Below are 111,679 nucleotides of genomic sequence, written 5' to 3' on the forward strand. Positions count from 1 at the left end.
TACACCTAAACCTAATGCTGTATGTCAATTATATCTCAATAAAACTGGAGGGAAAAAAAACCAACCAAACAAGTGATTGCCTGTTCCCCCCAAATGTGAAATAAAGACTTAAATGTGCAAAAGGTCAATGTCACCAGCAGATCTGTACAACAAGAAATGTGAAAGGAATGTAAAGGCAGTCAGTCTTTGAAGCCAAAAGAAAATGATACCAGATGGAGGTTTGGATCTACACAAAAGAGTGAAGAGCACCAGTAGCGGTAACTATATAGATAAATTATATAAAGACTTTTACCTCACTATTTATATCTCTTTAAAAGACAATTGAATAGGAGAGGAGAAGATGGCAGAAGAGTAAGACGCGGAGATCACCTTCCTCCCCACAGATACATCAGAAATACATCTACACGTGGAACTGCTCCTAGAGAACACCCACTGAACGCTGGCAGAAGACGTCAGACCTCCCAAAAGGCAAGAAACTCCCCACGCACCTGGGTAGGGCAAAAGAAAAAAGAAATAACAGGGACAAAAGAATAGGGACGGGACCTGCACCAGTGGGAGGGAGCTGTGAAGGAGGAAAGGTTTCCACACACTAGGAAGCCGCTCCGCGGGCGGAGACTGCGGGTGGCGGAGGGGGGAAGCTTTGGAGCCACGGAGGAGAGCACAGCCACAGGGGTGCAGAGGGCAAAGTGGAGAGATTCCCGCACAGAGGATCAGTGCCAACCAGCACTCACCAGACCGAGAGGCATGTCTGCTCACCCACCGGGGTGGGCGGGGGCTGTGAGCTGAGGCTCGGGCTTCAGTCGGATCGCAGGGAGAGGACTGGGGTTGGCTGCGTGATCACAGCCTGAAGGGGGCTAATGCGCCACAGCTAGCCGGGAGGGAGTCCAGGAAAAGGTCTGGAGCTGCCGAACAGGCAAGAGACTTTTTCTTGCCTCTTTGTTTCCTGGTGCACGAGGAGAGAGGATTAAGAGCCCGCTTAAAAGAGCTCCAGAGATGGGCGCGATCCACGGCTATCAGTGCCGACCCCAGAGATGGGCGTGAGATGCTAAGGCTGCTGCTGCTGACGCCACCAAGAAGCCTGTGTGCGAGCACAGGTCACTCTCCACACTGCCCCTCCGGGGAGCCTGTGCAGCCCGCCACTGCCAGGGTCCCGTGATCCAGGGACAACTTCCCCGGGAGAACGCGCGGCGTGCCTCAGGCTGATGCAACGTCACGCTGGCCTCTGCAGCTGCAGGCTCGCCCTGCCTCCGTACCCCTCCCTCCCCCCGGCCTGAGTGAGCCAGGGCCCCCTAATCAGCTGCTACTTTAAACCCGTCCTGTCTGGGTGGGGATGAGATGCTCTCAGGCGACCTACATGCAGAGGCAGGGCCAAATCGAAAGCTGAACCCCAGGAGCTCTGCGGACAAAGAAGAGAAAGGGAAATTTCTCCCAGCAGCCTCAGAAGCAGCGGATTAAAGCTCCACAAACAACTTGATGTACCTGCATCTGTGGAATACCTGAATACACAATGAATCATCCCAAATTGAGGAGGTGGTCTTTGGGAGCAAGATATATTATTTTTTCCCCTTTTCCTCTTTTTGTGAGTGTGTATGTGTATGCTTCTGTGTGAGATTTTGTCTGTATAGCTTTGCTTTCACCATTTGTCCTAGGGTTCTGTCCGTCTGTTTTTTTTGTTCGTTTGTTTTACTTAAAAAATTTTTTTTCTTTTTTTCTTAATAATAATTATTATTATTTTTTATAAATTTATTTATTTATTTATTATTTTTGGCTGCGTTGGGTCTTCGTTGCTACTCTACTTGGCACTGCACGGGCTTCTCACTGCAGTGCCTTCTCTTGTTGTGGAGCATGGCCTCTAGGCACATGGGCTTCAGCAGTTGTGGCACGCTGGCTCAGCAGTTGTGGAGCCCAGGCTTAGTTGCTCCGCTGCATGTAGGATCTTCGCAGGCCAAGGCTCGAACCCGTGTCCCCTGCATTGGCAGGCGGATGCCTAACCACTGCGCCACCAGAGAAGCCCTTAATAATTATTTTTTATTTTATTTTAATAACTTTATTTTATCTTACTTTATTTTATTTTATCCTCTTTCTTTTTTTTCTTTCTATTTATTCTGAGCCATGTGGATGAAAGGCTCATGGTGCTCCAGCCAGGCATCAGGGCTGTGCCTCTGAGGTGGGAGAGCCAACTTCAGGACACTGGTCCACAAGAGACCTCCCAGCTCCACGTAATGCCAAACGGCAAAAATCTCTCAGAGATCTCCATCTCAACATCAAGACCCAGCTTCACTCAACGACCAGCAAGCTACAGTGCTGGACACCCTATGCCAAACAACTGGCAAGACAGGAACACAGCCCCATCCATTAGCAGAGAGGCTGCCTAAAATCATAATAAGGTCACAGACACCCCAAAACACACCACCGGATGTGGACCTGCCCATCAGAAAGACAAGATCCAGCCTCATCCACCAGAACACAGGCACTAGTTCCCTCCACCAGGAGCCTACACAACTCACTGAACCAACCTTAGCCACTGGGGACAGATACCAAAAACAACAGGAACTACGAACCTGCAGCCTGTGAAAAGGAGACCCCAAACACAGTAAGATAACCAAAATGAGAAGATAGAAAAACACACAGCAGATGAAGGAGCAAGGTTAAAACACACCAGACCTAACAAAAGAAGAGGAAATAGGCAGTCTACCTGAAAAAGAATTCAGAATAATGATAGTAAAGATGATCCAAAATCTTGGAAATAGAATAGACAAAATGCAAGAAACATTCAACAAGGACATAGAAGAACTAAAGAGGAACCAAGCAACGATGAAAAACACAATAAATGAAATTAAAAATACTCTAGAAGGGATCAATAGCAGAATAACTGAGGCAGAAGAACGGATAAGTGACCTGGAAGATAAAATAGTGGAAATAACTACTGCAGAGCAGAATAAGGAATTAAGAATGAAAAGAGCTGAGGACAGTCTCAGAGACCTCTGGGACAACATTAAACGCACCAACATTCGAATTATAGGGGTCCCAGAAGAAGAAGAGAAAAAGAAAGGGACTGAGAAAATATTTGAAGAGATTATAGTTGAAAACTTCCCTAATATGGGAAAGGAAATAGTTAATCAAGTCCTGGAAGCACAGAGAGTCCCATACAGGATAAATCCAAGGAGAAACATGCCAAGACACATATTAAACAAACTATCAAAAACTAAATATAAAGAAAACATATTAAACGCAGCAAGGGAGGGCTTCCCTGGTGGTGCAGTGGTTGGGAGTCTGCCTGTCAATGCAGGGGACACGGGTTCGAGCCCTGGTCTGGGAAGAAACCAGATGCCGCGGAGCAACTAGGCCCATGAGCCACAATTACTGAGCCTGCGCGTCTGGAGCCTGTGCTCCGCAACGACAGACCGCGATAGTGAGAGGCCTGCGTACCGTGATGAAGAGTGGTCCCCACTTGCCACAACTAGAGAAAGCCCTCGCACAGAAACGAAGACCCAACACAGCCATAAATTAATTAATTAATTAATTAATTTTAAAAAAAGCTAAAAATTTTTTTTAAAAAGCAGCAAGGGAAAAACAACAAATAACACACAAGGGAATCCCCATAAGGTTAACAGCTGATCTTTCAGCAGAAACTCTGCAAGCCAGAAGGGAGTGGCAGAACATATTTAAAGTGATGAAGGAGAAAAATCTACAACCAAGATTACTCTACCCAGCAAGGATCTCATTCAGATTTGATGGAGAAATTAAAACCTTTACAGACAAGCAAAAGCTGAGAGAGTTCAGCACCACCAAACCAGCTTTACAACAAATGTTAAAGGAACTTCTCTAGGCAAGAAACACAAGAGAAGGAAAACACCTACAATAACAAACCCAAAACATTTAAGAAAATGGGAATAGGAACATACACATCAATAATTACCTTAAATGTAAATGGATTAAATGCTCCCACCAAAAGACACAGACTGGCTGAATGGATACAGAAACAAGACCCATATATATGCTGTCTACAAGAGACCCACTTCAGACCTAGGGACACATACAGACTGAAAGTGAGGGGATGGAAAAAGATATTCAATGCAAATGGAAATCAAAAGAAAGCTGGAGTAGCAATACTCATATCAGACAAAATAGACTTTAAAGTAAAGACTATTACAAGAGACAAAGAAGAACACTATATAATATCAAGGGATTGATCCAAGAAGAAGGTATAACAATTGTAAATATTTATGCACCCAACATAGGAGCACCTCAATACATAAGGCAAATACTAACAGCCATAAAAGGGGAAATCGACAGTAACACAATCATAGTAAGGGACTTTAACACCCCACTTTCACCAATGGACAGATCATCCAAAATGAAAATAAATAAGGAAACACAAGCTTTAAATGATACATTAAACAGGATGGACTTAATTTATATTTATAGGACATTCCACCCCAAAACAACAGAATACACATTTTTCTCAAGTGCTCATGGAACATTCTCCAGGATAGATCATATCTTGGGTCACAAATCAAGCCTTGGTAAATTTAAGAAAACTGAAATCGTATCAAGTATCTTTTCCGACCACAACGCTATGAGACTAGATATCAATTACAGGAAAAGATCTGTAAAACTTACAAACACATGGAGGCTACACAATACACTACTTAATAACGAAGTGATCACTGAAGAAATCAAAGGGGAAATCAAAAAATACCTAGAAACAAATGACAATGGAGACACGACGACCCAAAACCTATGGGATACAGCAAAAGCAGTTCTAAGAGGGAAGTTTATAGCAATACAAGCCTACATCAAGAAACAGGAAACATCTCGAATAAACAACCTAACCTTGTACCTAAAGCAATTAGAGAAAGAAGAACAAAAAACCCCCAAAGTTAGCAGAAGGAAAGAAATCATAAAGATCAGATCAGAAATAAATGAAAAAGAAATGAAGGAAGCAATAGCAATGATCAATAAAATTAAAAGCTGGTTCTTTGAGGAGATAAACAAAATTGATAAACCATTAGCCAGACTCATCAAGAAAAAAAGGGAGAAGACTCAAATCAATAGAATTAGAAATGAAAAAGGAGAAGTAACAACTGACACTGTAGAAATACAAACGATCATGAGAGATTACTACAAGCAACTATATGCCAATAAAATGGACAACCTGGAAGAAATGGACAAATTCTTAGAAATGATCAACGTGCCAAAACTGAACCAGGAAGAAATAGAAAATATGAACAGACCAATCACAAGCACTGAAATTGAAACTGTGATTAAAAATCTTCCAACAAACAAAAGCCCAGGACCAGATGGCTTCACAGGCAAATCTATCAAACATTTAGAGAAGAGTTAACACCTATCCTTCTCAAATTCTTCCAAAATATTGCAGAGGGAGAAACACTCCCCAACTCATTCTACAAGGCCACCATCACCCTGATACCAAAACCAGAAAAAGATGTCACAAAGAAAGAAAACTAAAGGCCAATATCACTGATGAACATAGATGCAAACATCCTCAACAAAATACTAGCAAACAGAATCCAACAGCACATTAAAAGGATCATACACCATGATCAAGTGGGGTTTATCCCAGGAATGCAAAGATTCTTCAATATACGCAAATCAATCAACATGATACACCATATTAACAAATTGAAGGAGAAAAACCATATGATCATCTCAATAGATGCAGAGAAAGCTTTCGACAAAATTCAACACCCATTTATCATAAAAGCCCTGCAGAAAGTAGGCATAGAGGGAACTTTCCTCAACATAATAAAGGCCATATATGACAAACCCACAGCCAACATCGTCCTCAATGGTGAAAAACTGAAACCATTTCCACTAAGATCAGGAACAAGACAAGGTTGCCCACTCTCAACACTATTATTCAACATAGTTTTGGAAGTTTTAGCCACAGCAATCAGAGAAGAAAAAGAAATAAAAGGAATCCAACTCGGAAAAGAAGAAGTAAAGCTGTCACTGTTTGCCGATGACATGATACTATACATAGAGAATCCTAAAGAGGCTACCAGAAAACTACTAGAGCTAATCAATGAATTTGGTAAAGTAGCAGGATACAAAATTAATGCACAGAAATCTCTTGCATTCCTATACACTAATGATGAAAAATCTGAAAGTGAAATTAAGAAGACACTCCCGTTTACCACTGCAACAAAAAGAATAAAATATCTAGGAATAAACCTACCTAAGGAGACAAAAGACCTGTATGCAGAAAATTTTAGGACACTGATGAAAGAACTTAAAGATGATACAAATAGATGGAGAGATATACCATGTTCTTGGATTGGAAGAATCAACATTGTGAAAATGACTCTACTACCCAAAGCAATCTACAGATTCAATGCAATCCCTATCAAACTACAACTGGCATTTTTCACAGAACTAGAACAACAAATTTCACAATTTGTATGGAAACACAAAAGACCCCGAATAGCCAAAGCAATCTTGAGAACGAAAAATGGAGCTGGAGGAATCAGGCTCCCTGACTTCAGACTATACTACAAAGCTACAGTAATCAAGACAGTATGGTACTGGCACAAAAACAGAAACATAGATCAATGGAACAGGATAGAAAGCCCAGAGATAAACCCACACACATATGGTCACCTTATCTTTGATAAAAGAGGCAAGCATATAGAGTGGAGAAAAGACAGCCTCTTCAATAAGTGGTGCTGGGAAAACTGGACAGGTACATGTAAAAGTATGAAATTAGAACACTCCCTAACACTGTACACAAAAATAAACTCAAAATGGATTAAAGACCTAAATGTAAGGCCAGACACTATCAAACTCTTAGAGGAAAACATAGGCAGAACACTCTATGACATAAATCACAGCAAGATCCTTTTTGACCCACCTCCTAGACAAATGGAAATAAAAACAAAAATAAACAAATGGGACCTAATGAAATTTAAAAGCTTTTGCACAGCAAAGGAAACCATAAACAAGACCAAAAGACAACCCTCAGAATGGGAGAAAATATTTTCAAATGAAGCAACTGACAAAGGATTAATCTCCAAGATTTACAAGCAGCTCATGCAGCTCAATAACAAAAAAACAAACAACCCAATCCAAAAATGGGCAGAAGACCTAAACAGACATTTCTCCAAAGAAGATATACAGATTGCCAACAATCACATGAAAGAATGCTCAACATCACTAATCATTAGACAAATGCAAATGTAAACTACAATGAGATATCATCTCACACCGGTCAGAATGGCCATCATCAAAAAATCTAGAAACAATAAATGCTGGAGAGGGTGTGGAGAAAAGGGAACACTCTTGCACTGTTGGTGGGCATGTAAATTGATACAGCCACTATGGAGAACAGTATGGAGGTTCCTTAAAAAACTAAAAATAGAACTACCATACGACCCAGCAATCCCACTACTGGGCATATACCCTGAGAAAACCATAATTCAAAAAGAGTCATGTACCACAATGTTCATTGCAGCTCTATTTACAATAGCCAGGACATGGAAGCAACCTAAATGTCCGTCATCGGATGAATGGATAAAGAAGATGTGGCACATATATACAATGGAATATTACTCAGCCATAAAAAGAAACGAAATGGAGTTATTTGTAGTGAGGTGGATGGAGTTAGAGTCTGTTATACAGAGTGAAGTAAGTCAGAAAGAGAAAAACAAATACAGTATGCTAACACATATATATGGAATCTAAGGGGAAAAAAAAGATCATGAAGAACCTAGTGGCAAGACGGGAATAAAGACACAGACCTACTAGAGAATGGACTTGAGGATATGGGGAGGGGGAAGGGTAAGATGTGACAAAGTGAGAGAGTGGCATGGACATATATACACTACTAAACGTAAAATAGATAGCTAGTGGGAAGCAGCCGCATAGCACAGGGAGATCAGCTCTGTGCTTTGTGACCACCTAGAGGGGTGGGATAGGGAGGGAGGGTGGGAGGGAGATGCAAGAGGAAAGAGATATGGGAACCTATTGTATATGTATAACTGATTCACTTTGTTATAAAGCAGAAACTAACACACCACTGTAAAGCAATTATACTCCAATAAAGATGTTAAAAAAAGACAATTGAATATATACACTACTATATATAAAATAGATAACAAATGAAAACCGACTGTATAGCACAGGGAACTCTGCTCAATGCTATGTGGTGACCTAACCGGGAAGGAAATCCAAGGAAGAGGGGATATACATATATGTGTGGCTGATTCACTGCTGTAAAGCAGTAACTAACACAACATTGTAAAACAACTATACTCCAATAAAAAAAAGACAATGGATTCCTTGAAGCAAAAATAATAAAAATATACTTCTGGTTTTATAACCTATGTACTGGTGAAATACATGACAAAAATATCACAAAGACTAGGAGAGAAAAATGAAAGTATATTGTCAAAAAGTTCTTACACTATGTGTAAAATGGTGTATTGCTTGAAGATAGACTGTGATAAACAGTATAAACTAAAGTAAAATAACACAAAATAAGGTAACTAATAAGCGAAGAAAGGAAGTAAGGTGAAATTATAAAAAAGTTTTCATTAGTCCACAAGACAGCAGAAAGAGAGAAAAAAAGGACTAAAGGACAGATGAGACCATAGCAAGATGGTAGATTTAAACCAACCATATCAACAATTACATCATACGTAAATATTGTAAACCACAGATCAGCAAACATTTTCTTAAAGGCCATATAGTACATATTTTACCTTTGCAAGTTATAAAGTCTCTGTTGTCACTACCTAACTCTGCTGTTGTAGCACAAAAGCAGCCACAGTCAATACATAAAGAAATGGATGTGGCTGTGTTCCAATAAAACATTTACAAAAACAGGCAGCATAGCAGGCCATAGTTTACTAGTCCCTTGTTTACCTCAATTCAAAGGCAGAAATAGATTGGGGAAAAAAGCAAGACCTAAATATATGCTGCCTACAAAAAAATATTTTAATATGATACCCACCGATTAAAAGTAAAAGGATGGAAAAAGATATACCCTGCTAATATGAATCAAAAGAAAGCTGGAGGGCCTATGTTAATATTAGCCAGAGTACATCTAGAGAGCAAAAGGAGGGATAGGGTTCAAAGAGAGTCAGCAAGCAGAAAGATGGCTGCATCTTCTGCCAAATGGATCAGGTTGCCAATACATATTTCATTGCCAGACTCCTAGGAACGAGGCCAACCAAATAAGACAGAAAAGGACTTGTCGAACCTCCTTCATGTGGGTGTGCCTTTAGCCCTTGCTACTGTACTAGAAGGGTCGAAGGAGCTAGAAAGAATGGAGGAATCCTAAGCTTCTTTCTGAGAGGCAGGAAAGAATAGTGACTAACAGTGTGGGCTCTTGTGTCAGACTTCCTGAATTTGAATCTTAATTTTACCATTTACAAACCGAGTGAGAGTGAGTGAGTTTCTTAATCTCTTTTAATCTGGAAAATGGGGATAAGATTTGTACCTTATGGGCTTCCCATGAGAATTACATGAGTTAATACATGTGAAGCATTTAGTACAGCACCTGGCACATAGTCAGTACTTAATAAATGTGAACTATGATGATGACACTGATGTTGCCAACCACTGTGGTATTCCTTTGGAGAAAATGAAGCATTGTACCCTGTTTGTGCAACAATCTTTAAGTTGACACAGTGACCCCCATCCTCTAGGAGTAAAATGTTCTTAAATATAAGTACCATTTGGAAAATAGATAACTAATAAGGACATACTATATAGCACAGAGAACTCTACTCAATACTCTGGAATGAACTGTATGGGAAAAGAATCTAAAAAAAGAGTGGATATATGTATATGTAAAAAAAAGTACCATTTGGGGTGGCATGACTTAACCCAGGTGAATAAGGAAAAACTCGGTTTTCCACATTTCCCCTCTACTCTCACACTCCTACAACACACAATACTTCTGACACCAGATGTGTGGGAGTTTTCTCCCACTATGAAATTCTTGGATACTGGTTGGTGTCTTAAAATTCAACTCAATTCTGACATTATCTACCTGGAGATAGCATGAGAGCCCACAGGATAAAGGCTCAGTCCTACAAGGTTGCCCCTGCTTCAGATGCCAATTGCAAGTCCACGTTGTTACCTGTGCTTCTGACTAACCGGCTATAGATCAGAAGTTCCAATGACTTCCTCTTTGGTTTTGATTAATTTTCTACAGCATCTCACAGAATTCAGAGAAACATTTTCCTTACTAGATCACCAGTTTATTTTAAAATGATAAAACTCGGGAATAGCCAGTTGGAGGAGAAGCATAGGGCAAGGTATGGAAAAAGGACTTGGAGCTTCCATGCCCTCTCTGAGGGCACCACTCTCCCCAAATCTCCACATGTTCACCAACCCAGAAGTTCTCCAAACCCTGTCTTTTTGGTTTTCTTATGGAGACTTCATTATACAGGCATGATTGATTAAATTATGCCTATATAATTAAATCATTGCTGATTGATTCAACCTCCAGCTCCTCTCCCCTCCCCAGAGGTTGGTGTGGGACTGAAAGTTCCAACCCTCTAATCATGGTTGGCTATAATGGCAACCTGCCCCCATGCTATGTTACCTAGGGGCTTTCCAAAAGTCACTTCATTAACAACAAAAGACACCTTTATGGCTCTCATCACAGGAAATTCTGAGGTCTAGGAGCTCCGTGCCAGAAAGGAGACAAAGACTAATATATATTTCTTATTATAAATCACAAGATCACACCAGGTTTCAGCAACTTGAAACCAGGTGTAGGTGAAATCCGGCCCACACCTTTTTTGTGCAGTCTGCAAGCTAAGAATGCTTTTTACGTTTTTAAATAGTTAAAACCATTTTGTGACACATGAAAATGATAACATTCAAATTTCAGTGTCCATTAAGTTGTATTGGAATCAGCCATGCTCACTCATTGGCATATTGTCTGTGAGTGTTTTCAGCCACAACAGCAGAGTTCAGGAGTTGCAACAGTTCAGAGACAGCGTGCCCCACAAAGCCTAATATATTTATTATCAGGCCTTTTACAGAAAAAAATTTGCCAACAAGCTTGACTTAATGCATCCTTGAACTTCCCCTTTGTTTCTAAATGACCACAAACACTACACAAAGTGCAGCTTGGAAACTGCCGACCCAGATATCTCCATCCCAAATGGCAGAGTCCCAATCTTTCTCTGGCCAGGTCCTCACCTTGGTATAGCGACTTTCTTCTGCTGGGAGTTTAATCTTCTTTGGAGCTTGGCAAAAAGCTTCTTTGGAGCTGATCTTCAAGTCCGGGGTCTGGTCCTCAGCTTTTTCTGCCCTTCTACTGCAGGAGACAGGAGACTCTTTATGTGCTGCTAAGGAGGCCCTGGGCTTTCCCACATAGCTTTCAGTTGGCAATTAATTGCTCTCAGCTTTTTATTATCTTTTTCCTTTTAGAGGGTCAAACAAGCTTAGCAATAGCCACCTGATTTCATTATCCTTTTAGTCCCTATTTCTCCATGATCTCAAACACCTGATATAAAACATTAGCTGATGTATTCCTTTCCACTGCTATACCATTCCAGCTTCCCACCAATGAAAGTTCTAACGACTGGACCACCACATTGTTCCAGTGGCTATTTGTGCTCAATCTACTGTCAGCCATGAGGTCCTTATTGCAAACAGAGTGGTGAAGCACTCAGCTCCAAAGCCCCATCAGTGGCCTCATTCTGGGACCACATATGGTTAGGGTTCACATTTGGTAAATATAAATACAGGACTCTCAGTTAAGTAAGAATTTCGGAAAAACAAAATTTTTAGTGTAGGTATATCCCATGCCTTATCCGGGACATATTTATACTAAAAAAATTGTTGTTCTTTATCTGAAATTAAAATTTAGCTGGGCATCCTGTATTTCACCTGGTAACTCTACAACAGGTTGGGTTCCTCAGGAAGCAAACTCTGAGATGGAGTTTAGCTAGTAGGATGTCATTAAAGAGTGCCCTTGTTATCAATACCTTTGGAAGGACTGGAGGAGAAAGAAGCAAGAGGGCAGAAGGAAAAGTCAGTCTGTGATGCAGGTCCAGTGACAGATTTGGCTGAGCCCTGGGGATCTCTGGCACTAGAATGGCCCTTTAGAGTAGTTCCAAGTTGGGCTGAGTTGCCCAGGCCCTTATACTTACACTGATCCGTCAATGGATGAGGGAGTGCTTTCTGGGTGGAGGGGATCTCTGCAGACGAGGCAATTCCTGAAGGGGCTGACGGCTGAAGGCTATATGCCAACAGCCCTCCCAGCACCAGGGGCAGAAAGTCTTTCCTGAGGTGGAATCCATGTAGTGAGTGCATCACAGTGTCTACTACGCTTGGAGAGAGGATTAAAACATTGAGCAGAGAGAACAGATGATATTTAAGGACTTTTCCACTTGAGCATCTATGATTAAGTGAAATAATGTGTTCAGATTGCCTAGAAGAGACCATGGCCCATAGCTGGTAAGCGCCAGGCAGTAGTTGTGTTGATGTCTCTGAAACTTTGGGCAGGAAGGGTTGTCCAGTGGTGAGGCAGTTTTTAGAGTAACACGTGGCACTGCTTCAGCATGCTTATCTACCAACAGTCAGAAGGTGATGACTGTTGAGAAATTCTTTGGTGGGGAGTGGTCTCTGCCTGACTAGGCTTGATTTGGCATTTTCCTCTAGATAGAGCTTTTCAAAAAGGAATGCCTTTTGAAAAAATCTTCAAAGTTAATTATTTTCTCTTTCCTGTTACAGAGACCAGATCCTTCCTTTGAAAGTGGCAGAGTGAGTTGGAAAACATGATCATAAAGTCAGGAAACAGTGTCTCATGTTTACCTTGGCACTTAAGCTGTGATGTTGGGTGAATCTTCTCTGGCCTCACTTTTCTAGGCTTTTAAATGAGAGGGTTGGAGTGGGTATTCTGTGAAGGTTCTATCTAGTGTTGACCATTTGTAATCCTGTGATTGTGTATGTGGCCTCTTGGCAAATGAGTTTGGGACACTGACCATGCCCGATTGCTAGACACAAGACTTTAGCAATTTTAAAATTAATTTTTTAGATTTTAGAGAGTAGTTTAACCACCACTTTTCAAGTAGCTCAGTTTTTGAGGCTGATCATGGCAAATTGCTTGGAGGGAAAGGTAGGAAGACAAGTTAATTTCTTTCTTATTTTAAATCTTAGAGTGAACAGCTCTAGGATTGAATATGTTAACATCCCATGCAAGGTCTGAATGGTTCAATTAAAGGGGCAAGGCTATGTTCTTCATGGACTTTTATTTCTTTTTTGCTTTGTATTATTTTAATGACAAAAGTCATCAGTAGTGCATGCCTGGGCCTCCGAGTAACAGAGACACTTCTCGGGAAGGTTATAAAGAAGCTCTGTAGATCAAGGCAGCAGGTTCTTGAATTGTTTTTTCATTATTTGAGGGCAGTTTTATTGTAAATTTGTTGTGTGGCTAAGGGACCGTTTTTTGGTGACAGGAAGTGTTAACTACCTCATCAAACAGACCAATAGATAGAAACTGTTGATGCTGTGCCCCTCACTCATCTCTGCAGCCCTTGAATAAGGCTGTAAGAATAACAAGGTCACTCTGGTTACCTGTAGGGATGAACTATAAAAGTTGCATTTATAATTTATTAATCATATAATTTTTAGAGCATTTCTCAGTTCACATAGAAAAATCAAAGGAGGTAAGTAGTACTATTATCCACATTTTACATATGAGACAGAGGCTCTGAGGGATTGAGAGACTTGCCCAAATTCACACAAATCCAATTTTTAAAATTTCTTCTTTTTTATTTTTAGCCTAAAAAGTCATGTCCTTTGTAGTTGCCTCACCTAAGCCAATAAGTTAGCAAATATTCATTGCATTTATGTCTGTAAGTATCTAGTTTTAGTAACTAGTTGTACCTTCTTCATGTTTTCCTATAGAGAAAGCATAGTCCATATCAATGATTTTTTTCAGTATTCCAAAGAGCTAGCAAACTGTGAGAGTTTGAACAGAGGAGCAACAAATATAATTCTACCACAATATTGGTTTTTGGTTGTTATTTTTTCTTTTAAATGTTACATGTAAATTAATAAGAGGTAAAGATAACACTACACTGGTTTCAACATGTGATTGTGCCCAGCAATGATTATTTTTATTGACTAATTAGATTAAAGTTAAATAAATTCCAACCAAAAAAGAGACGTTCACCATGATTCATTTGTTGTTCAGAATAGTTAACAATCTGTGGTTACAGGTTGGATATTATGGCTTTTAATGCAGTGTGGTGCACCAGGTCACAGCAGCTGCATGAAGACTGAAAAGCCTGATCACGAACTTCTCCTTCATATGGTTTGTGATCAGCCAGTCACAGCCAAAGTGTAGTCTGTGCAGCTAGAAAATGACACCTGGTTCTTCAAGCATTTTGGTGTCTCGTTTGACTTTTTTATCTTGCAAACTTGGAAGGTAAGAAACTGTGAAGGTACCTAAGATCAGAATTCCTCACTTTAAAACTTTTCCCCCAGGACTCTTTCTTTGTCATAACACCTGTGCTTAGTGATACGTTGAGACCATAACCACCACATGGTTTCAATAGGACACATTATCAGTTTGCAAGAAAATGCTTTGAAATAGGGTTCACCCACATTTGAGGTTGGGAGGGGTGGTTTTATTTACTTTCTGGTGGAAAGCTATCTGCTTTAGATTAAAGAAGAATTAGAGAATTATCTGGTTTGATTCTGATATCAGAAGTGCAGACATTTGGAAAGTGCTTTAAAGTAACTTTGGTTATAAGTGACAATGTAAACTGCTAAAACGATATCTTGACTTAAAAACATTAGGTGGTATATTCTATTTTAGCAGTGAGCTCAAATCTTTTCTCTCTCTTTTTTTTTTTAAATCAAACACTGTTTGGAAAGTGAAACCAGGAAAGAATGAGTAAAATCTGAATTCTTTTCACTCTGTAAAGACAAACTTGTCACCCTTATTATGAAGTTACTAATTTTTGTTTGTTGGTCAAACTCAGTTGTCCTTATATTACTCTGCATAGCAAAAAAAAAAAAAGAGAGAGAGAGAGAGAGAGAGAGAGAAATCCCAGTATAAACTTCGCTAGTAGTGAGTATAGGATTCCTTACCAAAAATTAAGGGTGCTAAGATAGCTCAAATATCAAGACTAGGGTTTCTAAAACTTTTTTTTCTAAAAGAAATATGTGCTAACTCAATAAGTAACCTCTTTTGGTTGCTACTGTATATACAATTAGTATTGTATATATAACTATCACTATGAAATTATACACATATTCAGGTCCCCTATGTCCAGAAACAGCAATGCATATTTTTAAATAGTTTAAAAGAAGACTAGTATATATTAAACACATTGATCTTGAACATGAAACTCTATTTTACTTTGTTATAAAACATGAATCTGAAGAGAGTATTTTTTAAAAGCTGTGATGACATGACACAACCAATCTAATTAAAAAGTGGGGGAAAAAAAAAAAGTGGGGGAAAAAGTTTCAAATACCCATTATTTTGAGAACACAACAACAATAAATTCCCTAATAGCTGCCTAGGTTTATTCAGGGTGTGGGGAGATTTAAATATTTAAATCTGTACATCCCCTAAGTTTTAAAATGCTTCTATTAATAAGGTATAAAACTTAGGGCTCAGGGCCACTGAGAATCGATTTGGCTCCAGAGAAAAAGTTTCAGAAGCTCTCCCCCCAACACATTCATGTACTCAGTGAGGGCAAGTTGCTGAAAAATCTTTACATAAGTATTTCCCTAGGTGTCTTTCCTGGCTGCAGGACCACAGAAACTTTCCAGATTCCTTTCGACTCTCAGTGGCGCTGCCTGGACCTCAGTTCTGGGCTGAAGGATGTTTGAAGAACTGAATTGGTAGAAAATATGCATATCTAAGGGCATTTAGGAGCAGGTTAAATTGGATTTTCTCCTTGCATCCGAAGGAACCAGATCACATTCTTTAAAACTATATTAGGGTAAGAACAGTTCATTAACTACTTTTTGGGAGGGCCACTTAATTTTATGCTGTTCTCACCCTTCTTCTTTACCAAAAACTCAAGCCATATAAATGACCACTTTTTCATCTGGAACAAAACAAAATATAACAAACAGGCTCAGGTGAATAAGCCCTTTCAAGAATCAGGCTCACTTTATATTTTAGATCAGGGGTTGGCAAACTTTTGCTGTAAAGGGCCAGAGAATAAATGTTTTCGGTTTTTGGGGCTGTTACTCAACTTTCTTGCAGTGATTCAACTCTGCCAGTGTAGAGGAAAAGTAGTCATATACTAAAATACATAACCAAATGCCTGTGACCGTGTGGAATAAACCTTTGTTTACAAAAACAGACGATGGGCTGGCTTTGGCCCGAGGGTCATAGTTTGCTCATCCCTCTTCTAGATAATAACCACGAATGGTGCCTCTCTTCTGAAAACTGCAAAGTGTTTCCCAAGGTTCTCGCCAGAGTAATGCCCACTAGCACAGAATTTACTCTGATAGCAGATCCACATCTGTGGCAGAAGAACCCTGCAAGACCTGAGGATTCGATGTTTATGACCCAACCTGCGTATCAGCATGATCAGAAATTGATAGGAACCTGGAAGGGCCTGTTTCTGTTTCATTAGGAAACACGAGCAGGTAGCTGTTCCTGGCTTTTGCTAATCTTGGAGTGGTAATCAGGAGCTGAGGATAATGGGCACTCTGGTGCTCTGGTGGCAGGTGCAGATGCAGAGAAAGGTAATAAATTAGGGGTAATAAGGTACCTCAGCAGCCTTAAGGGGTCAGTGCGGCTTCCAAGGCACCAAGTCATCACTAAGGAATTTGTTGCTCAAGCAATCAGGCTGATCAACTCAGAGGTAAAATTGCTCAGCATGTGGCTGAAAACCAAAAAAACAAAACCAAATATGTAAAAGTTGTGAGAGTGGCAACAGCTAAGAATCACAGAATTCCCTACAACTTGAGGAAATCTTACCAATCATCCTAGCCAGCCCTTTCAAATTACCAGTGGGGAAAACAAAACCTAAAGAGGGACAGGTAACTTGCCCAGCTAGTTTGTAAAGGAATCACCAAATATCAGCCATTTTTGAGTTCCAATCTGTTATTTTCTCCTACAGAATCTGAATTAAAAGGGGGTCACCAACCATATAAATACCCGTGTCATGTGATTATGACAGCTAAGTACCTGACCACCCTTAAAGACAAGTTTTCTATTGGGATATAAATGGTACCAGAGAACAGCTGAAATTTACTGAGGGGAATAGAATGCACCCCATCACCGGTTTAATGTAGCTGACAAAAACTGTACAGGATAAAGCATTAAATGGCCATCTTCCCACGAATATAAATTCTGGTCTCTCATATTGTATGATAACATGGCAAGAACAGATGGGGACGTTCTTAAATCGAAGTTTGCATTTATCTGTTTCCCTCCTAACAAATCAAAGGCAAATGTTATCCTCATATCTTTGGTGTCCGTGACATAGAGGATCCCTCGGGCAATGAAGGCGTTGCCAGCCTTGGATTTGGGGTACGTGGTGTTGATGTGCTGGACCACAGAGAAGGTCCTCTCGTTCAGCTGTGCGACAAGGATGCTCGAGCCATCCACACTGGAAGCATAGATAATCCAAAGGCCCTTTTCATCTACAGCTAAATTGAAGTACGTCTTGGAATTTGCAAAGAGGTATTTTCGATCAAAATACAAGGCATTTTCAAGCTTCAGAGTTTGGGATGTCTCTTTGCCAAATTCAAATCTGAAATGTATAAAAAAGTAGATATGAGCCACCATTTTTGTGGACAAGGGTGGTTTTTTAGGCTCCTCCATTAAACTGGGGTGGGGCCTGGGAGTCTGCGTTTCTAGTAAGTTCCCAGGTTGTGCTCATTCTACTGTTCCGTCTGCAGTGCTGTGAGCAGCAAGGATGTAGAGGATGGTGACTACATCCCAGTGTCCACCTACTAGCCATGTGACCCCGATAAAACTCCTTAACCTCCTGAATCCTCAGGTGTTTGCTGACCTCCTGAAATGCCCTCTCAAAGTTGCAAGGGGCCTTGAAAGATAATCTAGTCCAGTCGTTTCATTTTACTAATGAGAAAAGGAGAAGTGACTGGCCCAGGAACACAGGTAAGTATCAGAGCCAGAGTTTAAACTCAGGCTTTTGACTCCAAGTTTGGGGGTTCTTCCTCTACTCCATGCTGGAGTTTTAAGACAAAAATTTCACAGGAGGCTCAACGAAGGAAGTCACCAACTGAGAAGGGAAGCAGCAAAGTCATGGCTGTGATGTCATTTTTCTTGTCTGATAAGTGACTGGATCAATGAAGTGACGGCATGAAATCCCATGCCCCTCAGCTCCCAGAGGCCGTCTGATTTGGCAGACTCCACATCTAGATCATATCAAAAGTGGATTATGATTCAACTGCAGGAATGAAAATTCAGGAACTTTAGGCTAAAGGAAAAGTAAAACACTAGAGGGCGCCATTGAGCAGCAGAAGAACTGTGAAGGGTGTGAAGCTGCGGGTATGCACTGGAACATGGCGAGCTTGAAACCAATCAAGAAACCCTGAAGTAAGCTTGAAAAGAAACAAGAGTGAGGGCTTGAGAAAGCCCTGTTTGCCCATCTCAGCTCTCGGGGTTCTCCTTCCTCTGAATGCCCGGGATTCAGGACTGCCATTGGGTTCCTGACTAGTACTGGCACCTACAACTGCATTCCTTGATGAGGCTTGCCTCTCCCAGCAAAAAAGGGGTCTAATTCCAGTCTGCCTCTCCTTCTCCTCCCAGTCTGTGGCCTGGCACTGGAGCAGGGCCGCAGCATAGGTCTCCTAACCAGTGCCTCACGCAAATTTAGTGTCATTAGAGGACACTCTTTCTTAGGGTGGCCAGTCCTCCTTTGGGCTCATTTACCCCAGAACTCCCCTCCTACCACCCCATGTAACAGCGGTCCCCGGGAGCCACAGGATTGAATGAGAACAAATGTCACAGAAAGGAGTGTGTCTGGGGAGAGAGGGCTTCTGAATGGGAGGAGGGTCAGCTATCTTGTTCTGTTAGCGCAAGATGCTGTCCAGATGACGAGGTGGTGCAGAAGCCCAGTAGAGGGGGGTGAGAGGCACAGGAGGGGACGCTTCCAGCCACGGCTGACACGTGTGTCTAATGTGGCTGGTTTAACTGCACGATGTACTAGGAGACCTGCCCCCATCCTAGCCAAGCTCTGCAGCACCAACAAGGTTGTTGAAGCTGGATCTCACAGAGGGAGAGAGAGAAGGGACCCAGTCCTCCCTCAAGATCCTTGTCTCTTGTTTGGAATGACGAGGACCATGGCTTTTGTAACACTGGAATTGTCATTTCAGAGGGGGGTACAGTGGAGGGCTGCAGAGGCTCTGGTCCGCCTTTGCATTTTTAATGAGGACATGGAGGTCACAGGAGGTGGAGTCTCTCCTCTGAGGCCACAAGTAAGGAGGCAGGAGAGTTGGAACTTGAGTTCACTGCTCTCTTGATTTGCCCAAGATGACCCGCTTCTGCCTCTAAAGCCCAGAACTTGATTTCTTCTGGAGCCATGCAGACAACCTTCAGCAATTCTTGTGTGAAGCCAGGAAGCTTGGGCTGCTGCCCTGGGCACCGACTACCTGTGTGGCCACCTCCCCTCCCCGTGGGAAAGCGGAGGGAGCAGGGGAGGTGGCCTGGCAAGGGCTCCGTCAGGATGACAGAGCGATCTGAAGGCGGGGACCCTGACTTTGCCTTGCAGTCTCTAGTCCTTGGTGATCTCAGCCGTGGCATGAAATTCTTCATACCCGACATTTTTCAGAACAAAACCGATTTCGGGGTACGATACCTTCCTGCTAGAGGGAGCTCTGGGTTCCGCTGCTTCCTTTCCCAAAGGATGAGAAAGCTGCTGCTGTTATCACTCCAGGCCTTCTTTCTGGCCCTGACCTTACTCTTGGTGTCCAGACCAGCAATAAATGCAGATATGGGGCTCACTCATCATGTCCTGTGGTTCATTTCGTCAGCAAACCCTCACTGACCTCTGGCTGTGTGTCACCCCTGGGGACATAAAGATGATGGAGCCACAGTCCCTTCCCCTAAGTAGTTGAAGGATGGGCTGCGGGGCAGAGAGGAGGGTGCCAGGGGCCCCAGGGGACTCACCTCACTATGGTGTTGGAGCCTCCTTTGTGGTAGTAGAGAGAGTTGTTGTGCACAGTGTGCCCACAGCCATGGAAATAGTAAGGGAGGTGGATGAGCGTGTAACTGCCGTTCAGCAGTGAGGTCTGGTCCTGGAATTCCTTTACCCTGAGGCCTGCAGGAGGGAAGCCAGCGAAAGGCAATCACGCTTGGGAGTGAGTCGGGGGAGGAAGTTAAAAGGACGGAAGGTGAGAGTGAGATGTCCTGTAAGGGTCCTTGTTCAGCTTCAAGAGTCTCAGGCTCTCAAACTCAAAGGCCAATTCTCTTCTATGGATTCCTGAACCATCTTTTTTTTTAGTTGTTTTTTTTTTTAACATCTTTATTGGAGTATAATTGCTTTACAGTGTTGTGCTGGTTTCTGCTGTATAACAAAGTGAATCAGCTATACGTATACATATATCCCCATATCCCTTCCCTCTTGCATCTCCCTCCCTCCCACCCTCCCTATCCCACCCCTCTAGGTGGTCACAAAGCACAGAGCTGATCTCCCTGTGCTATGCAGCTGCTTCCCACTAGCTATCTATTTACGTTTGGTAGTGTATATATGTCCATGACACTCTCTCACTTCATCCCAGCTTACCCTTTCCCCTCCCCGTGTCCTCAATTCCATTGTCTACGTCTGTGTCTTTATTCCTGTCCTGCCCCTAGGTTCTTCGGAACCATTTTTTTTTTAGATTCCATATATATATGCGTTAGCATACGGTATTTGTTTTTCTCCTTCTAACTGACTTCACTCTGTATGACAGACTCTAGGTCCTGCCACCTCACTACAAATAACTCAGTTTTGTTTCTTTTTCGGAACCATCTTTTCAACATAGTAACCACAGAGTTGGCTTTGATCCTCCCAGGAAAATGGCATCACCCTCTCCCCTACAATTTTATAAAATTTTCTATCAGGCTGACATAGGCCTGTATCGGGAAGAGCACCGTGCAGTCACCTTCTGCCTCTTGCACTCCACAGTGGCCATGCTGACTCATGACCTTGCTCTTTCCTTTTGAGCCACAGAATCCTTCTCAGCTGGTCATCCAGGCAGTTACTGCCAGCTGATGTGTGAGCCTTGATGAAATGAAGCAGCATATCTCAGCTATTGCTCTGACTAGTAGGTATGGCCAGGCCTCTTCTGGCATGAGGCCACTGCTACTACCACTGGCAATTCCTGACCACATTCCTTTGAGGCAGTGTGACTAGGGTCATGCTCAGATGCAGCAGACCTGCAAGATGACACTTCACCGTCTCCCCTGGGCTCTCTGCCCACAGATATCTGAGAAAAGTGGCCAAAAGTACTCTCCTTAAAGAAAGATGGCCCATGCAAAAGAATTTGTCTCCGACATTTCTTCCACATTACGGTTTTTGGGGTTTATAAAGCCATCAGTCATAATGCTATTTGTTTCCTTCTGGACACTTTGCTGAAAATTGGAATAAGCTACCCTGAGGGAGCTTATTGCCCCTCAGCGTAGCCCTGGTCATGTCCCTGTGACCTGAACTGCAAGGCTTGTCACCAGTGTGCTCAACTGAGAAAAGTATTCTGCCTACTCATTTGGGCTTTCTAAAATAAAGAGCAAGTCTGTTACACCAATTAGCAGGGACTTCAGACACAGAAATAGGATAAGCCTGAAAGGAGGCAACGGATGAAAGATACAATTACAACACAGACATGGATCATCCGCCAAGTGAAAGCACCTGAAAAATGTTCAGTCACCCAGATCCGTTCATCACTCTTGTTAGCAGACTCTCTTATCCAAGTCCCAAACGTCTCTTTAACTTTCAAAACTTGTGTTGGATTTCCAATGGACGTGATCATGGATTCTACCAAAAGAAGAGAAAGGAAAGTTACTCACCTACCAATTATGAATTTTAGTCATCTGATTTCTGAATTTTAAAACAGGATGCTTAGTTTCTGTACCTGCTTGCAGGGAATGGTGTTCACTGACTTTCTCATCAGCTTTTCCAACCAAGGTATCATCATTTGGTACAGCACACGTCTCACCTAAAAGAACAACAACAACGATAATCAGAGCAAACTAGTTGGCACAGTGAGATTTGTATAACTTTATAACTGGTTACACATCCTCAATCCAGACTCTAGTTCCATAAGCATCCTTTACAATAGGCTCACCGAGGTTTTTGCTCGCTTGCTTTTAAGCACCAAGTCATACACTTCCAAATTTTTTCCCCTCCCTGGGGAGTTCCTAACAAGCATTCCATGACCATAGTTGCTAAGATACTACACTCAGGAAAATGTCACCTGAGTCAGCCATCCAAGCCCTGAGCAACCTGGGAGAAAGACAGGCTTACTGACATGTTCCTGGCCCCTCTGGGCCAGTGGGAATCTATCACAGTCTGCATTTTTCTGGAGGGATTTTCACTTTCAGGGAAGCTGATGGGGATGAGGGAGCAGTCTCATGATGGGGTGACCCACTTTACCCTGTCTTCCTGAACTGCCAGGGAGTAGAATCACAGAGGAAGAAGGAGCCTAGAGGCAGCCCAGCACAGAGAGATTTGAGCCCCTTCCCACCCCATTTCCCACCTGTTTCTGCTTGAAGGCCTGTGGGACCCAGGTCCTTGAGGGGCACCTGATTCATAGTTGGTTTGAGGCTACAACTGAGCTCAAATTCATCCTCCTTGGCTTGTCATTGTTCCCCTTAGCAAACGGGCTTAATTCAGACCTTTGGTGCAGAGGTGGCTCGGGGTGGCAGAAGTAGGACAGGAGGCAGGGAGGAATATGGTCAGTGTGAAGACGAGAGGGAGTGGACTGCCTGGGGGTAAGGACCCCCTACCTGGGGGCAGGTCGGGGCAAATCAGGCTTTCTGAGAAAGGCCAGGCCCACTTCCCTAGACAAATTCTGAGGATTTCCAATCACCCTGTGGTTGCTTGATAGAAAGGAGCACCTCCACTGTCACTAGGGAAACTCACAGAATAAACTAGAGAGGTTTCTTTATCAGCAAAATAAGGAGGCAGGACCCTCCGCAGTCTCTAATCTTCCTTCAGCTGGATATGAGCCTGTGTCTCTCTGAAGCCCTTTGTCACCCGACGAGAGCAGTCTCAGGATCTGTTAGACTGCCCCCCACGCAATGCTGCCGTCCTGGGTTTCGTCTGGAGTTTCCGCTTAGGGGATTGGGCTTCGCACAAGAGGGGGACAGAGAGACCCTCCCATTCTTAGTCTGAAGAAAAGGCCCTCATTAAATCATGTAGCGCCCACCAGCTTCTAAGGCTGTGGGAGTGGGATGGGGGTTAAAGAAAGGGAGTTGGAGCAGGAGAGAGGGTCAAGTTCAGATGCTGGGTGCAACGAGGACTCATTTCCAGGAGGAAAAGTGGAAGATAACGGCCTCTCTTTTAAAGCAGTTTTCACAACCCTGGAGCCCATCCCCTGCAGACCAGCCTCTTGGTAGACAGGCAAGGTGGAGGAGAGCACCTCTCCAGCACCCTTCTCACTGCTGACAGAGCCTCTGGCAAATCAGAATTCCCAAAGAGCAAGGTCAGACCTCCCCTCTGCTCAGGGGAAGGTTCCCACTGAGCTCACAGTCCAAGGGAGGCTGAACAAAGGGTGATGCTAATGGAGGGGGTGGCACTGACCCGGGGCGGGAGCAGCTCTGCGGTGATTTAACAGCCAGCTAACTGCTGGGGAGGATTGTAATCAGGCTCCATTTACTGGGGGTGGTAACATCTTTGAAAGCTCAGATTCACCCACTCTGACTGTGTGTGCTCCCCAAATGTCTTCCAGAAACAACAGTGCACCAGACAGAATGAGAGACTGTTTAGGAAAGTGGCAATGAAATCCATGGCAAGTGACAAAGAAACTCCAGTCAGGACCCTCCTCTCTGCCAGGGAGCAAGGCATCAAGTTGTGCTTTCTCACGGCCTAAGTTAGGTGAATTAGTCCCTGGTCACCACTGTGGGGAGAAGTTCTAGCTCTACCCTAGAAGGATTTCCCATTAATATGGCCCTTGATTTCTCCTTAGCTTTCAACCCCATGGCCACCCCTGTAACAACTGGCCGAAGAACAAACCGTCCAGGCCTGCCAGAGATCAGGTGTCCCTTGGCCTTGACTGGCTTACTCTCAAAGTGTGGACTTCCGTCTCCGAAAGAAGATGCTCTAAGCAGGGGCTTTACAGGCAGGCACATCTGGGTTTGAATCCTAGCTCTGTCACTTACTAACTGAGTGATCGCGGACAGGCTATGTAGTTCCTCGGGGTTTCAGCTTTGTATCTGTAAACTGGTAAGAATACGACTCCTATGTCATAGGACTGTTGTAGAATTAAATGAACTGAGCACTTAGCCCTGTGCCTGGAACATCAACATTAGTGGTGGTGATGGTAGTACTGGGGTGTTGTGGGAAGTTAGCCGATCTGAATCTCCCCATCATCTCCATCTCCCCAGCATCAGTCAAGTCCTTCATGCTCCAGGGATGGCGGATCTGGCAGGGAGGAGCACTTATCTGGTGATAAGTGAAGGGAGAGGGATGAGGCCAGGGGGTGGGAGGCCCAATTCTAAACCTGCCACCAGTCCTCACCCCAGGCAGACTGCTCAGGCCTCCCAGGAACATGTTGCAAGGGGGGAACACTCGCTTTGGGCAAAATTTCTCTCTGTTTAAAACAAATCTGGTCACAAAGCCTGGGTGAAGCCTGAGAGTTTGGGATCATTAACTGAAGAGGTGGTTCCCTGGGGAAGGGGTGGGTGACCTGGGCACTGGCCGTTGAACATGTTTGGCTGCCGAGGGCCTTTGGATCTTCTGCTTCCGGGGGGCCCTGGGGGACCCGGAGGGCCCGGGGGCCCAGGTGGGCCGGGTGGGCCTTGGTCACCTTTGGCACCTGGAGAAAGAGAGAGAGAAGCAGGGATGGGGGTTGATTAAAGAGGCATAGGCAGAGATGGGCTTCACACAAGAGAGAAGGGGACCCAGCATCTCCAGGAAGGCTTGCTGAGTCCCCCTTGCCAGACATAGCTGTCCTCTAGCACTTGTTCACACAGAGTCGAGGGAGCACCCATAGCAGGTGCTGAGTTCCAACTATGTGCCAGGAACTGTGCTAGGAATTTTATAAATCTCCTCCCCTTTGTCCTTCTCAGTCACTCTGTGAGATAGTATCAGCGGTTCCTCAGTGACCCGAGTCTCAGGGAAGTTCAGTGCTTTGCCCCAGGTCACAACTGGAATAGAGCTGGGACTCACCCTTAGGGGTGTCTTGCTCCTAAGCTCATCCTTTTTTCGTTGGCTGATGTTTGGAAAGCTCAACCCTGACTACTTATTAGAATCACCCAAGGAGCTCAAACACAATTCTAATGCCTGGGCCCCATCCCAGATCAATTAGATCAAAAAATGGTGGGGAAGCTGGTCATCTGTATTTTTAAAAACTTCCTAAGATGCTTTCAGGTATGAGAAACATGCCTCTATGTGGTAGAAGAAATCAGGGGCTCCTGTCCTGCTTTGTGACCTTGGGCAGGCAGCTTAACCCTCCGAGACTGGTTCTTCATTTCCAGATTGTCTCATACTCCCTGTCCTGACTTGTGAGAATCCATTGAAGTCATTGGGGTGAGTGCTCGGACAGTTGGATTCTCTACACATCAGCAGGTGGAATCCCTACACACTTCTAGCTTCAGGTGGCCAGTGTGGGTACAGCCCCTTGCAGGGGCCATTGGTTATGGAACTTTCATAAAGATGCCGCTAGGCTGGGATATTCAATCCTTTTGTTCTACCCTCCTTTCCTGGGCTGACTGGTGATCTAAGATCTCTTTAGCTGCCTCTTCCCAGCCCCACCAAATAAGCACTTTCAGTCGCTTTAGAGTGGGCAAGCAGGGGTCACAGAGGCTAACGGCGGGTCTAGGCCCACTGTGGAAGGGGCAGAGATCTGTAGGCAGGGCAAACACAATCCAACCCTCCTATTCCTTCTCTGCTCTCTGGCCAGAGGACACACTCAGCACTGGCCTGTTCTCTAGAACTGGGGTACACTCAGAGATGTTGCTTTCCTGAATGGTTTGTGGTCACCCTCACTTGTTTGGTAGTATAGGGGAGTGTGGTATTCTGGATGTGTAGATTTCCTGTATAACTGAGTATAACATGACCTTATATTTTCAAAGTATATTCACATATATATGATCCTGTCAAAACACTTATTAAATTTTATGTATTTTACATGGCAACTTCCCTGTTTGTTAAACAAAGCATGCTAAACCTAATTTCATCTTTCCTTGGTGCTTTGGTCTTAGCACAGTACCTGGCAAATAGCAGGCGCTCAGTAAATTTTGAATGGCTGGATGGGCAACTGATTCAGGGTCATTGTTCTGAACACCTATCATCCTAACTTCTTGAGGACAGATATTATGTCTTAACTCATTTTCATATTCCTATTTCCAGCTACTAGCAAAATCCCTAATTCATAAATGGTGTCCTCTGATATTAAAAAATGCGTGCTTTTAAAATTCTTCTGCCTCTTTCTGTGCCATGACCATCAGCTGTCGCCTACTCTTTCCACCATGTAATTGTCTTTCTGAGGCTTGCTGTGCCTCCACCTCCTCCCCCATAGACAGCAATTATCTGTTTTTAACCTGGGCTGGAAACCAGAAAAAGAAGATCAGCAATGATGTCTGCCCCAATTCTATGTCAAAAGTCTTAGGATAAGGGCCTGAGGATGGCTCTAGCTCAACTCTGAAGCTGTGCTTTCTGTCTGTTGTCCTCTGAGGTATCTGAAATTGCTCGCTTACTTGTCTTGTTCTGGATTGTGCTGGATTTAATAGCTATTTAGAAAAAGGAAGCTTCCTTCATCCGAAATCCATCCAGCCATGACACTTAGACCGGCATTATCTCAACTACTCATGCTTAGATATCAGATTTGGTCTCACCAACATTGGGCTTACATGCATGGTTCTCTCCTTGTTGAAAGCACAGAACTCTAAAACATGCTGCGAAACAGATGGGCACATAAGGCAGCTAAGGAGAGAAGACCCGGAGCAGCCTTGGTACTAGAAGCCAGGCCAATTTCTGGGCCCATTCACCCTGGGAGAGAGCCTGAGCGCCAGCCCCTTACCTGAAGGAAGCACATCATTAGACACGTCCCCTTTGTCTCCTTTGTCACCCTTCTGCCCTGCTGGGCCCTCGTTTCCAGTCAAGCCCAGCTCACCAGGGTCTCCCTTTTCCCCTGGAGTTCCTGTGGCTCCAGGTGGCCCTGAGAAAAAATGATTTATTAGCCTGTTGTGCAGGAAATTCTGGCACACTAACTACTTTGTAATATTGTACTTTGTATTTTTAAGGTGAAGTAGCTTCAGAAACCAAATACATAACACTTCATAACCATTTTAGGACAGCAGCATGTTCTCAGTTCATGAAAGAATAGTATCTCCAGGTGGTTCTGTTGAATTCTTTTCAGAGACATTTGGCTGGGCCAACAGGTTGGAGAGGAGTGAACCCCTAGAAGGACAGTCACAGCAAGAGCAGAAAGAAGGTAAAGCCTAATTGGAAGTCTGCCCTCCCCCACCCCATGCCCTCCTCACCCCAGCAGGAAGGACTGAGAACTCAGAGGGGTTTGTTTGGCACCATAAGGGTGGATGTTGTCCTCTGCATTATCTGGTATATTCCTCACAACATTGGAGTGGTAGGCTGGTCAGTTATCCTTACTCTCATTTTATAGAAGTTGGAACTAAGGCCTACAGGGGTTACAACTGATGCTGAGTGAGAAGCAAAAATCTTGATTCCAACTCCAATGCCCTTTTCTGTGACATTCCAATGCAAAATGCTTTTAATCAAAGTAGCAAAACAGGTAAAGCTGCTTTAGGACAAGCATTACAAGGGATGGTGATAGTGTGAACAAAATGTAATGGAGGAAATCTCTGTCTCTGCTCACAGGGAGGCATCACTATAGGAACTACAGTCCTACCACCCACAGCTAGGAATAGTCAAGATCTATGCCGTGACTCATCTCAGCATTGTACTACAGCAGCATAGTATTCTGATGCCTGGGAGAAAGGAAGCAAACAACATGCATAATATGATTGCCTTGGCTCATAGTAGTTTCCACACAGCAGCTCAGGGAGGGGGAACCTAAACAAAGCCTAGCAATTTCACTGAGGTGAGGAGACAAAAAGTTGAGCTTGGGGAGATAAAGGTGGCTAGCATTCATGAGACAGAATATGAGAGAGGGGGTAATCATGTAGAAAGAGCTCTGGAGAACTTCAGAGGTGTTTCCTCGAGTCTTTGTCAGAGTAATAGTCTGTGCAGGGTGAAAGTCTACAAGGTAGGGACAAGAATGAACAGAAAGCCACTCACTATACAACTCTCAGAGCTTGCACAGGGAAAGGTTCTCATTCCCACCAGTCAAAGCAGAGAGATCTCAGAATGGTGGGCTGTTAGGTCAAGTCCTTGGAAAGTCTTGTCTTAGTAGTGAGGCTAAATTAGCCCAAGAGTCAAGGCTGCTGTGGATGTACCACAACAAAGCTTAAAAACAAGCTTCAAAAGGATTAAACTGAGCAGAAAGTAGTTTAACTGCCCAGCCAAATGTCTCTAAACTGTAGTTTAAACTACTGAAAGTAGTTTAATCATTTAGTCAATGTAATGTAGCATATTAATAATTTAAGCAAGAAAAAAATTATATGACCATCTTGGTGGAGGCAGAAAAGACATTTGATAAAATTCAACACCCATTCTTAATAAAAATTCTCATCAAATGAGGAATAGAAGGGGACTTCCCTGGTGGTGCAGTGGTTAAGAATTCGCCTGCCAATGCAGGGGACACGGGTTCGAGACCTGGTCCGGGAAGATCCCACATGCCGCGGTGCAACTAAGCCCGTGCACCACAACTACTGAGCCTGCTCTCTAGAGCCTGCAAGCCACAACTACTGAGCCCACGCGCCACGACAACTGAGCCCGTGTGCTGCAACTACTGAATCCCTTGTGCCTAGAGCCCGTGCTCCGCAACAAGAGAAGTCGCTGCAATGAGAAGCCCACGTACCGCAACGAAGAGTAGCCCCCACTCGCCACAACCAGAGAAAGCCCACGCACAGCAATGAAGACCCAAAGCAGCCAAAAATAAATGAATAAACAAATAAAAATTTATGAAAAAAAGAAGAGGAATAGAAGGAAACTTCCTCAATCTGAAAAAGGGCATCTATGAAAAAACCTACAGCTAACATCATCCTTAATGATGAAAGACTAAATGATTTCCCCCTAAGATCAGGAAAAAGACAATGGTATCTATTCTCGTCACTTTTATTTCACACTGTACTGGAGGTTCTAGCCAGTGCAGTAAAGCAAAGAAAAAGAAATAAAGGCAAACAGATTAGAAAGGATGAATTAAAATTGTCTTTATATGCAGACGACATGATTATTTATGTAGAAAATCTATAAAAAAGCTGCTAGAACTCATGAGCACCTAGGCACACTGAGAGGGAAAGTGATTACTTACTACTGTGCAAAGGTATTGCCAGATATGGATCAGTTAATACGATACCCTATTGCAGGGATCATTTGCTCATTTTGACAAGAGCCTCCTGGAGATATTGCTCAATAGAGATATTTTTCAAAGTGGCAGAGACTTCAGGCAATAGGGAAGAGCCAGAGGCATGTTTTAGTGCAAAACTTCAGTTTCTCTCCACCTCTTTAACCAAGAGGGCTTAGCATTCATTGTTTTTTCTAATTACCTTGCCAGTCCCAAGCCCCTTCTTACAGGTTCTGGCTGAGTGACTGCCCATTCACCCCTCTCCTGTACCCCATCAACCTGGCCAATCCCCATTCTCCAACTGTCATTCTGTGCCATTGCAATTGTCCTCCCCCCAGATTTAAGACCAATTCTGAACCCTACCCCCAACTTCCTACCAGCCCCATAGGATTCCTATATAGCTGTCCCAAGAGAATCATAGAATTACGGATCGGAAGGCACCTTAGGGGTCACTTAGATTAACCTCCCATCCAACCCTGAAAGCCCCTCTCCACCACCCGATTGGCTCCTTTCGAGTCCTTGCAGCAATGCGGAGGTTATTATATCACATCACACCACAGAGAGCGCTGGAATACTCTGCACTGCCATCGGAGGCCATTATTCCCTAAAACATACATCTGGAGCTCTTAGCAGCTTTCCTTTATGCCGAGGGAATGATAAGGTCTTCCAGATTCAAGGCACCCTACACAGACCGTCCCAAGGAAGTCGGCAGTATATGAAAGAAACTTAAAGTGTTGATCACTGTTAAAAAATGTGGTGAACAAAGAAACATTCACCAGATTTCAGCCAACTACTAAAAAAAAAACTCAATGGAAACCATGCAATTCAGCTGTAGATGGGGGTCAGAAGCCCCCGGTTCCCTGCCTCTGCCAGGGGTGATCTTGGGTGTCACCTTGTACTGATGGAGTTGCTGGGGACACAGTGGAAGAGGATGTGAAGAAGAGCAGGGACCTCTCTTAATCAGGGACCTCTGCATGAGCACACGTTCTTTTGTCAGTATTTTAAATAGGCAATTTAGCACATTATCTGAAGGACACAAAAGAGAACGTTGCCATAGTGTCCAGCCAGCACAATGCGCCGAGTATAACTGATACCTTCTAAAGGTGTCACATGACCTAAATTCAGCAATGCTCAGGGAAATGGTATCTTCTAGTTACTTAAGGGGTTTCTTTTTTCAGGCACTTATTCTAGTCACAAACAGCCTCTCTGCATCATCGTTTGATTTCCCCTTCTTTTCTTTTATTCCTTCCTCTTATGCATTTTTCCCCCTTTCTCAAAAAGGCAAGGTGTGAAATAGAAAAATGTTCATACTGTAATGCAGCTGTTATAATGCAGCCTGCACAGGGGCAGGTGTTTAAAGCTCAGGATACTAAGGACCTTTGCTTATGGATGTATTCTGACTCTCAGCTGTGTGTGCATGATAATTTTTAAGCTTTCATTAAGAAAGGGTAGGGAATGTTTTGTCTACGTACCGTCTTTGCTGCCTCCACAAAGTTTTCCCTTGTCTTGCTTGGTGAAACCACCTTGGCCACGCACAGAAGTATACCGCCACCTCATCAGAGGACTTGAATGTGGCACTTTCTACCTTCCCCTGACTCAGCTGTGCACAGGGACACTGTTAAACATTGTGTGGCCTGGACCCTGGCATTGTTGTCCCGTGATTCCTGGCAGGCTTTGAGTCAGCACATTCTGCCAGGGAAGAAAGGCCAGATTCCTCTTGTTTCGCTCGGGCGCTGGATGTGGCTTTCTGCTATTCTCCTTCCCCAGTGGTGCCCACTCAAAACAAGCTGTTCTCCCAGCTTTAGAGTTTGGGGTTGTGTGACCAGCTGGGGTCAACGCCATCATCTTCACTGCAAGGGGTGAGGGAGGACATCTTATTTTTGGCAGGACCATCTGTCTCCGACTGAGGCAGAGGAAAGGGAGCCGAGGGTGTTGGGCAAAACCCAGACCCAAGACTGGGATGAATAAGGAGGAGGGCGTTTACTTCTGTTTTGGTGGAGATTCGATTCTTAGAGAAGACACTGAGGCATTAACTCTTGAGTGAGAAAGTGAGAGGCAGATGGAGAGAAAGAAAAGGCTTGGTTTTGAGGCATAGCACGTCAAACTTCGAAAAATGACGCTAGTTGCAAAATTGACAACATGTAAGTCCAATTCTTCTCTCTAAATCTAAGTCGGTGTTTTCAAATAAATACAGGCATTTCCACTCAGATTTCCTTCCTCACCCTTGGAAACAACAACAACAGTAATATCTAACACTAACATAGCACTTGCTATGTGTCAGGCCCTATTCTAAGCACTTTATATATATATATTAATTAATTTAATCTTCCTAACAACACTATGAGGCCGATACTATGACTGTTCTCATTTTACAGATAAGGAAACAGAGTGATTAAGTAACTTGCCCAAGTGCACACAGCTAGTAAGCGGAAGATCCGGGACCCAAACCAAGACTTCAAGCTCTGGCTCTGGCCTACTGCACCCTTGTTCTTAGCATCCCTAAAGTCAGACACTGAGGGTTATCTTCGTATTTCAATATCCCGGAAACAGCTGTTGGTCTAAAGCTCTAAACTCTGGTTTCGTCAGGTTAGTCTTCTTCTCAAGAGCCCGCAGTGGCTCCCGGCGGCCTCCTGCAGACATGGAGCTGAAGGCCCTGACCCCACACCAGGCTCACCTGGGTCCCCTCTTATACGCAGGGGCAACCTCCTTAGAAGTTCCTCCGAGCGTGGCTTTTCTGTTCTCCCCCTGCAATGCCCTCCCCATCTCCCCTCTGTTTGTCTCCAAGATGTTGATCACACTTGTCTCTCTTGTCCTTTACACTTGTCTCTACTGTACAATCCGTCCTCTACACTGGATCCTATTTGTTCATTATCTGCACAGGAAAGTTCAGATTTTTCTTCCAGCAGTATTCTCTGCTGTGTAGTATAAAGCATCTTCATATCAGAATAACCAGTTATTGAATTCATCCTGGATATACACTATATCTTCTCTTTCAACAGGACTGTAAGCTCTTATGGACAGAAACTATGTTCTATTCTTCTCATTCATGCATTCCTTCATTTTTCACTCATTAATTACTTACTGAGCCTCAGCTGGGGTTGGCTGAGAGCTATGCCAAATAATAGTCTCTCTTTCATAGGCAAACACTAGAGCAGGCTGTTTAAAAACCGGAAGCCATGCTAGAGTTGTTGGAAGACAACCTCTTTAGAGTACAGAGGAGACCAAGGCCCGATGAGGGACTGACCCGCCCAAGGCCTCAGAGCCAGTCGGGGTTCGAGGCAGGTGCTCCTGGAACTCCTTTCCTGGCTCCCCTCTGCCAGGAGAGCAGGGACCATTCTGCCTGCCTGACAGGTTAGTACTCATTGAACTGTGCGTTCCTGCACACGTCCTGCGGGCCTCTCGGAAGGGCTGGCGCTCTCCCACCCTCCCGGGAACACTCAGGGTCAGACTCAGCATCATCCTTCGACAATTAACAGCACTAGCTCCCGAGGCCCAGCCTTCCTTCCCTCGGCTCCTGCTCTGCGGCACCTCCAGTAACGCCACTCTCACAGCTTGGGCCCAACCCCCTCGAGCCTAGACGTTTAGTGCAGTCGTGTTTAAGAGCAGGAGTCCAGGAGTCAGAGAGGCCTGGGTTCAAGTCCCGCCTCCTCCACTTATTAGCTTTTGGACATTAGACAAGTTATGTCCATTAGTTCAACCATGACTTGATTGTCCTCTTTCGCTGGCTGTTCCAGGCTCTGGAGGTTGAGTCTAAGCGAGAGTGACATGGCCTTGTTCTCAAGGACCTCACGTTCTCCCTAGGGAGTCAGACCATCAGCATATCAACAGGCAACGCTGGGAGAGAATTTCAGGGAGGGATATGTTATTGGAAAAGAGCAGGGAATGTGACTGAGTTGCTGAGGCAGGTGCCAGACACAGAGGTCAGGGACAATCTTGAAGAGGAGGTGACTTATAAGCTGAGATCTGCTCTGTGGGAAGGACGGGCCTCAAGAAGGGCCGGGCCACAGCAGTGCAAAGGCCCTGGGACAAGGGTGGGCCTGACCTGTTTGGAAAACAGAAAGATAAGGTTTCTTCATCTGGGAAAAATACGGCTGGTAAAAATACCCATCTCCTTGGGGTTGTTGTGAAGACTAAATGAGGTGAGTGTAGAGAGGACTTGGTAGCGTGCCTGACAGTAAATGTCAGCTATTTACTATTGTTCAGAGGATCACTGTTAGAGGGCACGGTCCAGCCTAACCCTGTCCTATCTCTGTGGAACACAGTCTCTTTTTCCTGATTTTGGTAATAGCACTTGTTGTTCCCTCTTTCTGGAATGCACACCCACTCCTCCCTTCTCCCACCCCTTGCCTGGCAAACCACTAACGATCCTGGAACTCTCAGCTGAAATGACGGCCCTTCCTTCTCCACAGCCATGACCCTGGCCCAGCAAGTCACATCCTGCATGAGACCCTGTGGCTGACAGAGAGACCCAGACCACTAACCTGAAGGCTCTGGAAGGGCCTGGCCCCCGCCTCCCATCTCACCTTGCTGCATGCCCCCTCCCCCAGCTGCCCCAGCAGGGCCTTGGCAGGTGTGTGCACTCCACCTGGACCACCCTCTGCCTCGCCCTCATCCCTCAGGTCTGACCTCAGACATTACCTCCCGACCCGCCCTCTCTGCACTGTAGCTTATAACACCCTGTTCTTTCCTTCAAATGTGCACCTCACATTGTGATTACAGATGTATTTGTGTTGACTATTTATGTCTGCCTCCCCACCAAAGATGGAAAGTTCCACAATAGGGGCTACGTCTATTTTGTTTCCCCACTAGTACTTGGAACCCTCTCAGTAAGTATTTGCTGATGAATGTTCCCATCGTCTCCTGGTGTTCTTCCTGCTGCTCAGTCTGTCCTTGGCCTCATTTGCTGGCTCCTCCCCTCCTACTTGGTCACTAGATGCTGTTACTTCTCAGGGCTTGACCCAGGCTCTCCTCTGCTAGTAGCTCCCTCCCTAAGGGACTGCACCCTGGCCCACAAGCCCACTGCCTTGGGTGACGCCCTAATGTATACCTCTAGCCCCGGGGTCTTCTCCAACTGCAGACCTGCATCTTCAAGGCCCCCTGACACCTCCTCCTGGATGTTTCAAGGTATTTCAAACTCAGCACATCCCATGCTGAGCCATGACTGTCTCCCTGGACCTGAGTCAGTCTAGGGCCCCTCACCTCAGGGAAGAGCAGTCAGGCAGGATGAAAATCTCACAGTCAGTCTTGGTGGCCCCTTCCCCTTCCTTCTCATATCCACCTTCCCCCAAGTCCTGTTGATTTCACCCCCAAATATCACTCAGCTCATCGGCCTTTGCCCACCCCACCTGTATCCCTTCCGCCCTCATGCTGAGTAGCTTCTGCCCTGTTTCCCTAACAGCAGCACTTGTGCGCTCGCTCCAGTGTGTCCCCCACCAGCAGCAGCGGGGGTATTACAGAAAGGCAGATCTGATCATGTCACTCTCCTACTTGAAACCCGTTCGTGGCTTCTCATGGCTCCCAGAATAGAGCCAATTCCCCTCTGTGGCCCTGCCAGCTCTGGTCCCTCCTCCCACTCCCTGCAATTCTGTTGATTGCTGGGTGGGATGGGAATCCACCCTGGGCTCAGGAAGGGAGCAGGGGAGGGAAAGCATAGCTGTGCGGCTTTGGCAGGGTGACGGGGACAGCACAGCCCTTGCTCTGGAGTCGGATGGTCCAGGCTAGAGTCTGAGCTGGCCGAGGGCTGAGCAATGCTTCCAACAACCTATTCATAGAGCAAGCCTTTTCAAAGCCTCCTCCTTTCCCTCCTGCAGGCTCCTTTGTGTGGCTGCCAGTGAGGTGTGCAGGGCAGGTGTCTGAGTACAAACCCCAGTTCTTAAAATGCTCAGGGCTAACCTGATTCGGTCTTGTTACCTCTCTGGTTTCAACTTGACCATGCTCACTTCTCATCCTTTCTGTCCGGCTACGCTGGCTTCCCTGCTGCTCCTCAGCGTCTGCAGGCACACTGGACTTACAGGCTCCGCTGGAACCCTCTCCCCCAGACAGGCCGCCACCTGCGCTCTCCTCTCCTCCAGGTGTCTGCTCAAAGGTCCCTTCTCAGGGGGCCTCACCTGGCCTCCCAGTCTACAGTCACGCCCCACCCTACACACTTCCTATCCCCTCCCCTTGCTCTATTTTTCTCTTTAGCACTTAGCACCGCGTAACAGACAATATATTCTACTTATTTATCTTGTTCATTGTCCATCTGCCCAGACTAGGATGTCAGCCTCATGAGGGCAGAGATTTTGTCAGCTTTTTCATTTCTGGATCTCCAGCATCTAGAATAACACCTGCCACATAAATACGTCTTATAGAAATAAATAGACTTTTTCCTTTCTGCCCTCACTGGGTTGTGGGCTGCATGCTAAGCATATCTCTTCAAAGCTAGAGATCTGTCTCAGACCTTTTTGGAGCTACCCCTTTCTCACCTGACCCACATCCAGTGCTGTATGGTGGTCCCTCCCCCTCACTGTTGGCTCTCATAATACTCATTACTGAATCCTCAGGACCAGATCACATTTCTGGGGTCTTTCTGGGATAAACCAAGTGCCTGAACACTGACGGTCATCATTAATTGATGCTGATATTCATTTATAATTATAGTTATTATCTGACATGTAAGGGTCCATTCTGCTCTGCAGTTCTGGCTGTAACTGCTGGACTTCTGGGGACGGAGTTGACATGGGCTGCGTGGGCCCATTTTCACAGAGGCTGCCCCTGGGAACACAGGTATGCAGGCTTTTGGCAAGTGGCAGAGCCCCTCAACAATTTTCTCCCTTTCCACTGGCTCTCACTCAAATTGTTTAAGAGCAGAAACACTGGAAGGGGTTCCTGTGTTGTCTGGAAGAGTTGTTCTAGTGGTTCTTCTAACCTGGGGCCTGTCCAGGTGAGTTGGGGCAGTGTAACCAGGAGATTGAAAATAAATAAGAGAGTCGGTGGAGCCTCCACCCTCAGCTGCGGCTAAGAACCAGGCCTTCCTCGAAGCGCCCTGAGGAGTCTCTAACCCCTGCCCTCACGCCTCCACTGTGCCATGTGCCAGCTCTCTTCAGGTGACTCTGCCCCGGCCTTCCCCATGGACTTCCCAGGACTGGTGCTCAGAGCCCCTCAGAACTCGCCCTGCCCCAGCCTCCAACCCCCAGACCCTGCCAGGCCCTAGCTGAGCCCCTGCTGGTCACTGCTCCCTGACACATCTGACACCTTGGTGTTTCCAGGTCTTTGCTTGGGTGGTGGCAATGCCACCACTCACAGCAGGGCAGAGGAGGTCTCTCAGAGATGCCAGCCACATCTTCTTAATAGTCCTGTGACCCCTGGACAGGAGACCCTGACAGCTGGGACCACACAACCTGAGTGTCAGCCTGGATGCTGCCTTCCTACTCAAATCATTCTAGTGATTTCTCCAGCCAGGAAAACCTAGGAGTCAATATCAGTCAACTGATTTTCAGTCAAACATAAAAATTTGCTGGGCAGGAGGAGGCGGTGAGAGGGTCGGGCAGGAGCGACACTTGAAAGAACTTGGGGTACCAGCACAGACAGCCTTCACAGCCCGTGTAGTGGCCCTCCCCAGGACTGCTCACTCCTGCCCCTTCCATCTGTCTGTCTGCATCAGAGCAAGCAGAGGAGTGGACATCAGCTCTCAGGTATACTGCTTCTCTCAGGCAGACTGCATATAAATCTTATCGGGGTTGGACCAAAGAGAAGGCCCTTGCCGCCCCAGAACACAGCAGCTTCCAGGCAAGCATTAACCAGCCTTGCATTCAGAGATGCAGCACTTTTCCCCCACTGCACCAGCTTTGGTTCATCCAAAAGGCAATAATAGAGACAAAAAACAAGGAAATGAATTAGAAGAGTGACAAAATACCCATTTTTCCTCTTTTTCCATTTGCTCCTTTTTCGCCTTTTGGGCCCTGGGGACCAGGCTGTCCATCTGATCCGTTGTGTCCTGGTAACCCACCAATTCCTGGAGGTCCTGCATCAAAACACGGGAAATGGGAACATTTAAAAAAATCTTCACAGAAGTTAACATGATTTCCTTTAGCCAGTGAAACTGGCCAGGCATTGACGCCTCTTCCAGATCTTCTCCTGCTTCTTCCTTTCTTTCTCTACCTTCCCTGCCCCCGCCTGAAGCAGTGACAGGTGGGGAATGGTGACAGCAAGTTCTCAAGTGGGAGGGAACAGGAGAGCTGGTGATTGGGGCAGAGAGAAGGAGGGGGACACAGTGATAGTCAAGGCTGCCTTCAGACTCTTCTTCCTTCCCTGCTTCAGTCCCTTCTGAGTGATCCTGGGGAGCCAGCCACCCATATCCTTCCCATGAACTTGGAAAAATCCATGGGTCCTTACCTGCTGGGCCAGGTGGTCCTACAACAGAAAAAAAAATTTAGATGGTAAACCACAGATGGAAGAAAGTGAAGCCAACACCACAACCCAAAAAACAAAGAGCACCTTCCCCCTCTTAAAACGTACTAACCATCTATGGGCCCTAAGGAACCGCCCCATGCCGTTTACTTAGAACTCAGTATATTTGCCCAAAGATTCTAAAAAAACAATTCAACAAAGACCCATTTGCCAATCAAAACCACTTTTGCTTAAGTTCCAATGGACTAAGAATAATTTCTAAGTGGCTTCACTATAGACTCATAAATCAGTCATCTCTCAAGCAATCAACTTAATTAAATGAGGTTTGGTGACAATGTGGGTGGGCACTAGTGCAGCCCTGGCAAAGGTAGGTGTCAGGAAGTGCTGCTTTTGCATGGCTGAGATCCAGCTGTCCCAGGAGCAGCCCCAAATACGCTCATCCAGCCAGCCTGTCTCCTCTAGGCCGCCAAGGGGAATTGAGAGCAGAAGCTGGTTTGCTTGGTCTCTATTTTGTTGCATAAAATAGCCTGAGAAAACTTGAGGGCCCAGATCAGGTAACAGATACCTTTCTTAGTGTGTAATTACCCAAGGATCTAAGGGGTTCAGGTGAATAATTTACACATAATCTAACACAATAATTTTGCTTCCACAAATAGTCTTAGTGACAATTATTCCATTTAAGCACTCGGACAAGCCAGTGAGGTCATGACATGAACAGTTGAGGGTCTTTTGCTTCTCCGGACCACATATAACAATCACCAATATTGGAGTGGGTAGGTCTTTCTAAAGATCCAAGCCTGTGACTCTTCAGAAAACCACCATTTATACTGATGAACCTAGTGGCAGGGCAAGAATAAAGATGCAGATGTAGAGAATGGACTTGAGGACACAGTGGGAGAAGGGTAAGCTGGGACGAAGTGAGAGAGTAGCATTGACATATATATACTACCAAATGTAAAATGGATGGTTAGTAGAAAGCTGCTGCATAGCACAGGGAGATCAGCTCGATGCTTTGTGACGACCTAGAGGGGTGGCATAGGGAGGGTGGGAGGGAGGCTCAAGAAGGAGGGGATATGGGGGTATAGGTATACATATAGCTGATTCACTTTCTTGTACAGCAGAAACTAACACATACAACACTGAATAGCAGTTATACTCCAATAAAGATATCTATATATACACATATATATATCTATATATATATATAAAAGAAAACCACCATTTACTAAGCACTTCTGTGTGCACCACAATCTTCCCATAAGTAGAAATCTTTTTTTTTTTATATTTATGTATTTATTTATTTATTTATGGCTGCGTTGGGTCTTCGTTTCTGTGCGAGGGCTTTCTCCATTTGCAGCAAGCGGGGGCCACTCTTCATCGCGGTGCGCGGGCCTCTTCACCATTGTGGCCTCTCTTGTTGTGGAGCACGGGCTCCAGACGCGCAGGCTCAGTAATTGTGGCTCACGGGCCTAGTTGCTCCGCGGCATGTGGGATCCTCCCAGGCCAGGGCTCGAACCCGTGTGCCCTGCACTGGCAGGCAGACTCTCAACCACTGCGCCACCAGGGAAGCCCTCCCATAAGTAGAAATCTTGATCCTTGTGTCTGCTGTGTTTGCGACCTATCTGAGGAAGGTGAATACTTTGAAACCACAATGAGATGAGGGAGCTACAGAGAAGCAAACCCCTACAGAGGTGCCAGGGAAGTCTGGGCACATGGCAGTCGGAGAAGGCTCTCAGAGAGAGTGAGCCTTGAGCTGTGGCTCTGAAGACACAGTGGCCTGACATGGCTGCAGGGGTGAGGGCTGGGCATCCCATGCAGGAGACCAGCTGGAGAAAAGGTACAGGGGTGGGAGCTTGCGTGATTCAGGGTGAGAGAAAGGAGGAAGAATGGCTCAGCTGGAGTGTGTAGAGATGAGGCTGAAGTGTGTTCTTGGCAGAGGGATGTGGGGCAGCAGCACTTGAAGACCAAGTGGAGGGGTGTAGACGGTATGTGCCAGGCAGTGCGGAGCTACAGTAGATTGATTCTTAAGCGGGGGGGATGACACTGAAATCAGCGTGTGTTTGATATCCTCTCTGTAGATGGATATGGAATAGAACTAGGGAGTGAGATGAGAGAGAGAAAGAGACAGGGAAGGAAGGGGGTGGGGCAGGGAGAAAATATCCAGAGGATCTTTGTAGTTAAAGTTTGGGACAAGGTTGTGGATAAATGCAGTTGGTGACTGTAGAGTTCTAGAGGGAGCTAGACATTCGAGAGGTATTTCAGCAGAAGAATGGGCAGGACATGTCCATGTCTGATTGGGTAGGAGACAGCTGAGGAGGCCTCTCAGACGACTGAGCCTGGATACTGATGACCCTATTTGACAGACATGAAAACTTTGGGAAGAATACGTGTTTGAAGGTATGCTTTCAGTACATACAGTCCTATGTTGGGCAAAAATGATTTGCTGAAAACAGCACGGCATTTTCTAGGGTCAGTGTAGCCTGTAGTCAGTGTGGTCAGTTTACCGCCAGATGGCGCACACATGCCCTGGTAAGGAGGTGATATGGCCCTTTGAGAGCTGTCAGAAGAAATCAATCAATCGTCAGTCCCGACTGCAGATGGAGCCAAATTCAGATGTGCAGATTGGTAGAAAAAGGTAAACAAGCAAGAATCAACTGTATATAGTAGGTTTCAAGAGTTCTCAGGGAGGGATACATTGGGAGATTGGGACTGACATATACACATTACTCTATATAAAATAGATAACTAATAAGAACCTCCTGTATAGCACAGGGAACTCTACTCCATATTCTGTAATGATCTATATGGGAAAAGAATCTAAAAAAGAGTGGATATATGTATACGCATAACTGATTTACTTTGCTGTACAGCAGAAACTAACACAACATTGTAAATCAACTATACTCCAATAAAAATTAATTTTAAAAAAAAAGGACAGTCCAATAACCATTTCCATGCAGTGGAGTATTGGAAAGAGGTCCTGGCTGGAGCTGTATACTTAGGACACATTAGTTATGGCCAAGGGTATCACTATGATGAAGTGTTTAGATTAGGGTTTCTTGACACTGACCTGAGATCCTTGATACCCTATGGCTACAGTTTTTACACATTTGAGGCCACAAAATCAACTAGAATGCTTGTAAAAATGCAGTTACCTGGGCCCCATCTGGAGATTCTGATTCGGTTTGGATTTAGAGTAAGGCCCAGGAACTGGCATTTTTACCAAGCACCACAGGTGTATGGGATGCAGGTGGTCCTGGGTCCCCTCGACCTGATGTGAAAATTTTCTGGGAAAAGAGTAAGTCACTCTCCTTAAAGGGGTTCCTGACCCTAGAAATATTGGGAGCTACTAGCCTTCAGGTAAGAGTGAAATGTCTGAGCCAAATTTGGGGATGTAGAGAGGGGGACACACCCCATCTGGAGGGAGGAAGGTGATAGAAGAAGCACCAGGAAAGAGAGAGAGTGTGATCTGAAGATGGAAGAGGGAAGCCAGCAGGTCTCATGCCTTGAAGCTAGAGAATTTCAGAAGAGAAAGGATGACAAACGGTTCCAAAGAGCTCAGGAGCAGAGTGCTACAGTGATGATGACCGTCCCAATATCCTGGGATGCCAACTGAGCTGCTCACGGCCCCTTACACCCAGAAGAAGCCCCAAATATGAGTCATTATAATAATGTCAAATGTCAAATGTGTGCCTACTAGCTATTTAGCAAACCATCTTTCAGGATGTTTTTTTAGCTCCTGACCCTTCTCCTCTTCTGGAATAACAGACCCTCTAGGAACACGTGTGGGCAGCCACGTTCATGTTAACACTGTACGCAGGGCTGTTTCCTGGGCCTGCCAGCAGTGCAGCTACACAGGACTGCACGCTAAGAAGGGAGCTCCCTGCTTGGGTTTAAATGCTCTGCAGTTGCTGTTTGGACATTCTTTTTTTTTTTTTTTTTTTTTTAACATCTTTATTGGAGTATAATTGCTTTACAATGGTGTGTTAGTTTCTGCTTTATAACAAAGTAAATCAGTTATACATATACATATGTTCCCATATCTCTTCCCTCTTGGGTCTCCCTCCCTCCCACCCTCCCTATCCCACCCCTCTAGGTGGTCACAAACCACCGAGCTGATCTCCCTGTGCTAAGCGGCTGCTTCCCACTAGCTATCTATTTTACGTTTGGTAGTGTAATATACGTCCATGCTACTCTCTCACTTTGTCACAGCTTACCCTTCCCCCTCCCCATATCCTCAAGTCCATTCTCTAGTAGGTCTGTGTCTTTATTCCCGTCTTACCCCTAGGTTCTTCATGACCTTTTTTGCTTTTTTCTTAGATCGTTTGGACAATCTTAATCATTTTTTCTTTGAATTTGTGCTTTGTAAGTGAAGTCTGATGGGACAGTGGAGCATGGCCCGGGGCTTTGAGTCTTGATTTATATGTGGCCCTGCCTCCTATCTCCTCCCTGCCTCCCCAGGACAGATTTTCCCCTGCCTGCTCCTGTGCCCCTTGAGGTGTCCTCCCCACTCCCTGCCCCATCAGTGACTGCTGCCACCTGCCACCCCAGTGGGGGCCCAGGCTCGAGTGCAGGGGAGGCTAGGGTTGGGTGTGTGCCCTGCGTGCTTTTGTCCCAGGGAGCCCCTGTGCCTGTGAGGGTGTGTACTCATGCGGTGAGTATCCCATGCCTCAAGGAGTACGACATTAAGTAGCAAATAAAAAGCCCCACCATGGCAGGTCAAGAGAGGTTGTGGAAGAAAGGAAAAAGCCTTTTTCCTGCTTCATGAACAAGGGACCCTGCATTTTCATTTTGCACTGGGCCCTGCAAATGGCTCTGATTACCCCACCCAACACTCCTAGCTGGAGTTGATTAGAATTGGGTAGATACGTGATAGGAGATGAACCACTTAGATTTTTTTCTCCTTGCAATCTAAAGTTGACCCACAATGCCCCTACTTATGTGAAGTAGAGGTCTGTGGATGGCCATGCACAGTGAAAAATGTCAGTCTGCAGGGAGAAGAAAATGAAGGAGAGAGAAGCAGAGATGAGGGACTGGGTGTCTGCTAGAGAGTCAGAAAGGCTGAGAGAGGAGCTGTGTGGGTTCCCAGTGGCTTTCCAGTTCCTGGCTCCAGCCCCCTGGGTCAGGCTGCTTCCCCTGCCCTCCTGGTCTGTCTGTGAGATACCCTTCTGTCTCATGAGGCAAGCTTTGTTTTCACCAGACTGGGTTTCATTGTCATCTTCCTGGACCCACAGACAGATTGCGTTTCCCTGCCTTCCTTCCATGGTGGGGGTGGGGAAGTGAGACACCTCCAGACCTGACCTTTTAAAGCACCCAGTGGGTGCCATCCTTTGTTCCCCTCTCTTCCCTTGGGAGTGATCTTGGTGCCTGGTGCTCAGATGATGGAGCTACGAGACGGCAGCACTTGCTCTCTGAGTCTCCAGAACTGCGTAGGAGAGTCACCCAAATTTCGCTGGACTTCGTGGAGTGGGAAATAAGCCTTTGCTGTGTTAAGCTGCTGAGATTTTAAGGTTTAATTGTTACCAGAGCATGGCCAAACCCAGCTTGACAAACACATCCCTCTATCTTTTTAATAATTTATAACCTCTCACCCGCTTTTCCTCAGATAAGCTCTAACGGGTTCCTGCTACAAGCAAACAGTAGAATCTTAATTGAGACAGGATATATAGGCACCAGAGTTATGGAGAGTGAATAATAAAGAAGTGTAAGTGTAAGTCTCACTCCCTGTCTTCAAGGGCAGGCGCTGGCCAGTGGCTAACGCTACAGGCTTCTGGAAAACCTGACTCCTTGGATCCTCCCACCACAGCCATTCCAAGTCATAGGAGAAGATGCTTATCTCTAATTTCCTTTTAGTAGCCTCTGCTTTCCCCCTGGGATGGTATCAGAACTGATGTTGCCTGACCCAAGTGACCTGCTTAGCACAGCAATGACTACAGAGGAAGTGGCTACACATTTCCCAAAGCCTTGCTGGTAGAGGAAAAAAAGAAGCCAAAAAATCCAAATAGATTTATCATTGCAACAAAAAGAATAAAATACATAGGAATAAACCTACCTAAGGGGACAAAAGACCTATATGCAGAAAACTATAAGACACTGAAGAAAGAAATTAAAGATGATACAAACAGATGGAGAGATATACCATGTTCTTGGATTGGAAGAATCAACATTGTGAAAATGACTATACTGCCCAAAGCAATCTACAGATTCAATGCAATCCCTATCAAACTACCAATGGCATTTTTCACAGAACTAGAACAAAAAATTTCACAGTTTGTATGGAAACACAAAAGACTCCGAATAGCCAAAGCCATCTTGAGAAAGAAAAACAAAGCTGGAGGAATCAGGTTCCCTGACTTCAAACTATAGTACAAAGCTACAGTAATCAAAACAGTATGGTACTGGCACAAAAACAGAAATATAGATCAATGGAACAGGATAGAAAGCCCAGAGATAAACCCACGCACATATGGTCACCTTATCTTTGATAAAGGAGGCAAGAATAAACAATGAAGAAAATACAGCCTCTTCAATAAGTGGTGCTGGGTAAACTGGACAGCTACATGTAAAAGAATGAAATTAGAACACTCCCTAACATCATACACAAAAATAAACTCAAAATGGATTAAAGACCTAAATGTAAGGCCAGACACTATCAAACTCTTAGAGGAAAACATAGGCAGAACACTCTATGACATAAATCACAGCAAGATCCTTTTTTGACCCACCTCCTAGAGAAATGGAAATAAAAACAAAAATAAACAAATGAGACCTAATGAAACTTAAAAGCTTTTGCACAGCAAAGGAAAACATAAACAAGATGAAAAGACAACCCTAGAATGGAAGAAAATATTTGCAAACGAAGCAACTGACAAAGGATTAATCTCCAAAATATACAAGCAGCTCAGGCAACTCAATATCAAAAAACAAACAACCCAATCCAAAAATGGGTGGAAGACCTAAACAGACATTTCTCCAAAGAAGATATACAGATTGCCAACAAACACGTGAAAGGATGCTCAACATCGCTAATCATTAAAGAAGTGCAAATCAAAACCACAGTGAGGTGTCACCTCACACCAGTCAGAATGGCCATCACCAAAAATCTACAAACAATAAATGCTGGAGAGGGTGTGGAGAAAAGGGAACCCTCTTACACTGTTGGTGGGAATGTAAATTGATACAGCCACTATGGAGAACAGTATGGAGGTTCCTTAAAAAACTAAAAATAGAACTACCATATGACCCAGCAATACCCTGAGAAAACCAGAATTCAAAAAGAGTCATGTACCACAATGTTCATTGCAGCACTATTTACAGTAGTCAGGACATGGAAGCAACCTAAGTGTCCATCGACAGATTAATGGATAAAAAAGATGTGGCATATATATACAATGGAATATTACTCAGCCATAAAAAGAAACGAAATTGAGTTATTTGTAGTGAGGTGGAAGGACCTAGAGTCTGTCATACAGAGTGAAGTAAGACAGAAAGAGAAAAACAAATACTGTATGCTAACACACATATATGGAATCTAAAAAAAAAAAAAAGGTTCTGAAGAACCTAGGGGCAGGACAGGAATAAAGATGCAGACATAGAGAATGGACTTGAGGACACGGGGAGGGGGAAGGGTAAGCTGGGACGAAGTGAGAGAGTAGCATTGACATATATACACTACCAAATGTAAAATAGCTAGCTAGTGGGAAGCAGCTGCATAGCACAGGGAGATCAGCTCGGTGCTTTGTGACCACCTGGGGGCGTGAGATAGGGAGGGTGGGAGGGAGACGCAAGAGGGAGGGGATATGGGGATATATGTATACGTATAGCTGATTTGTTATACAGCAGAAACTAACACAACATTGTAAAGCAATTATACTCCAATAAAGATGTAAAAAAAAAAAAAAGAGAGAGACATGTACCACAGTGTTCATTGCAGCACTATTTACAATAACCAGGACATGGAAGCAACCTAAGTGTCCATCGACAGATGAATGGATAAAGAAGATGTGGCATATATATACAATGGAATATTACTCAGCCATAAAAAGAAGTGAAATTGAGTTATTTGTAGTGAGGTGGATGGACCTAGAGTCTGTCATATAGAGTGAAGTAAGTCAGAAAGAAAAACAAATACTGTATGCTAACATATATATATGGAATCTAAAAAAAATTGGTTCTGACGAACCTAGGGGCAGGACAGAAATAAAGATGTAGATGTAGAGAATGGACTTGAGGACATGGGGAGGGGGAAGGGCAAGCTGGGATGAAGTGAGAGAGTAGCATTGACATATATACACTACCAAGTGTAAAATAGATAGCTAGTGGGAAGCAGCTGCAAAGCACAGGGAGATCAGCTCGATGCTTTGTGACCACCTAGAGGGGTGGGATAGGGAGGGTGGGAGGGAGACGCAACAGGGAGAGTATATGGGGATATATGTATAGGTATAGCTGATTCACTTTGTCATACAGCAGAAACTAACACAACATTGTAAAGCAATTATACTCCAATAATGATATTAAAAAAAAAAGAAGAAAGTAAGGCCTGGTTCTGCTGCCATAGGAAGAGCTAGTGAAAGATGCAACTTCATAAACCTGATATTTCCAGGTCTGGAACACCTCCGAGGTCTGTAGTCTTGACTCTCTCCTACTCCTACTCCCAGCAAGGACTCCCTGGGGCTCAGGATTCATGCCAGCCACGGCTTCAGTGCCAGAGAGGAGCTCTGGCCAGAGCGGGGGTGGTCTCCTCTTTCCCTTGGGAGGCAGGCATGCTTGCCTTAAGGGATGGCCTGACAGGGTCCAAGCCCGAATCCACATTTGGAGCCCAAATCCACCAACACTAAAACAACTTGCTAGTTTGCTCAGTAAGGCCAGTTGAGTGAAAACATCATCAGCTACACTAGCTGTTCTGAGAGTGGCCTATCCATTTGTTTACCAAAGGTTGAACTGTCTACAGCTTTGAGGCCTCAGTTCCCACCCTCTGTGTGCTGGTCCATCCTCTGCAACCACCCCTGCTGCCAGCTATTCTGCCAGTCCCAGGGCACCTGACGTGGGAAAGTGTGTATCTTTCCTCACATGCCCCCATTAAACTGAAGCTTTGGTCCAATCTCATTTATTTGGTGCATTTCAACTTTGGATTATGACCATGGCAACCTTAAAAGTGAGTAGAGTAGGGATGGCAAATAGGTTTTTTTGTTTGTTTTTTTGTTTTTATTTTTTTTTGGCCGCGTTGGGTCCTAGTTGCAGCACGCAGGATCTTTGTTGAGGTACGTGGGCTCTTTGTTGCGGTGCATGGGCTTCTCTCTTGTTGTGGCGTGTGGGTTTTCTCTCTCTAGTTGTGGCATGCAGGTTTTCTCTTCTTTAGCTGTGGCGCACAGGCTCCAGGGTGCGTGGGCTCTGTAGTCATGGCGGGTGGGTTCCAGAGTGCGTGGGCTCTGTAGTTTGCAGCACGCGGGCTCTCTAGTTGAGGTGTGTGAGCTCAGTAGTTGTGGCGCATGGGCTTAGTTGCCCCGTGGCATGTGGGATCTTAGTTCCCTGATGAGGAATCAAACCCGTGTCCCCTGCATTGGAAGGCAGATTCTTTACCACTGGACCACGAGGGAAGTCCCAGCAAATAGGTTTTATTTCAAGTGCCAATTCTAATCAATTAGTACAACTTTCTGCAACACCAGAAAAGAATGACCTGAGACCTGAGGCCATGCTCGGCAGCAACTGTGATCCACTATTGATGTCTGCCTGGAAATAGGATAAGAAGTGTTATCACTGGGTTGGAGTCTCATGGCTGCAAGGAGAATGGGCACTGTGGATTTCAAGCAACTCTGTTGCAACAAGCAGTTCAGCAATATTATGGTTTAGAGATTTTCCAACAAGCCCCTATATGGAGGCCACTGGAGGTGAAGAATTACCCAAGACCTGCCTTCTTCAAGATACCTGCTCTTCCAGAAGACATGCTTCTGGGGTCCCAAGGAAACCTGTGCTCAGGGGTAAGATGCATCCAGAAAAAATGTCATTTGACAAACTCTGCACTAGCAAAAACCCCAGACTACTCTAGCTAGTGAACTGCCCTCACTATTCACCTGAGATGTCACCAGCTGCACAAAACTACACGGCATCTGTCTTTGTCCCCAGAGCAACCACAGCTGAGTCCTGGGAAAGGGACAGGAATGGGGTTTCATGGTCACAGCTGGACTAGCTTCAAGTCACATGCACCTGCTTTTTTAAAGATGAATCTAGTGTGGAGCTAGATCTTGTTCTCAGGCCCCAAGCCCAGGGTCAGCCCTGGCAATCCTTCCTGAAGGCATTTTCTGCAAGCTCTGGACCAAGGCTCTCTGTGCCTCTCCCCAAAGTTCCCCAATTCAGTCCTGGGTCCTGTCACCTCCCCACCCCCAATCCAGGCAGCTTGGCCTATCCCTAGGTACCTCCTTGCCTTGCAACTTGCACTTTTCACACCTAAGTTTTAATTGAAGGGCTTTCTGTGTACAAGGAGGCCCACTTTCAAGCTATCATGAAAAATGAAGGGGCTGGCATTTGAAAAGCATTTTTAGATGCCAAAGAATAACCTCCTCAACCCATTTCCAGCATAGATGCGATCCCGCCAGCCTCTCCTAAGTGGTCTTAATAGCTCCAGCCCACATTCACTGAACAGCTTGGCTCTCATTCTACCACTATAAAAATCAGAAAGGAAGAGGCTTTTCCTGTGCCTCTCAACAGGGCTTTTGTGCCTGTAATTCCATCCATTTGAGCATTTTTCTAGCGCTCATTACTGTCACACACGGGAACGCTGAAAAGGGACTCCCAGAGATGGAAGAAAGGTGCTTAAGCCACAAGGGTTTCAGAATAAAGGATCAAGCTGTTCTGAAGATATTTAATTTTCTGTGAGGGCTGAAATGTGACTTGAGTAACTCAATTAGCATTTTCTAAGAAGCCACAGGATTATAGCTTTTCTCTCTGAGGCTAAACTAAGCAAACAAGAGTCAGACTTGGACACAGGGTTCCTCAGAGAAGCATCTTTCTTACCAGCCCACCACTCCCATTAATCACTTACATAAATCACAGGTTTAGTCATTCAACAGACTCAACCAGAGCTCCTAACGCACGGCAGGTAACGAGAGGTACTGGGGAGAATATTGCAGAAGAGGTTTCTTACAACTCCACACACACTGTGCACTGTGAAGTGACCAGGACCTCCCCAGAGCCTGGGGCCATAGACTGAGGAGATCCAACACAAGCTTCAGATGGCTTCAAAGTCTTGTGGTTATCTTTAAAGTCCATGAGAGCTGTGCATTTACTCCGTAAAAGGAGTTTTTCTTTCTTTTTTAAATTGAAGTAGAGTTGACCTACAATATTATATTAGTTTCAGGTATACTACATAGTGATTCAACATTTATATACATTATAAATTGATCACCATAAGTCTAGTAATTTGTCACAGTACAAAGTTACTGCAATAATACTGACTATATTCCCTATGCTGGACACTACATCCCCATGACTCATTTATTTTATAACTGGAAGTTTGTACCCCTTAATCTCCCTCACTTATTTCACTTACCCCCTAACCCCCCTTTCCTCCCTGTTTGTTCTCTATATCTGTGAGTCTGTTTCTGTTTTATGTTTGTTCATTTGTTTTGTTCTCTAGTTTCCACATATAAGTGAAATCATACAATATTTGTCTTTCTCTGTCAGACTTAATTCACTTAGCATATTACCCCTCTAGGTCCATCCATTTTGCTGCAAATGGCAAAATTTCATTCTTTTTTAATGGCTGAGTAGTATTCCATTGTATGTATATACCACATCTTCTTTAACCATTCATCTATCAATGGGCACTTAGGTTGCTTTCATATTTTGGATATTGTAAATAATGCTGCAATGAACATGGGGTGCATATATCTTTTCTAATTAGTTTTTTGTTTTCTTCAGATAAATACTCAGATGTGGAATTGCTGGATCATATGGTAGTTCTATTTTTAATCTTTGAGGAACCTCCATACTGTTTTCCATCGTGGCTGCACCAATTTATAATCCCACCAACAGGGCATGAGAGTCCCCTTTTCCCCATCTCCTTGACACTTGTTTTTAGTAGTCTTTTTGATAACAGTCATTCTAACAGGAGTGAGGTGATATCTCATTGTGGTTTTGAATTGCATTTCCTTGATGATTAGTGAAGTTGAGCATCTTTTCACGTGTCCGTTGGTCCTTTGTATGTCTTCCTTAGAAAAATGCCTATTCATGTCCTCTACCCATTTTTTAATTGAATTGTTTGTTTTTTTGATATTGAGTTGTTTGAGCTTTTTATATATTTTGGATATTAACCCCTTAACAGATACATCAGTTGCAAATATCTTCTCCCATTTGTTTGGTTGCCTTTTCGTTCTGTTGATGGTTTCCTTTGCTGTGCAAAAGATTCTTATGTAGTCCCATTTGTTTATTTTTGCTTTAGTTGCCCTTGCCTGAGGAGACAGAGCCAAAAAAATATGACTAAGACTGATGTCAAAGAGTGTATTACCTGTTTTCTTCTTACATTTAAGTCATTAATCCATATTGAGTTTATTTTTGCATATGGTATGAGAAAGTGGTCCTGTTTCATTTTTTTGCATGTGGCTGTCCAGTTTCCCCAACACCATTTTATTGAAGAGACTGTCTTTTCTCCACTGTCTGTTATTGGCTTCCTTATCATAAATTAATTGACCATATAAGCATGGTTTTATTTCCAGGCTCTCTATTCTGTTCCATTGATCTATGTGCCTGTTTCTGTGCCAGAACCATACAGTTTTGATCACTATATCATTGTAATAGTGTTTGAAATCAGGAAGTTCGAAGTTCTTTGTTCTTCTTCCTTAAGATTGCTTTGGCTATTTGGGGTTTTTGTGGTTTTACACAAATTTTAGGATTATTTGTTTCAGTTCTGTGAAAAATAACATTGGCATTTTGATAGGGATTTTATTGACTCTGTAGATTGCCCTGGGTAGTATAGTCATTTTAATTTTAACAATATTAATTCTACCAGTCAGTGAATACAACATATCTTTCCATCTGTTTGTGTCATCTTCAGTTTCTTTCATCAGTGTTTTGTAGTTTTCCGAGTACAGGTCTTTTATCTCCTTAGTTAGAGGTTCATATAAAACAACTTATGTTATAGTAGTCTATTTTAAGTTGATAGTAACTTAAGTTTGAGCACATTCTAAAAGCACTACATTTTTACTTCCCCTCCCTTCATTTTATGTCTTTAGCATCATATGTTACATCTTTTTGTGTATCTCTTAACAAATTATTTTAGATATATTTTACTACTTTTGCTTTTTAACCTTAATATTAGCTTTCTAGGTAGCTGATCCACTACCTTTACTATATGTTTGCCTTTACCACTGAAATTTTTTTCTTTCATAATTTTCTTATTTCTAATTATGGTCTTTTCTTTTCCATTTAAAGAAGTCCTTTTAACATTTCCTGTAAGGCCTCTTTAGTGGTAATGAATTCCTTTACAAGCTTTTGCTTGTCCGGGAAACTCTTTATGTCTCCTTTAATTCTAAATGATAACCTTGTTGGGTAAAGTATTATTGGTTGTAAATTTTTTCCTTTCAGTACTTTCAGTATATCATGGCACTTCCTTCTGGCTATAAAGTTTCTGCTGAAAAATCAGCTGATAGTCTTATGGGGGTTTCCTTGTACATGACTAGTTTTTTTATTACTGCTTATAAGATTCTTTAACTTTTGACATTTTAATTATAATGTGTCTTGGTGTGGGCCTCTTTGGGTTCATCTTTTTGGGGATTCCCTGTGCTTCCTGGACTTGGATGTCTGTTTCCTTTGCCAAGTTAGGGAAGTTTTCAGATATTATTTCTTCAGGTAGGTTTTCTGTCCCTTTCTCTCTCTCTCTCTCTTTTCTTCTTCTGGGACCCCTGTAATTCAAATGTTAGTATGCTTGACCCAGAGGTCCCTTAAATTATCTCATTGTTTAAAATTCTTTTTTCTTTTCACTGTTTTGATTAGGTGATTTTCACTATTCTGTCTTCCAGATTGCTGATCTGTTCTGCATCCTCTAATCTGCTATTGATTCATTCTAGTGTATTTTTCATTTCAATTATTGTATCCTTCAGTTCTGATTGGTTCTTTTTTATATTTTCTTTCTCTTTGTTGAAATTCTCACTGAGTTCATCCATTGTTCTCTAGAGTCAGTGGGCATCTTTATGACTATTACTTTGAACTCTTTATCTTGTAAATTGCTTATCTCTGTTTAATTTAGTTCCTTTTCTGATGTTTTGTCTTGTTTTTTCATTTGGAAGGTATTCCTTTGTCTCTTTATTTTGCCTAACTCTCTGTGTTTGTTTCTATGTATTAGGGATGTTGGCTACATCTCCTAGTCTTGGAAGAGTGGCCTTACGTGAAAGGTGTCCTGTGGGGCTCAGTGGTGCAATCCCCCCTGGTCACCACAGCACTGCTGTGGGCATACTGATGCATGGGGCTGGCCTTCAGTGAAACTGACTTCGAGGCCAGTCTGGGACTATTGTGGGTGCTCTGTAGTGCGGGGCTGGCCCCCCGGAGTGGGAGCCACTTTGGAGGGGTGCTGGTGCCAGCCAGGGCTGCCCAGCAGTTGGGGCAGGGCAGAAAGTGTTTTGGAGGGACCAGCTGGAGTGGGTCCTCAGGGGAAAGTCAGGGTGGGGCACACAGTGTTAGTCAGGTTGATGGACAGTGACAGAAATGGTGCCTGCCCGTGGCTCCATCCCCAGAACAAGTCCCTCCAGATCCCTGCCCCTCCAGTGCATGCCTTAAAATTCATCAATGAGTCTCCTTCTCATGTGACCCAAGCACTTTTCAAGCTGCTACCTCTGTGCTGGGAGTCAGAGTGAGTGAATGTGTGTGCAAGCCCTTCAGGAGCGTCTCAGTCTCCCACAGCCCTTCCGCTCTCCTGAACGTAAACCTCACTGGTTTGCAAAGCCAGGCATTATGGGGGCTTGTCTTCCCAGTACAGATCCCCCAGGCTGGGGAGCCTGATGTGGGGCTTGTAGCCCTTGCTCCTCAGGGGGAATCTCTGTGGCTGTGACATCCCTCCTGTGTGTGGGTTGCTGCACTGGGGGTGTGGGTTGGACTAGACTGTGTCTCTGCCACTCCTGCCTGTCTCACTGTGTCCTTTGCTTTCTGTTCTTAGTTTAGAAAATCTGTTCTGCTAGTCTTCAGGTGGTTCTCAGAGATAGTTGTTCTATAAGTAATTGTAGTTTCGGTGTGTCCATGGGAGGGAGTGAGCTCAGGGTCTTCCCACTCTGCCCTCTGGATGTGGACCTCTCCATAATACACGTTTAATGCAAAAATAATTTCCCTCTGTTTCCTAAGAATGCTACACCCCCTTCTCAGAGGCAGGAAATGCAGTGTCTGAAATCAGGCACCGTAGGCCCATCCTTGGGCCTGGTTAGTGCCTGGCTGGGGCAGAGGGTGATGAATTGGGTGACTGGTCTCAGTTCAAGGTACCGCACATTTCTAATTACCCAAGACCTAGTTATTTTCCATGGCCATATTACTATGGCCATACTGAAAATATTATTATTTTTCATAATTACATTATAATTGGCTTTTAGCCCAGTAAAAACATCTGGTAAAAGCAAACCAACATGTATTTTCATAACCTAAAGGGTTCCTAGGTATTCATTCTGTCCCTGGCCCATTGGCCAGCACAGGTGTTCCCCACATGAGCTTCTGAAGGGCAGGAGGCAGGCGTCCCTGCCCTGAGACAAGAGGCCGGTCTCTGTGAGACTCTGGAATAATCACATCAAGACCATTCCCCTGGGACTTCCCTGGCGGTCCAGTGGTTAAGAATGTGCTTCCACTGCAGGAGGTGCGGGTTCAATCTCTGGTCAGGGAACTAAGATCTTGATCAGCCAAAAGAAAACAAGAAAAAAGACCACTCCCCTCTTCCCCTGCCCCATCCATCAGCCATTCCAGGTCTTAAGGCTTGATGTGCCTTGAGGTTAATTCCCTCCCTCCTTTCTACTTGTCCTTGATTCATTGAGTGGAGGGGGACAGAGTATGACCAACCTCCAGTCCCACCCAGCACATAGTAGGCACCACACAAAGCACTCTTCATAAAAAGTATTTTCTTAACTAATTAGCGGTTTGCATCTAGAGCTTCCCATTCAAGCAATATGTATGATATAGGGAAATAATTACTTCTGGTAAGAGCTCTCTACTATTTAGCAAGGTCTTTTTCCTTTCTTTTCCCATTTAAAAAACTAATGGAAATAAGGAAAACATCAATGGCCTCAGTTCAGGGTACCACACATTTCTAATTACCCAAGACCTAGTTACTTTCCATGGCTGTATTTCTATGGCAATACCAAAAATATTATTTTCCAAAATTATATTACTATTGATTTTCAGCCCATTGAAAACATCTGGTATACAAGTAAACCAACATATATTTTTATAACCTAAGGAGTTCCTAGGTGTTCATTCTGCCCCAGCCCTTTGGCCAGCATATGTGTTTCCCACATAAGCTGCTATTGGTCAGTGCTCAGCCAGCCTACCTGTCAGGCAGATACCCCTGGTGCTGTTGCACAGGTCCACCATCACTCGGATCTGCAGGAAGAGAGGACCATTAATAGCGGTATGGTAGGCAGTGGACCCTGAACTTGCCCTTTATTCAGAGAAGCAGAAAGCAATTATAAAAATTTACAAAATAACTTCAGGAGAATATGTACAAGTCTGAGGAAAAGTTACCCTAAAACTGAAAAGAAACCCTTAAAAGATCTAAAGATTTTTTTATATCTGCAGCTCATCTATCAACATTGTCAACAGAATCTCCTTGATTTCTACCAAACTCTGAGAAAGCCGAGGATGGGGAAGGAATCACCAAATCTACATCCAGGCTGGCCCCCCCATTGTCTGAAGGGCTCAGTCTGTGGGTCTGAATAAAGAGGGCTGGTGAGCTTAGCAGTCAGAAGCAAACACTTAACTATCTGAGTGAGTACGGGTGAGGTACTTAACTCCTTGACACTTTGGTTTCCTCTGAAATTGTAGATTATATGAGTAGCTGTCTTGAAGGTTAGGCAGCTCCATGTCTGGCATGTGGAAACTGCCCTTAGAGTGATTCTCATGCCATGTGGACACTGCCTACTTGCCACTGGATGGCCACCTGGAATACATGGTCACTGCATTGTGGTACCATCCTGACACCTGGTTCCCACACACCACTTTACTCTCCTCCCCCCATCCATTTTTCATGCTGCTGCTAATGAGCTTCACAAAACCCAAATCTGATCAGGTCGGCCCTGCTTCAAACACTTTTGTGACTCCTTGCTGCTCTAAAGATACAGCAAAATTCCTCCTCTGGCCTCAGCTCACACCATTCCCCCCTCCCTTTCTGTTCTCTAGTTCCACTCTGCCTCAGTTTGCTCATCTGTAAAATGGGGCTATTTGTAGTACTTACATCTTAGGATTGTTGTGAAGCTTAAGTGAAGTTATATGTGAAGCTCTTAGAACACTGCCTGGCGTGTAGGAAGCACACACAAAAGTGTTTTCTGTTTTGTGGAGGTAGCAGAGAGTGCAGATAGAGGCATGAATCCTGAAGTCAAACTGCTTGTGTTCTAATCATGGCTTTGCCATTCACAAGCAGTGTGACCTTGGGAAAGTTACTTAACCTCTCTGTGCTGCAGTGTCCTTGTCTGTAAATGGAGTTAACAGTACCTACCTTACTTAAAGCATGGTTATGTGGATAAATGAGTGAATACATGCAATACTCTTACAACAGGGCCTGGCATATGATAAGCAAACTCTATTTATGCTATTGTTTTGATGGTTCCTTGGATATGCCTGGAATGACTTAGATAATTTATCAATTTACCATCCAAGAATTTCAAATTTATACATAGAGCAATTTTTAGACCCAAATAATGTGGCATTTCAAAACTGTGGGAAGAAACATTATTAGTTGGGAAATGGAGTTGAGACAGCTCGATAGACACGTGGGGAAAAATAAAAAAGATGGATCGCTATTTCACTCCTTACACTAAACAAGTTAAGTGAGCCCCATTAATCAAAAAATTAAAAGTTAAAAGCAAACTAGTGAAAATACTGAAGGAAACCTTGGGAAAAATATTTATAATGGTATTAGAGTAGGAAATATGCTATATATAGGAAAAATGTGATAAATTCAACTGTCTAATAATTTAAAATTTCTGCAAGAGGTAAAATACTACAAGCAATAACAAAGGAGAAACACAAACTTAGAAAAATAATTACAAAGGGCTTGTATATAGAGCTGTTACAAAGCAATAAGTAAAGGGAAAAAAACAAAAACAAAAACAAAGGAAAATGGGCATTGGACCCAGGCAGAAAGTTCAAAGAAAAAAAATAGTGCCCTATCTTCACTTATAGTTGAAGAAAAACATCAAATTATGAAATACTATTTTTACTTCTTAGGTTTGCTAATAAAAAGAATAACAGAGCACTTCTCACAAGGGTGTCAGGAAAGTAACACTCTCATATTGTGTTGATGGAAATGTAAAGGGATACTGCCTCTTTGGAGGGCATTTTGACAATATCTACTAAAATTTAAATGGATCTACATTTTGACTCATCAATTACACTTTGAGATTTATTCTACAGATACACTCATATATGCATGAGAAGATGTAAGTACAAAGATGGTTGTTGCAAAAATGTGGGCAAAAGCAAAAACTAGAAACAACCTAAATAATTATCAGTGAGGTCTGGTTAGAGAAATTGTAGCATATTCACATAAGGAAATACTGTGAAAAACAGTAAATTTAAATCCATAAAGCTGATATTGAAAGATCTCCAAGATAAATGAAAAAATACAAGGTACAGAGCAGTATGTATAGTGTCCTTTCATTTATATAAAAAAGTAGTACATACGAAAATGCTACTTTAGGCTTCTCTCTTGCTGCTTTCCAGATTCTCTCTTTGTCTTTGACTTTCTAGAATATTTCTGGAGAGAAACCTAAGAAGGAGAACTGAAACCTAAAAACTCCTCCTCAAGTAAGGAGCAGTAGAGAGCCAGGGTCAGAGGGAGCTATACTAAGCATGATTCGCCCTTCTGTTTTATTCAAAATTTTCGCTGATTTCTCTCTCAATGAAACTCTTTGTAAAAAGAACATGTTTTGATTTGAAGGGAAAATTTGTTTTGTCTTCTGCCTAGGTTTATTTTGTTTGCTAGGAGATCCAGAGGGAAACTTGTACGGTATTTACTTTTTGTGAAGTGTGTCAGCAGGTGCTTATTGACTGCTTTAGAAATTTATTGTGAAATATATCATACATATCACAAAAATATGAAAGGTGTGCCAACAGTTTAAAGATGAACAATAAAACAAACATGTATACACCACCTTCAGCTAAGCAAGGCTTTAGAGCATCCCAGGTGCCCCTCCCAAAACACACCCTTCCCTCCTAGCCACAACCACTCCCTGAGCTGAAGTATATTGGGCCGTGAAACTCTCCCTTTTGTACAGATAGCAACAGAGAGGCTTAGTGAGGTGAGGTCATTTATTCAAGGTCACACAGCTTGCTCTTGGAAAAGCCAGGCTCAGCTCCAGGTTTCCTGATTCCAGGTTTACTGCACTTTCTATTATGGCTCTGATGAGCATCTTAACGTAACCAGAAGAAATTTCGATTCACTGTGTTTAGTCATGCTCATAAATTAATGCAATCAGCTGCACTACAAAATTTATCATCTTAAAAAAATGTATAATTGTCCATTGAGAGGACCATTAGAGGCTTCACAATGCTTCATTTGTTGCCTGGGGGATCACAGCAGAAGGAGTAGTTAGAAACAACAGAAGCATCAATAGGGAAAATTAACCTTTCTCTCTTTTATGCTCATCACTGGTCTGCAGTTGGCACAGCTTCTATAAAAAATGATGAAGAAGGAGTTTTCATTTCCTGATCTTTTGGCTTCATTTATATGCTAAAAGTTAATTTAGATATTTACCAGTAAATTGTGTTAATCTTCACTCGGGAATATTCTTTTAACAAACATGGTCTATATAAGATTGTATCAAGGTAAAACATGGTATGAAAAGGTATGGCCATAAGGAAACCAGAAACTTTTTTTTTTTTTCTGATAATAATGATTAAGAGTTTGGATGAAAATAAGAAAATTCAAAAATTGAAAGTCACAAAATCTAGCTTGTCAAATTAAGGAGTCATATTTGGTATACAAGGCTTCCTAGATCTTGATTTAGGATTTGAGAATGGTGAAGTTGGAAGAGGCCTTAGAGCTCATTGTCCTGGGGGTGTCAGGCCGGAGCCATCCAGGACGTGGCCCTGCCCCTTCTTGAGGCCATCTCCCCCTGCTCTCCCCCATTGCTCTGCTCCAATCACACTGGCCATCATCACTGGTCTTTGCCATGCCTTACAAGGCATGGGGACTTGTTTTCAGCTTTGACAACATATGGCAGCAATGGGAGAAAAGACAGCCAAAATGGGTCCCATTAGTGGCCTGACCAGACCTTCCAGTTTTCTCTCTGGATACAGAACTGGTCTCACTGGATTAGTAGAACTCATGGGATCTTAGGAAATTCATGGGCAAGGAAGGGGCTCCTGAAGAAAAGTAATGGACTTCTTGCTAATCTGGCATCAGATGGCTTGAGCTGGCTCTAATTCAAACTAAAAATAGACGGGACTAATTTGGCAGTCTCTATGAGAAAGAAAATGCTATGAACTGGGAATCTCACTTGCAGGAAGCTTATACAAGGATATCTGGGCAAGAATGCTTATTGCAACATTGTGATGGCAAAGGCATGCAAAAAATCTAAATGTTCATCAGTAAGGCACTTGTTAAACAGATGAGAAAGAATGAAGTAGGTCTATATGTACTAATCTGGAAAGATGGCCTTGGCATACTGTTAAGTGATAAAAGCAAGGTGCAGCCCAAGCCATATAACACAATACAACTTTTTGGTTGAAAAAGAATATTTAGATATGTCTGGATAAGTGCAGAGAAAAGTTGGAAGGCTCATGAACCAAACCATTAACAGATTTTTTTTCTCCTGGAGACTGAGACTAGGAGATAAAAGGGGTCTTTTCATTTCTTAGTTTATATTGTTTTAAAAGATATGTTGGGATTATGGGTGAATTTTACTTTGCTATGCTTTTAATAATTCAGAGAGAGAGAAGAGAGCATGCAAGCATTACATGAACCCAAAAGATGGGTCTAATGACCCAGCTTTCCCTGGGAATCCAAGTATCATGCCTTCACAATAACCCCCATCACTTGGAATAACTTGGACAGATCTCTGTTGCTTCTAGACAAATGTACGTAGAATGAACTAGAACAGCTGTCTAGTGACTTTCAAATTGTTCATTAGTCATAAGATTTTTCTTTTTCCCACATAAATTGCCAACCCTCCAAATAAAAAAACAAATAGAATGAAGCTACTCTGGGTTAACTTATCTGTAAAATGAGAGGGTTGGACTAGACAAATGATTTCAAACTCTGCTCCCAGGAGGAATCAGGGGAGGAAGTGGGGAGGGACACCTGGAGACCTAGAGTCAGGGGAGGAGGGATAAGAAAGCTGAGGTCCAAAGAAAGCAAGTGAAGTAGCTAGCCCAGCCTCCCCTAGCTGGTTCCAGAATAGAGTCCTGTTTTTCTCCCGCATCTACTTTTTCATACCATTTAGCCTTTGCAAAAGGAATTGTCTGAAATTCAACAGGAAATGCAAATTTTTGCTTTAGTCTACTTTGAATGTGAACAAGATATTAGATTTTTACCAGTTGATTATGCATCAACTTCAAGAAATCTCTTCTGTGCAAAAGAGAAAGGTTTAATCAAAAGTGTTTCTCATCAGAATGAATAGAGCTAAATGCCGTGTGCTACCACTGCTCATCAGAACGCAAAACCTCAGGTGGTTGGCTGGCCTCCCTCTTGAACTCCCTTCCTCTCACCCTTTACTCTCAGGACTGATTCATGAAAAAGTAAGGGAGCAAACCTGCCTGTCATCATCAGTTTACGTATTGCTAAAATAATGTGTCCTGTCACGGCTTCTCTGAAGTTCCCCAAGTACAGGTTCTGGTTTGCTGGGGGGAACAATGTTTAAACTCCAAGTCACCTTTCAGATCTGACCTATTTTGTAACTTAAATTCCATTTTCTTAGACAACTGAATACCCTTTATGGTGCTCCTTAATTATGCAAATTGCTGTTATTTTGTGTATGCACATGATCCTTTAGAAAACATTGAGCTATGAATGTGGTGGCCCAGCTGCTGGAGGGTTAGACCACAGGTATTGGCGGAATCTCTCATGGGGTCTGAAGCTGCGGTGAGCTACCCTGGACTCATCCCTCTGAAAGGCAGGAATTCACACTGGGACCAAGACATGGTGATGACAATCTGCAAACCGCAACAGGAAGGTGGGGTTTGCTATGTACGGGGTGAAATACTGAGGCACGACCTTCTTCCTGCAGCCCCACAGGAAGATCAGCCAAAGGTCTGGGCATTTGTCGCAAGTGAACAAACCGTGGCCATCCCACACTAATGGCCTGGGGCCGAGTGCTCTTGTCAGTTGAAACTGGTATCCTCGGAGCCCAGCTAAATCCTAACGAGTCTTCCCCAAAGACCTCCATTCCCACTAACTGCCCCCTTTACAGCCCAGCAGCATCACCACGTGGCTGCTTGTTGGCACGCTCCGTCATGTTTTTCGGGCTCCTCAACCAGATAGGCTCCTATTCGTAGGGACTGTACTACGTACTCTTCCTGTGCACCGCATTCACTCATCTGGTCCCTTTGCCAGCATTAGAATGGCATTGAGCACATAGTAGATATTCAATAAATACTTCATTATTGACTACTCAATCAATTGGGAGGGGAATGTGCTCTTCAACCAATGATATTATTCTTTTTTTGACCAGCAGTATATGGGAACCGAACATCTAGCATGTGGTTACCTGTTTCTCTTTGTGCCTGTTTGCTTAAGATAACCTTATTTTGGCAAAAACTCCACTAATCCCTCGAAAATAGGAGCCTGGAGATGCTAGGGTTATCCTATAGGGTCCCTGATACATGGCTAACAGAAAATAACAGAAACATTTCATGCTGTCTTGAGTAGAAATACCTGGTTAGGGCTGAGTTGGCCAGGTAGAGACTGGGGTGCTGAATGAAAAGAAGTCTCAAACATCAATGAAAATGCAATGCCATAGGGAAAACATGGTATTCCCCAGCTCTTCCTGTTTTGCTAAGTAGATCAGAATGGAGGTGAAGACCAGCCTGCCCTCCAAGGGGCAGGGGTCTCAGACTACTTGTCCCTAAGGCATTTATTTTCCTGAGTAGCTTACAAGGGCTGAACTGAATTGCTAGTGACGGTGCGGCCTCCCATCGCCCTCTTTCTCACCCTGCCTCAGTAATTGCCTGGATTCTCTAATAAAATGCTGAACAAATAGTTAACATGTATTGGTTTAGAGTCCACCCACAGCCTTGGCCAGCCTTCTTGCACACAAAGGCTGGGGAGTCCCAGAAGTTGAAGCAGCTCAGGCTGGGCCCAGGCCTCCTCAGCAATCCCAGTTGGAAGGGGCAGTTCCAGCAAACGCCCTCACCCAATGTCTCCGGCAAAATTACTTTCAGCTGGGATCAGGACCCGGGGGGCGGGGTGGGGAACAGCCCTGTGACATTTATGAACCCTGGGGACACCTAAAAATGTATGACAGAAGTCCCTGAAGGAGCAATTCCTTCCCCAGGTGTGCTTGGAGGCCTTCTTTAGGTCTGACCTGATGGGGGAGATGAGTGACTTGTTTCTTGTTGACTGAGCAGGATCCCCTACTAGCTCCCCAGCCCCTTGACAAAACAGGACTCATGGCAATACTTACCCCAGGGAGTGGCTGTGAGGAGTAAACGAAGGAGTCCTTATAAAAACAAATTTTTGGTGTTCGTACTAGTGTTACATAAACATGATTGTCTCATGATTTGAATGTAAATCAGCTGATCCTGCTTTTTAAAAAATCGTCAATTCATACTATTTTAATCAAAGCCTGATTACTAGTTTCTAAATGTAAAACAGAGTAGGATTTATAGAAATAGCCAGATATAAATTGATAAGTGCCCTAACCCACTAAATATAAGCCTCAATTGGTATTATGACTCTCTTCCTAAACCATTCCCTTCTCCCACCAGGAGCCCCTCAGGTGCCAGCAAGCCCCAGTTCTCAGCCTTGTCCTGTCTGCAGTTCAAGCAGCTGCCTCTCAGGAATGGCCTGTCCTTTTGCATTTCCTCCTGTCGCCTGCTTAGTTGGGAGCTGCTGACAGCCTGGACTCCTCACGCTAACATGCTGACCCGGCTCCAGAACCAGGAGTGATGGGCCACTCTCAGAGGAGGCTCAGAACGCCTTCTCCCACTATCTCCTGTGCTCACGCCTTTCTTCCTCCAGGTCGGAGATAGACTCAAACATGGAGACAACATGATGTTTTATCTACTTATACTGCATCTCATCCTGACACAGTTCTCCCCCGGTCATAAAAAAAAGAAAAAGTAGCAGCTAAAAATCAAGTTACTAAGTTCAAATCCAACTTTAAGAAGTTGTTTTGTATTGAATTGCCTATTTTCAAGCCCAGCAATTTTACAATTTATTCTGGCCAGTTGTTTCTTAAAGGGGAAACGCTCTTTCTATCTCTGTATTTTAAACACATGCAAATGTAATGGAATAGCTTTCAAGTGAAATTATATGTAACTATGAGAAAATATAGGTAACTATTTGATCTTGAGACCTTGAGGTAGGAAAGAATATTTTAAGCACAAAAGCAGAAGAAGAACCCGTAAACGAAGGACTTTATAGATCTGACTACATGAAAATGGAAAATTTTAAATACTCCCCACCAAAAAAACCCCCAGCAAACAGAATTAAAAGATAACACCCAGGGCTGAACGGTGTGGTGTAAAGAACATGAGTTTTGGGAGTCAGATACAGCTAAGTCTGATCTGAGTGCCAATTCCTTCACTCACTGGCTCTGTGTCATTGAACAGGATGCTCTCTAAGCCTCAGTGACCTGTCTGTAAAATGGGAATAATCATAATAATGATAAGAATAGCAACTACCTCATAAGGTTGTTACTAGGATAAGGACTTTTTTGACACACATACCTAAAGCTCTTAGCATAGTGCCTGGCAAGTTTTAGGTTCTCAATAAATGTTATAATCATTACTAAGGGAAAAATATTGCAACATGTGTAATACACAAAAAGCAAATAGTTTTTCTATATAAAAGGTATTTGTAAATTAGTAAGGAAAAACTTTTTAAAACAAATTAAAAAATGAGTTAAAACATGAAAAAAATCTCACACAATGATTTCAAATCACCAATAAACATATGAAAAAAAAATTCATCCTCACTGTAATCAAACACCTGCAGCCCCCTCCCTGATGTTAGGGATTCAACCTGTCCCAGGGTTGGGTCCCACTTATTTATTTATTTATTTATTTACATAGTGTCCTACAATTCAACTCAATTCTTCCTTTTAAAAAATTGTGTTTCAGGTGTACAGTATTATAGTTCAACATCTGTATACAGTAGAGTAGACTACCCTAAGTCTAGCTACTATCCATCAACATACAGTTGACTACTTTCACCCAACCCTCCAACCTCCTTCCCCTCTGGTAATCACTAATCTCTTCTCTGTATCTATTAGTTTGTTTTATTTTGTGTCTTGGGTTTTTTGTTTAAGATTTCACACTTGAGTGAAATCATATGGTATTTGGCTTTCTCCATCTAATTTCAATTAGCATAATACTCTCAAGGTCCATCTATGTTGTCACAAATGGCAAGACTTCATTATTTTTTATGGCTGAATAGTATTCCATTCCATCTTCTTTATCCATTCATTCATCGATGGGCACTTAGGTTGTTTCCATATCTTGGCTATTGTAAATAATGCTGCAATGAACAAAGGGGTGCATATATCTTTTCAAATTAGTGTTTCTGTGTTCTTCGGGTAAATACCCAGAAGTGGAATAGCTGGGTCACATGGTAGTTATATTTTTAATTTTTTGAGGAAGCTCCCTACTAATTTCCATAGTGGCTGCACCAATTTACAGTACCACCAATAGTGCATAAGGGTTCCCTTTTCTCCACATTCTCCCCAATATTTGTTATTCCCTGTATTTTCAATAATAGCCATTCTAACAAGTGTGAGGTGATATCTCATTGTGGTTTTGATTTGTATTTCCCTGATAACTAGTGATGTTGAACATTATTTTCATGTGCCTGTTGGCCATCTCTATATCTTCTTTGGAAAAATGTCTATTCAGATCCTCCGTCCATTTCTTGAATCAGGTGTTTTGTTGTCGTTGATGTAGGAGTTTTTAAATATATTTTGGATAATAACCCCTTATCAGATATATGATTTGCAAATAACTTCTACCATTCAGTAGATTGTTCTTCGTTTTGTTGATGGTTTCCTTTGCTGTGCAGAAGCTTTTTACTTTGATTTGGTCCCATTTGTTTATTTTTGCTTTTGTTTCCCTTGCCTTTGGAGTAAGATCCACAAAAACATAGCTAAGACTGATGTCAATCAGGTTACTGCCTATGTTTTCTTCTAGTAATCGTTATGGTTTCAGGTCTTTCTTTCAAGTCTTTAATCTATTTTGAGTTAATTTTTGTGTATGGTGTAAGACAGTGGTCTAGTTTCTTTCTTCCTTTCTTTTCTTTTTTTTTTCTTGGCATATGGCTGTCCAGTTTTCACAACAATATTTACTGAAGAGACTGTCTTTCTCCATTGTATGTTCTCTGCTGCTCCTTTGTCATATATTAATTGTCCATATATGTGTAGGTTAATTTCTTAGTTCTTAATTCTGTTCCACTGATCTATGTGTCTGTTTTTGTGTCAGTATCAGTATAGTATAGTATAGTATAGTATAATATAGTATAGTATAGTATAGTATAGTATAGTTTGAAATCAGGGAATGTGATACTTCCCCAGCTTTGTTCTTCTTTATCAAGATTATTTTGGTTATTCAGGGTCTTTTGTAGTTCTGTACAAATTTTAGAATTATTTGTTTAAGTTCTGTGAAATTTGTCATTGACATTTTGATAGTGATTGTGTTGAATCTGTAGATTGCTTTGGGTAGTTTGGACACTTTAACAATATTAATTATTGCAATCCATGAGCACAGAATATCTTTCCACTTATTTATGTCTCCTTCAATTTCTTTCATTAATGTCTTGTAGTTTTCAACATATAGGTCTTTTACCTCCTTGGTTAATTTTTTTTAATAAATTTATTTATTTATATTTATTTTTGGCTGCATTGGGTCTTTGTTGCTGCGTGCAGGCTTTCTCTAGTTGTGGCAAGCAGGGGCTACTCTTTGTTGTGGTGCACGGGCTTCTCATTGCGGTGGCTTCTCTTGTTGAGGAGCACAGGCTCTAAGTGCACAGGCTTCAGTAGTTGTGGCTCATGGGCTCTAGAGCACAGGCTCAGTAGTTGTGGCACATGGGCTTAGTTGCTCCATGGCATGTAGGATCTTCCCGGACCAGGGCTCGAACCCATGTCCCCTGCATTGGCAGGCAGATTCTAAACCACTGCACCACCAGGGAAGCCCCTCCTTAGTTAATTTTATTCCTAGGTATTTTATTCTTTTTGATTTGGGTTTGCATTGCTAATGGGTTTGTTTTCTTAATTTCTCTTTCTGATAGTTTGTTCTTAGTGTATAGATATGTCACAGATTTTTTTTTTTTTTGGCCACACCAAGCAGCTCTGAGGGATCTTAGTTCCCTAACCAGAGACCAAACCTGGGCCTCCTGCAGTGGAAGCACAGAATCCTAACCACTGGACTGCCAGGGAATTCCCGCCACAGATTTTTATATATTGATTTTGTATCCTGCTACTGTTCTGAATTCATTTATTAGTTCCAACAATTTTTTGATAGAGTCTAGGGTTTTCTATGTATATTATCATGTCATCTGAAAATAGTGACAGCTTTTACTTCTTCCTTTCCTATTTGTATACTTTTTATTAATTTTTCTTGCCAAATTGCTGTGGCTAGAACTTCCAATACTATGTTGAGCAACAGTGGTTAGAGTGGGCATCCTTGTCTTGTTTCTGATCTTAGAGGAAAAGTTTTCAGCTTTTTGTTGTTGAGTGTGATGTTAGTTGTGGGTCTGTCATATATGGCCTTTATTATGCTGAGGTATGTTCCTTCTATACCCACGTTGTTGAGAGTTTTCATCATTAATGGATGTTGAATTTTGACAAATGCTTTTTCTGCATCTATTGTATTAAAATACATCTAGTCTAAAATGTGAAGTGGATAGCTGGTGGGAGGCAGCTGCATGGCACAGGGAGATCAGCTCGGTGCTCTGTGACCACCTAGCGGGGTGGGATAGGGAGGGTGGGAGGGAGACGCAGAGGGAGGAGATATGGGGATGTATGTGTGCATGTGGCTGATTCACTTTGTTGTACAGCATAAACTAGCACAACATTGTGAAGCAATTATACTCCAATAAAGATGTTAAAAAAAATAAAATAAAATACATCTGGTCTAATGTGTCATTTAAGTCTGCTGTTTCCTTATTGATTTTCTGTCTGTATGGTTTATCCATTGATGTAAATGGGGTGTTACAGTTCCCTACTATTATTATATTGCTTTTAATTTCTCCCTTTAAGTCCATTACTATTTGCTTTATATATCTTGGTGCTCCTCTGTTGGGTGCATATACATTTACAAATGTTACATCTTCTTACTGGATTGACCCCTTTATCATTATCTAATGCCCTTCTTTGTCTTTTATTACAGTCTTTGTTTAAAGCCTATTTTGTCTGATGTGAGTATATCTACTCCAGCTTTCTTTTCTTTTCCATTTACACAGAATATTTTTTCCATTCTTCACCTTTAGTCTGTGTGTGTACTTACTTCTTCTTCTTTTTTTGCAAAAACCTTACCTCTTCTTATTATTTTTTTGTTGTACTTTTTTTTAACTTTTTATTTTATACTGGAGTGTAGCCAATTAACAATGTTGTGATAGTTTGAGATGCACAGCAAAGCAACTCAGCCATACATATACACGTATCCATTCTCCCCCAGACTCCCCTCCCATCCAGGCTGCCACATAACATTGAGCAGAGTTCCCTGTGCTATACAGTAGGTCCTTGTTGGTTATCCTTTTTTTTTTTTTAATTAATTAATTAATTTATTTTTGGCTGTGTTGGGTCTTCATTTTTTTTTCCTGTGCGAGGGCTTTCTCCAGTTGTGGCAAGCGAGGGCCACTCTTCATCGCGGTGCGCGGGCCTCTCACCGTCGCGGCCTCTCCTGCTGCGGAGCGCAGCCTCAGTAGTTGTGGCTCATGGGCCTAGTTGCTCCGCGGCATGTGGGATCCTCCCAGACCAGGGCTCGAACCCGTGTCCCCTGCACTGGCAGGCAGACTCTCAACCACTGCGCCACCAGGGAAGCCCCTGGTTATCCTTTTTAAATATAGTAGTGTGTGTGTGTACTTACTTCTGAAGTGAGTCTCTTGTAGGCAGTATATAGATGAGTCTTGTTTGTTTGTTTGTTTGTTTCAATCCATTCAGCTACTTTGTCTTTTGATTGGAAATTTTATTCCATCTACATTTAAAGTAATTATTGATAGGTATGTACTTATTGCCATTTTGTTAATTGTTTTCTGGCTGTTTTTGTGGTTCCTATTTGTTCCTTTCTTCTTCTCTTTCTCTCTATCTTTGTGTTTTGGTGGTTTTCTTTAGCGGTATGTTTCAATTCATTTCTCATTTTCTTTTGGGTATTTACTATAAGTTTTTTCCCTGTGGTTACCATGAGGTTCACATATAACATCCTATGTAAATAGCAGTCTGTTTCAAGTTGGTAGCAACTTAAATGTGAACACATTCCAAAACTTTATACTTTTACACCCCTCCACATTTCATACTTGTGATGAGACATTTTAAATCTTTTAATTTTATGTAGCCCTTAACTAATTATTTTAATTGTAGTTAATTTTATTACTTTTGTTTTTTTAACATTCCTGGTTGCTTTATAGGTGATTATCCACCAGCTTTATATAATATTTACTTTTTCCAGTGAAATCTTTTACTTTCATACGTTTTCATATAATTAATTAGTGCCATTTTTTTCAACTTAAAGAAGTCCCTTTAATATTTTTTATTAGAGCCAGTTTAGTGGTGGTGAATGTCTTTAGCTTTTGCTTAACTGGGAAACTCAATTTTTCCTTCAATTCTGAATGATCGCCTTGCTTGGTAGAGAATTCTTGATTGGAAGCTTTTTCCTTTCAACACTTTGAATATGTTATGCCACTCCCTTCTGGCCCATAAGGTTTCTGCTGAAAAATTTGCTGATAGTCATATGGGGTTTTTCTTGTATGTAACAAGTTGTTTTTCCCTTGCTGATCTTAAGATTCTCTCTTTATCCTTAACTTTTACCATTTTAATCATAATGTATCTTAGTGTATCTTTGGGTTCATCTTATTTGGAACTCTAGGCTCCCTGGTCTTGAATGTCTGTTTCCTTCCCCAGATTAGGAAAGTTTTCAGCCACAATTTCTTCAAATAATTATTCTGGCCTTTTCTCTCTCTCTCTTCTCCTTTTGGAACCCCTATAATGCAAATGTCATCCCACTTGATGTTGTCCCAAAGTTCCCTTAGGGTATTCTTCATTTTTTTTAATTATTTTTTTTCATTTTGCTGCTCTGTTTGGGTGAGTTCCATTGCTTTGTCTTCCAGTTCACTGATTTCTTCTTCTACCTCATCCAATCTGCTGTTGAACCCCTCTAGTGGATTTTTTTCAATTCATTTACAACTTCTGTTTGGTATTTTCTTATATATTCTATCTTTTTGTGAAATTCTCACTGCGTTTGTCCATTCTTCTCCTGAGTTCAGTGAGCATCTTTATGATCATTATTATGAACACTTTATCAGGTATATTGCTTATCTCCATTTCACTTAGTTCCTATTTTGAGGTTTTGCCTTGTTCTTTTAATTGGAACATATTCCTCTGTCTCCTCATTTTGCCTAATTTTCTGTGTTTGTTTCTATGTATTAGGTAAATCAGCTACCTTTCCCAGTCTTGAAGAAGTGGCCTTATGTAGGAGATGTCCTGTGAGGCTCAGAAGTGCAATCCCACATGGCCACCAGTGCCAGTAATCAGGGGTGTCCCCTATGTGGGCTGCATGTACCCTCCTGTTATGTCCAGGTTGTAGCTACTCCTGCGGTACATTGGTGGGTGGAGCTGGCCCCATGAATGGTTGTGCAGCCTGGTTGTGGTGGCTGTTGTATGCTGGTGGGTGGGGCTAGCCCTTGAAATGGCTGTGTGGCCTGCCACGGTGGCTTCCAGGCACTGGTGGATGAGTTATTGCACAGCTGGCTGTAAGGCCTGGCCAAGGCACAGGGGTAGGCAGGGCTCTTGGTGGGGCATGCCCGTTGAGGCTAACAGGTTATATAGAGATTTCCAAAATGGTGCCCTCCAGTGCCAGTATTAGCAAGGCGGCCTGAGATCACAAAAATGGCTCTCATCAGTGTCTCAGTCCCAGGGTAGTGTCCTAACTGGTTCCTGCCTCTTTGGTAGATACTTCAAGATGAGTAAGTGGGTCCCCCTCACCTATGGTCCAGGCACTTTCAATCTGGTGTTTTTGCACTGATTTTCAGGTTGAGTGAGTCTGTGCATGAGCTCTTTAAGCAGTGGTTTTCTGTTCCCTAGAGTTCCATAATTTTCCTGGACATATTTCCTGTTGGTTTTCAAAGCCAGGTGTTTTGGGTGCTCATCTCTCCTGTGCATGATCTAAGGGCTGGGTTGCCTCATGTGGAGCTCAAATCCCTTGCTCCTCAGAAAAAAACTCTGCCTTTGTGATCCTTCCCGATTGTGGATTTCCATGGCTAGGGTGTGTTTTTTTCCTTGGCATGAGCATATTTCTGTTTCTCTTGTTCACCTTGATGTTGTCCTTTTACCTTTTGTTCTGGAGACTCTGTTCATCCAGTTTTCATGTCCTTTTCAGAGGGAATTATTCCATATGTAGTTGTAGATTTGTTGTGTCTGTGGGTGGAGGTGAGTTCAGGATCTTCCTATGCTGCCATCTTGAACCCTCTCCTGGGCCCTCCTCTTTTAAACATCAAACTACCAAGCCTCTAATATCTTCTCCCACCCAATCTGGCCAATGATTCTTCAATTTAGGATGTATTAGAATCACCTAGAGTGTAATCTACATACAGATTTCCAGACTCAACCTTCACTGATTCTGACTCAGCAGATCCAGAATGTAGCCCAGACATCAGCATTTTTAAACAGATGCTCCCAGGTCTTTTTGATGAAGATGACCCCCACCCACACTTTGAGAAGTTCTACCCTGTGCCATCAAAAACAAGGGCTTGTTCCAGCGTCTTTCAGTTCCTGCAGTCTCTCTCTCTCTTTTTTCCTCTCCCAGAAAACTCCCTGTGAACTCAGACCTTGAGAACAGAGTCCTGACTAACGGAGGTGGGGCTCTTTTTGTTTTTCTCCTGATGATTCTTCAGCAATTAAAAAAAAAAAAAACCCAGAAAGGATCACAGGGTAACTTCTCCATAAGTCACCATGCTTTGTTAACTTATTAACGTGCAAAACACTTTTAAAATTAAGAGTTTTTATATCTTTCTGTATTTTCCAAGTTACTACAATGGAAACATTAACAATCAGAAAAAAAGTTGCAAAACTCCTAGTCATTCTCACTCTTCGTATATCATCCTAGCTGTAGCTCTGATGTCGCTTTCCCAAAAGTCTTTCTCCCCCATCTCAGGTTGGAGATGTTCTTATCTCCCCCACAGCATCCCTCACTTCTCCCATCAGGGCACTCTTGTCATTGCCTGGTTACTTGTTTGTTCCCCACTAATTGTAAGCATTTCGGGGAGGGGAAGTATATATCTTGTTTATTTTTATAACCTCAACACATAGCCAGTAGCTTTCCACATAGTAAGCTGTGAATGAATGAATTCTTCATTCCTCAGCAGGAAACAGAACATTCAAGAAGCTAGAGGCAAGACTGAACATGTTAAATAGAAATTTAAAAAATATAAAAAAACACCCAATTCAAACTTATAGAAATGAAAGTTAGAATGTCTGAGGTGAAAAGTACACTGAGTGGGACTAAGAGCAGAGGAAAGATTAATGAATTTGAAGACGTAACAATAGAAACTAGACAAAATGGAACACATGGAGAAAAAAGACTTAAAAAGCAAACAGGTCATCAGTGAGCTGTGGAAAAACTTAAAGTAGCCCAATACATGTGTAATTAGAGTCCCTGGCTAGCAGGACGGGCAGAAAAATATTTGAAGAAATAATGGCAGAAAATTTCCCAATTTCAATGAGAACTATAAACCCACATTTCCAATAAGCTCAGCAAAACACAAGCAAAAGAAACATGAAGAAAATGACACTAAGGCATATAATAATAAAACTGCTTAAAACATTCAGTAAAGGGTAAATCTTAGGGGCAGTCAGAGGAAGAAAAGACACAACCCACAGAGAGGAACAAAGACAAGAACAGCAGGCTTCTCACTGCAAACAGGCAAGTGAGAAGATAGTGGGGTGGCATCTTTCAAGTACTAAAAGGGAAACATTCTCAATTCTATACTCAAAATAATTTTCCAGAATGAAGGCCAGAACTTCAGACATTTTTTACATCTCCCTCTATCATGCTCCACCTAAAATGAACCACCTGCCGTTCAAGGGCCTTTTTCCCTTTCTGAAGCCCTGCCCATCTCCCAAGTTTCAGGTCAAATGCCACCTTCTTCTTGAAACCCTTCCTGATTGCCCACTGGATTTTATTCTTACTTCTCTTAGGGTCTTACCATCCTTTGCTCTGTCATATGTGCTTGAGGATTTTCCCCTCCCACTGGCCGATGAATTCCCTGAGGGCTCCTTTCTTGTTTTTCCTATCACCACAGTGTGCACCCACACTGCCCAGAACAGGCGCTTAGCATCTGTTATACTGACTTACATATTACCTAATCCCTGAAAGATTTCTTTTAAACTTCTTTCCAAGACATTTCTGACGACTTAGAAGTACCTATTTATTCATTAACAAATACTTGATAAGTTGGGCCCCATGTTTATAAAGGTAAGACAATCCCTGGGTACAAAAAGCTTGCAATATAGTTAATTAATTTAATTAGTTGTTTATACAAGAGTTTTAAGTAAAATAATCTGGGTTTAATAAGGAGTAGATAGACTCTTGGTTAGAGCTTCCCTGTGTCCAGGTCATGAGTATTATCATGCTCAGCATCTCCACTATTTCCTGGGTATACCTCCAACTGGAATTCCTTCCCTCCCAGGCTCTGGTATTCAGCTGTCTCTTCAATATCTTCACTTGAACATCTAACAGAAATCTCAATGTCAACATACCCCAAACTGAACTCCTGATATTCCCCTCAAAATTGTTCCATCTGCAATTCTTCTATCTCATTAATGGCAATTCTATCTTTCCGCTGCTTGGCCACTAACCCTGAAGTCACCGAACTCCTTTTTTCCCCCCCTCATGTTCAAGTTGTCAGCAAATTCCATCAGCTGGACATCAGACATATCTAGACACTGCCCGCTTATCATTCTACTGCTACCACCCTAGCCTCAGCCACTGTCTTTTTTCACTTCAGTAGCTAAATAAATGGCCTCCCTGCTACCACTGCCCACCCTCCCCACACAGAGAGTCTAGTCCTATCATAGTGATCCTTTGAAAAGGCAGGTCAGATCATATCACTCCTCTGCCTAAAATCCTCCAAAGACTCCCCATAAAGGCCAATGTCTTCACAACAGCCTGCAAGGCCCTACTTGAACTGGTCCTCTTGTCCTTCCTTCCCCCAGTTATCCTCTCCCAGTCTTCTTGCTGTTCCTTGTGCTCTGGGGACACTCTCCTATCTCAGGGTCTTTGCACTTGCTGTTCCCTCTGCCTGAACAGCCCTCCCCTAGATTTCCACATGGCTCACTCCCTCACCTCCTTCAAGTTTTTGCTCAAATATCACCTTCTTAGTGAGGCCTTCCCCACCCAGAAGACTTCCAATTGCATCTTCCCCTTCCTGCTCCCTAATCCTCAACGCTGCTTTATTGTTCTTCACAGCACTCATCACTTTCTAATATTGTAGATAATTTACTTATTTACTTTGGTTCTTGTCTGCTCCTCCCCCCTTCCCCCACCAAACATAAACCCCAACAGGACAGGGATTTGCATGGTTTGTTCATACTGTTTCTTGTGCACCCACAGTTGTGCCTGTGATATAGTAGGTGCTCAGTAACTACATGCCGAAACTAACACACACCTCCAAAACTCAGTATGAAAAGAAACTAGGTTCAGAAACTGGCAGATACCTTAGTCTATATTTGCCCTTGCTGAGTTGTGGATGCATTTTATGAGTGAAGAGGTATTCATCAAATACCTCACTAGAGGTCTAGCGAAGAGTGGAGATATATTTAAAGAGACAAGGTGACCAAAGATGACAAATTAGAGACCAAAACTGTACACAAAGTTTTAGTTGTGTGATACAGACAATAAGTGCAGAAGAGGTTAGGGGTGGAAGAGATGAGTGTTTTGAAGTGAGCTAAGAATCACTTGTCTCCCCCAGGCCTCTAATGGAGTTTTCTGAAGCAGGAGTACTGCTGGAATAATCTCTCACTAACTGTTAATAACAATATTTTGTGCTCACATTGTTCCCTTCAACAAGCATCTTCAGTTAATTTTTGATTTTTATCTAAGCATTCTTATCGTCACCTTATAGTCAGAAAGGTATACATAAACCATAGTTAAGTAACTTGTCCAATGTTGGGGGAATGGACAAAGAATTAATCCATTATCTCAAACTCTGCCCTTTGGCATTCTTTGTATATAGCAAAAACATTTGTGACGATGTTTTGTCAACCTACTCCCTGCTCAGCCCCCTCCTCCCTCCGCTCAGAGAATAGCTACAAGTGGTTAGCCCAGAAAATATTTAGAGGAGGTCCTTGGGTTGAGATGCTCACCCACAAAATAATTGTTGATGATGTTAGCATCAGAACACTGGCTGGATGGAACTGTTGGTTTGACAAACATGCTGTTCCTATGGGGTTCAGAAAGATTTGGTCTATGAAAGGATAAATGCATGAGTTCACCTTGAACATGAATAAAATATTTGCAAATTATCCTTAGTATAATTAACGTCCCTAAATTCAATACCCAGCACATATATATATATATATATATATATATATATATATATATATATATATATATATATATATATATATATTGAACCCACGAACCATAAAAATGACTATCTGGGAAATAACATTCTTTCTAGAAGTCTGTGTGTTTCCCTTATGGCACCCGAGATACCAGACCTTGGAGTTATTCTAGAACCTGCCCTTTCTCTGGCAAGTTCTATTGATTCAATCTCCATTGTTTTAATTACAAGGCTTCAAAATTCCCTGAAGCACAAAAAGGAAGGATTTGAGAGATACTAAATATCAGTAACAACAAGGTAACATATATTGAGTTCTAGGCACCATGCTAAGGACTTCACATGGATTACTGAATTGAATCCTTATGATAACACCTAAGGTAGATACTACTGTCATTGCCTTCTTAAAAATGAGGAAACTGAGATTCAGAGAGGTTGAGTGATCTGTTAAAGGTCACACAGCTAAGAGGGGAGCTAGGAATAAACACATAGTATGATTCCAGCACTCATTATAAAGGCTTTCGGGTCTGCCTTTTACTTTTTAGACTTGTAAAGACCTCTCTCATGGAGAAGACAGAATTCTTCTTGGAAGAAATGGGTTCTCCTTTCCTTGAATGTTCTTTCACTCTTCAGTTTTCCTTCCCTCTTTTTTCCTCTCTTTTCATCTCATATTCAGTCTCAAAACAAATTTAGCATCCTCACTTCTAAACTAACCCACTTTAGGTTCCTCAGTTCTGCCCATGATGCCACCATCTTTGGATGGATCTGGACCAGGTGGCTCCTTTCTCTTTCTTATATCCAATTAGTTCCCAAGTTCAATGCATTCTTATTTCTTGGTATTTCTAGGATCTATATCTTCTCCATTTTTGATGCCATCACCTTAGCCAGACAGAACCATTTCCTGCCTGGACTAATGCAATAATGTCCTAACTTTCTTCCTGCCTCTTGTCTCTCCCCTGTGCAGTCCTTCCTGCATTGTACAGCCAGACCAGTCTTATAAAACCACATTCTTCATGATTGCCCCATGAAAAATTCTCCCAATTACCCATCAGATTCATTCTCAACTTTTCAAAAGTAGAAATTCAAGGCTCTCTCTCATGTAGCCATCTTAATTCCTCTCCCACAGCCCAAACTCCCCAGTGAAGGAAAGCTTCTTGCTCTTCCAAGCCTTGTACCACATTCATTCCTGTCCCTAGACCTTGGCTCAAGTTATTACCTGCACTTGGAATGATTTTCCCTCCTTGCCTGCTCAAATCTCACCAACCCTTCAATGCCCATTTCAAGTTCTGTCTCCTCCATGAAAACTGCCTTCATCACTTTAGTGAGGATTGATTTTCTCTCTTTGTCACTGCCCTGATGCTTACTGTAAAGGGTTTTTCTCTAAAGGTCTTCCTGTTCAGAGGGATTGATTCCAAGGTCCTCAAGTGCTGCCTAAAGGGAGAGGGCCTTTTCTACCTTTGAGTGAAAGGATTCCAGACCCCAATTACACTAAGTTACTGAAAAACTGGGGAATTATTTTGCAGCTGCCAGCTCATCATTTTAGCTTGGATACAGTTATCCACAACGCATTTCCAAGTCCTTCTCAGTTTTTACATACAGCCCGTGTAGGATCTCCAAAGTTCCCAGCACTTTGATAAGCACAAGAAACTTTCTGAGTGGCAAGATGAAGGGGTTATTCTACCTATTGCGTTCAGAACAAATTGCATTTTAAGTGATCTTTAGTTGGCATTGTTATTTTAACTCTACCGTTCAGTAAAGAAAATTGTGTCTCAACTTTAGTCACACTAGAAGTAAATTATATCTACTTAAAATATAGAGCTATTAAAATCCAAAGAGCTACATAAAAAAAAAAGCAACTGATGGGCTGAAAAATGCTCCCTTTGTAGAAGAATTACAACCTAAAATCATCAGCTTGTTTTACACAACATGACCTTTAGTCTGTAGATAAAATGCATGTAAATGAAGCTTGAATGTCAACTAGATTTGGCCAAGGATTTTTTCTGGTGGGGAGGGGAGGGAGGGAAGGAGAGTTTGAATAATGTAGATTTTTTTTAAAAATGTCTTTTTTTCCAGATAAGTATGTTTTATCAGATATAAAGACTATTTTGATAGTTCTCACATAGGTACCTATATCCTAGAGAACATGAGACCCCTAAGAAGTAAATTGTTCTCCTTTCTTAGAAGTTTTTTGCTCTACCTTCCACTCACATTTTGTCAATTTTCCAAATGAAAGCACCCAAAACTTTTTTCAGGACTGCCACCAACAGGAATCATCAGGAGTTAACAACAGCTACGCCAGTCAGAAATGGGGTGAATGTGACTCTCTTCTAGTGGGTGTCAAACCTCGTCATCAGTGGCCATGAAGAAGGGGTGAGGCCCCAGGAAAGCCTGAACTGTTGAAGAAGCCTTGTTGCCATATCAAGGCTAATTCTGTTTTGTTTTCAATGACAAGATGATTTAGGTTGGTGTGATGCCACCCTAGGCTTCAAAAGGCCAAATATGATCCCGAAGCAGCAGCTGATAAAAGCACATATGATCAGACAACTTGGCATTCTGAAGAAAGTGGAGATGAAGAGTAAACCCAGAAACAAGATACTGAGGGCTTTGGGCAAGGAGGGCTGCATGATAAAGTCATAGTGATTAATCTCAGTAACAGCAACAATGAACACTTACTGGAACTCTGACTATAGCAGGCACTGTCCTTTACCTACATTGTTTCCCTTAAACCTCCTAACAGCCCTATGAGGTGCATGCTAGTATCTCAATCTTACAGAGGAGGAAACTGAGGATTGGGGAAATTAAAAGACTTGCCCAAGGTCGCCCAGCTACCAAGCTGTGGGCCCGGGATGAGAATCCATCTGACTCGTGGGTCAGACGACTGCCACAACATACCTCAGGGAAGCATCAGGGAGAGAGAATTTGGCTGCAAACCTGACTGTGAAGAAGGAATCCCAGGTCTCTCAAGTTAAGGGCAGGAAGACAGTGGCTGAAGGTGGCAGTAGCGCCACGTGGAGGTGAGCTTGGACCAGCCAAAGATGGATCCTGAGACATGGGCTTTACGGAGGATGAACAGCCATTTGGCATTGGAAGACCCGTGATTTGAGCAGTTGTTCTGCAACTCAGGACCTCAGAGCAGGTCCAAATGGTTTAATGCCTTTCATGTGGTCAACACAACTTCCCTGTCCCTACGGGTCCAGATGCTCAGTCTTGACCCATTTGTTTCTCACATAAGTCCTTAGAGAATCATGACAACTGTACATCTACACTGAATGCTTTATTTGCATGTGTGCAAAATATGTGTCAATGAAGAAAGTGTCTGAAGGATGTAGCTAAGGGGCCAACTCTCTCCTGTCTTCCTCACATACCATCATGACCTGATACATGAGTGAAGTTTATGGGTGTGTTCACAGTACCAATACCAGACACAGTCTTAGCAGAGATGTAGCTTCAAATTCTCTCTTACCCTTGATACCTGGAAATGGCTTCTAACATGCAAATTAGCCCCACAGTGTCAGGTGTGACATCCCAAGTGCCCACGTGCACATGCTGCTATGAGGAAGGCCACGGAAACCCACCTCCCAGTCTCTCCATGTGGGTTATTACTTTGGCTGCCTAGTCTTTTTTTGTTCTGCTCTGTCAGGCCTCTGAGCTCTCATCAGGGTCCACTTCATGTGACAGGACCTAATGGGGTATATGTTTCTCCCCTTCAACTGAAGAGAATAGATGGGGTGTGAAACAAGGCCTAGATATGGGGTTAAATGGGTGGCTAAAAGCTGTCCTAACATTGACTGCTCTTGACTTGGGAAGTCAGCTTAGGGGGAGCAAAGGCTTGAGGGCTGGCTCAGCCCCACAGCCTCCCTCTAGAGTGAAACCACAGTCTCAGGGCAGCTCTGTCCTGGGCTCTGTTTCCTTGTGGGAGGTCTTAAATTCCAGGGTTAACCCTATGCTAGAAGAACCCTGATTTTACTAAATTAGCTCTCCAAAGGAACCATCCCTAGCACCCCTCTGTTCCCATGGACCACTGTCTAAATGAGAGGTCAGCAAACTTTTCTGCAAAGGGAAAGACAGAAAATATATTAGGCTTCGTGGGCCGTATGGTCTCTGGTGCAACTACTCAGTTCTCCGGTTGTCATGTGTCAAGCAGCCACAGACAATACATAAACAAGTGGGCATGGATGTATTCCAATAAAACTTTATGGTTACTGAAACTTGAATTTCATATCATGTTCATGTGTCATAAAATATTATTCCTCTTTTGATTTTTTTCCCTATCCATTTATAAATTTAAAAATCATTCTTAAGTCATGGGCTGCACAAAAACAAGTAGCAGGCTTGATGTGACCTTAGGCCATAGTTTGTTAACCCCTGGTCTAAATCCTCAGCTTTTACACCCTGGAAGTGACCCAGTTCAAGGAGTGGGAAAGGCAGGGGTTACCTTCCTTTCCTTCAAGGAAATATAGCATCCATACAAGCAGAAGCTGTAACTACAGGTAATGTGATTTTTGTCCCCTGTAAACCAGATAATGTATAGGTCCATATAAGTGTACCTCATAGCAGTCATCATGAAAAGTTCTGTTTGCTATAATGTGTTACTGCTTAACATAGCTGGAATCTCCTCCTTGAGAATGACCTTCAGAACACATGTTTTTGAAAAGCCATAGTGACAGGAAATCTCCATCCTCCGAAGGTGGAGTTAATGTTTAGAGACAGCCAGAAACAAAACAAAATGAAACAAACCAAACCAAACTGAATGCAAAAAACCATCTCCATTTAACCACCAATAATGATAACAATGGCACAGATACCACTATCCTTCCAGAACCAGGCTGGGAAATCAGTGGTGGGGGTGGAGGTTGTGCTGGAACTAAATAAAGCCATTTTTGTTCAAAATTACTCATGATTATGAGATGAGCCTGCTGCAAACTAAGCTTGGAAGTCTTAACGTGGCCCCTAACAATGTGAGTGTTGTCTGGCCAACACACTGCCAGTCAATTCAAAAACATTTTGAGGGAATTTTTGTCAATACTTCAAAGCCAAGAGATTTCACATAAAAAGTCAGATTTGGGCTTCCCTGGTGGCGCAGTGGTTGAGAATCTGTCTGCCAATGCAGGGGACACAGGTTCGAGCCCTGGTCTGGGAAGATCCCACATGCTGCGGAGCAACTAGGCCCGTGAGCCACAATTGCTGAGCCTGCGCGTCTGGAGCCTGTGCTCCGCAACAAGAGAGGCCGCGATAGTGACAGGCCCGCGCACCGCGATGAAGAGTGGCCCCCGCTCGCCGCAACTAGAGAAAGCCCTCGCACAGAAACGAAGACCCAACACAACCAAAAATAAATAAAATTTAAAAAAAAAAAGTCAGAATTTTTACTTTTCTTGACAAAATCAAAAGATCAGGCACACTGGGCTCTCGTTCTCATACAGCAACCACCAGCAAAAGCCTCCCCTTATAGACACAGCACATGAACCTTGGGCTGGAGCAGTCCCTACCATGCCCTATGGCCCCCAGCCCAGGGGCAGCTGCCATGTAACCTCGTGCTTATGGCCTTTTCACTCACGATAAGAGTAACACAATCACATGGTTCAAAAGTCAAAATGATGCACAAAGCTATGCAGTGAAAGTCTCATTCCCACCTCATCCCCACCCTCCCTAATACTTTTGTTAATTTCATTTATTTTTCCTCCTTCTTCCTTACACTTTTGTCACTTAAAATATATCCTGGGGATTGTTCCCATAGCAGAACATAGAGAATTTACTTATTCTTGTTTTACAGCTACCTCGTATCCCAGTGGATGTATAGGTCAGTTTATTTAACTAGTCCTGTAGTGGACACAGGTTAATAGTCTTTTGTTTTTACAAATATTCTGCAATGAATAACTATGTGCATACGTCATTTCAGAGGTGATAAAGTCTGTTGTGCAGGATAAATTCCCACAAGCAAGATTACTGGGTCAGAGGGTAAATGTGTTTGTAATCCAAAGGTATTGCCAAATTGGCTTCCATATGGGTTGTAGCATTTTGCACTCCAAACAGCAATTCAAGAGCATGTCTGTTTCCCTTCAGTTTCCCCAACCAAATATGTCGACAAACTTTTGCAGTTGTCATTCTGACAGGTAAAAATTATATTTCAGAGCAGTTGTAATTTGCATTTTTGAATCAAGAGTTCTTTTCCTGTGTTTTTAAGAGAAATTTGTATTTCTTTTCCTGAGAACTATCTGTTCCATACTCCTACTGGATTCCTATTTCTGTTGCAGATTTCCCTATTAAATTCTTATCTTTTACATCAACTTCTAGAACTGCTATATATATTCAGAAGAGTAGCCCTGTACCTATGATATGAGCTGCAAATATTTCTTTCCAGTTTGTCATTTATCTTTTGCCTCTGTTTATGGTGTATGCATTTGTTTTTATTGTTGTTTGTGATGCAGTTTTGCTGTTGTGTGTGCTTTTTAAATGGGGTTAAATTTACTTATTTATTGTTTGCTTCAGGCTTTTCAGTTATAGTTTGAAAGAAAGGTATTCCCCATTCCAAAATTAAAAATGAATTTACTCATATTTTCTTCTAGCAATTTTAGAGTTTCATTTTTTAAATGTAAATCTTTGATCCATTTAAAGCTTGTTAAGGTGCACATTGTGAGAAGTAAAACTTCCTTGGGTGTTCGACCCAAGATTTCAGGGAGGATGATAAAGCTACCAGAACATCAATAAGAGTGAGACCTGAAGAATGGGTGAGAGAGAGCAGCTGATGAGAGGAAGAGTGAGAAGAGGGGTGGCGAGGGAGTGGAGACTAAACAGAAGCAGCATCTCCTGCAGGAGTTCCTGGCAGATGGGTTCCATTACTGGTCAAGCTCAGTGGTACCCAGGGCCCCTTTTACTTTTCTCCAAAGTACCCACTTACTTTTAAAGATTTAATGTGTTTGGCTGTACCAAACTAACTGTACTTAAGTAATAATTAGTTATGTTGCCCTTTTAACAAAGTCATTTACAGCTGCCAATCAGTTTCCGGTCAGACTGTGCTAACCAGAATGACCACGCTGAGTTGATGTACTTTCAGCCAAAAGCACAGAACTTAGAAGTGTCAGTTGGCTTAAGAAGGCTCATCTTGGATAAATGAGCCATTTTGGAAGACTTTTTAAAATGCTGAAATTAGTCTGCATACAGCTTACTTCTTTGTTCCTAGATCTCTAAGGACATGGGACTTCTGATTTCACCTTCATTCAAGACCTACTGGTGCTATATAAAAGGGTGAGGGAAAGTGTAGACTTCAACCTTAAGAAGTGGGCACACTGACCTCCATGCTGTACACTAAATAGTTCTCTTAGCAGCTTTTCTACTCAAGGTGCCCTGAGAAAGTTCTTAAAAATTGTTTCCTCATGTGAATAATCCTCTGTTCTGAGAAAAACAGAGAGTAAAAATGAGAAAAATCTGCAAAGGTGAATGGTGAAATTGTTGCTAAAATAAAGTATGTAAAAGGTTTTTCACCAATTAAGTTGGTTCCTCTGCCCAAAGTAGAGGCCTCAAGGGAGAACTGATGAGAGTGAGATGCTTAACACAGCTGACCGTCATCAGGAAGGCACGCCAAGGTCCTCTGTGTTGGTGAGTGGGCACCCACCCCTAACAATTAATTCAGAATCTCTGGGAGGTGGGGCCTAGGCATCAGTCATGTTTAAACTCCCCATATGATTTCAACGTGCAACCACTGCTATGGAACGGTGTTATTCAAAGTGTTGTTCTCAGACCAGCAGCACTGATGTCAGCGGGAACTTGCTACAAATGCAGAAGCTCAGGCCCCAACTTAGACCTTCTCAATCAGAATCTGTATTTTCACAAGATCCCCAAAATATTCACAAGCACATTAAAGTTAAAGAAGCCATGGTCTAGAGGAGCTTTTCTCAAAGTGTGGCACCTAGACCACCTGTATCAAACTCATCAACGGGTTGGGAAGGTGGGGGAATGGGGATCAGGGGACTTCTTAAGGAAGCCGATTCTGGAGATTATAATTCTACAAGTCTGAGGGTGGGGCCCTGAAATCTGCATTTTTAATATGTTCCTAGGTGATCCCTAAGCCTACTGTTTGAGAACTACTCCCAAGAGGAATATGATGGTGGCTTTCTCCTGGCCTGCATAGAAAGTCCCTCAGTGACTCCAAAAGGTCAAAGCACACCCATTGCAAGTGGGGGATGAGTTGGGGATAATCTACAAGTGCTTCTCAGCCTGACAAATGTAATGTTTCTGCTGACTTGCAACAGAGCAGGTGGTGGTAGTTAAATCAGCTTTCATATTGACACAGAAATGAGTCTCTGCATTCTCTTGGGTTAGTGACTGAACAGGATGCAATTTGGATACATAAGCCTCTACCTTAAAAGCAGAATTAAAAATATAAAATGTTGATGTTCAGATGCATCCTTCTCAGACGATTTCAAAAACCCCTCAAAATGCGTGGTGGAGAGCCAAGAAAGAGTGAATTCCCTTAAGGAGATTTCTTCGTTTTACAGAGTTCTTTTTTTTTGAAATTTTTGCTTGGGCCCAGATTTCTAAATGATAACGTGGGTAAAAACTGAATCCAGGAATGGAAAATGTGATCTTTCTCATAAGATGTGTTTGAAGTGTGTAGTACTTCCATGTAGTCTTATTTTATCTTTTTTATATAAAATACTCCTTGATTGATTGATTGATTTTTGGCTGCGTTGGGTCCCTGCCGCTGCCCGCGGGCCCTCTCCAGCCGCGGCGAGCCGGGGCCACTCTCAGCTGCGGTGCTTGGGCCCCTCATTGCGGTGGCCCCTCCCACCGCAGAGCATGGGCTCCAGGCGCGCGGGCCTCAGCAGTTGTGGCTCCCAGGCTCAGTAGTTGTGGCTCACACGGGGGCTCCAGAGCGCAGGCTCAGCAGCTGTGGCACAGGGGCCCAGCCGCTCTGCCGCATGTGGGATCCTCCCGGACCAGGGCTCGAACTCTTCCCCCCTCCTCTTCCCTCCTCCCTCCCTCCTCGCATTGGCAGGTGGACTCCCAACCACTGGGCCACCAGGGAAGTCCTCCATGTAGTTTTAAAAGCACTTCAGCTCATGTAAGATATTTAAAAGCTTCTATAACAGGTTTAAGTGGATTTATCTTCAAATACCTAGGATTCCAAAATATGGCTCACACTTGACTTGAGGTGACAGAACTGAAATCTTTGTAATTTTAAAGTGAAATAAGACCATAGCAGTTGTAACGGATAATTAAATGGAATGGGGAACTGCAATGTGATCTAAATGTAATTGTTAGATAATTATTGAGTTAAAATCAGCAAAAGCAAAGAAAGTTAACACTGGAAAAAAGATTTTTGAGGCTTTGCTTTAAAGACTTTTTTAACAGCAGTGTTTCTTAAACCTTTTGGGAGGAGTGCAATGGAGCCCCTTTGAAAATCTAACGAAAGGCTATGGACTCGCCCTAGATGCACGCGCCTGCGAGAGCACACACTGACATTTTCTGAAGTTCCATAGACTTCTTAGAGCCCATATGATGAACCTCAGCTTTGACGTTGCGTTTTAAGAAAATTGCTCTATGTTGATTTCCACTATTTGTAACCACTTTAGACACAAGAGTAAGTTTCTCCGTAGAAAGCTCCCGGGGGGTTGGTAAAATTAGGGCTGATTGTTTTCACTTAAACAGAGACTATTACGTCGGCAGTCTTGTGCTGATGAGCCGAGGCCAGGTGAAACGCCAGACCACTAGATCATGCCAGGGAAAGAATCCCTTTATTGAAGCAGCCTGCGCTCTCTCAGAAATGCTACCTCCGTGCTCTCAGGGGGCACCTACGAATTGCACAGGCACAGCCCGGGGCTGCTGTGGCTCCTGGCACACCAGAAGGTGAAAACTTATGTCCAAAGTTAGGAAGTAGGCTCTTAAAAACACTGCCTACTCCCCTCATTTATCTGCAGACTGAACGACGTCAGAGGTGGAAGACTTACCCCTTCACCCCCTCCCCCATTTAACAGATGAAGAAACTGACCCCAGAGGGCTAAGGTGCTTGCCAAGGTGACTTCCCCAGCGGGCTCACACCCAGGACCTCTCCCCACGGCACCTTGCCATCTGGCTAGGGGAGCAGAGGGCGTCTAGGGCTCTCTCCCCACACTGTACGCCGCCCACCCCGGCGGGGGCGTCAAGGGGAGCTGAGCCCCCGCCTACCGGCACCATGGAGTACGTCATCATCAACAGCATGTCGTGGCTCTCGGCGCGGATGTGCTGCGCCGGCTCCCCGCCGTGGCTGCGCTTGTTGCGCGCGGCGCTCACAGGGTCTGGCGGTGGCGCGGGCGCCCGGCGAGGTGCGTGACTCAGCTCCACCAGGAAGGCGCGCAGGTCGCTGTCCTCGCGCTGCTCCCGGCCACGCTGCGCCTCCAGCGCCCGCAGCGCCGCGCTCAGCCCACGCCACTGGCACAGCGCGAACACCGTGCCCGCAGCATTGAGCGCCGAGAGCAGGGCCACGGCGGCCAGGGCGCCGCGCAGCCTCCAGCCTGCGCCCCCGCGGCCTCGCTCCGCGCCTCCGGCCATGCTCTGCGCGCCTCGGGCCGGGTCGGGCAAGGCTCTGCCGCCTTTCAACCCCGCAGCCTTTATACGCTGTGGGCAAGCCGTGGGCTGGTGGCAGCGCCGTGAGTCACGCCGCCCTTTGGCCCGGCTGGCGGGGCGGGTTGGGGACAGTAATGGTGGCGCCCGAGTAGCCCGGAGGGACAGGCAGGCGGAGAGGGGGAGAGGAGCGACTGGAGACAGTCCGCGGAGGGGGGCAGGGCTCACGCTCCTGGTGCCCGGCCAAGCAAACCAGCAAACCCGTCTCTCCTTCCTTCTCCCCCGCTGCCCTGCGCGTGGGCATTGCCGTGGCCCAGACGGGCAGAACGAGGGTCAGACTGAGGGGGAGAGCAGGAATTCTTATGGCCTGAGAAGTCGCTGGATTCCACCCCCTCCTCCCCCCACACTGCCCTCTCTGGAGAAAAGGATCAGCATGCCCAGATGCCAAGGCATGTGCCCACTGTCCCTGGGAGGTCTGCTGCTGGGCTGGGTCCCAGGCTGCCTATCATTCCTCCCCAGGGTCATAAGGCCTCATGTGGCCACTGAAGACCCCACTCGATCTTTCCTAGGAAGGGAATGGCTAGAGACAGGGAAACAGCTGGCATTGGAGGGTTAAAAGAGCCACCCATCAGAACCAGAAAAGCCCAGCCCTGCATGACAAGCAGGAATCATCTGTGAAGGGAGATTTTTCAGGATGTGACAGGCCAAGAACTCTCCCATGAGATCCATATCTGGGAGGTAGCAAGGTGATGAGAAAAAAAACTCCAGAGTAGAAATCAGGAGAACTGGTTCTAACCCTATCCTGCTGCTACCCAGCTGGGGGACTTTGAGCATGTCCCAAGACCACTCTGGACTGATTCTGAGGTGCTTTCTGGCTGAAGGGTTGGGACTCTGGGTCCCTGCTGGACCTTACCTTACTTAGCCTGTCTTACTTGAGGGGGCAGTTGCCTCATACCTCCTGGCTACCCCTTCACAGCCCCAGCCATTTCCTGTTAGCTCATTTGCTTGCTGTGCCTCAAGGGCCACTGTCCCCCGCTCCCCCATGCAGAGTCACTTCTCAGTCTCCTCCAAGGACCTCTTCATCCCTATTTTTCTCAGCTTTCTCTAGAATGGCTCTGCCTCCCTGGGGCCCCAGGGCCTGCAGGAGGCCCTGGTGGTGTGGGAAGCCACAACTAGAAGACAAGATTGCGGTTTCCACAGCCCATTATCTCAGAGAAGGAGGTGGCTCCCTGCCACTGAGCCAGCTGGAGCTTCAAGGTTCTGTGTCAAGGTCTGGATTCCTGAGTTTTAATTGGGACATTGACCAACTTGCATATTCTTAAAAGAACATCCAGGATGAGGAATCAGGAAAGCATGAAGGCCCAAGTGGTTCATGAAGGACCTCAACTATGGGGACATGATGTCTGAGAGGGGATGGGGGTGATACAGACAACGTTGTTCAGTTCCTCCCAACTCCAACCTATTGGAAGAATTGCCATGTGCCCTCATCTCTTTTCATCTAGGCATAGGATGCCAACTGTCAGGCTTAGGACCAATGGGGAGAAGCCATGGAGAGACAGAGTTGGAGGTCGGCCCCAGTAAGATTTTCATTATGTCACTAAAAACTTACTGAGCGCCTACTGTGTGTTGGGCACAGTAATGGGTATTGGAGGTACAGAAATGAACAAGACAAGCAGCTTTTGCAGTGTAAGCAGTTGGGAGTCCCACGGAGCCTCCTGAGCATCTCTTTATCCTAACATTCATACAGTTTCTGTTGCCAGACCATCTGTCACCAATGCTCACCATTAACAACAGAGTATACAGCTCCTGAGGTTAGGGGTCACATCCTGTTTAACCCTGTCTCCCCCCAACACCCAGCACAGTCCCTGGCTTAAAATGGCCATTCAATAATTACCTGTTGAATGAGCAAATGAACAAACGAATGAAAGGCTGTATGGTGAGGGCAAGGCTATGTTAAATGATGTGTGTGTAGTGGTGGTAGGGCTTAAGAATGAAACCCTGCTTATGCCACAGAACAGGCCCCACCTTCCTTGGAAGGCTGCCTGTCTAATGGTCAGGAGAGTGAAAGTAGCCTGACACACACATCCCCACCCCTTCTGGTTCAGAGCCCACAGCCAGTAGAAGATGTTCAATGGACTTTAGTGTGGTTGGCTATGGGCTGTCTGAACTTGCTGATATCCATATACTGTGCCTGTGCTGTTGACCAACTTCTTAGTTCTTCCAGATCTTAGTTCTTTAGTTGGGTTATAGTATGCTTAAGGAAGGGACCTCTCTTCACTGTGTCCATCACAGCATGGACTTGTGCAAAGTAGTAATATTTGATTAATTGGTTGTCAATGCTTTTTTAGGAACAGAACTTTGGGTGGTAAACTTGGCCTTTTGTCTGAATACAGTGACTTTGAGGTTGGTTATGTGGGGCGCTTCAATCTGTGGCTTCCTAAGCCTCCTGAGACTTTTTGAGAGGCTGATATGTCTATGTAGGCTGCCCTGTCTAGTATTCTCTGGATGAGCTGGTACATTCTACTTATTATTAAAAAATAAAGTTAGCTATTAATCTGACCTGTTTTGTTGATATAGGGGGTTCAAGATACAGCGAGGACATGGGGAGATATCTGAGTTTCCTTTTCTGGAGACCAAAGAAGCCAAGAACATCATGTGCTATCTTTACAATGAGAAGTAGTTTTTCCATTAAAAGGCAGATGCTTCGTTTCCAAAGGTTAAATAGAATGGTCCTCAGAAAATGATTCCAGCTGGTTAACTTTAGGGCCCTGAAGAATAAAATCCAATTCAAGAATATACTCCAATTTTAATTCCATGGCATTTTCTCCTGATTGTGAAGTGAATAATTTTCATTTACTTTAAGGCCTGGCACTTGGGTATTTTGGTCCAAAGGTTGGCAGCTATGTTGTGACTTCTGATGGTGCTTTGCTGCCTCCCCAGCCCCACCCTTCCTCTTTGCCACCGGTTAGGGAGAAAGTCTCTCTAATAATTGCCAGCATGTACGTCTATCTTCCGCCCAACCACCTCTGGTTTTAACTCCCCATTTCTACATTTTCACCCCAAGAAACTTCAAGCCACCCAACCGAAGTTAGAAATTCTCTCATTTTCCTTGTTTGTTCACTTGTTCATTCATTCAACCATTCATTTATCCACTTATTCAACAAATCAAGTGCTTACTATCTGCCAGGAACTGTGCCAGGAGCTAGGCATAAGATAGAGAGCAAACCCAGACACCATTCCTGCCTTCCTGAAGCTTACAGTCTAAGAGGGGAGACAGATTAACCAAGTACTCACAGATGCGAGGGTATAATTCTAAATGAGATGATGAGATAGATGCCCTGAAAAAAAAGGAGTGTGATTCTGTGAGATTATATCACTGAGGTACCTGTCCTAGACATGGAGTGTGGTGCCAGGGAAGGCTTCCCAGAGGAACTGATGGTGCTTGAGTTGGAAACTAAAGGTGAGTCATCATTAACTAGGTGACAGTTTGGGTGGGAGAGTTGCAGGCAGAGGGGAGAGCATGTGTGAGGCCCTATAGCAGGAGGTACCATGGCTTATTTGAGGAACCATTAAAGCGGCCAGTGTGGCTGCAGCATGGAGAGCACTGGAAGCAAGGAGGGGAGGGAGTGAAATGAGGCAGGAGACAGAGTTAGGGGCCAGTCTCTGTGGGTGGGACTTTGTAGGGCTGGGGTCTTTATTGTAAGAGGAGTGGGAAGCCAGTGAGGGGTTTTAAGTGTATGTGTGTGTGGGGGGGGGTTGGTTTGGTGGATGACAGATGACAGTGTTTCATTTTCAAAGATTACCTTTTCTTGCAGGATTTGCAGTGGCTCCTGTCACTACAGAAACTATGTATGATCTCTGACAAGCACCAGGCTAAATCTCAGCCTTTAAACCCACTTTTCCAAATGAAATAAGAAAACATTGAGTTCTAGAAAGTGCCACTTTCTCTTTCACTGCACATTTAAAGGTAGTTGAAAAATAGAACTGCAACTAACATTTAGATGATTTGGCTAATCTTGATACTAGCTGGGGTTTTTATATAATACCCAGCAGATACTTGCATTTTCTGAGAAGTAAGCCTTTGGTGCATCAGGCTGAGACCACCAAATCAGGTTATGCCTAGGGTTGGGAATAAGGCTAGATGGTATTGCTTCCCTTATGAGATTTTGGTCTAAGTTGATCAGGTAACAGATTTCCACCTATCATAGTTATAGTTTCTTAGGCTTTTGAGCAGCCCAATTATTGTTGGGCATGGAGCTGTCCAAGGTTGTACCGTAGTGCTATTTCAAATTTCCCCTCTACCCTTTCTGTGCTTTGTTTCCTTTGTTTGCAGTAAACATACCCCCCATCTCATCCTGCCCTTTTAGCACATGGTAGCCAATTGTCACAGATTGGGTTCCCTGGAGCAGATACTGAGATGGAATTTGGGGTGCAAGATATATATTAGGGATCAGCACCTATGAAGGAAAGAGAGAGGAAGCAGGATTGGGCAGAAGGAGAAGTCCAACTCAGTGCAGTTCTGCCAAGCCTTGGCCAGCCCACTGGGAAGCTCTGGATTGAGTATTGCCCATCAGTGTCCTGTCTCAGGCCAGAATGACTGGGCTTCCTCCCTCTTCTCTCTGGGTCACGGGGCAGATGTGGGCTGCCCTGGGGAGGGTGTGGCCTTGGGCCAGGTGGCTCTTGAAGCTGAGGCACACCTTGACCTCATTCCCTGCAGCAAGTCCTTCCTTGAAGGGGGACATGGGCACATCTCCATGTCCACATTTCCACCTGATTAGTGACAGACAGGTCCCCCAATTCCAACATTAGTAGACTCTTAATTGTAACCTTGTCGGACTGTTGAGAGAAGTCTTCTTTTTCATCTGGAGTTATGGCCTTTCAGTAAATAAAAAAAAGTGATTGTTTTCAGAGGCTGAAGGAAAAATATGAAGAGGAGCTCCAAGACTGGCTTTGAAATGGCTAAATCCGTGGAAGTAAGATAATACTGCAAAGCCCCACTTAAGAAACTTGAACTGCTGTTTCTGCAAGGACAAAACAAAGCTTTATATGTGTAGAGCAGTTCAGTTTTCAAAGTACTTTCTCATCTTATTTGAACCCCATAATAAGCCTGTGAAGTGAGCAGGGTAAGTCTTACAACCATTTCACAGATGGAAAAGCAAGGCTCAGGTGGGGTAAGTGCCTTGCTCAAGATCATCCTGTTGTAACCTCACCAGCATTTATCCATGCCCTCTTCATTGAAAGTGGGAACCTTCTTGGCCCAAATTTTGGCCAGTCAGGAATGCTCAAGATCATGGGCAGAAAGTAGGGAAAAATAGGGCAAGGAAAGGATTCAATTTGATGAAATGGAAAAGGGCTTAGAGTGGCACTTGGCTCCAAGGCTTAAAAACAAAGGCAGCGTTAGCACTGAGTGCTAGAATGTGTGAGCTTCACAAGGGAGAGGAAACCAGTCCCCAGTCTAACATTTTATGGAGGGTTCACAGAGAGCAATGATGTCAGAATATGATTTCCTGGAGACTAGGTAGTGGAACCATAATCTCTGCATCTCAGAGATGAATAGTGAACCTGAAAGAAAGATGAACTAGGAGTCTGAGAGCCCAGGACCTTTTCTTCCTGGGATCAGAAGCCAGAGTGACAAGCAAGATTATATATGCCTCATCTCTCCAGAGGCTAAGTGGGAGGGACCAAAAGGGATTCCTGCCAATTATCAAGACTGGAGAAGATGGCACTACATCTACAGAGCCAGAGGACTGAAGCCAGGCATTGGAGGACTGCCCCCAGCCAGGGGGAGTGCAGATCAGACTACAGACCCTGACTGCGATGACTTCTTTTTCTTTTTTTTTTTTAAGAGATGTGCACAGCTGTGATACTGGGCTTTATCTCTCCTATCCTTCTCTCTCTCTCATTCTTTTCTTCATGATCTTACAAAACAATTAGGAATGAATTATTCTTGTGTGTCGTTTTACCTTCTTTCTTTTTAAAACATGTTATTGTGGTAAAAACACTTAACATGAGCTCTACCTGCTTTACAGAGTTTTAAGTATATGATACAGTATTGCTGACTATAGGTACAATGTTGTACAGCAGATCTCTAGGATGTATTCATCTTGCTTAACTTAAAATATTACATCCTTTGATTAGTAACTCTCTATTTCATCTTCCCCTGCTCACCCCCAGTCTCTGGCAACCACCATTCCACTCTTTGATGCTATGAACTTGACTATTTTAGATACCTCACATAAATGAAATCATGTAGTATTTGTCTTTCATGATGACTTTTTTCATAATGCCTTTTTAGCATAATGTCCTCAAGGCTCATCCATGTTGTCTCATATTGCAGAATTTCTTTCTTTTTTAAAGGCTGTATAATGTTCCATTGTGTGTATATACCACATTTTCTTTATCCATTCATCTGTTGATGGATATTTAGGTTGTTTCCACATCTTGGCTATTGTGAGTAATGCTACAATGAACACAGAAGTGCAGAAATCTCCTTGAGATCCTGATTTCAATTCTTTTGGGTGAATACTCAAGAGTGGGATTGCTGGATCATGTGATAGTCCTATTTTTAACTTTTTGAGGAAACTTCATACTGTACCATAGCAGCTGTACCATTTTACAATCCTACCAACAGTATACAAAGGTTTCAGTTTCTCTACATTCTCACCAACACTGTTGACTTTTGGTTTTTTGATGATAGCCAGTGTGAAATGATATCTCATTATGGTTTAGATTTGCATTTTCATGATGATTAGTGATGTTGAGCAGTTTTTCATGTACCTGTTGGCCATTTGTTTGTATTATTTGGAGAAATGTCTATTTAAGTGGTTAGCCCATTTCTTTAATTGGGTTATTAGTTTTTGTGCCATGGAGTTGTAGGAGTTCCTTATATATTTTGGAGATTAACCCCTTATCAGACATATGGTTTGCAAATATTTTTTCCCATTCCATATGTTGCCTTTTTACTCTGTTGATTGTTTCTTTTGCTGTGCAGAAGCTTTTTAGTTCGATGTAGTCTCACTTGTCTGTTTTGCTTCTGCTGCCTGTGCTTTTTGTGTTAGATCCACGAAATCATTACCAAGACCAATGTCATGAAGAATTTCCACTATGTTTTCTTCTAGAAGTTACAGAGTTTCAGGTCTTACATTTAAGTCTTTAATCCATTTTGAGTTGGTTTTTGTGTATGATATAAGGGTCCAATTTCATTCTTTTTTATATTTATATCCAGTTTTCTCAACACCATTTGTTGAAGAGACTATCATTTTCCTTTTGTGTATTTCTTAGCACACTTGTCAAAGATCAATTGATTGTATATGCATGAATTTATTTCCAGGTTCTCTATTCTGGTTCATTGTCTATACTTCTGTCTTCATGCCAGTACCATATGTTTTGACTACTATAGTTCTGTAGTATATGTTGAAATCAGGAAGTGTGATGCCTCCAGCTTTGTTCTTCTTTCTCAAGATTGATTTGGCTATTCATGGTCTTTTGTGGGTCCATATGAATTTTAGAATTGTTTATCCTATTTCTGTAAAAAACTGCCATTGGGATTTTGATAGGGATTGAATCTGTAGATAACTTTGGGTACTGTGGACATTTTAACAATATTAAGTCTTCTAATCCATGATCACAAACTATCTTTCCATTTATGTATATTTTCTTTGATTTCTTTCACCAGTTTTGTAGTTTTCAGTATGTAAGTCTTTTACTTCCTTAGTTAAATTTATTCATAAGTATTTTATAATTTTGTGCTATTGTAAAGGGATTGTTCTCTTAATTTCCTTTTCAGATAGTTTGTTTTTCGTGTATAGAAACACAACTGATTTTTGTATCTTGCAACTTTACCAAATTTGTTTATTCTAACAGTTTCTACTGGAGTCTTTAGGGTTTTCTATTTATAAAATTGTGTTTTCTGCAAACAAGGACAACTTTATTTCTTTCCTTCCAGTTTGGATGTCTTTTGTTTCTTTTCTTACCTATTTTCTCTGGTAGGACTTCCAGTACTATGTTGACTAAAAGTGGTGAATGTAGGCATCCTTACCTTGTTTCTGACCTTAGAGGAAAAGCTTTAGTTCTTCACTATTGAGTATGATGTTAGCTGTGGGCTTCTCATATATACCTTTATGAGAAGGTATATACCTTATATACCTCATATATACCTATATATACCTATATAAATATATACCTTTATTTATACCTTTATTATATGGAGGTACTTTTGTGCTGTTCTTAGTTTGTTGAGGGGTTATTATCATGAAAGAATGTTGAATCTGTAAAATATTATTCTGTATCTATTGCAACAATCATGAGACTTTTTCCTTTATTCTGTTAATGTGGTGGCTCACATTAATTAATTTCCATCTGTTGAAAGATTTTAGCAACCCAGAGATAAATTCCATTTGGTTATGGTGTATGATTCTTTTAATGTGCTGTTGGATTCAATTTGCTAGTATTTTGTTGAGGATTTTTACATCTATATTTATCATGGATGTTAACCTGCAGGGTTTTTTTTGTGGTGTCTTTATCTGCCTTTGGTATCAGGGTAATGTTGGCCTCATAAAATGAGTGTGGAAATGCTCCCTCCTTTTAAATCTTTTGGAAGACTTTGAGAAGGACTGGCATTAATACTACTTTAAATGTTTGGTAGAATTCACCAGTGAAGCCATCTGGTCCTAGGCTTTACTTTTTTGGGAGGTTTTTGATTACTCATTCAATCGCTATACGAGTTACAGGTCTATTCATATTTTCTATGTCTTCATGATTCAGTCTTGGTAGAGTGTATGTTTCTAGAAACTTACCAATTTCTTCTAGGTCATCCAATTTGTTGGTGTATGATTATTCATAGTAGTCTCTTTTGATCCTTTTATTTCTGTGGCATGTGTAGTAATGTCTCCTCTTTCATTACTGATTTTATTTATTTGAGTCTTCTCTCTTTTGTTCTTAGTCTAGCTTAGGGTTTATCGATTTTGTTTATCTTTTCAAAGAACCAGTTCTTAGTTTTGTTGTTTTTTTCCTGTTGATTTTCTATACTCTATTTATTTCTGCTCTAATCTTTATTTCCATTCTTTGACTAACTTTGGCCTTAGTCTGTTCTTTGTTTTTCTTGAGGCGTAAAGTTAGGTTATTTGATATCTTCCTTCATTTTTAGTGTAGGCATTTATCTCAATAAAATTTCCTCTTAGTATTTTTTTTGCTATATCCTGTATGTTTCGGTATGTTGTATTTTGTTTTTGTTTGTCTTGAGGTAGTTTTCTAATTTTCTTTTTGATCTCTTCTTTGAGCTAATTGTTGTTTAAGAGTGTGTTGTTTAATTTCCACACATTTGTGAATTTTCCAGTTTTCTTTCTGGTATTGATTTCTAGGTTCATTCCATTGTGGTCAGAAAAGATAATAATCTTAAATTTGTTAAGACTTGTTTTGTGACCTAACATGTGATCTACCCTGGAGAAAGTTCAATGTGTACTTGAGAAGAATGTGTGTTCTGCTGTTGGGCAGAATGTTCTGTGTATATCTGTTAGGGTCATTTGGTCTATAGTGTTGTTCAAGTCCCATGTTTTCTTATCAATCTTCTGTCTGAATGTTCTATCCATTATTGAAAGTGAGGTATTGAAATAGTCTACCGTTTTTCTATTGCTGTCTATTTTCCCCTTCAGTTCTGTTGATGTTTACTTATATGTTGAAGTGCTCTGATGTTGGGTGTGCATATACGTATATATACTGTTATAGCTTCCTGGTAGATTGACACTTTTATCTTATATACTTCTTTGTCTCTTGTAACAATTTTTGCCTTAAAGTTTATTTTGTCTGATATAAGCTTAGCCACTTTTACTCTCTTTTGGTTACCATTTGTATGGAATATCTTTTTCAATCTCTTCATTTTCAGCTACGTATGCCCTTAATCTAAACTGAGTTTCTTGTAGACAGCATGTAGTTGGGTCTTGTTTTCTTATCCATCTAGTCACTCTTTGTCTTTTGATTGAGGAGTTTAATCCATTTACATTTAAAGTAATTATTTATAGGGAAGGATTTCCTATGACCATTATGTTAATTGTTTTCTGTTAATCTTGTAATTCTTTTGCCTGTCTTTTTCCTCTCTTGCTGTCTTACTTTGTATTTTGTTGATTTTTATTTTTGTATTGATAGGCCTCGATTCCTTTTTCTTTTGTGTAACTTTAGGTATTTTTGTGTCTATGGTTACTTTGAGGCTTACATAAAATATCTCGTAGTTATAACAATCTATTTTAAGCTGATAACTTAAATTCAATCACATACAAAAACTCCACCCTTTAATTTCTCCTGACCCTCATGTTACTGTTGTCACAATTTACATGTATTTATGTTGTATCTCTTTTAACATATTTTTAGTTAGTTATTTTTAGTACTTTTGTTTTTTAACTTATATACTAGAATTAAAAATGATTTACCCACCACCATTACCGTAATACAGAACTCTGCATTTGTGTATATATTTACCTTTACCAAGATTTTCATACTTTCTTATACTATTGTGTTGTTTTTAGTACCCTTTTATTTCAATTTGAAGAACTCCCCTTTAGCATTTATTATTAGGAGGTCTAGTGGTGATGAACTCCCTCAGCTTTTGTTTGGAAATTGTTTATCTTTTTTTTTTTTTTTTTTTTTTTTTGCTGCACCATACGACATGCAGGATCTTAGTTCCCCGACCAGGGATTGAACCCACGCCCCCTGCAGTGGAAGCGTGGAGTCTTAACCACTGGACTGCCAGGGAAGTCCCTTATCTTCATTTTTGAAGGACAGTTTTGCCAGGTGTAGTATTTTTGGTGGCAGTTTTTTCCTTTGAGCACTATGAATATATCATACCATTCCCTTTTGGCCTGCAAGGTTTCTGCTGAGAAATCACTGATTGTTTTATGGTGGCTCACTTGTATGTGACAAGTTGCTTTTCCTTGCTGCTTTTAAAATTCTCTGTCTTTGACTTTTGACAATTTGATTATAATGTGCCTCAATGTGGGGTTTTGTGGTTTTTTGTTTTTTGTTTTTGGTTCATCTTATTTGATGTTTTTTGGGTTTCTTGGATCTGGATGTCTATTTCCTTCCCCATATTTGGGAAGTGTTCAGCCATTATTTCTTTGAATAAACTTTCTAGTCCATTCTCTCTTTGATCCTTCTGGGATTCTCACAATGCATCTATTGGTCTATTTTATAATGTCCCATAAGTCCCTAAAGTTTTCTACACTCTTTTTCATCCTTTTTGCTCTTCTGACTGAATTATTTTCAATGACTTGTCTTTGAGTTCACTGATCCTGTCTTCTATTTAATCTAGTGAGTTGCTGAGCTCTAGTAAAATTTTCAGTTTAGTTATTGTGTTTTTCAGCTCCATGATTCCTGTTTGGTCCTTTTTTAACATTTTCTATCTCTTAGTTAAAATTATAATTTTGTTCATGCATTGTTCTCTTGACCCCAGTATCTTTATGACAGTTATTTTGAATTCTCTGTCAGATAGATCATATAATTCCATTTCATTAGGGTAGTTCTCTGGAGATTTATGTTGTTACATTGTTTGGCACACCTTTTCCTCGGCTTTCCGTGTTAGTGTCTGTGCACTAGACAAAGCAGACCGGCCTTGTACAGGAGGAGACTCCCACCAATCAGCCTGGCCAGCAATTCTGAGGGCCTCTCAGTCTTTCATGCTAACCTAGTCCATTTCTTTTGTTCTTTGCAGTCCCCAGGTGTCTAGGGTCATTGGACACTCTGTCCAACTTCTTCCCTCCACATGGAGAATCTGGGAACTGGGTTTTTAAAAAAAACCTGCTTGCTCTATGCTGAAACATGAAAGGATACTATGGTGACTGCCAGCCCAAATCTCTGTCTCTGTTCTCACTAGCCCCCAGGTGGCTAGATTTTGCCAGGTCACATCAACATTCCAAGACAAGCAAGTCAGAAGCTGGTCCTGTAGGAAACCCCCAGAAAGTTGTGGTATTAGAAGCCTGGGCGAAATATTTCCCTGCCAAGGAGAATCAGGCAGCTATGGCCTTGATAAGGGGACTAATACCCACCATTTGTGGGTCTGCTCCTTCTTAAGGTACTCTAGTGGCTGTAACAGAGCCCAGAGAGCAGACATAAGAAAAGACTACCATAAGAGGGACCAGCAATACTTAGAAGAGGCTTGTATGAAACCAAGCCAATAGAGAACAATGATAACTTTAAAAATAAGATTAGGATGTAAAGATTGCAGTAGAGCACAAAAAGACTTTCTGAAACCAGAAGATAAGATCTGCAGACAATAAACAGCTCATTCTGCTCAATATTAAAGAAACAAACAACCCAATCCAAAAATGGGCAGAAGACCTAAATAGACATTTCTCCAAAGAAGACATACAGATGGCCAAGAAGCGCATGAAAAGATGCTCAACATCACTAATTATTAGAGAAATGCAAATCAAAACTATAATGAGGTATCACCTCACACCAGTTAGAATGGGCATCATCAGAAAATCTACAAACAACAAATGCTGGAGAGGGTGTGGAGAAAAGGGAACCCTCTTGCACTGTTGGTGGGAATGTAAATTGATACAGCCACTATGGAGAACAGTATGGCGGTTCCTTAAAAAACTAAAAATAGAATTACCATATGACCCAGCAATCCCACTACTGGGCATATACCCAGAGAAAACCATAATTCAAAGACACATGCACCCCAATGTTCACTGCAGCACTATTTACAATAGCCAGGTCATGGAAGGTAATTTCATTTACAGTAGCATCAAAAAAACAAAAACCCATCAACCTAAATTAGGAATCAACCTAAATGCCCATCGACAGACGAATGGATAAAGAAGTTGTGGTACATATATACAATGGAATATTACTCAGCCATAAAAAGGAATGAAATTGAGTCATTTGTTGAGACGTGGACGGATCTAGAGACCGTCATACAGAGTGAAGTAAGTCAGAAAGAGAAAAACAAATATCGTATATTAACGCATGTATGTGGAACCTAGAAAAATGGTACAGATGAACCGGTTTGCAGGGCAGAAGTTGAGACACAGATGTAGAGAACAAATGTATGGACACCAAGGGGGGCAAACCGCGGTGGGGTGGGGATGGTGGTGTGCTGAATTGGGCGATTGGGATTGACATGTATACACTGATGTGTATAAAATTGATGACTGATTAAAAAAAAAAAAGATCTTCAGACAAATTAAGTAAATGGAAAAGAGGTAGTACGTAAGTAATAGGAAGTAAAATTTCCAAGCTAAATTAAAGGACTGAGTCTGCTGATTGGAAGGTTTCAGTAAGTTGTGGGCAAGACAAATGAGTCATAGCTTGGTAAATTCCTGAAGTCTGAGAATAAAAAGAAAACCTATACTCTTCCCGAAAGAAAGTACAAGTTACTTACAGAGGAAGACGTATCACAGGGGCATCAACTTTCTTACCTATAACACTTGAAGCAGAGAAGACTGGAGTGAATCATGTGAAGATTACCAGAAAAAAATACTGCATACTGAGAATACTGTAGCAAGGTCTTACTCCCCTGTCAGAGTGATAGAAATATATTTAAGGATATGCAAGGATTCAAAGGACATGTCACCCACATCTTTCATCAGAGAAAAAGATGTTAAGAAAAGATCTAACCAAACAATGAATGAATCAGCTTAAAGGCTTCAGGATAGAGGGAGGATGGAAAAGAAAAAAAATAATGTTGAGCAAGAATCTGTACAATATATAATTAGTTATATTTGGATGGATAATAAAAGACCATTTAGGAATGTGTAATAGAAGTGCTCAAAATAGAAGAGACATATTTCAAGGGAAATGTTAATAATAGCCTGGAACTAAAAGTACTGAAGGAGAAAGAGGGGAAGTAAAAGTTTTCCACAGGTCTCATGTTGCCGTGTGAGAGTGGGAAGTGAAAGCATTCTAAAGATTTCATCCTGCAAAGGAGGAAGAACAGCAGGAGAACAGAGAACTGGAGGAAATAGTTAGACACGTCTTCATATAATGGGTCTGACTGAGTGACACAAAGGAGGCAGCTGGTAGAATGGAAGACTAGAGCTCCCAAAATAACAAGGAAAATAAAGGAATTGAATAGCAACTTGAGTTCATTAATACAAAGGAAATGGGGGGGAGGGATGAAATAAATAATGAACATTAAGTGAAATAAAAGAAGTCACTGATGACTTGTTTGCTAAATACAATACATACTTTTCAGCCTAAAGGTCAGTCTTGTTTGACCTCTCTGCAACCTTTGGCACTCTTTATCACTCCCTCCTTCTTGTCATTCCTTCCTCCCTTGGCTTCCATGACATTACTTTCTTCTAGTTTTCCTCCTATTTCTCTGACCATTCCTTCTCAGCCTCCTTCAACTGCTCTTCAACCTCTGTTCACCTCGATGGCCAGTATTCTCCTGGGTTTTGCCTTACAGCCTCTCTATAGATGCTCTCTTGGTGACTTCACCTACTTCCAAAGCTTCTGACCACCACCTACCATGGAGGACTCCCAAGCTCTGTCTGTAGCCTAGGCTTCTCTTTTGAGCTCTAGACCCACAGGGCCAACTACCAATGGCCTCCATCTGGAGGCCCACAGTGACCTCAAACTCAACACATCCAAACTTTCCCCAAGTCTCCTGCTCCTTTATTCCCTCAAAACAAAACAAAACAAAACAAAACAAAAACCCTTATCAAGCTGATGGAAGGAAATAGCATACCATTTTATTTTTTATTGCTTTATTAGTGATGGCAAGGTGTTAAAAAATATTTTATTAATCAATTGCATGTGTGTGTGTGTGTGTGTGTGTGTACACGAATCCTTTCCCCACTTGCTATTCCTTATACCCCTTCCTTCCTCCCTGCCCTGTGCCTTAATTTGGGTCCCCATCATGCCTCAACCAGACTACTGCAGCACTTTCCCTAATGCTCTTCCTGTTCCCAGTCTGCTCGTTAATGCACCTATATTTGACTCTTCAGTCCCAGTGATATGTTTCTCATACAAATCTGATCATGTCACTCCCTTGCTTAAAATATTTCGGTTGCTTCCTATTGCCTTCAAAGTGAAAACCAAACTTGCTGGCATGGTTCACACAGGGCCCTCCATGATCTGACCCCTGCCTATTCCCTCTGGCCTGTCTCTCACGATTCCACACTGTGCCTTATATTCCTTCTTCCAGCTTCCGGGAGGTACCTGCTCCTTCCCTGCTCCCTGCCATAGCAGCACTCATCTCTAGCCTGTTTTGTCCTTCTTCCCTGCTCTATCTGCCCAACTTAAATTCATTCTTCAAAATTACGCTAAGTGAAATAAGTCAGACAGAGAAAGACAAATACCATACGATATCACTTATATGTGAAATCTAAAAAAAATAAAAGAAAAGAACAAACATAACAAAACAGAAATAGACTCAGATACAGAGAACAAACTAGTGGTTGCCAGAGGAGAGGGGAGTGGGAGGATGGGCAAAATAGGTAAAGAGGATTAAGAGGTACAAACTTACAGTTACAAAGTAAGTCATGGGGATGTTCTGTACAGCATAGGGAACATAACCAATAATATTGTAATAACTTGTACGGTGACAGATGGTAACTAGACTCATAGTGGTGATCATTTCATAATGTATAAAAATATTGAATCACTGTGTTTTATGCCTCAAGCTAACATAACATTGTATGTCAACTATACTTCAATAAATAAAACACTTCACCTCTGGTGGTCCCTCTGGAGAGCCTTCCTCATCCCTGACCCCACCTCCTTGGGAGGGTAGCTGCCCCAGCTATGTGCTCCCACTGCAATTGTGTTTACCTATCCTGGTGTACATCCCATCATTTTACAGTTGCCTTTTTACCTATCTTCCTGCCAGGCTGTGAGCTCCTTAAGTGTAGGCCTACATCTTGCTCATCATTATATTCTCAGAACTTAATGCGTGCCTGGCATACAGTAGACATTTAATGCATTTTTGAATGAGTGAGCAGATACCTGATAAAATGAAATATCTTTCCTACAGTTTCTTTCTGAGGCCTCCTTTCCTGACCACAGGATTCACTCGCAGAAGGGGAAGCAATCACGGTTGCACACTGCCATCTCCTCTGCCCAGTGAGAGAGGGTGCTCCTTTGAGAAACTTTCTCCATCCCAGGTGGTGTTTGAAGGGGGTTCTCTACATCTGCCTACCTTGTAAAATTTCCCTGTCTTTGGCCCTGGCCCTCTTGACCTTCCTGGGGAAGCACTACTAATACCCTTGTCTTTCCCCAAAGGTCCTCCCTGTTTCAAAAGAGACTCTAAGCCTGAATGTCCAAGCAGATACTGAAAAAGGGGCCAAAGCCCCAGGGGCCAGTCAGTTCTAAAGGCTGCCTTGTTCGCCTTCCCTCCCCTTCCTGTTTGCCATTGCCTGGTTCATGCTGAGTTTGGGGTGGGGTGGGGTCCTGTGTGCTGAAGCTGGGGCCTCCTCATACAGTGCTTCAGGGTATCTTAGGGTGGACTATGGCTATGATGGTGAGAGCCCAGGACTCTGGGATGGGGGACCAGAAGGCAGGAGGCAGGGCAGGGCAAGGACGTGGCTCAAACTTGTGTGGGAGTGTATTAGTTAAGGCTCTTCAGAGAAACAGAACCAATAGGATGTGTATATAGAAAAGTATAGATAATATATAGATAGTCTGTATACACACACACATGCATACACACACACACACACACACACACACAGACATTTATTATAAGGAGTTGGTTCATGTCATTATGGAGGGTGACACTATGTACAGGGAGTTGGCAAGCTGGAGACCTGGGAGTCTGATGGTGTGGTTCCAGTCTGAATGCCAGCAGGCTCAAGGCCCAGGAAGAGTCCATGTTTCAGCTCAAGGCCTAAGACAGGAAAAAGTCAATTTTTCAATTTGAAGACAGGCAGGAGGATTCTCTCTTACTTGAGGGAGTGTCAGGCTTTTTGCTCTATTCAGGGCTTCAACGGATTGGATGAGGCCTACCCACATTAGGGAGGGCAATCTGCTTTACTCAGCTGATTTAAATGTTAATCTCATCCCAAAATACACTCATAGAAACACCCAGAATGTTTGCCCAGGTAGCTGGGCACCCCATGGGCCAGTCAAGTTGCCACATAAAATTAACCATCACAGAGGGCAATAGGGTGAGCAGAAAACTCCTAACTCTAGCTTTTGGAAGATTCCCCCCCAACAACATACACCCCTGCCCTCTTATTTAGACTTCCCAGAGAGGGTGGTTCCACCTCCTAAGAGGCATTTTTGGAAATTTATGGAGGCATTTGTCACAATGATGGGGGTGGTGGTGCCACTGATACTTAGTGGACATGGGCAGAAATGTCAGATGTTCTACAGTGGTCAGGACAGTTCACACCACAAGGGACTATGTTGCTTGACTTTCAAACATCCCACTGGATGTTCATGTCTGTGAAAATCTTGTTCATAATTATCTGGGTCTAGCATCCAATTTCATTTTATATATAAACACAAAGGATTTTTTTTTTTTTTACAGTTTTAACATACATTCAATTTCTCAGGAGTGCAAGATTGAATGAAGGTGGTAAATTTTGTTCAGAATTTTTACTGAGGGTTGTTCACCATTCTGGAAAATAACATGAATGGCAATGCCAATCACAGTAGTTGAGTGGCCCTTAAAACACATGTGTATCTGTGTGCGTTTATATCTATTGCATTCATGGTCATTCTGCATGTAGGTGCAGACATCCAGCTGCTCACTAGATCTTCCAGTTGTAGTTGTGTACACATTTTTTTCAGGTATTGACATACTTATTATTTTACTTTAAAACTGCTTTTCTTTGTTTCTTGAATATAATGCAGTGAATGTATTAATTTTTCTGAAATTATGGATTTTAGAAGGGAAATTTTTTGTATAGGCAGATTGTTTTACCTCTGGTTTTCATTTGAGCATAACAAAGGGAGAATTACAAATGATTTGTTATAAAAAGAGCATTGGGTTTAATGTGACTGAGAGCCACTATTCCAAGTGAGCCAGTGTCCTGAAGAAATGCTCATCTGTCTGTCAGTCCCAAGCCTGGCCCCAGGGGGCCTGTGTACAGTGAGGAGACTGGGTCCCCAATAACTTTTTCTTCCACTTTAGGGTAACTTCAGAAATTAACAGATCCCTAGGCAAGTGGCTGATGTATCCTGCTCCTTAGTGTCACTGAGATATTACTTTGTTTAACTAAGGGATGGAAGGATCAAGAGGCTTTCTGCTTAGTTCCTCCCAGGAGCTTATAGGCTCCGCCTCCTCCATGAAGGCTGCCTGGATCAGTTCCACCTCAAGGAACCTCTCTCTTGCCTCTGCTGATCTTCCTACGCTTGCTCCATCTTAACTTCTTTCCATGAGTTCATTTCCTATCATCTCCTCAAATGGACTGTAAATTTCTTGAGGGGAGAGGTTGATGTGTCCTGTGTCCTAAGCTGCTCATTAAGAATGTTGAATGAATGAATGAATGAGTGAATAAATGAATGGATATATCATGTGGAGGGAATACTGGATTGCTTTGCTAATTTAATCCCAGTGTCTGTGGAAATCAAATAGAAAGGACTGTTTTGTGCTTTCTAAACAGCCAGCTCACCAGCTAACCCCCTAGTGCTGCCTTGGGCTTTAATCAGCAATTTAATGAGCCCTGGCACCTGATTCTAGAAGAAATGGAGAACAGCAATGAGCTCAAGCAGGAGAGAGCTGGGCTATCACCAGTGTGACATATGGCACCATGTAACACCTGCCAGCTTCCATTTAGGTTACTTTACTTCTAAATGTTAGAAGTGTTCATTCTTTTGAGATGCTAGATAATTAAGACCTTTTATTGACTGCCTGAAACCAAGAATCTGAGCCACTTTTGGATGATTAGGAGTGTATACAAAGTAGTTGGAGGTGTAGTGGGTGTAGGGAACACAGTTCTGGATTTGGATTCAAAAGACTGGCTTGATCCCTGACTTTTCCACCAACTAGCTGTATGGCCATGGACAAGCCAGTTCATATTTCCAGGTTATAAGTCTATGAGTCAGTGAAATGCAGTAAACAACTATTTAAAGGAACTACACAGTGATGCATTGGCAGAGATAGATGTGCCATGAAGCAAAAGATGCTTAAGCTTTAAAGCCCCTCATTACACTGACCCTTCCCAAGGCCCTGTGCCTTTGAGTTTGAATGCTGTCACATGTACACTGTTCCTTTCTTTAGGTACTTCGCATAACTTAGACAATTCTGATAAAAAAAAATATGAGTGAAAGTCTAGATACCTGGGATTTACTAGTTTAATATTAAACTTGAGCCACATTGTACATTTTTTTGTAGTTGAGAATTGTCCCAGCAAGAATTTTCTTACTGTAAGGTCCATGTCATGTTCCTATTAGTTTTGCTATAGTCTTATTTCTCGTTGTCCAGGAGTTCTGGACATTTGACTTAAATACTGCAGATGCACTTTTCCTCCTTTGTTTTCCTAGAAGAGCTTTGCCTCTGGCCTCTTGGAAGGGATGGCTGGGTTAGGTAAATTATGCATTGAGTTGACATCGTTCAGTAGAACAGATCCTTATTCCATAGCAACCTGATTTGGACACCTGCCTTAATCAAACTGAGAGAATCTGGGGGGACTCAGGAATTCTCTTAATTGTTGGGTAAGTATGAGAGACAAGCTCCATGGTTTAGCATCATATTGTTAGCCCAAGAAGACAGAGCAGAGAAAGCAGATGGTGAAGGAGGTGAACATCTTTAGGCTGAAATTTCTTACAAGCACCCACAAGGCATCTCTCCTCAGCTTGCTTTTCAGAACCACTATAAGGGCCTTGCAGCCTGGTTTGCATACCCACCCTGATCAAAGTGGGGACTGTTTATCTGGGCTTAGGAATTCTCTTAATTAGTTTTTCTTGTTTACTGGTATTTTATTCCCTTTTGCCTGAAGGAGAGAAAGAACTGTTTTCTTTGTTTATTCTTCCTGGTCATTTTCACCAAAAACAAGGTTACATCTCCACTTCTGACTTCAATTTGTGTCGAAGACGAGCCCCAGTGTTTTGTTATTGTTTTGCCTATGACCTTTGTTTTCCCAGTATAATCACTTCCTCCTCAGAATTACGACCCACTAGGATCCGTATGGCTAACAGTAAAGACTCCAGATCAGTGGACAGCTGAAATGGGTTTACAGTTAACATTTACTTTGCCTGTCTGAAACCTGCATTATCCATTTATGCTTTTACTCATTTAAGTTTAATTTCCACATGTTTGTTTGTTAGTTGGATTTAAATCCGCGTTTAGTTTTAAAACAGCTTTGAATTTGCCTTTTACCTTTTTGGCTCAGATTTACCTTTCAGTTTATATTATTTCCGTTTCACCCTCAACTAGCCATGAACCCCAGCTCTGATCAGTGTGACCTTGTCACCCAGCATGCATTACTTAATTTCTTCAGACTGGGGCTTAATAAACATGATGGTCCCTCTCTTTACAGTGTTTGAGTGTCCTATGAATTGGCTTTGTTTTATTCACTTTTGTTTCTGTTAGCATTTTTAGAACAATTTTCAAATTTATATGGGAGCACATTGTCATCATATGAGCCTAATGGTAATTAGGAATGGCCAGAATAAGTGCCAGCATAGTATTTATGATTTATAAATATTGATCTTGGGAAATGCTGAGAAATGTTTACATTTAAATAAGAAGAGTGTCTATCGTGTTGGAGGGTTGGAGGGCTGTCCTCTGAGAGGAGAATGTGGGAAGAGCCCAATTCTATGGGCTGCCTGGTTTTAAAGTAGCACAAAGCTTGTCATTGTGCTGCCCAGTCTTCAAGGGGGCTGAGAGATGCTGTGAACAGAGCCAGAAGGGCCACATTTTTGTATAGGTTTAAAAAAAAAAAAGCAAGACCTCTGTCTCCTGGTTTTATGCATGACACAGACCCTCCTCCCTTCTGCCCTGCATGCCAGTCTCCTGCTGTCCTGTTATGGTTGGTGTCAGAAACCTTGCCTGTGGTGAAGTCCAGCCTGTGAGCTTCAGAGACTTGGAGTGTTTTCTTGTAGGGGGGAGGAATCCCTGCAGTGATTAGGAGGTGGAGAAGGGACAAAGCGTGGGGCAGTCTAGAATGGAAAGCACTGGCATCCTTCTCTCCCTCCCGCGTCTTCTCCGCAGGCCTTCTGAATGGCAGAGCTGAGACAGAGCTGACTTAGGGAGTGGGCTGCTTTCAGACACACCGGCAGAGGAGGTGGTGCAGGGTGCGGACATGTAGGTCTGTGCTGAACTTTACAGTTTGCAAGTGCTCTCACATGATCTCGTGGGGGTAGGTCAGAGGCTCCAGAACCATCTTATAGTCATAAAAATTGGATTTCAGAGTGGTTAAATGAATTTCCCAAGAGCACACAGTTTTTAAAGAAAGGGTAGAGCCAAACCCAAATCCAGAAATTTGGCATTGGAAGCCTCCCATGCCACAAAACATCTCCCTCTCTTGGTTCATCTTTGATGCCTCAAGTTCAACTCTTCAAAATTAATTTCTGTGGGAATGTAATGGATTTTTTTCTCCTATGAGACATCCATATTTCAATTCTTGAGGAAACATTAAGCCTGAGCATGAGTTAGTCAGATGGCTCCTTCCCACTTGAGTGCAGACATTATAGAAGGAGTTTCTCGTCAGGCAGGGAGGAGAGGGCTGGAGAAGCCAGGCATGGCGGGCAACTGCAGGCCACCCAAGGGCCTGGACTCTTGGGGTGGTGGGGCTGTGAGGACAGGTCCAAAGAAGGCAGCCCAGGAGGCCACTGGAAGAGTAAGCTTGGGAGGAGGGCAGAAGGTCAACTGCCTTCTTTTTACTGGGCCAGCTAAGGGCCTGTCCAGGGCCCTTGTGGTTCCAGCAGTCATTTGGTACAGCAGAAAACACTGAATTCCTTGGAGCCATTGAAAGGCTTTCATTCAAGCCTCAATGGCTTTCATTGGAGGCTTGAAAGTTTGGAAGCTCTGTGTAAGAAGCAGTTTAGGAACAGTTCAGCCAGAAGTGGGTTGTGTTCCCTGCAGACCTATAATTCTAGGAACTGCACTGTTTCCTAATGGGATCACTGGTTATGGACTCATGGAACTGAAAAAGACTCCAGAGCCAGAGCGGAAGAGAAACTTAGAGGTCCTGCTGTCTGGGACTTGCCCAAGGCCACATGGTAAGTTAGTTTCACCCCAAACTGTTGCAATCAAATGTACTCACAAAGATCTCAGGAGGGAGTTTGGGGAGGGAAGGTGGAAAACATGTTGTCAAACATTAGAGTATGACAAGCTCTCCTGAGAAAGTTCTCTATTCTACCAGGAATTTAAAAAGTGACAACTGAAGGGGGCCTACGATATATTTTTTTAAGCGGTTTGGTGGTGTTACTGACATTTGAGTATTTCCAGTTTGTTTTTACAGTTTGGGTGGTGAACAGCAACAAACTCTTACATCACACTTCTCTCTAAAAGCCAAAGCAGTTCCCTTCTGTAAATATAGTGTACAAAAAGAGAGAGGCATTTCCATATAGTAGTCCTCTGTATTAATTTTCCCTTTGTGCTTCCAAATCAGGCTAGGGGCTGCACAGTTCAGAGAAAGCCTCCATCTGTTCTGGGCAGATGAGGGGAAGAATACTGCCTGGCAAGCAGGCCGCCTTCCTCCGAAGAGGCCAGGGCCCTTAGAACTCACAGAGGAGCGCCCCCCGCCCCCGCCAGCAAGGCGGCAGGAAAGCGCTCGCACCTGTGCACTCAGTCCACCTCGAGTCCAGGAAGCAGCCCTGGCAGCCGCGGCAGGAAGGCCGCGCGTACAGGGGCATGGGAATGGAGCTGCATCTCTACCTTCTCACCTCTGGCACAAGAGAGGAACGTGCTCCCTGGCTTAGCTGCTGCTGTCAGGAATTTCAGTTATCAGGCTTCTTTTCTACACAGCGTTTCTCTCGGTGTAGTTCACAGGATGTTGTTGAATTCCCCTTTCCTTCTTTTCAGGGAGCTCCTCTCCGTGAGGGTCTAGGCCTCCCCCTTCTCAGGACAGGGTCCTTCCCGCCTGCACACTCTCTCATGGGCCTCCAGGGCCAGAGGATGAGTCCCCAGTGCTGTCCATCTGCTCTGTTTCCGTCTGCTCAGTCCAGTAGATGTTCACTGAGGACAGACTCTGGGTCAGGCCTGGCGCGTGTGGCAATGGAACTCTCTGCTGTCTGACCTTGTGGCGCCTACAGGCCAGTGAGGGAGACAGCTATGGGGTCATGAAGGGAGAGGGCTGAGAGGGACCTCAGGAGTGGGGTTGATGATGCAGATTCCATGTCTCCCCAGACTGAGGTATCTCTTGTCTTGTTGGGGCCACAGAGAGCTTCAAGAATTGCCAGTGTCCGTAAACAGAGACTCTGGGAATGTCCTTCTGTCTTTCCCACTCACTTAGCACCTGACCGTGTACTGTTTTGTACTGGGCTGTTGTTTACCTGTGTCTCTGAGTTCTTGCCTCAGCCAGATGACAAGCCTCTTCAGGTGGTGCCGCCGAATTCCATCTGCTTTCCCTAGCGCTTCCTCAGCCCAGGGCCGGGGTGGAGGCAAGTGCTCCCTCCACAGGTGTTTGGCAAACACACTTGTGCTGCGGGGAGTCAGACAGCTGGGACCTGGGGTAGGGCTCATGGCCAGTGGAGGCCTCAGGGGTTTGGCTGGCTTCCTTTGGCCCCCTTCTCCCCAGAGTGTGGCTCTTGACACAACCTGATTTGCTCCCATACTTAAGACCAATGGCTCATGACATAGTGGTGAGCAAGGAACCGGGCCACAGGCTGTGCCATCGCACAGAGGGGAAAGAGCATTTGACAGGGGGATCTAGGTTTGGACCTCAGGTCCTCCAGTGCTTGTTAACTTGGGTCTCCATGTCTGTAAAACGGGATGATGATGTCTAGCTCCTAGCCTTGTGAAGATTAAAAGTAAATGTGTGTGAAAAAATGACGAATGTTTGATTGTTGCTTCATGGCCTATAAGGGATTTCTCATCCCTGATCTCATTTCAACCTCATAGTAGAGCAGGCATTATTATCATTTCCATTTTACAGATGAAAAACCTGAGGTTCAGAGAGTGTCGACCTACTAGAGATCACACACTATTAAGAGGTAAACTAGGCCTGGAGCCTAGCCTGATTCTGGCCAACCTCTGTTGCTGCCTGTCTAAAAGGACAGCTAGTACATGTGCAGTGTGGTACAGGGTTTTAAAGTCCTCTTGTGCTCACCAGCTGCTTATTTTTCCTAGAGGAATGTATAAATGCAACATATTGCTATATATAAAATACTTAGGGCATGATTTTCATGAAACTGCTGCAGCCAATGAAGCAATGAACCTTTGGTAATCATGTGGATACAACTGCTCAACTGGCTATCACTTATTGGTGACAATGACAGGTTATGAGGATTGTGTAAAAACTGTTTGTAAGAATGTCTACAAGGTTTAATTATTATCCCTGGTGAGATATTTTGACTATGCTACAACATGTGAAAGTGTCTGTGAGAACTGTATGTGCTTCTGCATCTGATAGAATCTGCTTATATCTTCAGAAAACTTTGTTATGAACAAATTCAAAACAGAAATATAGATCAATGGAACAGGATAGAAAGCCCAGAAATAAACCCATGCACCTATGGTCAATTAATCTATAACAAAGGAGGCAAGACTACACAATGGAGAAAAGACATTCTCTTCAATAAATGGTGCTGGGAAAACTGGACAGCTACATATAAAAAAATGAAATTAGAACATTCTTCAACACGATACACAAAATAAACTCAAAGTGGATTAAAGACCTAAATGTAAGACTGGATACTATAAAACTCTTAGAGGAAAACATAGGCAGAACACTCTTTGACATAAATTACAGCAATATCTTTTTTGATCCGTCTCCTAGTGTAATGGAAATAAAAACAAAAATAAACAAATGGGACCTAATTAAACTCAAAAGCTTTTGCACAGCAAAGGAAACCATAAACAAAACAAAAAGACAACCCACAGGATGGGAGAAAATATTTGCAAATGAAGTGACTGACAAGGGATTAATCTCCAAAATTTACGAACAGCTCATGTAGTTCAACATCAAAAAAAAACCAAACAACCCAATCAAAAAATGAGCAGAAGACCAAAATAAACGTTTCTCCAAAGAAGACATACACATGGTCAAGAGGCACATGAAAAGATGCTCAACATTGCTAATTATTAGAGAAATGCAAATCAAAACTACAATGAGATATCACCTCACACCAGTCAGAATGGCCATCAACAAAAATCTACAAACAATAAATGCTGGAGAGGGTGTGGAGAAAAGTGACCCCCTCCTACACTGTTGGTGGGAATGTAAGTTGGTGCAGCCACTATGGAAAACACTATGGATGTTTTTTTAAGAAACTAAAAATAGAGCTACCATATGATCCAGCAATCCCACTCCTGGGCATATATCTGGAGAAAATCATGGTTCAAAAGGATACATGCACCCCAATGTTCATTGCAGTGCTGTTTACAATAGCCAAGACATGGAAGCAACCTAAATGTCCATCGACAGATGAATGGATAAAGAAGATGTGGTACATACATACAATGGAATATTACTCAGCCACTAAAAAGAATGAAATAATGCCATTTGCAGCAACATGGATGGACCTGGAAGTTATCATACTAAGTGAAGTTAAGTCAGACAGAGAAAGACAAATATCATATGATATCACTAATATGTGGAATCTAATTAAAAATGAGGGCTTCCCTGGTGGCGCAGTAGTTAAGAATACGCCTGCCAATGCAGAGGACACGGGTTCGAGCCCTGGTCTGGGAGGATCCCACATGCCGTGGAGCAATTGGGCCTGTGTGCCACAACTGCTGAGCCTGTGCTCTAGAGCCTGCGTGCTGCAGCTGCTGAGGCCCGTGCGCCTAGAGCCCATGCTCCGCAACAGGAGAAGCCACCGCAATGAGAAGCCCGCGCACCGCAACGAGGGGTGGCCCCCGCTCGCTGCAACTAGAGAAAGCCCACGCACAGCAACGAAGACCCAACGCATCCAAAAATACATAAATAAAATAAATAAGTTTAAAAAAAAAAGATACAAATGAACTTACTTACAAAACAGAAACAGACTCACTGAACTTAGAGAATGAACTTATGGTTACCAGGAGGGAATGGTAGGGGGGAGGGACAGATTGGGAGTTTGGGATTGACATGTACACACTGCTATATTTAAAATAGATAACCAACAAGGACCTACTGTATAGCACAGGGACCTCTGCTCAATGCTCTGTAATAACCTAAATGGGAAAAGAATAAATACACGTACATGTATAACTGAATCACTTTGCTATACACCTGAAACTAACACAACGTTGTTAATCAACTATACTGCAATATAAAATAAAAATTTTAAAAAATAAAAAAGAGAAAACTTTGTTATGAACAAATTTAAATTACTCTTTCATGTCTGATTTCAGATATTTTAAGTGGTGCATCAGAGAATAGGAATGTTGATTATAATGTTTATAAGGAAATGGATGAATATTCTACTCATAACTACTAAAATCTGCTAGACTTAGGCTAAACCTGATATATCAAGTTATAATAAAATAAGGTGAACATATTCCATCTTTAGCATGATTAGGGGAGAGGGTGTAGGGGTGAGACTCCTAGGCTGAGCCTGGAAAGAAACAGCGACTGTTTGGCCAAAGGAAAGGGAAGTTGTGGAAGACAAGAATGGGGTGGACTGGTGATGGCCCAGGGCAAAGTCTGGCAAAGTGCTTGGCCCCTCGTACTTGGGCAGTGAATGCAGAGGGACCAAGATCCATCCATTGCCTTCAGCTCTGCAGGCTACTTCTCAGGGTGTTTCCTGTGGAATTTCCAGAAGACAGCCAGGGTGGTCAGCTTAGAGGAATATGTGATTCATTTTGGAACACTGGACATAACACGTTACTGGAAAGATACACACTGGATGACCTGCACAGTGAAACTCAACTTTCCAAATGCTGGCAATGATAGGAGATTCAGTTCCAATGACCAGTTGTTTACTGAATGGATGCCAGTGCAAATCAGAACAAATGCATTCTAACCATGACAGTCACAGGAAGGACACAAAGAACGGAGTGTTCCTGATCCCATGAAACAGCTCACTGGAATCTGTGAACTCTAGAACCTAGAATGGGAGGACTCTTATATC

General features: G+C 43.1%; 1 protein-coding gene across 2 annotated transcripts; it reads right to left on the minus strand.

The window, feature by feature from the left end:
- Positions 1 to 13,998: 13,998 nt before the first annotated feature.
- Positions 13,999 to 84,750, minus strand: GLDN (gliomedin). Of its 2 annotated transcripts, XM_036842610.1 has the most exons (10): positions 84,203 to 84,565; positions 54,453 to 54,504; positions 37,927 to 37,944; positions 37,448 to 37,555; positions 27,151 to 27,288; positions 24,817 to 24,945; positions 22,042 to 22,125; positions 21,819 to 21,944; positions 20,102 to 20,252; positions 13,999 to 17,720 (listed from the first exon to the last, which is right to left on the minus strand). In XM_036842610.1, exons 1-10 carry the CDS (start codon positions 84,563 to 84,565, stop codon positions 17,243 to 17,245), a joined length of 1,647 nt encoding a protein of 548 aa, XP_036698505.1. In that variant the 3' UTR covers positions 13,999 to 17,242. The 2 variants fall into 2 exon arrangements, with proteins under 2 accessions (XP_036698505.1, XP_036698506.1); XM_036842611.1 differs by lacking the exon at positions 37,927 to 37,944 and having other exon boundaries at positions 84,203 to 84,750.
- Positions 84,751 to 111,679: the final 26,929 nt, after the last annotated feature.

The sequence above is a fragment of the Balaenoptera musculus genome, chromosome 2 (assembly GCF_009873245.2).
Source record: "Balaenoptera musculus isolate JJ_BM4_2016_0621 chromosome 2, mBalMus1.pri.v3, whole genome shotgun sequence".
Taxonomy (NCBI): Eukaryota; Metazoa; Chordata; class Mammalia; order Artiodactyla; family Balaenopteridae; genus Balaenoptera; species Balaenoptera musculus.

What these genes read in the sequence shown, in the direction of transcription:
- GLDN (XM_036842610.1), bottom strand. Translation starts at nt 84,565, where the DNA reads ATGGCCGGAGGCGCGGAGCGAGGCCGCGGGGGCGCAGGCTGGAGGCTG. An exon ending in TGGAAAAAGAGGAAAAATGG is followed by an intron (nt 27,289 to 37,447) that starts GTATTTTGTCAC and finishes ATTTTTTCTCAG; the next exon opens with GGCCACCTGGAGCCACAGGA. An exon ending in GTTCAACGGCCAGTGCCCAG is followed by an intron (nt 22,126 to 24,816) that starts GTCACCCACCCC and finishes TTGTTCTTTTAG; the next exon opens with GTGAGACGTGTGCTGTACCA.